The sequence below is a fragment of the Diprion similis genome, chromosome 8, assembly GCF_021155765.1.
Source record: "Diprion similis isolate iyDipSimi1 chromosome 8, iyDipSimi1.1, whole genome shotgun sequence".
In the NCBI taxonomy this organism is placed as follows: Eukaryota; Metazoa; Arthropoda; class Insecta; order Hymenoptera; family Diprionidae; genus Diprion; species Diprion similis.
This window is the reverse complement of record NC_060112.1, coordinates 892,659-1,014,554: the sequence shown is the minus strand read 5'-3', so window position 1 is coordinate 1,014,554 and position 121,896 is coordinate 892,659. Positions and strand designations below refer to the sequence as shown.

The following is a 121,896-nucleotide window of genomic DNA, read 5'->3' as shown; positions in this document are numbered from 1 at the left end:
CGTATATGGGATATTGTCAGCTGACCAATACCTTTTGATCCGAGGAAAAATAAATTGGATAATTCTTTAACGACAATAAAGAGGGTATTAAAACGTAAGGCGCAGAAGCGCACGGCCTGGAACCTCACGGTTAACAAGAGATTCAACGATGACCTTTGATTTGACCTTGAACCTCATCTTCAAGGTCATTTTGAGATCAACTGTAATTTTTCAAATGGGAAACCCCAATTTTGGTACGAGAATCGGAAAGGGCCGAAAATTTTACGTTGATCGAGGTGACGTTGACCCTAAACCTTAACTGTAACAATTTCGATATATTAATTTCATATAATACAAAAATTTGATATTTACCGGTAAAGAAAAGAGGACCGAAGAAAATAGAGCAATAAATAAAGTATACCAGTGAGTTTAAGATGACGAGACGAATGACATATTCAGTTATTTATTCTTTTCATGATCAACGTCAAGAAAAATTGAAAATACAATAACAAAAAGTTGACGTTTTACTACTCGTCGTAGGTCAACAAACTAGACCTGATAGTCTGAAAATTACATAAAAATCAACGGCACAGTGTATAAATTAAAATATGACCCAAACCAATACATAAATAATTGAACATGAACCGGGAAATGTATGATGTAAGCGTCAAGTGGACTTAATAAAAGAAATTTGAAGGAAGCGCGATTCGTAGAATGAATAAGTCTGTGTTGTTTAATTTATATCTTTTTGGTCGAATCTCACCATTTATTTATTATGCACGTTGATTACCTGATCAGGATTTTTGGTATAGACACAGCACAAAACGTCGGTTACACAATTTAAAATCAACTCTCTTCTTCGACGAGTGTAGGCCTACTACCCCCTGGATCCGCTTATCCGCTCGAACTTTGTCTTCTCTATTGACTATAATATAATACATATACAATACATCATCACATAACACATATTTAAACGTGAAATTTCCTTTGAAATTTCGATATATCGGGCATTCGAAATATTGACCCTTCCAAGTTTTGACCCCCATCCAAATTTCCCGCTCTTTCTGATTATGGCACCAAAAATGGGGGTTCCCATTCGAAAAATCCAAGTTGATCTCAACCAAATCTTGAAGATGAGGTTCAAGGTCAAATCAAAAGTTACCATTGAATCCCTTGTTAAAAATTACCTTATTAATTTTTTTTTCACCGAACCCTGCAATATTCCTACGGTTTCCATACTTTCCCCTCACTTTGCATACCTATAGCACCGGAGAATCTTATTATAGTAAATTGAATAGCGTGCTTTCTCTCTCTCTACTTCCGGTTACACATTTTCTGGCACATACCAAGAGCTAATCGTAAGATGTTACACATCAACAGTTTTTAAAAAACGTAAGTTTACAAGCCTCTTTGCCCTTGAGCAATGAGGGAGAAATTTTTTGTCGTTAAATTTTTCTTAGAAATTCAAAGGTTGCAGGCCCACTTCACTTTGGGGGCATTTCACATGAAACTGACAATGAGAAACATGTGAGGTTGTGAAAGTCGTTCATATTTGGCCTAATTGTACTTCTAAAAAATGTGAATATGATCACCCATTTTTTTCCTTGATATTTAGTTATCAAGTTATGGGCTTGTAAAGAATTGACGTAATTGAAATACGGATTTTTTGAAAACAATTTTTCGAATTGAACAAATTTACAATAAAATATTGAACAAAGATGTTTCCATAGGAAATTTACTGTACTTTTCAATTATGAAATCAGATTCGAGAATTGATTTTTTTTTCTTGTAAAAAACCGGAAGTAAACATATTAAACTGGAATTTTACTAACTTCGACCATTTTTTTTCTTAAGAAAAAATGTCAAAAATAGCCTCAAGTATGTAGATAATCCACTGAAAGCTTAAAAATGAAATCTACATTAGTTTAGGAGATATTTGAATTGAAGTACATACGTGTCGCACTAAGCGTGGTACCTGGCGCTAATTGCTTAGGTCGCCGGTCGGTTGGTTTGCACGAAAAAAGAGCACACTTAGTGAAATTGCTGTGGTATCACCTATGTAGGCGTAAATGCTTTAAATTTCAAGAGAAGTTTTGCATAATTACATGCATATTTTTAATAATAATCTTTTTTAATAATAATCTAATCTAAACTAAATGAAGGAACATTGTAACAAAGGGAAAACGATTTCATTTTATAATTTTGATAATTTTTACAAAACTTACTCCTTTTACAAAAAGGCCTTCGGTCATAGCATAAAGACGCGCAACTTTTCAGTTCCTGAAATGGTGATGACGGAATCAAAGCGGGGATGCAGAAAAATCCTCTGACGACGAATATCGTCTATAGAGCAGTAACAGATGGCTATTAAAAATATCGATATAATTGTACAAGATTACTCTTTTGTCACAGATTTCTGCGTTTTTCAGACCTATTAAGCGGGCCTTAAGTAACCTTTTTTGACCGGTTTGAAAAAGGGCGAAATAATATTTCAATTTTACCCGCTTATTAAAAAAGCGGATGATTGAAAAGATGCAGTAGTGCGACACGTATGTACTTTAATTCAAATATCTCCTAAACCAATTTAGATCCCATTTTAAAACTTTCAGGATATTATCTGGGTACTTGTAGCTATTTTTTAAAATTTGTTGAATAAAGAAATGGTCGAAGTTAATAAAATTTCAGTCTGAAATATTTACTTCCATTTTTTTACAAGAAGAAAAATCAATTTTCGAATCTGATTTCATAATTAGAAATTTGTTCAATTCGAAAAACTGCTTCCAAATAATCTGTATTTCGATTACGTCAATTCTTTAAAATCCCATAGCGTGACAACTAAACGTGAAAGGAAATGGGTGATCACATTCATACCTTCTAGAACTACACTTGGGCCGAATATGAACGAATTTCAGAACCTCTTCCGAAAAACTTTTTTCGCGTCAGTAGCACTGATATCAGTGGGTGCAGTTAGAGTCATTTGTATTACATACAATACATACGATCAGGGCCGTAACAACCCGATTATAGTTCTTAATCAGAAGAAAGCAAGTGGCAAATGCATGGAGAAATATATAAATTACACTCATCAATACACCCCTTTGCTTCCGGATGTGGCATATTTTCGCGACATCACATCTAATATATTTTCTTCTGGTAGGTATATGATAAACCGCTCCAGGTAGAACTAGAGGTTCCGATAGTTCTTCACACAGTATTGAACACGATCGTCTTTTCGCAAAGCGGTAAAATCTTAGCCACATTTAAATGGTGGACATAAAAACTGACGCGGCGTGACATCTTTACTGTTCGCGGTTCCTACACCATATCATTCACACAGAATAGCCGCATCTGGTGGGAAATATATCTAGTATAGAAGGCAAATACGCCTGGAACATGACCGCCCGAGTCATTTTACAAGGTTTATTGATCGGAAAATTGAATATTAACCATCCTTGTTCCCATAACGGCTAATCTCACTAGGTTCCCAACAGTTTTCGACCAGTACCAAAAGGCACGCGTCAGCTTTGTTCAGACTGTGGCGGATTTAGCTTCGAGACCTCAAAACGTCGACTGTTTGCAAAATGCCGGTGTGTTGGATTTGCTGCGCCCACTGCTTTCCGACGTTGTACCGTCGATCCAGCAAACAGCAGCTATTGCATTGGGCAGATTGGCCAACCACGATGATAGAGTAGCACAAGCAATTATCAGGCGAGATGTCATGCCGCAGCTACTTAGGAACATCGACAAACAGAATGTAAGCATAATGGATGCAGCCATGCTCCTTCGGCTTAGCGTATATCTTTTGCTGCTCAGAACTAAAGGAGAAACTTGCCTTGGACAGAAATTTTTCAAAAAAGCTGCGTTGTTCGTCTTGCGAGCCGTAGCTAAACACTCCCCAGAAATGGCTTCTGTCATTGTTCACGGAGGAGGACTCGAGGCAATGGTTATCTGTCTGGAAGACTTCGATCCAGGCGTTAAAGAGGCAGCTGCATGGGCTCTGGGATACGTCGCACGGCACAACAAGAGCTTAGCCCAGGCTGCTATAGATGCTGGTAGTTGATTTTAAATTATCGTGAGAAATTATTGAGCAAAGTTAACAGGTGTAGCTCCTTGTACATCCTTATTCTAATTCAATAATTAGGTGCTGTTCCACTTCTTGTACTATGTCTACAAGAGCCTGAACTATGTCTGAAACAAATTAGTGCATCTGCCCTCTGCGATATAAGCAAACATTCTGAAGAACTTGCTCAAATTGTCGTTGACGCCGGAGCTGTACCTTTTTTAGCAAAAGCTATCTCTAATCCTGATCCTAAACTAAAGGTTAGCTCACGAATTGAACTAAGAAACAAATATGGCAAGCACACTGTTGACATGGTTACTATTTTAGATTAACATCTTTCATCTCCTTTAGAGGCAAGTATTATCTGCTCTAGGCAGTATCGCTAAGCATTCTATTGAATTGGCTGAAATCATTGTCGAGGCGGAGGTATTCCCAGATGTTTTAGTCCACATGGCACACCCTGATGATAATGTCGATAGAGCCGCAGCCAATCTTACCAGAGATGTGTGTAAACATACTCTTGAGGTGAGAGTAGGACAAATGGTCTGTTTGTTCATGTACTTTAGTGTGAATTTACATACTCAATTCATTTCTTCAGCTAGCACAGCTAATCGTCAACACTGGGGGTATTGGTGCGCTCGTCGAACTTGTAGGCACATCTAAATCAGATTCTAGATTGCCCGCAATCATGGCACTGGGCTACATTGCTGGACATTCGGATCAGTTGGCGATAGCTGTTATTGGGTCAAAAGTAATTTGTTATAGGATTGTGAAAACCTATACAACTTCATCTTCCTCACAGTTTTTCAGGTGTACCTAAATTTTCAGAACCTTAATTACAGGGTGTTGTCCAATTGTCTATAGTGCTTCAGGAAGAAACTGAGGATCACATTTTATCTATAACAGCTTGGGCCCTCGGTCAAATTGGGAAACATACTCCGGAGCATGCCAAGGCTTTGGCCGTTGCTAATGTGTTTCGCAAGTTATTAGAGGTACGCCGTTCAATGAAACAGTCTGAATGATGTTCGAACATGTCTATCAGATTTTATTACGTATCACAGCTGTACATGGCACCCAGAAGCTCGGAAGATCTAAGGGCCAAGTGCAAAGGGACAATGAAACAAGTGTTACAGAAATGCATGCACATTGAAGCTTTGGAGCCGTTACTGTGCGACGCACCTCCTGAAATCCTCAAGTATATTGTCGGCCAGTTCAGTAAAGTGAGTCCTGTAAATTTTTGTTGGTCATTAACAGAAGGCTTGGGTGTAATAAAATAGGGATAAACGAGCTTGGTAATGGAATGAAAGAACTTGCTATAGATTTTAACAATATAATATATTAAAGGTCATATTAATGGATTCTTGTTTCGACATTTACATAATAATTTATAAACAATAAGTAGCAATAATATGGTATACAAAGTTCAACATGTAATCTGTTCCTACATGGCCAGACTTTTCATTTTTTATGATTATAGTGAAGGATTCGTCTATAATTATTTTTAATACAGCGAGGAATGATTTCCTCCTCAATAATACAGAATTCAAAAGTTGATGTATATTCGTATCACTTTATACTTGATCAATGCCTCAATCAGGTTCTGTTTTTTCTGTTTTTATTCACATTTACAAAATAATACGAAGTCGTTGTTAGTTTTTTTCTTTGATAAATTTTTATCCGAGAGAAGCAGGTATAACGTATTATTATATCTAAATTTATGGTCTATTATAAAAAATCTGGTATCTTAGTCAAAATTGGTCAAGCAGTCCTGTAAGGCGAATGTTTATAACTGTTTTTCTTTTCTTTTTATAATTTCGCTATTATAATTTAGCAAGTTATAACGTTCCTGATAATGATCTACGGTGATTACAATGCTGAGAATATGTTACAATTATTTATAGAAAAGGAAACCTCCGAAAGTCTTACACGTATAATGCCTGCATTTACCATGATCGAGGACATTCTCATCTGTGAGTTGAAATGTCTTCGCTTACTTTGTGTCAGAAAGTGAATTTAATGTAAATTTGGAGATGACAATATTGTTTTACTCTCAAAATTTCATTCATACCTTACATTTATTAAATCGAGTTTTCTAACAGTCTTCCAGCAATGGGAAAATAAAGCGAACTGAGAAAACACACTTTATTAAATGCAAATTGATTGAACTTGTTATCTTGAACTTTTGACGTACATACAGTGTTATCGCGTCAATTACATCTTCACATAAGAATATTGACAGATAAGGCATTGCGTTTGATATTCACTCAATCATTTTCTAACTCTATACAGTACAAACCTTAATTTCTAATTTCAAGATTACAAACTACATCATTATTCTATGTAGCTGAGTTTTAAAATTTTAATAAGTTTGTATCAAGCTCGTAGTTCATAGAAAAAAATGATTTACTATTTTAGCAGTTTGTTTGAAAAGTAGCTACCTATACATTATACATATGTTTCAGTTTCATAGACTTAACGTTTTTACCTAGATTTCTTATTATACAAGTCCTCTCGGTTTTTTTTTGTCACTTTTTATCAATCTATCAAGATTACTAAATGCAAGGGTATACATACGCACTTGGTAACTTTCATGAACAAAAATGGGGTCTAGTGACTGTTAGAGATCTAAATCTACGCCTTCATATTGTTTACCTTTTCTCTTGGTGCCGCTGTAACAAACCGTCGAGGTTACAAACTTTGGTTTGTGTCATCATAAAATTTCGTTCACCTTATATAAGATAGATTTCCGTGGTTAGTCCATTCAGCGTAACAAATCTTCATGAGAAGTGGATGATTCGGTTTTGCAGTAGATGCATTAATATAGATTTGAAGTGAAAAATGAAATATTGAGAGGTCAAAGAAATGTCAAACTAAAATGCGAAATTCAATTGCAAAACTAAACGTGATCTGTTCAACGGAGTATTGTAAAGCCAAACCCGACGAATTTAACTTAAAGAGTAACGATGACAAATACCTGGGCCAGAGCATGCATTCTGTCCAGGTAAGCCTGAAAACGACAAAGTAAAATGATGAAATTAGTTGCAAGTAAAACATAAAAAATCGAATCGATGAATTATGAACCAAGAATATTTAATGCAGACGAATTCAATCATCAGACTGAATTGAAATGACTTGAAAGGAGAGCTGTGTTGATGTCATGATAAGCTAAATTAAAATCACATATTGTTCGTTGGCAATATACAATACAATGTATGATAAACTTCCAGCTAACACTATCTATTTCACATTATTCTTATGTAGGTTTTTACTTCTGATTACTTTGTTATTTTTTTAATTTTTTTTTTCTCTTCTAGTTTTGTTTAGTTTTGTTCATCTACAAATCTATGGAGATGATTTACAGCCTTTTATTTTCAATACAATTGAAAGGAGTCATAACGGCAGCTACGGCAGTCAATGCATATAGTCTTTGGCTTTGTGTCAATAGGACGGTGATCTTTTTAGAAATCATTGATCGATTCTCTTGCTACACGTATCTTCGTCACAATACTGTTTTTTTTTAAACTCGTAGTTATGTATTTCAATGAATGGCGACATTACAAACTTAAGTTACTTTCACTTTAATTGATCGAATAGTACCTTTGTATTTTGCAAAGTATACGAGTTGGATACTTGGTAAATAAGAATTTCAATTGTAACTACGGCTAACTATGCTCTACGAAAAAATATCAGGGCTGAAGCTTGCACAACTATGGATATACCAGAAGGGATACATTGGAAAACTTGACTTTTGTTCCTATGGCTCATAATTACCTTACTCACATATGTATATTAAATGTGAATAGCATTATAGTCATGTTATTGTTGTCATATAGCGTGTGTAGTTAGATTTTATTTCTCTTCTTCATACAGACGTTACTATCATTGCCGAGGTATAGAATGCGTCCAATAAATAATTATCTATATTTGTGATGAGTAGCCTAAGTAGTTGTCATTGTGATTATTTTCAAGCCGTATATTTTTCTGGCGCTTAGCCAACTGCATGTCTGTCGATTCATTTCATTCCATACACATTCCACTTCACATTTATGGCGTATTTCATTATAAATATAGGCATTGCTTTCCGCCTTCATAAATTATATTCGTAGATGATATACTTAAACTGAAAACTCATTGTATATTTACTTTGGCATTTATGAAGTATAAAAATTCTGACTGCGAAAACAAGCTGTACTCTTCTCATACGCTTTGTTCTTTACCTATTTCTTATTATTATTATTCTTGATCATTTGAGTAGAAAATTCAAATCTGGTTTCTCTAGGATTTCAATTGAAATAAAAAAAAAAAAAAAAATGTACAAAATGTATATAATAAATATTTATTCATCAAGTGTCATCTCGATCTGTCAGCATTGTCGTTACTGAATTATGAATTTTGAGAGAGAGTTAATCTTAGGTATCGATAAATGTGCTCGGTTATTTAGGTCTGAGGTGATAAAAAACTCTGTGCATAGTGCCCTTAGAGCAGCAAAAGTCTATCTAATCCAAACGTAGGTATGATAGTACAGGGTGCTCTGTCATTGAATATTTGAAGTAATTGTCATGACGCATTTTTGTTTTTGGAGACAGCTTTTTCACACAGTACTGTTAAGACCCTGGAGCGAATTTGCCATTTAACTTTTATTTAATATTCCTATAATATATTCGTGAAAACAGATAATCAACTGCCATAACACATAATGTATACTAATTTCGATATTTCCTCATAGTGTTTTGTCTTATTCATCAGCTTCGTCGTTCGCCTTAATGCTAGCATACGTATTTATATTTCTATTTACCCTTAGCATCTTCAAAAAGCTCCCCAATACCAAAATTGTTTTTCTGTGTCTTCTGAAAATTCCGGAATACAAAGCCTCCCGTACATCCCTTCTGTCGCTTACATCCGAGTCTATACTAGATACTGAAACTACCGATGGCTTTGCTGTTACAGGCTGATGACCATGAGCCTCGCCGACATTGACGATTACTCGATGCTGATTATTTATCATTTTTGAAATTATTTCTTCAAATGTCAGTGTGCCACTCAGGAGTATGTTAGACCCGCGCAATTTACTTTTCAAGGTTTAAAGATGTGTCGATGCTATTTCAATGCTTCATGCAATATTATAGGATTGAGTATATATATATATATACACACACATATATATACTGTTACAATTATTAACCCCGTCTCACTGTAGCTTGTATTTATTATTTATAACGAGGTCAATTCCTACCTAATATAATTCCACTGACTTGTCGTTTTACCCCTCTTTAAATTGTTACTTCGAAACTTTTGATGGTTTGCGACTTTCTTTTTGATTCCTTTAGTTTAATGTGAGTCTTTGCCATTTAGTATTCATATTATTTTTCACTCGTCACTCAATTCAGTATCTGCGATGTTTTACTATCTTTTCCAACACGCTATCGGTACTTTTATACCTGGATACTATCCAAGAGAATGGTCTGATCATAAGCACTGATTCTTCGTGCAAGTGTATTTGAATACTTAAACCTCATTTGCGTCAGTTTGCCTTATTTTTATTTAAATTTGCTTATTACGCTGTAGAATATATCTTATCTCAGAATCAACATTGAATTATTTTCAGGCACGTAACTCGGAGTCGTGTTTACAATGTTTATCTGACCTCCTGAGAACATATATTCTTGACGAAAAATATGTTTCTGATCTGCTGTCAAGACGAAAATTTTAATTAATCGTAATTGGTTATTAGTTTGCACAAATGCTGACTTTTTAGATTACTTTCCAGCTTTGGATTCCTTCCGGATCTCTTTCGTTTCGTGACTGCTTGTATTAGAATTAATTTTTAATGGGAAATCCATCACTTCTTTTGCCTCGCATTTTAAATTACTTTCAAATATTCACAAATTTGTATCAATTGCAAAATCCATGTACGACGGTAACTATTAAAATTGATTAGAAATCACATACGTCACATTAACGTTTTTGCCATTAACTCTTACACCTTGATAAATTACTCTTTTTCATTTAGATTTTTTTTCAATTTGACGCGCTGCTTTACGCACTTTCTGTGAAATTAGTGAAGTTTCAATGTTGGAACAGGATATATCCATCTGTCGTTACCAGACCCACAGAATCTCACTACTGCCAAGCTTATACTGAGTGCTGCAACTGAAATGAAAATGAAAGAAAATAAGTCAATCGGCTATTTTTTCATGAAGATATATTTAGATCCTTGGTAAACAGTATGAACCAGGCTAAATTCTCGTGCTTGCCAAAATTCTGTATGTCAACAAGCCAACGTGAAAACATTTCCGTCTTAAAGTTTATTTTAATAAAGTTATTTTAGTATATAGGGTGCGAGAGAGGAAATTGATATATTATTTTTTAATCCTATGTAAATATACTTACTTATACATTTGTCCTTGCATATTAGGATGGTTTCTTTTTTACTTTTGTTTTCTTATGTACCCTCCGAAAAGTTAGTTTTCTGCCAAAAACGTAGCCTCGTGAAACCGAAACTCTTTAGACAAATTCTAAAAGGTGCCTGATCCAGTTTAAATTTTTCAAACAGTCTAATCGAAATGTCTCAAACTATATAAGTTAGGAAGCTACTTTTGGTTTTAATTTGTAGATGATCAAATGTTCGTTAAAAAATGTTGTGACGACTATGTGACATTACTTGTATCAGTTTAGAACATGGGTGAGATAAAAATTTACAAGGTAATAAGCATCTTCATTCATTTATTCAATGCACTCGAACTTAAACGTTAGTATTGAATACAAGATGAACATTTAGGTGTATAGTAGTCTGGACCTTTTTTATGGAAAATTTGATTATCTATAAAATGAAATCAAAAACAGCTTCCCAACTTGTATAATTTTCGAGATATTTCGGTTAGAGTGTTTGCAAATTTCAAACCAGATAAGGCACCTTGAGGTATTTTCTTACCGAGTTCCGGTTTCACGAGTCTTAATTTGATGCTAAAAACTAACTTTTTGAAGGGTACGTAAGGAATAAACAAAAAAAGTTAAAAAAAATAACCACCCTAGTGCATATACATACCAAATATATACGTACATGAATGTGAAAATGCCTAAACACAGCGAAAGTGAAAAACTATGTGAACGAAGCGTAAGAGATAGAAAAAAAATTTGAGTACCTTCCAGAATATGCCATGGTATGATTATATAGATGTTTTCCTGGTAATGATTTTCAACATATCCACGTTAGATAAATCTCTTGGCGCAACAAAGAGTAACATAATTTGTGATCTGGACAACCAATGTTACATACGAGGTGTAAGAACTCAGACTGACTATTGACCAGGCTTCGGAAGCCTTATTATCGTTTTCACGCTGTAATGTAACTTATATGATTGTTATTAATGAGCCAATTATATGAACCTCCGTCGCACAAGCTCACAATCAATGATTTCTCACACTTCCATTTTTCAATCACTAAACGTGTATACGCATCAAAATATTTGTGCGATATATGCTGTAGGGTACACTTGTAATATATGTATTTGTTGTCCACATACTTATATGCGTACGTTACAGATACATGTGAATTTAAAACAATTTAGGGTACTTGGCCACTTAATTGAACTCTATTGATTTATGAATTTGTTTTCTCTGTGCTGCCGATGTATGCTATGAAATCTATTAACTCTTATAAAAAATAAAAAGTATAAATAAGTACAGGCTTGAAGGAACGACTGGTAGGAATTTTACATCGCACATATTTTTATTTAGATTTAGACTTCAAAAATTGTTTTCCTAGCAAATGATGTAAGAAAGCTATTTATACAATCCACTACCTATGTCGTTCTTTTAGTTAAGAAAAGTTATGAGATATTACTTGTAACTTGACTATAATCTTGAACTTACTTTTGTTTTCACAAATCAAACACGTAAAAAATGAATTTATATTTATAGATTCTACCTAATGATGCGAGAGCTCGTCGTATGTTTGTTACCACCGGAGGGTTGAAAAAAGTGCAGGAAATACAAGCCGAACCTGGTTCAATGCTACTAGAATACATAACTATCATTAACTGCTGTTTTCCTGAGGAAATCGTGAGGTTTGTAAAATTACTAATTACATTACAAGAAATCATTACGACATAAACGTGTAATAATCTAGACTCTGCAACTAGTTTAAATTGTCAGTTGAAACTTAGATTGTCCTGATAAATAAATTAAGTGACGTGAAAATGATAATTAGTCAAGTGAAAATGGTTAAACATCTAGAAGAAAACACCAGTTGCTTGTCATATTTTAGTACGAAATGAAACCACTCACATTTTGTTAGAAAGTCATGGTGATTGTCAAGCAGAGATATGAATATCAATCAACTGATTACTCTGATATATTTTTCATTGGTTCTTCATGAGTTCTTGTTATTTAGATTGAGCAGTTGATATGCAGTACTGGGAGTAACCACCATATTTGTTGGATGTTTGGTGTGTGCCAGAACCGTATATAAGGACTCAATGGATCAATATGCCTATATCTCTGTGTTGGATATATGTATATTCTCACCTGTAGGCTACCCACTGTAAATTGTACATGATTTCAGTACTGTTTCCTAATAGAAGCAAACTGAACACATGCATTTACAACCAAGGCTCAAACATATACAATATACATGTCACTCATGTGTAATGCAATGTATAGTAAATTATTTACCTATCATTCAAGATTCAAATGCCATAACAGAAAGATATTTTTTCATCACTTCAAGTTATTTCAATGAAATGATGAACTGAGGTACACGTTAAAAAATAATTGATCATCGAGTGATTCTTTATGTTATGGCTGCTCCCTGGTTTCACCTTGTGTTGATAGTTATTATATAGAAGAAAACATTTCCCTCAGATGTTATGTATTTATTCTATCACTCTGCAGCCGTTCCAACGTTGCTCGATAAATTTGCTGTTTGAGAATCTCAGATGGATGAAAATACATACGTCATTCTGAAGCTGTCTTTTCTTATTCCAGATATTATTCGCCGGGATATCCAGACACGCTATTAGAAGCGGTGGAACAATACCAACCGAAATGTCCCTCAGTTTTTACAATGGACCAGAAGATGTCCGACGAATTTACCAATTCCAGTATGTCGTTGCTTCAGTATAACGAGGAACGCGGCTAAAAATTAATTTAACAAGAAAATTTTAATGTACGGCACTTTTTTTCCGCAATAGTACAGCCAAATTTGTATCCCAAATCGACTGTGTCCCGACAACTGGGAATAGTAAGTGTATAAATTCTGTATGCACGATCTTTCATTATTTGTTTCTCAAACAAATGACCATCACTTGCTTTTTTGGAGTGAAAAGAAAATTGTCGACTTGCTATAAGTTCGTCGGTACTATCGATTCAAAAATTGTTCCTTCTATATGATCAGAGACATACTGGAATGTATGAATTACTCTTTATAACACGAACACAGCTGGAGGTGGCTGGAAAAACAATATCTACTCTACAAATATTGGGTCAAATCAAACAGCTGAATAATGTTACTTGTGTCACTTAGGAAATATGTATATTTGGAAGCGAATTTTTGTAATTATACCGAACTAAAATGGAGTTTTTTGGAGTAACATTCTCTGGCTATGGTAATTATATCACGGATGTCATGAGAAAAGGTACTACTTTTATGCGGATTCATGACAATTTAGATTTGGACTCGCTTGTCCAGCTAGTATGAGGAAAATCAACGTGATTACGTTTCAGATTATGTAGAACCGACAAAAGTTCCTAATGCTAAGGATATTTTGGAAGAACGACTGAGGTTCAATTCTCGGCTGAGCTTCAGCGAGATTTACAATAAGCTTGACCCAATTTTGGGTGTAGGAAATGGTTTTTCCTACGGCAGCCACCAGCGATTAAGACTCCAAATTCTAAAAGGGTTGCCGAAACCTGTAGGACCAACTGATATGTATAGAAGACCAGCAACTACTGGACAGGATTGGGGATTTTGGCAAAATGATCAGCTTCTTAAAGATGCGAGTTGGTCAAGAATGAGTGCGAACTATAAAATGAGGTCTAGCGAACTGGCAAAATATGCACCTGTGTTGTGAAATTGATGAGCGATTCACGTTTAATTAAGCCGGGCTTAGTAAAAATATGTTTTGTCTGATCTCGAGTCAAGTTTTCTTTTAAATTGGTACTTTCTTTACTTTAGAATAATTCTTATTCTTTCCATTCAGTGGTTAATGTCGGGTATCCTGGTAATGCAGAAGATAAAGAAAATATCGATGGTACTTTTTTTTGTTGTAAAGTGATTTATTGTAATAGTAGTACTGATAATCGAATGAGAGATTAGTTTGCTAAATAATGAATGGCTCGATGTTTGCACACATTTTACACGGTGAAACTTGTTCAATGCGTAGTCATCACATCGTTGTTTCACAAAGTCAAAAAAATACATGACCAGTGAGGTCAACTATGAGAAACCCTCAGGTATTTACGTCTACGGTATCATGAACAGAAAAACTTCATAAAATTGAGACAAGTGAGCTATAGTATTATGTGTATGTGTCGATGATTTATCTATGACGAAATCATTGGCACACAGATGTAGTTTGGCTCATTTCCAGGAGGAAAAGTAAATTGGCAAAAAATTAATTAATAATACAGTTAAATACGTTTTAATTATGAAAATATGCTTATGAATTCGTTATTACATGGTTATAAAATTTTTCGTATTTACAATTTACTTTGTCGTTTTTGGCAAGGGTCCAGAGTATCATTTAAGGCTTCTTATTTTTTTTCTTTCAGTTTCTATACAGTTACATCTATATACCAAAATGTTACTTTGAACCAGCGCCACTTTGCGTAGAAAAAATACTTTTTCAGTGCCTGCAAAAGTATTTCTCGTACAATTCCAACCCACGTGAATACTACGAGAAAGTTCCCAAGTCATTTTCTTCGATATATGTTATGTAGCCAAGTTATCTTTCGCTCTCTAAAGTTTTAATTATGTCTTCTTTTATTATGAAACCTTAGAAATATATTGACTGGAATCTTTTTCCGGAGTATAAACGTTCTTGCAATTCTCATCTAGCATTCGTTTTCTGAATCGGAATTCGTATAAGCATTCCAGCAATTTTCATGATCTATTACGCCCATCTTTTTTAATTTTTTTTTTTTATCGTTTTCAATTTTTGCTTTGATGTTTTAACCATATACCCACCACCGAATTAGACCCAGTTATTCGACTGCCTTCATGAGCAGCGATTTTTTTCCTAATTTAAATTTAGTTATGTATATTTTATAAGCCTAGCTTTGTTTTAGCTGGATTAATGTTAACACTCTTGCGTTATGCAGCTTTCAATATGTAGGGTCATTATCGACTCACAACTAGTCGAGTAATTTGCCTTTGAAAATCCTTGGATCCATTGCAAGAGCAGTAACACAAGGGCAGCACCTTGATTTTATTTACCTAGTTAATATTAAATGAATAAGCGTTATTGGATCATACTCTAAGTAAATATACTCTGAGTTAAGACTAAGTAGCAGCTAATTGTCATTTTCTGTTCATAACAGGTTTTGTATAGTATATATAGTTGCCGGTTAGAGGTAATTGCGAGACACCAGTGATTAATACAAAATTAACAACATAGAGATAAAAATGAGATATCCTTGCTTTCAGCTAACAATGTAAATTACCTATTAAAAAATCTCTTCACCATATTACATGCAAAAAATGATGACCGTGTCTCGTAGCTACCTCTAGAAAATGTATGTTATTTTATCAATCACATATAATATAGCTGTACGACAAACAAACGTATCGTAATATTAAGAGAAAAAGGAGTGAAAAAATGCAACCAACAAGAAATGTCGATTGGCTTATCATTGAAAAGTTTGATTTAGTCACAAGTAAACAACCTAGGAAATAGTTGACTCTTGCCAGATAAGCCAGCAGGTGAATTACTCGTATATAATTATCGTACTAATTGCTATAAATTATAAATATTGCTTTTTAACGGACGGCTAATATGGGAGGAATGTTTATCTATGTTTGTTTGTGTTCGTACGTGTGAGTGCAGTTTTAGGAATTCGAAAAATTAATTGTTGGATTAGGAGGGTGTATACCGGCACGCCCTTTCCAGGGGAATAACCACAAGGAGGGATGTATACGGCACAATGATATCTAAAGACGGACAATGGATACTTATTGTTAGCCCACATATTAAAATTCATTTCATTTACTACGTATACGTTCCTGTATTGATGATGATATTGAACTAGCACTGTAGTCGAAGTGCAAGATTTTCTTTCTTAAATCCATTGCTATATGTACATATAGTAACTTTTTGAACTTTGATTTCTCCCCAAAGACATAATATTCAAAACAAACAAAAAATACTGCCGACTCGATATGTGTAATATCCAGTACAATTACAAAAGTTTAACTGCTATGACTGTAGGCAGTGTTTGTGTAAGGGCCACTATAGATTGATGATCCTGTTGTTGAAATGCTCTTGTGCCGCCGCCTTGCCAAGAGAACCAGAATCGCAGCAACCACCGCCAACATCAGGATCAATCCAGCTATCGCTATGCCAATTGCGAAGCTCCTCTGTGATATGCATATGCTATTCGGATCATCTATAGTCTGTCAGGAGGAAATAATTAGTTGATTTGTAGATTGGGGCAGAGAATGAGAATTTTTCAGGTAACGTCATATCACACCCCGGCGATGAGAGTGACACAGCTAAACGATAGTCATTTTTCAGTACAAGTAAATAACCGCGAGTAAAAGCATTGCAAGATTATGGAAGTTACCTGTTGGTCTCTGTTCTGTGATGGCAAATTTTTCAATTACAGAAATATCACTTATCAAGCTTATAGATTCAAATTTTGGAAATCCAAATGTAATCTCAACTGAAAATTGCAAATTTTTGAGTCATGTCACTCTCATCGCCGGGATGCGATATATTATAGCAATCTACTGCTTTGCTTTGATAGTTTACTTTGTAATAATTAAGTAAATTATCGAATATTCATAAATGTCTTATACCCTTTCTTTAGAGACTTCATTGAAGTAATCCGACTTTGAAGTGGTGTCTGAAGCTTCGTTCACATAAAGTCCACTGAAGACTTCGATCGTAGCTGGTGTTCCACTGTCAGGTAAGCCTTCCACCGTATTAATATCGCCCTTTGACTTATCGCTTGGCAAATCCCTGCGCCGTCTTCCTTTGCTGTTGCACGATGGTGGCTATTAAAAAAGATAATGAAACTTTATATTCCAACTGTTTGAAAACTATCGTCGTAATATAATTAATAAAGCTCAACAATGCACGTAATTTCAATATTATTGCTCTTGAGAAAACAATTATTATATTTACCGTATTCTCACATCCGCCTTCTAATTTCACGCAGAGCTGAACGTTGCACTGGTAATAAACGCTGGCGATGTATGGAAATTTGTGAGCCTGGAAGTTTACTTCTGCCTTAGTCTTGTCCTCGCTGTAGGTAAACTGATCCATTATTTCCTTATCCACTGGACAGCTGGAAGGTAAATAAGAAAAATTGTAGAGCACAGTTTTACTGTCCGTCCATATAGTACAGTACGCCATATGATTTACTACCACATACCCTTCGTCATTTATCAGGCGCTGTTCACCCCAGCCAAAGCCATCCCGAACGAGGCAATCTGAAATCCTCAGGCCATACGTCTCCTGAGTGTCAATGCTGATAACCAGAGTCAACGGGTCGCCAATCTTCACATTTTCTGCAACCTGGTGCTGCGTCGGATCTCCACTGAAAATTTTCATCGTGCAGCCAGGCATCGGTGCAGTTGCCTAAAGATAGTGGTGAGTAACAGGTATTTTTAATATGCTGATGCTATAGGCCATGAGTATCATTTATTCTTTAATTCTTGTCGAAATTTAATTCTTAAATCTGGGACTTTCTTTTATAAACCGAACACTTTTCTGACCGACACATTTTTTATTTGGCTGAATTTTTTTTTACAGATTCTATATCGAAAAAAAGAGGTACGTATTTCAGGATTTTTTTTCTTTCACACATTTTGGAAAACAGCGGGGATCGAAAATTAGAGAATCTAGTGATTTTCGGCTTGTAGACTCATTTTGAAAAATTCATAACACCGATTCTATTTGAGTTAAAAGGTTCTGTCATTTTAAAGCTAAAAGAATGAATTTTGATAAAAAACTAGTTTCATTGAAAATGATTAACAAACTCGTATGGTTTTAAGCAATCAAAATGTTTAAATCGATTTTTAACGATTGCCCCCACCTCGTACCGAGTTCTTAGTATAACCATCGTATTCTACGTCAAATTTCCTTGTATTATCAATTTTTTTATTTATTAACAAAGACTTTATAAAAAATTGAACGAAAAATTGAATGAATAAAAAATATTATCGTAGCACGTAAAAAATTAATTTATTAAAATTTCAATACATTATTATTAGTTAGTAAGTACCTCGTTCTGTATTACTTCGGAGAATATTTACATTTGCTCTTAATATATATATTAATATTATATCAATATATTTTATTTTATATTTATATTTTATATTATATTAATTGATAGCAAATGTAAATATTGTAGGGTGTAATGCAGAACGAGCTACTTATTTACTAATAATAATATATTGAAATCTTAATAAATTCATTTTTTACGTGCTACGATAATATTTTTTATTTATTCAATTTTTCGTTCAATTTTTTACAAAGTCTTATTCGCTAATAAATAACATTATTTAATTAAACATATGGAATAATCATTTATATTACAGAGAAAAACGATACGAGGCAAGAAAATGAGGCGTGCAATGGAACCCGCGCGCCGATGTGACGTGCCACGCTAGATAAATTATTTTTTTTCCAATAGTAATAATAATATCTCCATCAATTAAAAATGCTTTATTGAGACGAAATTTGACGTAGAATACGAATACGATTCGTTGAAAATCGATTTAAACATTTAAATTGCTTATAACGATATGAATTTGTTAATAATTTTCAATGAAACTATTTTTTTTATCAAAATTCATTCCCATAGCTTTAAAATGAAAAAAGGAATAACCTTTTAGCTCAAATAGAACCGGAGTTTCGAATTTTCGAAAATGAGTCTACAAGCCGAAAATCACCAGATTCTCAAATTCGATCCCCTCTGTTTTCCAAAATATGTGAAAGAAAAAAAATTGTCAAATACGTGTCTCCTTTTTTCGATATAGAATCTGTAAAGAAAAATCAGCCAAATCAAAAATGTGTCCGGTTCGTAAAAGAAAGTCCCATCTATTCTATCAATATATGTCGTTTTCCCAAAACTCGTCACGGTGTGAACAAAAAAAAAAAACGCAGAAAGACTGTAGTAATGATAATGGTCGAAAAGTTTAGATTCTTTTAAATAAAAATTGCTACATGGTTTCTTTTCCGCCGAGTTATCTACTCTGGCTGTTGCTAATCAAAATATGGTTCGTATGTATCGTTGGTTAGCGTTGAATTACCTGAAGCGGAAGCGACTGTAACATCGCGACGTGCGTGTTGTCATTTGTAACAATTTTATCCCTAGTTTGATATCGGCATCTCACGTGAAATCCTCTCCCTTGATTTGTGACTAATTTGAGATGAGGCTGGACAACTATTGTGTTGAAATATTCAATTCCACCGTCATCCTGAAAAATTCAAATATATTAAAACATTATTAGATGAGGATTTAAACAAATCGAAAACAAATATTAACATGATTGAAATTTTGGTCACGTTCGGAACAATCGAGTGACGCAATTGTAGTGAATAATTGTTTTTTCTTACAATATCTAGGATTGTGATGACGTACACGTTGCAGTATCATTAGAAATCGGAAATTAGACTCGCCGAACATCGACCAGGACAGCAAGGTTCAATAAAAAGTGGGCTAATTCCTTACGTCGTTGCATCTCCAACGACTTGTATCACAGGCGAATGAAAAATTTCCAGATAAATAGACGGAATACGGTCACGATACTAATTAGGCATTACAGATAATTGACACTCTGACTACCTAATATCCGCAGTATAATGTTTAGACTACATATGTAGAGGAGAAGAGAGACAATAGATGAATTGAAGAGTATAATATACTTGTCCTCAGCAGGTTGCGTAACGTGTTCCAAGGCTTTTTCGTACAGCATTGAGTAAGGAATGCCCTAATTGTAAGCCATCGCGGCTATTCATTCATATCGTAACAGTATAAACAGCTGTTAAGTATGTATGTGTACATATGTATGGACGCGACGTTAACTCGGCACGTTGGGTTGTCGGTGGTAAACTATGTACGGTTTTTATTTTCTCGACTCTCTATTCCCTCTTCTCGTATTGTCTCGGTGGTTCTTCGTTTGGTCCCGGGGCACCGAGGAATGCCACCTGCGAATCTAATTGACACATATTCTCCTTTTTGCGTTGTTTTTTTCAACAGAATTCAACACATTTTTGCATGACTGCCGAGCGGAATTGTACGGCTACCTCCTCGCGACTGTTTTTTCTGCATCGATTAAGGCCTCATTCGAAACGCGGTCACGTTCTCGTGAAGAGTCGTATTAAACGCGCTCGCTAGGAATCCAAACGTCTAAACACGTATGTACTTAGCACGCGCTTAATTGCCTGCGCATAATCCGATTCTCATACAATTCAGTCCTGTTCTGACGTGACTTATTTCGTGAAAATCCTACGAATTCGGCAACGTTGAAAAATCAATTTTTTAAATTATCCAAAGAAAACTGGCGATACGAATGACCGCACGAGCTTCCAAACTACGAGATTGAAATTAGTAACGTTAACATAACGAAACATTGGAGAAAAAATTGCTGTATTCTTAATTTTACAATGATCTTTAATTAATTAAGATTTCAAAGTATGATCGTCATTCAGACAATTCCAAAATCGTAATATAACGGTTTTTCCTCAGCATGAATCGTTACGACAACGTTACTAACTTCAATATGATTCCAACCTTTACTCCCCTTACTTCGTGTAAGAACGGGCGCTTGCAGGGACTGAAGAGTTGACGATAAACGGGATGTGAAATAAGGATCAATTAACCAGTTCGCGATGGCTCATCCTACACCCTGGCACTTTCATACGGTGCATCGGCACATTAAATCTATGCCCATATGCATTACGCAGGTATGAGGAGGTATATATGTATATCGCGGTTATATCTGCTGCTGCATTTCTTGCAGGGTTCGATGTCCGGTCAGTCAAGGCAGCTCAGAGGTTGGGATCCGGCGTCTCCGGAACACCTTCAATAAATCACAGCCCTCAGATTCTCCATTCCTTGCCTCGAATTTCGGTAAACGTATGATTCTTCGATGTCTTTTTTTTATCAACAAATATCAAGGCCTCCCCATTTCAATGCAGTTTGGCAGTCACTCGTGTAACTTTCGCGAAAACTTTCCGTTTCTTTATAAATTTATCTTTCGTAATATTGTTACAAAAATATATCTTCGTCAAGGAACCAGGCGCTTTAATCGTTCTCTTATAAATTAGGACTTGAAAGTGGGTATTCGATATTTATGGCTCGAGAAATTAGCATATACAAAGAATATCTTATTCGAATATCTGAGGTACACCTACAATAGTGTCAAATGTTTGCGTTAACAACCATACAAATGGTCCCTTCTAAAAACGGAAGGTTGTATACCCAGAGAAATTTCATTCAAGGACTCTATCTCTTTTTTTTTGATTCTATTGTTATCTGATCGGTTTGATGAAGCCGTATATTGATCAACAGTTTCTGTTTGTATTGGATATTTGTTGCCGCTTTTGTTCTCTCATCCGTTGTTATTAATATTATTACTGTAATTTATTTACATAATTTTTTATACAAAATTTACTTTCATACCATAAGAAACAAATATCATTTCCAATCACTTCGCCGAGAAAGTTTAGCACTGCTACTCCGAACGATAAATTTCGTTTCGTGAACTTCGATCATCTTATGAGAACAAGAACTTGCGTAATTTAAACCGCGTTTTCGAAATAATCTGCGGGTATCTTTCTACCAAGACCAAGCAACGCTTTTTTTTCTCTTAAGATTCTGAGAAGGCGATCAGGGTGAGTAGGCGTTCGCATCGCGCGTTGCCTGAAAAAACCATCCGCCTCGACCAGTATACGGGCAAATAATAAGCTGTGTGTTATATATAGGAGTTCCTGGCAACGACCTTCGCCCATGCAGCAGAGGCCTCTACCAGACCGTCCTCAGCAAGGATATTTGCAATCGCGAGTGCATCGCCCGAGGTACTCGACGGCTAAGGATAGGATTCTCGTCCATGCGGCTGCATACTTGGGGCTGTGCCTATATCCAGTCCTGCACACATACATACATGCTGTATATCGTATCAGCACCCACGTTACAGGGTTGGAAGTATATCGTACAGTACGGCCCGATATAATACACACCTACGTGCAAGTACGTACGGATAGAGTTACTTTGCACAGATCGCGTTTCCGCTTCTTCAGCACTAAGTGATTTTATCCCGCGCACAACACTCTTTGGGTACAGCGCACAGTATTAAAGATGTGCACCCGTAGTTGTGTACGCGCATGTGTGTGTATCTAAAACGAATTATACGATCAACATATTCAACAAACATTACGTGATTCTCGATCTTATGAGTGGGCGAGAAGCCGATTTCCGCCACACATCCCACGTATTTCTCAACCCACACATTTTCCTCCGCCTCTTCTTTCTCTCCTCCAGTCACTCGAGATCCCGTCGAGACGTTTTTTCGGTTATCAAAAAGAAAGAAGGATAAAAATAACATCGTTTTCAAACACGGAAAAACTCGAGATTCTTGTTCATTGATTTATTCTACAGAGGTATTTTGGTGAAAATATATTGGTTTTTACTTATGCCTCTCTTGAATGTCATCGGGATTATGTATACTATAAATAAATATATCTTAGCTGTACGGGGATGACTCCATGTCTGAACAGCTGGAGCTGTAGCAACCGGACACGGACAAACTGCACAGCCTTGTTCCCGTTAGAGACATCAAACAAGATGATATTATACATCCGGATCGACGTAACGTATTAATTATCGATCGTCATAGGTAGAAGAGAGATAAGAAGTAGATAAAAGAAGAATAAAAAAAAGTGCCATGGTGCGGACTGACTGCCTCGTGCCTATAGAAGCGAGACAGCGAGATATTATGTATTATATGCACACCGTACAGGCAAATACGTGTAGAGAATCGAAGATGTATGTATCTGCGCGTACCGTTTAGCTATGCTTTTTTAACAACAATATTCAACATTCGGTCTCCAACCGATGATTAGTGAAACTCGTCATTCGAGGAAAGACCTTGAGGCTTCGGTAAATCGTTGCTGTAACCGTTGCTGTGCTTCTGCTGTTACATGATCTTATCTAGAGTTGAAAAATAAGACAACAAAAATAAATTTGTGTTTATAACGTACGTATTATAGGTATAGCGATGATGCGCTTCTATCTTTGGAGTTCTTTATACACGATGAATCCGCAACGTACTTGACTCAGAAACCGCATGGTTAATAATTATCGTACTCGTACAAATGTTACGTGTCGGGTACTTCCTGAAGGACAATCTTAGCTTATGTAACGCGTATAAGCGATTAGATATGACGCGCTTGACATGCGATCTTCGTGTACATATATATAACGATGTAACATAAAGCATCAGCAACACATTGAATCTAGTCGATAATCTCGCATCTCAGCCGTTAAATATACGCCTACGACTTCTTATAAAACGATGAAAAACTGAGTGCGTATACTAATTTTATACCGCAAAGGCAGAAGTATTTTCCCCCTGAACGGTGCGAGACTCGTTTACGAAGATTACGCGGAGCTGGCGACACACACTCGTTGAGCCGGTTCCGAGGATCGGGCTTGTGACAGTGTCTCGCAGGTCCCGGGCACTCGAGGATTGAGGAGGAATGCGACCTTGACGTTGCAAGTTTAAAGGATGTTTATGTGAGGACCAGTAGACTGCCGATGTACGTACTCCTCAAGACCTCACTACACGCGTTATATGCAGCTGTTACCTTTGTCCGACCGTTTATATCCTTTAGAATCCTGGCTCGATTGTATCCTTGAGGACGAGGTACATATTCTGTATGGTTTTAATTTTCCCTGCGCTCTTTTGACACTAATCCACCATTATCCGAGTATATCTTATGGTTATTTATCGGTGATTATGTTCTCCGAGAAAGAGCAGCTGTACCTTCTATGGCGGACGATTCGCCACATACGTTGACGTCACCGAGGAACGCTTCGCGTCGCTGTCGGTGCTTTTATTGACCTTATTGTGGAGTTGACGAGAAAGAGAGAAGAAAATAATAAGTAGGAGCCATGCAGGGGAGACAAAGGTAGCGAGATTCTCGAGGGACCGGCCCTACTGCTGGTTCACATGGAAGAACATCCCTTCTGTGTTCTTACTGGCAGCGTCACGTTATAGATGCATATATTGCGAACATTCAATAAGAACTAGTTCCAGAATCTTCGGCATTATACACATGTACACGCATCGTGAAAGATTATTCATTACACGCGTGTATGCACCTATCAGTAAGAAACTAATCACTTTTGTGTTTTACACAAACCGTGAAACGACGATCATAATTGCCAAGCCGCAAAGGTTATAATAACTAATTGCTTCTTATTTGTTGCCATTTCATCGGCATTCAAAATTTTATGCAGATCAGGTTTGAGTGTACAACTGACTCCGATATTGAACTTTGCTGTAATGTCTAACGGACTCCTGTTTGTTTCTTAAATTCTGATTGCAGACGGTGAATGAATTGGAAGCTTTTTCGATTTATTAGATATAGCAGATCGAACAGAATCATCGTTACTCGCGGTTTAAACTGCATCTGTAACCGAGGAAAGGTCGCATCCAGTTTCCAAAGCAGTGATTATATCCAGTAAACTTGTGAATCTACTACTTAACCGCGGTAGAGTCACGGTACTAACCGTCAATTTACTCGTTTGCGTAGCTCGATTTGCTCCGCGCACGGTAAATTATAAAGCTCGCGGATCGCACGCATTGGAAAACGGCTGTGCTGAGCGTCCAAGGGCTGAAAGAACGATCCACCCAAGAATCGTGATGTTTTTCATGGACCATTTCCATTCACGATGGCGGTGTCTATTGACGGTCGTAAGTCGCCTTTCTGTTTCGCAGAAAACCTCACGGAGTGCCGTAATTTAAACACAGGAATTCGTAAACGAAGAGACGAAATAAAATTGATGTTTTCGCGGATGAAAGTCAGGCTTGACCTTCGAGAGCTGACTTCGCATTCACCCGCATGTGGAGTTGGACGACGATTCCCCAAATGTAGGAGTATTGAGCTGCAGAAAGTTTATTCTGTATAAACTACAGATTTGGCACTGCGAGGCGTGTAATTAACCGGGTGTTAAGCGATCTATTGCCTATGTATGGTAACTTACGGAACACTGCACATACGCATCTTACAATATTTGCATATTTATGTACACACTTATGCTTGTATGTATAATAACGTATGTACGGTCTGTCGTTCCACTTCACCGTAGAAAAGCACCTACCCGTAATTCAAAAAGAATGTTTTCATAGAATTGTTGAACCTAAGCAAAGGAAAAATGGCCATAACTGTTGCATATTTGCTTCAAAATTTCGGTAAGAAGCTCATAAGTGATAGTCAGTGAGTACGGATACATTATACCCACGCATACTGCCGCATGATGTACCGCTTATGTCTAAACACATCGAGAAGAGGACACACGTACTTTCTCTTATTTTATTTTTACAGTCATATAATACGAGATATAATTTTTTAATGAAAGACTCAAAATTTCGTTCACTGTATTATGGGATTATAAGCGTCGGATACATTGCATGCGTGGAAAAAGGAAAGGAATCAGTCGGCGATTTTTGTATGCGATTGAGAAAGCGCGTGTGAAAGCATACCGCAAGTAACGGAGATCTGTTGTTTTCTAAGATTTCAGCCCGTAACTTGACCGTACGGCCAAGCATCATCCACTCAAGGATTTTTCCGGTCGACAGTTTCACCTATTCCGCATTTCACCCTCTTGGGATACTTGTTTTTATATCGAATCATCAATACAAAACAACCTGATGTAAATTCCCTTAAGCTGTACACACAATTTCGTAACATTTTCGGTATATACCTGTAAGTTCAACCGAGTATAGGTATCCATGTATGCATATTAATTATCACCGTTTGTGTGCAGTAAATATTTTGGAAGAGACTCTCTCGAGAGAGCTACGGACGGACTTGCTCAGCCTACAAAGAAGGAGTGTTAAGTCAAGAACCGCCGGACAAAGATGCCCCTCGCCATGCCACCTCGTCCTGCGCCTACGAGAAGACGTCGCGTCGTTCCGAAATTTCACTTTCACCTTGGTCAAGTCACCCGTAGGCTCAGCTTCGAAACCATCCCACCAGAGCTAAGAAAACATATGAGATGTACGTGGGGGACCGAGTCTTTACAACGAAAAAAAAGACAAAAGTAATCGGAACGTCGAAGGTGAGCAGCAAGAATTAATGAATTCTTGGTAATGTTTTTTATCCTGGTATATGCTGGATTTCGAAAGCAATTTCGCTGTCCGAATCCTCGACCTCTGGCATTATTATGCCTATAGGTTTGACGTCTGAATAATAATCATTAAAAGTAAATTCTTGAGCTGGGATGAGCAGGAAAAATGAGTTGCTCGGTATGAGCGGACACGCATGGCCGCGACCATCGTCTAGAGCCGAGAGCATAGCTCGAAATAGCCGATGAATCGATTCTCAGCGTTCTCCAGGTATCCGGTCGCGGTCCTTCGAGCGACCTTGGCGAATCGCAGGAAAGTCGTAGGTTTAGCGCGTTGCGGTGCGGGTTTCGCTCGCCAACGCAACCGTAGAGCCACTATCGGGAGGATTGTAGAGGCACACATCCGAGGCAGGCTTTAAGGAGAGAAGTCAGACGAGTTCCAGCGTGGGTAGTTTTCACCACACGACTCCGAACCGCGAGCCATTTACGGAGAGAGACGACCGGGACAATTTTTTAACTGTCAAAAATTTAGCGTCACGGTTATAGGACATTGCGAATTTATTCTGTCCTGTAAGGTATCACAAAGCTTTGTAACTTTCATGTGTTCATCAAGTGGGATTTTTATCGGCTCTGGCGGCAACTTTTACTTTTGTAATTCGACAGAGTCGAGACTCCGATCAGGTGATTGCAAACTCATTGTCAGCTACGGCTGCGCAGCCCACGGTGAAGGCTCAGGGCCGAGTATCCTTTTCTCCGTCGTCGATGACTAATCCTAGGCCGCAGATTGTAAAGTTTTCAAGCGTTTATTCGTTTGAATCTCGCAGATAGCTCCCGTTCCTTCACCCGGCAATTGGGTATGACGACAATGGCGATGATGAGCCTCTTGCATAAATTTTTATCCACTTTTTTTCTTAGTAATAACAAATACGCGACTCATCGCGGTTTCGTCGCTGAACAGATCAGGAGGGGTTGTTGATGATTCAACTGGAAATAACGCAACTTCGACAAAGGAAAACAATAGACGAGTATTATACACGTACGCGTGAACACGTATCTACCTGTATAAGCTTACGCAATTGCGTAAAATGATGCTAGGCGAGTATTAACGTACGTCCATACCAATACTGTTTATGTCATAGTTACACATACGCGTGCATTACACTTATTGTTAATTAGCTCGTATATATGCGGTATAATATACCGGAATATTAGGAAAGATCATTTGAATTCTACTAGGAGTACTTTGTAGTATCAAAGGTTCTCTTCATTCGAGTTGCGAAATTTGATCTCCTCTTTTTCTTTTTCGTCGGATTAAATATTTACTTCCTTCACGAAACATCATTCTTATCAATAATCAATAATCAGGCTGTGGTCAAAATACACGTGTGTAAAAGAAAGTAGAAAATAATTTATGGAGCGTCTGATTTTTTCCTCTAAGATAACCTCTTTCTCTACGCCGTAATCCTTCGTTAGATCAAATCCCCTAGAATTACAATATCCCCTTATGTAAGAATCGAAAATGTGACGCGGTAGAAGATTAATCGAACGATATATAATTATAGTGACAAAAACGACCTCGCGAAAAGTCTTTGACCTCCGAGAGAAGGACTCTCACGGTAATAAATGCGGTGTTCAGGTCTGTTTTCTGTCTCTTCTCTGTTGTTCACTTTGTTTTTTTGACTTCAGCCGTGGGCGCATTGGGCGACAGCGAGTATGGGACGTAGGTGGTGGGTATTTTCATGTACGCGCGATGTAATAATTCACCGGTCGACCTTAGGGCCACCTACGCTGATGTGGGTGCAGTTATACACGTTACAGATAGTGGTCTACTCGTAGATACATCTAAGCGTGGATAAGTTTTACTAACTAATTGTAAGTAAATTCTGACCAAGAAACGGACGGATGGAGGGTAGCAGATCCATCATGAAGTATCTAGCTATATATTGGAGGTACTTTATACCCTAGATGGAACACGTTGCGGTTTAAATAGTTGCATACAAATGACATAAACGCCGTTACCCAACTTCGCGTGAGACAACTACGGAATGAAAAGACTAACCCCGTCGACGTCGCCGGGAGAATGTAACGTAATGGAATGGAAGAGTGGAATAATGAAACGGTTTCTTTAGCGGACCGCGACCACGAGTGAGCAAAGCGCCAAGGTGGAGGCGGAAGCGAGGAAGTCGCGATGAGCGGACTAACCCAATTGAACATAAATTGTGGAATGTCGCGTTCACCATGTCCAAGTTTCATAACGTTCATCAGTGTGGTTTTTTAACCTTCTACCGTTCACCCCTGATTGTGACTTGACAAAAACTGCTCGATCCATATCGCTAGTTGGATTATCACTTGCGACCAGGGATTTTATTTTTATCGTACTGCTCTGGTACCCGTTACAACGAGTATCAATATTGCGTAGTGGCAAGGACGAAGGAATACGTTTAAACCTCGTGCAGTGTACTGCATAGTATACGCGTTACGCCCACGCATTCAAAGATGCTGTAAAAAGATGAAAACGTGGCCATCCTCATCAGCGTGGGTTTCAAATCATCAAAGTTAATTTACTATATTTCCAATTCCCATTCATCCACGCAATACACAGGTATAGGTCATGTAATAAACGACGCAGGTCCATCGTGTTGTAACTCTGAGATGAGTGTTACGCAATTCCAAGCTGAGGGAATATTCGAATTTCGATGTCGAGGTTTGTAGATTTTTCAGACGCATCATCGGCGACTCAGACATCCGGTGTGAGGAGACGTGCCGGGCGTTTAGTGTTCAATACGCCCAGCAGCCGTGTAACGTGGTTATGAAATAGTAAACTCGCCATCTACCTCATACATTGGCACAAAACCCAGATGGAGAAAACGGTCTGTTACAAAGCGAATGCACGGGCATGGCAGCTGCCATGTCGTCGTCGGTGGTGCAAACGGCAAACCTGATGGCGATGGCGATGGCTTCCTCGCTTCCATAACTGGACCGTTATGTGACCGGGCTCTCTTCTGGTACGGGTACACTTATACGTCGTTCCCCGTGCCTATGCATATCTTGCTCTTACATGTGTATACACCGGATTATATTCTCTCTCTCTTTCTACGAGTGAGATTTTTTACGTTTTTTTTTTTTATCCGACACACGTATGTAGTCCCTCGGTAAACCGAACTTTACCGACAAGTAGGAATGTCGTAGAGAAAAATGAACATGAATTTTGATTGAATTGGCAAGTAATCGAAAGAATGGAAGAAGGAAGCATCGAAGAGTAAACTTATAAGTGATAAACTCGTTCTCTGTATCTTCGCTACAGGCACGTAGACATGATGTCCACGGGTATTTTTGATCGACCGTATCACTGTTACTCAATAACTATCGGATTAAATTCTTTCCAGACTCCGGCCTCTGTTTTTATTCAAATATTATTTTCCAATTTCCATTAATTTATCAAAATTACGCTTACCAGCTCGGTCGGCATAGTGTTGCACGACCTAAGGGGTAGGGTGTAGGTAATGGGGGCCGGCTGACTCCTGTATTCCTGTAGGCACGAGCTGTTCTTCGAAAGGCCTCGTGGATATACAAGACCGTGAAACGCGGAGTTACCCTCCGTCGAAATATGCACGATGATTGATTCGCTCGCGCATTCGATCTGCACCGTGCTTGCGACCGCCACGGTTGCTGGAAGAAGAAGAAGCAGATAATGAAATTAAAGTGTATTTAATATAATATAAGGCATGAGCAAGCAATTGGTAATTAAATCGAGACTGAGGAGAAGGGTTAATCACCTTGAATGCGTGAAAGGTCAACTGACTGTATAAGTATATGTGTGCCAAGGAAAAATTTGCGATTCACAGTGTCTCAAAGATTACTGTTCTTGGTATTACTGCGTAAACTGGCTTAACTTTGCCAGGAACAAACTTTAACTTTGACTATCGCGGTGATGGGTATATGGCTTACTTTATTGCGGTCTTAGTGAACGCCGAAAAATTCTAAGAAATCTATCCAGGTAATCAGCGTACGGGTATACGTCTAACAGACGGAGAAAGACACTTTAGCTTCTTTCCAACAAATTGCACTCCGCAATCTTTACTATTTCTTAAAAATATTCTGAAAATTTTTGTTTTACCGCGCGTGATTTCGAATTTATTTTCGGGATACGTCTGGAGGGAACTCGACCATTCCAATCAACGACCACGTAGTTTTACTTAGAGCAGAATGTGTAACGGTGCTTGGTATTCACTGCTGCAGGAAAATGATCGATTGTGCCTGCTGTGTATGCGGTGAAAAATGATTCACACGCTTCAGAAACGACCCTTCAGTTATTTCTCGACTTTTCGTGCTGCTGTAATATTATGGACCACGTTGGTTAATATCCTTCTGCTCGATTGGAGATCGCTAGCTACCCTTCATTTCCAGTTTCGTACAGTGCAAAATGCTGAAAGGTGCTTAAATAAAAGTTTACTCTTTGCCGCTGTTACGATTTCTGAATTATTTTCACAGAATCACTGGAAAGGAGTGTTATACGAGAAATACGTGTATGAGTTTGCAGTTAGCAGGATTACATCGGAGAGTCACGGTAAGTGTCGTGATGCTAAGACAATGATGAGATAGTGTTGAACTTGACTGACCGTCTCACTCACTCGCTTACAATCATAGAAATTTCATTCTACCAACACATTCATGTGCGGATCTATATATATACCTTCACTTAGCTGCAAAAGCTATTTTCCTACACTCTCAAACCCATTCAAGGATGTAGTATAACATCTCACGTACAACTTTCGCTGGCGGATGAAAGGCCTGTAGCGTCATAATTGGTAATTTCCCCGTTAAAGATACATGGATTCTCGGACTCGAAAATAGATGTAAAGGTATGTAGAGAAAAAGAGAGAGAGCGACAGGCGGAGATAAGGAAGAAGCGTACTGGTTGAACAGAACTCCAGAGAAATCATTGGGATTCTTCATATCGTACTCGTAATCTAATAATCATAAATTTTGGTACAAGATTCGGAGAAACGGTTTTCTGCGATCACAAACGCGTATCGGGCTGAACTGTGAAATTTTTCATCTACGGAACCGTATAAAGTGCCACAGGAATCCCGTAACAGCGTCAACGCTAATCACCGAGTTACTTCGGGCGCGACGAAACCCAGGAGGTGCAGTTTTAAGGCGGACCGCTAGGCCTGAGCTCTCGCGTAATCGTGTAATCGTACAATCGAACCGCATGACGGAGTATAGCAAGCGACAACCGTGGAGAGGGTGTAGGACGAGCAGTTATGCAAGGTAGTGGGCAAGGTGCGGATACGTATGCCCATACCTGCAACGTGCAATGGAGTCCAAGACCTCCTCCACCTTCTTCCCCTGCTCTTCGTCCGTCTTCCGTGCTTTGGACGTTCTGCAATTGAACTTTTGCAGCTCATTTTACCGTGATATGTGCAACGGTTGACACGGCGACCAGTCGTCGTTGTCCTCACGGTGGTCGTCGCAGGCTGTTGGACTTGGCGCAGCATACCTTTATGACATCATGGCTCTACGATGCTGCACGTGGCGCTACATGTCTACGGTGTAATATGCAGCTAGAATAATAACCCTGCTCCTGCGGTTTGTACTTTGAGACCGTCGATGATGACGAGAATGACTACGAAGACCGAGATGGACTCCATTAATGCCTCCCCATTGTATAGGCTTCCTGCACTACCAGGGAATACGGACATATATCCATCCATGCGGGATGCCATAAATTACGAGCTATACGTTTAATCCTGTTGCGGTCACTTGTGTTCGACGATGAATATGTAGAATTTTCATGAATTGCAGGGTGAAATATTGCGGATACGAATTCTAAACTGCAGCGTTGAACACGTAGATGTTGAATCAACTAAGCAGTAATAAACACCGAATGAAGAAATCGTGGATAAAAATGAAGGCGTGGATAGCTGGACCTGAGAAGAGCCGCAGGATTCGCGATGCAGAGATGAAGAGATGGAAAGGGGCGAGGTGTGCAGGCGGAGAGGTCAGTAACCCCGCAGCGTTGACCGCGCGGACTAAACTGCGCCCATCACCCGAGGAAATCCGAGTTGAAACGGAGGGACGTTAAGGCGTGGATTGCCGGTGCAGTTTAAGATCGATGACCGATGACTGTGCAAGCAAGGGATAAGAAATTTCCTTCCTTCTTTTTCCTCCTTTTATCTTTATCGTAGAAATATTATATGTATCATAAGACATAATATGCTGTTGTTAAGACTACGTATACCTGATACGTACATCATCACGTGATAATAAAACGGTAGTTACATATTATAATCATACACGTCCGATAATTTAAAAATGGTCTTCAGTTCCTCCTCATGAGCTATTGTAACGGTTAAAGGTATGATGTATGTAGAGGATGTGAACTTGAGGAAGCACGTAGTACGCAAAATACGACATTGATTGATTTTTCTCTGCACGCACTTTTGTGTACGATTGCGGTTTTCGTTCCCCGCCGTAACCGTAAGAGCTGACATCGACAGTTAGAAAATATCGCAAGTAATGAGCGAAGCTGCAGTGCTTCCAGCTGTGCGGACTGTTGCTATACAGGAACTGAATTTAGTATCGAACATAAAGTCGCAACGAATTTAACTGTACACCAATATCCACGCAACTTCTTAACACTTCTGTATATCGCTTACGGATATATATTACGGGCTTTTGCATATATTAAATGGTGGTTCTCATTTATCGTTTCCTCTTATCGGTTCGAATCGTTACCTCAATTTAATCCTCGGTTCATTTCACGGTATGTTTTCACGTGATTGGACCCATCATTCTCACTATAAAGACCACAGAACTTGAGGTATAATGTACACTGCTTGATCGATCGTTACTCAAACTTCCTTTTATCGGACGATCGTCTTAATCGTGTAGCTGCATTGTTATGCAAAAATATTGTAACCCGATCTACTGTTTACTTTACTGAAAATCGACGTACACAACCGAAAATGGAATGTTTCGTTTAGTTTCGAACGAAGTGCGGAGCAGCTTGTGAATTTACGCATGTGCAATCGCTTGGTCAGGGAATAACTACGTATTGCAATTCGGAGGCTTGTCGACTTCTTTCTTTTTTTTGTTCTTTTTCTTCTTCTTCTTCTTCTTCTTCAACTTGCCTGTCTGGTCTCGTCTAGTGCTCCCTTCGGGCGATGACTCACCGCCGAGAAGAAGACGAGGCTCCGCGCGAGAACAAAGGAACATCGAACCGCGTTCGATGCCTGTAAACCTGTCTTGGAATTTTTACTCTAACGGCGAAGAAAAAGATTGTTTGAAAAGTCAAAGAGGAATTTAGAAAAATCGGCAATAATCGCGCCTATTGTACCTGAGTTCAATATCAGTGACGTGTCATCCATTTAAGAAAAAAACAACATATACATGATATAAACGTGGTGCAATCGTCGAATTACATCAGTTGAATGGCTGTAGTCTTCACGGGATGCGACATCCGGAAGTCGGGTACTCGACAGACATCCGGTTGTAAGCAACGATCGTACATATACTCTGCCGATTGTATCCACCGCGTGCATGCAGTAGGAAGATGGATTGAATATTTTAGTATGTACCTCGGTTCTTAGGTAGGTAGATACACCTGCGGAAGCGATGCGCGTCTTGAACGCGATCGTAAAATTAAATTTCCGTCGTCTTTCTTTACTTCTTATTTGCAGATTTCTTTATATTCGTACTGTGGTTTTACGTGTTAGCATAAAAAAATCCACTCATTCTACGTACACGTTATACGCAATTATGTCGTAAATATATTTTTCCAATTTTTCATTTAATTATATATTGTTTTAGTATTATATTGAATATACTTCATGTTTTTCGTCGGCGAAGATCGAAGAGAGGACAACCAAAATTTATGTTCTAGACGTTTCTGCTGGGCCCAGCCAGTACTGTTTGTCAGTACTGTTTATCAACAAAGTTTACTACTTTGTTAATTTACGAAACAAATTGTGGAGATTGAATGAAAAGTCATCACCCATTAAATAGAGTCCTTCAAAATTACGCACAACATATTATATGGCGAATACACAAGTAACAGCGTTACACCTATAGACTTAATTCGGATACAGAATCGATCCTTGCAGGCGGTTTAATCACGAAATGTAGGTTAACACGTGTCGTACCCTGTCTTCTAGATCCGTTATAAATACGTCGATTGCTGAGTAGGTATAATGTAGGTTCGTTTATTATTATACTATACACTGCAAGTATCTACTACAAGCGAAGCCCACATTCCCACTGAATAAAGTCTTTCCGCGACTGCAAAGAATATCGGGAAATAAAGAAAAAACAATCCGACAAAAAAATTAATCACAGAAAGCAAAAGAAACGTGGAACGGTCAGCCACAGGCTCGCAGTGGGTACAATTATTGCATAAACTGCGGGCGGCCGAAGATTGTACCGCTGCCTTCTGATACCACAGCCGGTTGCCGTTCCTTTGGAGTACCTTATACCTACCTACCTACTATACTCTGTTGATTCGGAGAGACGAGAAAAATCCTAACGGGATTCTCCTATCCGTGGAGTTTGCCTTCCGAAGCAGAGAGATCGGAACACCGCAGAGTTTGGCGGAAGCAATGTAAAAAATAAACCGGCCCAGCACGTAATATCGTTGTGTTTAAATTAAATAAATATATATAACACCCTTGCGAGTAGTTGATAATAAGCAAAATCCTCGGCATTCTTTTTCAGTCGCTAATTGCATGTTCACTCCGTGGTGCATGGAAGTGCAGGTCTCATATCCGCCGTGATGCTTTTAGCGAATAGTTGTACTTGAGGTAATGATGAATAATTAGGATGGATTAATTGGTTCGGAAGGCCCGAAGCTGTTTGCGTACAAAATATAGACGAAGTAGACGAGGAACCCGTAACGGAAAGGATGAGAACGTTTTTTTACTGACTTTGGCGCACATTCTGTTTTTATTATTTATTTTTGCAGAGATGACCAGGCGGATATAACGATGTGAATTCATCAACTGTAATTAGGTATACTCATGTATGTGGTTATATACTCCGATCTAACCATTCACGGCGAACTTTGGACGTATATACATATATTGTAGATAATGTTAAAAGTTACACGATTAAAGTGTCCAGTCACCAAGATTGGCAAGGAGCCGGGTAATTAGCGATTCTCACGATCAGGATCTCGACTCTGTGATGATCGATACGACACTTCGCACCGGCCAATTACTCTTTATCACGCCTCGTCGTCCTCTTCGTTCATTGCTCTCATTCTATATAATAGAGTACAACGGAGGTATAAATTCTAACGGACCTTTTGTCTGGAGCAATAAAAAATAGCATATATTTAAGACTAATATAGTAACAGAAGTGAAAAAAAAAACTTGTGAATAGAAAGCAAATGCGACAGAGTATATTAAATGGCAGATGAAACTCTTCTTATACCATATACGAACAATTTTTAAAGTTACAGGTTACATACGGATGACGTCATTTGTCTACCGATGGATCAAGATGGATGATGACGAATCATTGCGCTCATATGCAACAATTTCTAGAAGAGGCAAAATTCCTGGCTCATTTCCTGTTTACGACTCCAAAGTCCCAGACATCACCACTCGCCGGTTTTTTTTCTCACCTCAGAAGATGGACGGAGTGATTTTCAAGGTAAGAAGTATCAAGGATCTTATACTTATCGCATACGCATATACCGGTGTAGAGTGTTGTGTATAATACGTATACGGAACTCAGTTCCAAGTAGGTAAATAAGTCTATATCAATAGGTATCTTCTTCTTCTTCTTCTTCTTTCGTTATAACTTCGTTCGTCTTTTTTATCATTCGGCTAAGGCAACTACGGTAGTTTTTATATCGATAATGCGAGAAGAATGTATAATCTCAGCGATGATTTAACGGAAATAATAAGAGTTGACCTCGGTGTTTCTATAAACTAAACACGTTCGACGAGATGCTTAAAAAATTTGCGTCGAGAATAAATTTTAGCATATATGTCAGTATATAATTACAGATGAAAATAAATTCCCATCCGTAGACGAAAACGTTACAGCGACTGAAACTTCGTGAAGAAATATTACCGTTTAATAACAGCTAGAAGAACCCCCGAGCGATTACCTATTCGCAGGCATGCACACGTATGCGTGTAGCATCTACATATTACGTTAATAGATTTGCCAGACTAAAATCAAGGTTCATTGCCTCCGTATATAACTGTACCTCATATACTCTATAATACTGAAAAATGTACACGGGTATGCAGCAGGTAATTGGATTAAATGACCCCGCGTGTATAAGTGTATATTTGTAGAAACAAATAACACGTAAGAATAGTACATTGCGTAACAAGGAGGCAAACTCGGTTTTTTCGGGCCGAACGTAAGTTTGCAATACAAATCGTAGGTCAGCCGAATATCAATATTGCAAATACACGAAGGGAAAAGACCGTTGCCTCTTTGTTGCACACGATTCTCTATATAACTAGAGTATATAACGCGTTTTTTCATGAAAAACGAAATTCAGGTTAGGGTCACGTGACGTCAGATTAGTTCGCAACAGCGCATGCGCACAGTACAGAAAAGCCCACTTTCAACCCCTAGAACTTAAAAGTGGTCTTTTCGGTATCCCGCGATCGCGCATTCGCAGACTCACTCGACCGTCATACAAACATGTACTTTGAGCACGGAAAACACGTGTGAAAAACCGCGTAAGCCATGCTCGCGTCATATAAACATATATATTATATATATATTATGATTTGATGCCGTTTTCTAACATCCAGCAAACTGAAATAATGTAAAAAAAGTCTGAATTTTTCTTTCTCAACACCGTCGACCTTCCCGTTTTCTGTGCAAAGCTGATTGCCGCTCACTTCTTTGCACCTAAATATACGTACATTCACATTGCCGGAAATTGCCGGCGAAAACAGGAAATACGAATAAAGAAACTAACAAAGACTTTGTTCTTCTCTCGGTTCTTCTTTGTGCCTTTTACCAACTTACCGATTCTCCAGTGTTCATATATTTTCAATTTTCTGACACTTGGGGAGTTGATCACCGTCTAGAGACAACGTATTCTACATATAGTGCCCGTAGGTACATACAGTCCAATTACGCATAATATAACTGGGTAGGGAGAGTCATACGATAAGCCTAAAGTCCCTCGTCACAGTGAATTACGCCCGTTGCAAAGGATGTTTATCTCGTCCGTTGTTAATTAACGCTTCGAAAGTGTATAAGCGGTATAAACAGGTAGCCGCATAGGTATTGTTCCATGCTATGCTATATATTACGACAGATCACAATGAGAGATTTGCAATCAACACGACATCCCGGGGCGAAGCGAGCCTAAAGAAAAATAAACGCCGTTGCTGTATCATCTCCAAAGCTGGCAAAAAACTTGTCGAGCATAATATCTCAGAGTCTCTACAAGTGTAACGTTCATAGGCAGGTGCGTCTGTTATACACTTGTTGTAAGTACCCAAGTTATAGGTGTACATAGGTAGACCCCATATATGCAAACATTATGCGAATAGGCCAATTTGTTCCTTGCGGAGGAGCAAAAACTTACCCCCATCAGCACTAGTGCTAGATCATACATGATGCGAGATTGCATTGCATATATGGACGTACACGGTTATCGCATACACCTATCTATAACTGCTACCGATGCGTGTGTCAATCACACATCTCTTATCTCGTACATCCTACCACACGAAGATCGACCCGAGTCACGTTACACGCAGGATCTATAATAATCCATTCCGTATAGATTATAGCCGAGATCGCTCCTAGCTGTTGTTCACGTCGCCTTATTTATCGCCATGACTCGCAGTTATGTTATTTTCAAGACTCACATGAGCGGCGGTGAAGAGGTGCAGACGTAATTGGTTTGAGTAGTAACAGATTTTTCCATACCTTTGTACGGAATCGAGAACTCACAATATCGCATGTTCGAAGTTTGAATATCTAGTGTGACACTTCGCTCACGTGCACTTTATGAAATATGTTATTGTTGGGCGCCAATTGCTTTTGCAATGATTATCTAGAGAACAAATCAGAAATTTAAAAGCGGAGAGCAATGAGATCCTTCGCAGGACGTTTGGACTTCACCATGAGCTATGAATAATTGTGATACAGGCAAATGATGGTAGGCATAAGAGTGAAACTACACATCCGAATAGCTATACTCATGCATACTAAACTAAAAAATAAACCTCAGGAAGTTAATAAAAATTGGATTTTGACAGACAGACAGACCAAAGTACGATCTGCGATGCGCGGTGAAATGAATTGATAAAATTATATGGATAAATGAAATGGACTACTTCTGACACGTTACACTAGCATGGATGTGAGTTATTATACAAGTCGTTTTTCTTATAGCCGTAATTTCTAAAGAGAAAAAAGTAGTTCAAACCGGCGAAAACGTGCTCGACCATTTTCGGAGAAACCCTTGTATTTAACTACAGCCAGTACGTGGGTACTTAACAATGGAGAAACTAGTTAAACTTCTATTCATTCAAGCTAATTTTTATTAGAGTGGAATGTGTATTATAAATATGTATATAGGGTATTCCATACCAATTCAACTTACTACAAAACTTGACATTTTTGATTCGGCTGAGACTTGGCTATCTTTTTGCATTTCGTGGAAAAAGGTTCCCTGATTGTTATCAACTTTTTTTCCGAAATGTTCATGAGATATGAATTTGTGAAGGTTTTAATAATTTTTTTTCAACTGCTTATAACTTTTTGAACAATCCATCAATTTGAGTTTTTTCAAATTGTGTGTTTTCAAGTGAACTTTTTGAAAACGTAATGCAAACAAACATCAAAAGCTTTTTTACTGAAGTTATCTTAATTTTCAGATTAAAATCTTTTTTTTTGCACTCGAGTGTATCGGTCGATTTTTTTTTAAATTCTCCAAAAAAATTACTGTCTATTCCACAAATTTTAAGCCTGGTCTTAGCGTGGGGAAGGGGCGGGGTTGAAATTCGGAATTTAAAAAGTTCCGAAAGCTCAAAATTCCGAATTTTTTTCGTGACGGAACTTAAAGTAAAGAAATCAAAATTTGACGGAACGACGCTCAAAGTTTCGAAAGCGCGAAGTTCCGAAAGCACAAAATGCCAAAAGGGCATAACTCCGAAAAGTCAAAGTTCCGAAAGGGCGATAATGGGAAAATTAAAAAATTTCCACTTTGATTGTTCTTCATTTAGAATTACGATATTTTTACTTTTGGAATCCTGGTAATTCTGATTTTTTGTTTTTCTGATTTTTTACACACACTCGTTGAGTAAACTACGCTGTGTGAGTATATTTTAATATTCGGAATTTTATTCTATCGAAACTTGAATTTTGGGACTTTAAGCGGTCGGGCTTCCGACCATTCGAAACTGTGTTGTTTCGTAAAAATTTGATATCTTTAGTTCAAATTTCACCATCAAATAATTCGAAATTAGGCGCTATCGGAACTTTTCAAATTTGGAATTGCAGCCCAGTCCTGCGGGAAATCGACTTTTCTACTTTTCATTTTGAATTTCTAAACTTGATGAAATTTCTGTTTATTTAAAACTTCAAACAGTACTTTTAATGGCTTTATACAAAGTCTTATTAAGCATATGAATAGTAAAAAGTTGTAAATTAAGGTAATCGGATGTTGTGAAAATCATATATCAGTATTTGGAACGCGATTTTTATTCTCAATTTTTATTTTTATTATCCTTGTAGTTTGAATGTTTTACATAAATGATTTTCATTCAAGCTTGAAATCATTTTCAACGTATCATCCATGGTGCAAATGGATGTTCGTGTTTTTTACGAATTATGACTGACTTTATTAAAGCCTTGCCTAAAGATGCTAAACAAATTTACTATTTTTCTGATCGAGTCTGACAAAAATTCAAAAACTACAAAAATTTTATAAATCTTTAGTATTACGAAGAATATTTGGGAATGAATGCTGAATGGCAGTAAAGAACCTTGAATTGTGACGGCGTTGAGTGCGATAAAAACAGTAGCAGCACGAGCAAGTCTTCAGTCACCATTCAATCAACAAATTTCAACATGTCAAAAGTTATGCGAATAGACTAAAAAGCCAACTAACTTACCAAACATCGAAGTAGAGTTTTAAACAACTCCAGATTATGATAACATACCAATAATCTTAATATTCGATGTAAGTACAACGGCTAAAACAACAACAGGAATTCGATAACTCTATTGCGTAATTCCAAACAAAGATTGGTTTTTAACATTGAGAGTGATTTCAAGCAAAGGAATTTGATATTTTTTCGCATTGCATTGTCAAAAAGTACGCTTAAAACACACACAATTTGGAATAAAAAAAAAAAAAAAAAAAACCGTTCAAACTAAAGGATTTAAAATAAAATTATATTGAAAGAATGATTATTAAAATTTTCGAAAATTCGTGACGCATAAACGGTTTCTCAAAAAAATATGCAAACAATCAAGTTTGCCAGTGTTTTTTATCGCACGAGAGCGCGTCTAAATTTCCTATACGTAGGTTTAATTGAAACATTCCGCTATATTTATGGTACTGATGTCTAATATTATTCAATCTGCAGTTTTCACCTTTTGCAAGTTAACGAAAAATGAACCCGAGAACCTTGTTTATTAATTCCATAGAATGTTCCTGGTGTATCGTTCTCCTAATTTTTCCACTTATCACAAATTGAAAAAAATGATCATGTTGAAGGCGCGACATTCGTACCAACATATCTCATCCGGTGCGGAAGTGGATCTCGCTGTAAGGGTGAACCAACATACCTACGTACACATTCTTTATAGTAGACCGAGAAACGATGACCTTCCGTTTCGAGGGAAGGAGGAAGGTGAGCGCAGAATCGTGCGACCTAGATTTCAGATCATCCACGCGAGAGTACATACAAGTCTAGAATGAGTCTGCAGGTACGGCATCCGTCTTTGGCACTACATACTCTCCATTATGAAAGAGCGTATGTATAACAGTAATGAAGGGAAAGAGAGAAAAAGAAAGAGAGAAATATGATGATGAACATTGAAAGAGAAGTTTTTATTTTCACCGATTCATTGTGCATGCAGTGTAAGCGCAAAAGCACTCCGTTATTAAAAATCAACCGTTACAACGTATTAAATTGATAACAAAGATTACAATAAAAAAAAAAAAAAAAAAAAAACGACTCGCATTTAGGGATTTTGTTAGATACATCAGTGAATAGTGTTACAGTGTTATGTATGTATATAGTTCCTTATTATTATTTGTGAAGTTAAAATTCAACAGAACGTTCATATGTTTCATCCATAGTTTGTTTAATATCTGATTATTGTTGAATGCGGCATACTCACTGGTCGGTAGGGCAGGTATTTGGGCGGCATGTGTAGTACTGTGCCTCAGTATTGTGACCTGGAACAATGAGCAGAAAAAGTTGAATTTATGTCGTCAAGAATCGATCGTTGGAAATGGAGTGATTGGAAATCAAATGTGCCCAACGCACTGTGATTCGCTCGATATAATGATACGATGAATAGAGAGCAGTTGTCCTGCGACCATGTGACGCGTCTCCATAATTCATCGAATACTCAGATACCTCAGATACCTTGGATCCTTGGATGAAGAGGATCTATTCTCGGCAATAAATGGTTCGGAGACTTTATAACCGGCTCGGGAACGAACAAACCACTCGCTGAGCCACTTTCATCTCTTGGGGATAACGACGAGTGTTATATTATACCAACTTGCCGTGTGCAGACTGGATTGATAAATGAAAATAAAAGTGCCCTACAAGCTGCAGGCATTCTTCCTTCTCTGTCGTTAATTAATGCTGTGTATGATACGTATAATTAGAATTCGGGATTTATAGAGCTACCTGTATAATTGTAAAAACAAATGCAGTCGCTGTTATATATTATTTTCAAATCTTTCATATTATGAAGTACATGAATGATATAATGTGATACGAATAAATCGGACGTATATTGAAAAGTTTATACGCCTTGCTTGCTATACATATAAGGTAAACTGACGAGAACAGCGGGGATACAAGAACCTTGGCGAGTTTTACCTGCCACGGCAGTAGTGGAGCGGGAGAATTCGAAAGGGAGGAGTAAAAGACGTATGGCCTAAACGTTGTAAAGCGGCTGGCTCGAGTATAGGCCAGAAAAAAATCTGCACGAAAGTTTGGATCCAGTGACGTGGATCGACCGATGTTCGAGGTTAATATTATAAAGCAACTCCAACATTGGGAAATCGGTCGCCTTCACCGTGAGGCCTGATGACATCTATACAACGTCGCGAATTTTTACCCAGTCATCTTTACATACCCGAAATACTTTCTCTTCGTATTTTATATTAAGACTGTCATGATTACCCCTTTCGTGCGAAAAATCCAAGTCGCGTCATTTTCAACATACATCGGACGAAATTTTGAGAAATGTGAAGAAACAAATGTCTCGACACTATGGTCGTGAAGAATTTTGAAAATGAGTCAATCGATTCGAGAGGGTAAAGCACTATTTGAAAAATAAATTTGCAAACCCTGCGAGTACGTGATACGTGCGTTTTTTGTATGAGCGTATGAGACTTCACAGCATGCGAGGGACAAGATACGCCAAGTCCGGTCAGTTCGTCGGATGACTAACCAGTTCGCAAGGCAAGTCGCAGTGGTGGGCGTCCTTATATGTCCACTATATATACGTGTACATGGATAACATGACGTCATTTGAAATGCTGTTGCTGGTGCTGTGTCGGCGCCGTGGTCCCATGGACCATGCGTTTGGAATACAGACGAAGCAGCGATGTCGCCAAACGTGTTCGTCGAGCTATATCGATTCTCTCGATAAAAATCGGTATACGTTGTCCACGCACACGTCTATCCATTCGCAATATGTACGCGAAAAACTTTACTTGTATCCGCGTACATACATTGCGTATTAAGGCTGTAGGGTCTCGCGGAGGCGGGCCACCAAGGATGACGTCCTACGCAGAAATCGGCACGTATAGGAGTAAGTTGTACTTTCAGAGATCCGCGACTATACCACGTCAATCGTAGCAACAACAGTACAGGCAACAATAATCAAAACACGGCGACTAGAAAGTAAATTTCACAATTTCTCAAAATGGGGTTTGGGATGCATGGACGTGTTCTCAATTTCGAATCTGCTATTCATTATTCGTGAATATTCCTCTGTTATCTCCGTATATTTATTTGACCGACCGCGCGATCACTGTGACCGAAAGCACTTATCCTGCAATAGGAAAAAACCTATGCGTATACCTATATAATAAACCTGAATGCCGGCAAAGAGTAGATCGTCCCGAAGAGGACTAACGCAAGGTTGTGTTACTACTCTGCACTCTGCAATACGCGTAAGTAGCTGCTGTGGTGTCGTAGAACGTGCCGCATGCCCACATATGACGAAGACAGCCTCCGAAGTAGGCAAATCGCGGATCAAGATGATTTAACTCGGTCAATTACACAATACATGTATGTATAGTATATACATAGGTATAGGTATACAGTATTCGCACAATATGCGTCGTTGCGCCTCGACGGCATTTCCAATCCTCGACACATTTATCTACCACCTTCCATCCACCTTAAAATTTGGCATATTTTTTTCTTATTCCTACGTGAGCCTTGTTCCAATCACAATTGAGCTAGCGTTGAATTCGCACGCGGTTTGCACTTCATGCAATTTAAATTGCTATATACAAATGCCATAACTTCCTATCATCTTATTACGTATGAATGGATACGATACGTTAGTAAAACTCGCCGCTTGCGAGAGAGAAGTAAAAGTAGGCGGGGCCCTGACGACATTCGAATAGATTATGTCTCGCGACGATTGGCCATACTTGCTCTCGGGCCGCTCTTTAATCTTTATCCGCAGAATGAGATGAAAACTGCACACATACTTAAATCCCCTTTTACGTTGACACTTGATGGCGCGATGATTGATAATCAATCTCTTTCTTTTCAAGAGTCAATTTCACTTTCATCTCTGTCAAAATGAAAGAATATATGACGTATATAGAAAGTGTGCGTCGAAGTCACTTGCCTGAAACAATTAGCCAAGCGACTTTGGCATTTGGCATTGAAAAATACGGATATAGCCATTAATACTTCATGCCTTGTTTATATTGTGGAGTCCAATTCGACGGGTAAAATAATATCATTTTTCATGTACTAATTAATAACCAACGCAAAATGAAATGCATTCATCGCACCATTCGCTATAGATGTGATTCGTGAAAACATTAGTGCTTATAAACGCGTACGGATATAAGTATATCGCGCTTAAACGGGTCAATGGAACTTAGCAAAGATCACAATTGGCCAGCGTGCGCGGTTTACGCATACAGACGTAACACATGGGTGTATGGGGTACGTTGTATTGTATGATAAGAAAAGGAATCACTGCACTCGGACACACGTGCTCTGAAAACATAGCATCACTATCCCTACCGGTGTATGCGTACAATAATCATTATCTGACAATACTTGAGTTTAGTTGTTGCGAACTCATTTTCTCATACTTGATGGAAAAGACTTAACGAAAAAAATAATTTTTTTAACAGTACAACGGCAAGGTCATCGTCCCTAATTGTTGTTTATACACCTCGGAAAATTATCTGCAGAAGGCAATCTGCAAACTTGAAACTATAAAGTAAATTCAGGACAAACATTGAAGAAAGTGCAATGTAATGTATAATATAAAAGTCGAGCGATAGCACTATTGTTAATCATTGACGTAGAGCATAGATCAACATTATGGCTAAAAAAAAAGAATGATTAGGAATAATTGTTTTACTCACCAATAGAATTAGCAGCGTGGCCTCTCGCCTCACCATGGCTAAAATAAAAGAGAAAGTCTTATTAATATCTGGGTCGAACAGGCGGCGGCATTGCACCTACAGAGTAAGTCTTTTGCGCGTAAGTACACTATACACGTATATGTATACATTACATGCATGTAATTTCCCTGTTATAGACACACCGCAGATACTTTCGTCTTCTCCGAGTTTTCTATAGATTTTCTAATATCTGTATGTATCGGTTACAGTTTCTACGAAGGGACGCGAGGTGGTGAGGATATCGCGAAATGGGTACCGACACCAACGACGAGGAGACGCGGAGATTTCACTCCTGGAGTCAGCGAGCCGACGGTCCCGCCTACAAGCTGTTCTCCGCAGGCGGCAACGAGATCTCGTGTGTGTATGCGTGAACCTCGATCAACGTTTTCGCCTCGGCTAGTAGTGGCCCCGGTCTCTTGAGAAAGTAACACATTAAATACGGATAAATTGCGTTCACTTTTTAGACTGCCATGCCTGCGGACCGGGCCAGCTGACGGCTGACTGTTGACCTCGGAAACTGCTCGCATCCATACCCTAATCCAAAGGTTTAACGATCACGATGAAACGGTGCGCCATGAGGAATCCACGACTTCGTGAAATTTGTGCGCAGATATCGGGACTTTGTTTTTTCTAAAGACCGACCTAAGCTTTGGTTTCGGGCAAAGTTGGACGAAACTAGCGTTCTAAAAATAAAGTTATTTGCTAATAAATTGAAGTCTTTTATTTAGTCAAATCGAATAATTTGTTACAAAGATATGGGAAAAACACTAGATGTCAGGGTATGATGAAAATTTAACTAATTTTAACTCAACTACATTACTTTCGGTTTCGGTTACGGTTTCGGCCGAGCCTAACTAAAAGAGGAGAAGATTATTATTCGGTTACGGTTTATGAGGATAAAGTTAGTAATGTTACTGTAACAATGGATGTTCAGGAGAAATCGTTACTTCGCACTTTTAGGATCGTCTGAAATTTGATAAACCATGATAAGCAAGACATTCTCATACTTTTAAAAGCCAACTCCTTGAAAGTAATTCAGAAATTGCACAGTAATGATTTTATCCCTGATATTTCGTTACGTTAGCGTTACTAACTTGAGCCTAATCGTTACGGTTTCGGTTTCAACTGAAAATCGTGTCTCGGTCGGACATTAGTTTTTTCCGTCTTTTTCTTCCTCCAGTTTCTGTGAGATTAACAGGATCACGACACTGCCAAAGCTCATATCTCCCGTTCGGTTTGTCCTTGTATACCGGAAAAAGGTTCGGACATCGCAAAACGTACCAATCAGACGTTCCGGATGCTCGCCTTGAGCAGGAGGAAAAATCAGAGTCAGGGTGGATCAGGGAATAACACACGGTCGATCGGTTCGCTGATGTTTACTTGGTAAACCGTGTTTCTTGTTTACAACCGCATCGCAAAGATAAATAGTAAAAATCTGAGCCCACGGGGTAAAGTAAGTACAGCTTCTGGAGCGAACCGCAATGTTCTTTGTCAAATTTTACGGTGGACGCCTCCGTACCCCGGCACGCTGCATAGTCGGTTATAAAGTTTGACGAAGCAGAGAGGAGAACCGTTTCCTGACTCTTCCTTAAACACCCCTCTTCTCAGATTCCCAACGGCAATTTCTCCTGCCAGCCAATTTCAACAACTACCCATAACCGAAAGATTTCGAACACGTACGGATCGGGATAAGGTGACGTCGACTCATTGTTGTCGAAAACTCGAATTGCATAACTGATAACTACACGTAGAATATGAATACCGCATAAGCTGCGCAAAGAATCGTTAATTTCTAGATCCGCGGCTGCAGCTACTGGCTACTCCTGTACACTGTAGGACCGATAGACGCTCAAAGAATAATTATTTAGAGAAAATAAAAAATAATCCTAAAAAAGCGTGCATCGAGAATGATTTCAAAGACGGGTTGGAGGGAAGCGGACGAGGCGATTCCAACCATGCACCTTTCGATTTTTACTCCGGAAGCAGGTGGACGGTGAAGAAAAAAAAAGAACAGTGCATGAGTAACGTGCACACGTAGGTGTAACGGACACGTGTCTGATTCTCATTCCTGCAGGAGAACCACAACCACTAAACCGATCAAGACGAGAGCAGGCTTAGGTATAACGCATGCAGCCGAACTTTCGTAAAAGATTTTCTACGCTCGGTTATCGACCTGCAGGCAGTATCTTGGAGGTGCATCGTCGCAGGCATCCTTGATAAAACGTTCTTCTCTGATGACATTAAAACCCGAGAGTAGAAACGAAGTAAGAAGAAGCGGGGAAGCTAGTATGAGAAGGGAATTGAAGGTCACGGTCGACTGAAGGGCATCCAACTATAAGTGCTCCGAGGAGAAGATCAGAGAATTTACTCGGACCTATAAGTTATTGTACGTATGGCTTTCGATGTAGCAAAAGCACAATCAGAATCTCGCAATATTTCGTTCGCGAGGATACTTGCCGAGAATAAATATATCAAAGTATCGATGGACGAAAATACTTGACACGTGATGATTTCTTTGTCGGTACGAGTCAAGGATAAATAAGGTATGCACGGTATATATATAATGTATATGCATGGTATTGAATATATCGGTTGCGCCCTATCCATGCAGAGTCTGGTGAATAGTCGAGTCTCCAATCCCCGTTTGAAGGACGACTGCCGAGGCACCGTGGCCATTGCTCGAATGTGTCGACAAGCAAGCCTTTAAGTATCGTCTATCGACCGTAGGACTACCCGGCGGATATTAAGTACGGGGAACTGAGTGATCTTGCGGTCAAGATCTTTTCGATCGACCTCGCAATTTGAAAAATCTAGGAGCCCCACGGGAGAGTAGACTATATTTCAACGAAAGGTCGTCGGTTATATTATAGAAGACGAACGAAAATTCTCGACAATTGTCCACGGCACATAGGCGGTAAATGTACAGGTAAAAATTTCGTAACAGTCTGCAGAACATGCGGCATAAAAAAAACGTGTTATCGTTATACCGCGCGGTACAGCAGCGTATTTACACAAGCTGCGCGGTAAGCAAGTGATATTAAATACATGCGGAGCTCTAGGTATTGTAGAAAATATATGCGCGATCGATCGGTTTAGTTACGAGTGCAAGTTTAATTTCAGGCCATTTTGCCACTTCTGGCTTTCTCATTCCGTAAGTGTTTAATTCGGTTTCGGAACAAGCGAGAACAAAGTATGCGATCTGGCAAGAATGTCTGTTACGCATATTAGACGATGCATAAGTCATGTACCGATTACAATTGCAAAGAGAATACAGTAATATCAGCAGCGGAAATATAATATGGTGAGGACAAGTCGAGCTGCAGTCTGCAGCCGATTATATTTGGATCGTATATAATTAATGTGCGGAGGAAGCTGAAAAACCTTGGGCTCCTTTTCGTCGCACACTGTAATTAATTGCTTTTAAACGACTTATGATTTCAACGCCTACGCCGAAGTAATGAGTAACCCTCAGGTTGCCCACCCACGGAAAATTTGTATGCATTCATTTATAACGATAACAAGGTTTACATTCTCACCTGTTTTATGCTGGTATAACTTTCTGCAGGTAAATGTATCCAAATGAGGGAAAAAAATAACTTTCATCACAAAAGTTAATAATCCGTCACCCCGCGGCCTCACTGCTCTGACGATCAAACGATAATTAACGCTATCGTCAATATCGAATTTTACGCGAAAGTTGAATTTATTTATCTGTGCAAAACGTTATGTTGTCATGTGATGCGGATTTCTGATAAAACAATGTAGTTGTTGTTCAATATAGGAGCAAGAAATCATCGGACTATAGCCTTCGGTCGAAACGACAAAGATTCTTATTATAAGTAATTAGAACTGATGGATGATCTTTACTTCTCCCTTTTCCGCTCCCAATCGATCGAATATGTTTGATTTATAAACCTTCAACACGTGTCTCGATATCAAATCCATCATCCTTCAGGTTTCCACTGACAATGTGTATCGTACATCGGAATAATTCGATAAACAACTGTGGTTTCCTTCATTTAATCTGACCGCTGTAATATTCACCAGTAAACCATAATTCATTGTCCATCGATTTCTTCGACGATAATGCTAAAAACCTTTCAAATTATATGTCGGATGTGTATTGCACCCTAATATAACGACCAGAATTTACCGCGCTTTATTTTTCGACATGTTTTTGGTATAACGTCCAAATTTTCATCCTCGCGTTACTCGAGATTACAAGATAATTTTTAATCGGTTTATAGCACAAGTAATTATCGATTTACGTACAGACGTTACAATGATACACGCTTTGCAGTCGATCGACGCTTTCGTCTTATTGAATACTTTCGCTTATCGTTCGTCGTTGTTGTTGTTGTTATAGTTGTTGTCATCAATATTATTAATATTATTAATATTATTATAAATTCATTTTACGGGCACGACACTACACTTGCTTTCGGGATTGATTATCCCGCTACCCTCTGCGACTCCGAGCTGGCACAAAACTCGGCGTCCTTAACGTTCGGCGGGAGAATCGAGACTGGCTACCCAAGTACCCAAGTACCCAGGCTACCCAATTCCCTGGGTTTCTCAACCAACAGCGTATACGCGCGCTCTCCAAGCTCGAGTATTATTTTACTCTCTCATCGGTGGAGGCATGGATTCTCGTTCTCTCTCTTTTCTTCCACGCCAACAGCCCGCCGCACATTTCTTGATCTTGGCGTGTTGGCGAAAGGTATCCTCCTCCGTCATCCATCTACCTTCAGCCCCCCGCCGCCCGATTTGACGATGCTGCATAGAGTCATCGCCCAAATTGAACACATCAACCACCGACTCGCAACCGGCTTGGGTGTATATGCATATTTTGCGCAATCTAATTCCTCTCCTGGATACAATTGAAAAACCAAGAATTTCATGAGAGACATAGCGAATTTCGAAATGCAGGTCGATCATTCCGAAGAAAACGATCAACCACCCGACCCTTGAATGATGAGATGCATACATGTGATAAGATCTACTTAGACGAGTCCTGCGAGCACAAGAAACATCAGAATTATCCCAAAACAGTGAACCAAAAGTTCCGCAATGCGAATATGGCACAATATTTTTAAATGATGGTTGCTATGTAGTATGTCTTAATACATCTCAATTATACCAACCAACGTTTACCTGCATTCTTCCCTACTGAAAATGCGAAAAATTCTCGACAGGATCGGACACGTTTTGGACAGGATACTGACAGACACGGACAGATACGAATCGAATCTGTCAAGTTTTATCAGGAAATCTTATCTATATCCTATCCGAACGTGTTAGATTGTGTTAGACATTTTTTGTAGGGTTGATAGCCCCCAACTATTCCACATTTCATATTCAATTCACGGTCAAAGATCTGTTCACGAGAGCCGCAAGTCCATACTCGCGTTTTTAAGGTTTCTAGTGATCCCAGAGTACTCGCGCTCTCTGTTATGAAATACTAGGGTTTTCGACACTAATTTCCGACGGGTAGATATCGGTAACTGATCCATGTTTACCTTGTTGATAGTAAGTAATGCAGAGCGGATCTACCGTTGTATTTACCTGTATTTAACTATAGGAAATTAGTGCCAAAACACTTTCGCTCCAGAGGGCGCTAGTACTCGAGATTTATAGTCGAACGTGAGTCGAAGATGGTATACTGCAAAGTCAAGCCATAATCACTAAACTGAATCTATAAATGTGACTGAAGATATATAAAGACCTATAGCCCTGGGTTATTTATCGTAACCGGGCTAATTTTTTCGGGCCTGACTGAGCCCGCTGGTATTGAGAGTTTCCCGTTTTATCAACCGAGCAACTAACTACGCCGATAAACGAAGTTCTTCGTAACCAACAACTATCGCGTGCAAGACGTTGGTAACGTACCATCGTCATCGTGGAATTGAAAAGTTGAGAAAATCCCGTACAAGAAATATGTAACACCGGAATTATACAACGGAAAAATAAAAATCAATCAAATATATGAACGAATATCATTTATATTTACCTAAATATGTCAAATCTTTTAGGCTATTGTGGCATCTTTAAGACGTTCAATTTACTTTTTCAAAGTTTTTTTACAAAGTCAACTTTGAGACGCAAATATTTTGAAAAAATTTGACACTACTTCATTTTTAGTTCCAATCGTTTCAAGATTGTTCTTATGAAGAATTTTTTTGCTTTCTTGAGCCGTATTAAAATTATGAAATGAAACACCCTTAATCGCAAGTTCTGAAAACATACGAAAAATTCTGAAAGACTCTTCTCTTTGCCAGAAGCACGTTGAAGATATCTCGAAGGCTGAACCTATTTTCAGAGTTTTTTCTAAAATTTGGAAGCGGTAATTTATTTTACCTTCTGAATAATATTGACGTACTTATCAAACCATATTTTTCTTTTCTATTGTTGAAATGCTAAATATTGATTATTGTAAATTCATAGCTTTGTGAAGCGCTGAAAAAAGGGGGAAGAAATCTTTTACTCAAAGAGCAAATTTTGAAACGTTCAGAATTACATAATTAACATTATTGAAAAATCAAAAACATTATCCGTAAAGTCAATTTTTATCTTTTCGACTGTACGTACTACTGATATCAAAAGTTACTCATACAGTAGAACGTCGGTCAACCGAACGAACGCTTATCCAAACTGGCTGAGAACCCTGCGTCCCGCTCTTCACCGCGAGAATTTTTTCAAGCGTCGATTGCGCCTGTTATGTATATGCATATTTTATTACAAGGCTGTCTCCTTTTTAAAATAAGTTGCAATAAAAGTAATTGAAGTTATTATAAATATAGTTTTTATTGGTAAATTGCTAAATAAAAGTGTATAGTTCGATTATCCGAAGAAACCGGTTTTACGAATACCTAGTCTAGTCAGCAGGAAGCTGTTTTACTATTTTTAGTTAGAGTTCTCCTAAAAATGTAGTTGACGTGTCATTCGATTCGGAATCGCGTCAAGAAATTTTTTGGAAAAATTCAAGATCCGCAAAAAAAAGTTTCAAAATTTATAAACAATTAAATAAAAAAAAGGGGAGTTTCGCTTTTCGAGAATATCTCAAAAACTGTTACAGATATCGCAGATGTAAAAAAATATTCTTGAAAAGCTAGGAATTTCCTACAAGAATGTCTTAACTCCCGGAATTCTATCACCAATATTTATAATTTTAATCTGCAGGTGAATATGGGGCTGAAAATGGGCGATGTGACGACCGTACGCTCGGCACGATTCAGTCATATTTACAACAAAACAATCTTTTAACCCATTAAATATTAATATTAAGAAACTAAAAACTTCATGTACCATTTAGATACATAAATGAACTATAATCCGTAGACATTTTTTTTCGATTTTTGCTTCGATTAAAAGCTCAATTTATTCATTCATCATCAATCAATTTATTGTTTAATGGTGTATAAAAAAGATTTGAAGTGTCTTTGCCGTATTGGTAATAGTTGACAAGTTATTCGCACCGCAATGATAAATAATCGAAAAGAAATGGCCAACTCGAAGAAATGAGAATATTTGAAATTATGTAAAAAATAGAAAAAAATATTTGTATCAAAAAGTAGTGCATGGTTGTTTCCGTGTTTTTTGTTAGTATCTGAAAAAAATATAATACGGATGTTCATTTGTTTATAACAGATTATTTATTAAATAATCAATTAAGATATGAACAAAAATTTTTTTTGTCAGAATATGAAAGAGTACTCCAAATAATGAATTTTAAAGGAAAAATGGTTCTTTAATGTCGATTTTTAGCGACGAACAAAAATTGTTGGTTAAGAAATGCTTTTTAAAATTTATACCAATAGAAATTATATAATAATATTTAAAAAAATATAATTAAGGAAATTCGTTTTAAGAAATGATTTTTTTCCTGAAAATGATTGTTTTTATCGACTATCTAACTGTCAAAAACAAATTTTTGATAATGTCATTCGTTTATAAAAATTCTTTAAGCAATCAAAGTAAAAAAAATTTTAAATTATTTTTATATAGTCTGCAGTGATTAGAGATTGGAACAATCAAAACATTTTCATTCCTTAAATTCTTGATTAAAACATGAAAAATCGAAATTCAAAAAGTTTATAATCGGGGATCTCTTTCAAACCCTCTGGAGAATGGATTACACAAGTTGTGAAAAATTTCAGGTTCTTAGTTTAAGAATGACAGGGGTTTTTATGTTGACAAAAAGTTTCTAGGCGCGATTCCGAATCGAATGATATCTAAACCATATTTTCAGAAGAAAAAAGGTGCTTGCTGACTATAGATTAACCTAAGTCCCTCGATTAGCTCGGATAATCGACGTTCGACTGTAGTTTTAATCTACTATTCCGCATCAAAGTTGCACTGTTGCAGATTTATTTAATTTCAAGAAGTGAAAATTTGACTATATTGTTACGTGTCCGATAAGTGGAGTACGTTGAAAAAGTTGAAGAGGCTGTTACAAGTGCGCGTGATAGGGTTTTTATTGTTGTTAAGTGAAAAGCGTGTCAGCCCAAGAAGCACAGACACGTGGCTTTGCAATTTGATGTAAGTGTCAAAAAAAGTAGATTATTAGTTGCAAAATCTTCCGAAGGCTTAGAGTCTTCTGTGTCCAACGATCACTTGCTCATCTTTGAGAAAAATTATCAACGCTAACTATTATGTTGGAGACTTGTTTTTCTTTGCAGAACTATGTAAAAAATCTGAGAAGCATAAGCAACCTACACTTGAAATATTATTGAAACCTCGACTCAAACTAATGCAATTTAAAACTACGAAAAATCTATAAAGGAGATTTACTTCCCGGAGATTAGATGGCAAATACATGATTTTGGGAACGGGTGAAACAAGACAAAAACTATAGCCCAAAATTCGCATTGAAATTGAAATCATGTAATTCAGTCAACAGCAAGTCGACCGCATGGCTCAATTCGCTGTAATCGTTTTAGCAGTTTTTAGAATCTTATCGAGGCTCTTGTGAGCACATCGTCAGGCCCTGCAGCAGGCAATTGGCCTCATGGCTGCATGGTACCCATTAAAGTCGTGACATTTATACAATGGATATCAATCCCTGACTAAAGTTATATATTTTCATCAACGTTCTCTACAAGTATGTAGATCTATTCCACCTCACAAAATCTCAGAAATATGCTTTTATTCCGTACTCCCATACGTCAATTTATAACTCCTTTTTCATCTCTAAGTTCTATAATTATTCTGGAAGTATCGATTTCAACGAGGATTCCAACATTCATGAAACTTCAGAATCAACTTTCTACAAATAACAATTCCACACTCAACAGTGATCGATATCAATTTAAACTAGTTTTGCTTTTTGATACTAATTATTTTTTCGATCGTCCATTACCTGCGTAGCGAATTAGAGAGTGGTGACGTGAATTAGGCGTAGACGACGAGTCCGTCTAGTTCAATGTCTAGTTCCACACGTGAGTTCTACAGCCGCTCGTCGGAACTAGTTCACTACCCCGAAAACACAAATTGAATTATGAATTTATTTATTTGATTATTTATTTATTTATAAATTTTTTAATTTTGCTAAAAGTCGTTTTCACGTAGAAAGTACAGATTAGCGTTCATAGGCAAGCCAGTATCTACTTGAATGAAGAAGCGAAGTAAAAATTCTAAACTATTCTTTATTCCTTCATTCAAAAAATTAACTGACTGATTCTTTTTTGCACTCCAATAAATTGAAGTAGGAATTATTTTTATCTTTCAGAATTGTTTTCATTTTTTAATTCGAAAAAGACTAATGCGAATTTGTTTTAATTTTTTTTAATTAGAATCATTGAAAGCTGAATCAGTTCTTTTTTTTATCTAAAATTTAATTGAGAATCAATTCTTCTTCTTCAATAAGCAAATTCGTGTTATTACTGTTACGGTATAGGGGGACGGTATTGACGAGTGATTGTCAATACGGCCCTATATACACGAGATGTTGTCTCGGGTGCCTTTAGGTCCAGCTTCGTCTCTGTCCTTGATCCGGGAATGATGGAAGGAAGGATAATGAAATAGAGAAAGGTTACTTTTTAGTTATATAGAAACTTTATTAGAATTCAGGAGTATGATTGGAGAACTAGGCGAAGTGCATTAGGAGTAGATAAGGTGATTTTTATGCTGGAACTGAGGCTGGAAGTTGGGGTTGATTGCTAGAGCTTAAGATGACTAGAACGTAACATTACAATTACTTTCAATTTATTAATTCAAAAACTGTGGATTTTTTTTTTAATTTTGAGTTTATTATCGTAATTAACAATTAACGCTGTTGGTCGTAATTTTTGGTTTGAAATTAAAGTATAGCCCGATACTGTTACGTTGTGTTACGTAGTTGTGTGAAAAATGTGTAGGCAATGGGTAACGCAGCGGTTGGGCTTGGTCTGCTGGGCGCCTTGAGAAACTTGCGAAAATGCTACACGGCATATAAATATATCCAATTTAAAATTGTAATTAACCCTCCGTGTGAACACTGGATCTTTTAAGGAACAGTCGAAATTTGAAACTTAAATTTCCCGCTTATGAATAGAGGCCGGGCTTCGGCTACACCCCCTAAAAAATCTAGGTACTAGTATTGCGAAGATCATCGGAACCACTTTTGCCAAAAATGCGCACCGTGAATCACTTTTTTTACAACTAATTATTATTATTACTATTGAAGTATTTTTTCATCAATAAAAGCTCATTTTTTGCCAAATAATTACCGTTCAGTTTATTGTGACATGCTTGAATCCATAAAATATTCCCCATTTTCAGGTGCTGAAATAATTAAACTTTTTGGAGCCCATGCCAAAGACACTTTCTTTTGAAAGCTTGTAGTCTGAACTACAAAAGTCTATGACCGTTTTTTTTATACTTGCTAGTAAAGTTACAAATTTTTTAACAAAATTCCGTTTTTTCCACTTTTTCGACTGATCTTCAATTATTATTAACAACGGGGCTAATCTTTTGATTTTAACAACTCCTGGGTCGTGTCGTAGACACTTCAAGACGTAACCCAGAATTTATTCAGATTTTTTCAAAGCCATATAAAGCTCCAAAAACATGACTGTTCCCTAAAAGACTCACAATCAGTGTTCACACCGCTCAGTCGAAAATTGTGTGTTCACGCGAAGGGTTAATTTACATCACGTTTCAAAAAAGTTTTATAAGTGGAACGAGGGATTGACGAGCATTAAATTACGTTCAATTGTTATTTATTTCACATCGGCTCATCAATGTAACTTTTTGTGTGTGTATACTTGGATTGCATGTTCCAACAATTGGATTCATGCTGCAATTTATTTTTCTCAGACTTTCAACATTTAACTAGCGATTGTCTACTGAATTGGTCAATGAATTATTTTCATTGACGTTTATTCATAATAATTTATAAATTTCATCTCCTCAACACTTTTAACTTTCATTGTCAACGCCGGAATTGCAAATTACATCATTATTGCTATATGGAGAAACTTTTAGTAAGAAAAATTCCCGTACTTACAGGTAAATTGTGGACACATCGTACATTTTGACGATACTCCTTGGTGAAAGTAGGAAAAGATAATATTTATGTCATGAATAACATCATAAAAATACAAGCGTTTCCCTCAATTCTGACCAAAAATATATCCTCAAAGTTTACGAGGTGTTTTCAAATACAGCTCAGTATGAGGATTCTTGTTACAAAAAGTTTATCGATGATAATATACTTCACTTTCTATTCATAAATTACCCACTATCCCACAGGTAAAATTCAGACGTTGAAATTATTACACAAATGTATAAAATCCTCTGGGTAAAACTATTACTAGGGTCTACCGGAAAAGTGCTGGAATTCCAGGTAATATTATATCATCGACTTTGTCGGGAATACATAATCTCAAACTCGAAATGCTTAAAAACAACACGGGCATTGCCACAAATGTATGTAAGATATGGGTGATTATAATCTGGGCCACTTGATAATAAATTTCTGAACAATCTTTTATCTGGGAGTCAACGGGCAGAGGCGCAATTCAGCCAGGTAATATAAGTAGAAGATGAAAAAAGGAACCCTGATCATTTTTAAATTTGTTTTTTTTTTATTACTTTTCGGATAATGATTGAAAAAAGATGGGGAAACTGGTAGCAAAGCATTTCTGGGAGCAAAGCATGAAGAACGGCTCTCCGGTCGGCAAAACAGTACTTTGCTACCTCGAAAATGGTAGCCAAGTCGGTGTTTCCACACATGTGTGGAAAAAATAATATTCGACTCTGCGTTATCTGTGGGTACACGCGTGAGCGATGGTAACATCAGTTCTGTCGCCTCTAGGTACCGACCGCTTGGCGACTGCCCGTGTAGGATGGACGCAGAGAGCGCCGCTTGCCGATGAATTTATGCGTCCATTTTCGATTACGAAAATCCCCATAAGGCTGTGAGTCTTTACCACTTTACATATTTCCAGTCATCGCTATACATGCTATAATCAAAGAGTGTATATAATATCAGCGTATAATATACACGGAATTCAACGGCAAGTTTGATGTTGGCTTGTGCCGTGGTGTTCAGACATGGCTTTGCTCGCTCGTCTGAGCAGCAGTACTCGGCAGATTTCCAATAATTATTTTTATAAATTTGGCGAAAACTGTATATGCTCGAAATTGCACAGAAAAGCAGCAACCAGCTTTGCCTCGCGCATACAGAGCGGTGTAAACGCACGGTATGCCAGCTCAGGTACCGGACTGAAAATTAACCTCACTAAAGAGTGAGGTTAAAAGTTTAGATTTTTCTTATAAACAACTTTGTTGCACATTCCGGGTTATCTTACCATTTAGAATAAACTTGTACAACGGAATTAAGTCTAACGCGCAATCAGAGTTTGTAACAATTCCATCATTTCCATCAATTGTATCATATTTCAGATAAATCCTCATCCACTGGAGTAGAAGACAAATATGTATTCTATGAAGAACTTGTGTCGAAAAGGCGAGATCAGGCTAGGCGAAGTGTCCTGATTCAAGTACACTCAACTAATTCTAGCAATGAACTTTACAATTACTGTTCCCAGTTTGGAAAGGTGCAAGAAATGCATCATTATCAGATAGACAATAACTTGGTGAGCTATACTTTGAGGTTGTCTAACATCTTTGGCAATCATTCTAATAGACAGTGAGATGACATGTATCACATGTATGTACATATTCTTATTTTCTTACAGAATTTTATTTTAATGGAGTTCAATTCGCTATCTGACGTGGAGGCCATAAATTCCGCCTCGACACACATACAAGTGGACCAAAATGTTCCTGTCACATCACCTTTCTTATGGTTTCGGGTTGTACCGGGTTGCACGCGAATGAATGCTGTAACCAAGGACATGCCACTAAAGGTCTTAAATGCCAATGTCTCTTCCGTACCCGATGACATCAATATGATGCTGTTTGAGGCAGAGTCGGTAAGTTAAGCAATATTAGAAATTAAATTAACTCAATCATCGAGCATGAAAAATCTTTTTTCACTGCTTCGATATTTTTTTTTTTTACAGATTTCTGACCAAATGACAATATTACACAAAGAAACAAAATTAAACGACACTGGTACAAGGTTACGCTTTTTCAGTGCACGTCAGATCGAATTATGCTTGTCGGGAATGTTTTCTGAGATCACAGTGCTTCCCTTTGGATCCAGCGTGAATGGTTGTGGTAAACTGGGGAGTGATCTTGACTTAGTACTGCAGATGCATCCCCATCTGCATGTAAGTGCTTGTTGAGTTTTACAATGTCAAAGACTGTATTGCAAAAAATCGGAGATTAATTAGAGAACTTCACCTCCTAATCTTCATGATTGTTCCAGGAAAATGTAGAAAGTAGATTGATTTATTACACAAAGTCATTATCGGCTCCTGACAGACTTCAAACTCAGAAATTGATAAGTATGATAGCAAATATCATTGATCATTTTCTTCCTGGGATATCGAATGTAAGAAAAATACTGCAAGCACATGTGCCGATAATTAAATTCAATCAAACATTGACCAACCTAGAATGTGATCTCAGTATGAGCAACACGTGAGTACTACTTATAATCAGAATGAAAATGGCACGGACTTCATGGGCAACCGAAATATTCACTAGTTTACCGTTGCGAGCTCAGTTGATCTTGGATGTAGTTCACGTGTATAATATCATTGACTTTTGAACATTATTCATTTCTAGGACAGGTATATATATGTCCGAATTGTTGTACCTTTATGGTGAGATAGATTGGAGAGTCAGACCCCTGATTTTCACAGTAAGGATTTGGGCAAAGTACACGCAGTTAACAAACAATAGTCCTGGCTGTTGGATAACTAATTTTTCCCTGACACTTCTAGTCTTGTTCTACTTACAGCAGAAAAAAATATTACCTAGTTTGCAAAAACTAGTTCAATTTGCAGGTACGTGTGTGTCAACATCGACTCAGATGTGTTTCTGAATCCAGGGTGTCCAGCAACTGGGAATTTCAAAGTGCCCTTGAAAATACGGGAATTATACGAAAATTTCTTACAGTAACCGTGAATTCGCGCCTAAATTGCCGTTTCTACATTTACCCGCTGGAAAACGAATTTTTGAAAATTAATATTTCTTTCGAATATTGCTGCAAATTTAGAATTTTTAAAATACATAGAAAGTCGAAACATAGAGAAATCAAAATGTAGAAAGGTTAAGAGTATAGAGAGCTATAAAATTAAATTGTCACAATGAATAAGAATACATCAACATTGTGATAGTTCTATATTCTAATTTTTTATACTTTACCTTTCGTTTTGACTTTTCTATATTTTGGCTTTCTGCATCTCAAAATTCCATGAGATACATTATCACGTATTTCAAAATTCGACATTGTGACCCGTTTATTTCTTGATTTTTTTACATATTTGACTCCACCCGAATTCATCAGTTCACTGACACATCGTCGAATATGATGATGTTCAATGTTGATTATATCATGATAATTTCTTATTCTGATATCGCTGGACACCCTGGAATTGTAGAAGTCTTAAACTATGGCTCTACAACCTTCAGTAATTATCTTTTTGATCTACTAGCCGTAAAGTACACCACATTAGTCGCGTTTTATGGCTGTAAAGTTCAACTTTATAGCTCCAACCGTAACCATGTGCCGTACTTTACAGCAACTATGTTGAAAAATCATGTTCGTACTACCGTTGTACTACTTTCCGGCCTTGCGTGGATCTCGCAATCCTCGGATGGATCCTCGATTGCGACGATCCACGCTCAGCCGTCGAGTTGAGCCTTACAACCTTGGTACGAAAACTACTATTATGTGTTATCTTATTGGTAGACTTTATTTGTTAATAAGATATTTTATATTTATGCCAGATAAAAACGATGTTCGGATAGCAGATGGTGACGTGAATTGCACATTTTTACGTGATATATCAAAACTACCTCAAACAACTTCTAGGAACCAGGATAATTTGGAAAAACTTTTGACTAACTTTTTTACTTACTATGCAAATTTCGACTTCGCAACACAAAGCATTTCGCTACAAACGGGCACGCCGCTTCCCAAAATCGGGGAATCGGCCGTTCATATTCACAATCCATTTGAGTCACATCTAAATGTGACTAAAAATATTAATATCCGTGAGATGCAACGGCTAAAAATAGAATCACGAAACGCAGCGTGGCTGCTATCTTCTGCTCCTGTCAATAAAGCCGAAAATTGGGGGCTTTTATCGTTGTTCAGACAAGAAATTAATTTGAGTCGTAAATATATTAGCCCCGATCATAAGAAAAGATTGGTGAACCTTTCGTTATTGTTCGATGAATCAAAAACAGTGAATGGTAAGGAAAATCCCATCAACTATACTGCAAGTGGAAGAGCCAATATTAATACAATTAATAACAGTGTAAATAAACAAAGTGACAAAAAGAAGGAGAGCAATGAGAAGCAAGAATTTAGGAGATAAAACAAAATATTCAATTGTAATAAAATGAATAAAATAATTTTACAAAAATATGCTGGAAAATCTAATGAAAAAATTTAGTATATGAGAGGTTTGTAATTTATTTGACTTCATCGTCTTTTGTACAAATAAAGTATGTAGTGGTTGTAATCAAATTTTCTTTCACATATGCATTATGAATACTGCAATTTCATAATTATCAGTGATCAGTTCGGCTTCAGCAAAAGAAGAGTACATTACATCATGATAAATCAGTTTTAATCATTAGCCAACGAAGCAAAAGCTGAATAATTTCGGGACTTCATTGACAGCTGGAGGCAGCTGTCGAATTATTCATATGGAATTTTTTTTGTAATTCATCCAAGTGTTTAAAATTTATTCACCTTGTTTTCATACAAACAAATGCATTCCTATTTTGCAGAGTATAAAGAAAAAAAATATGAAAGTTATCCATATAGCTGTACACAGAACAAGGACCAACAACGTTAAAGATATATCACACTAGTACAATGATTACTTGCTTCTCAATTTTTGCATTTTGGACGTATAAAGATGATTGTAAATATGGATTTATATCCATTTAATAGAAAAAAAAAAAGTTTATCGGTAGTAAAATATTATCATCAAGTATACTTGTTAATATTTTCACATAGACTTTATAACAAGGTACAATGTCATCACCTACTGAGGCAACTCTCGAATCACCTCTAGAGTACATACAAATCAGAAAATTACAAAAATCCAAGTAGAAGTTTTGCATCAATTAATTGTTAATCACCTATTTGTTGATTATGATTACCAGAAGACATCGCGTGGTTCAGTTTTGGTCTATAATTAACAAGGAATCATACATTAGTGACTTTCCCCTTTTTTACCAGCAACTCTTTTGAATTCACCCATGTTGGTTGTTGAGATTGGCGAACCAATGATTGCCAAATGATCAATTCTCGTCGTTTCGTTGCCACCTTGATTGTCTTTGACAAAGATTTGAAGATTTTGTACATTTTGGAACTTGACATAGCGCAAAGGTACTGGATTTCCTTCCTCGAGGTCTGATGCGTTCAACCTATGAAAGAAAAGGTTTATGTAAAATTAGCCTTTGAGAACAAACAAGATTCCTTTTCGAATTACATTATATAACAATGTACTTACGAAACATCTTGCACGCTGGTATAAGAGTCTGCCATATCAAAGTCAACGGTTCTTGGCTGGTTTATGAAAAGTTTCAAGTTCTTAGGTCCTTGGCCTGCAGGTGCCTTAATTTTCAGAGAATGGACCTTGACAGCTTGTGTGAATGTGATTGATATTATCAATTGTTCATCACAGTCACTTTCCAGATAACCACCTTCCGTAGATAAGCATTGCAAAAACGGATGCTCGTCGGATTCATTCAGGCATTCGCACTGCCCCTTCATAATGAATGTGCTCAGATCCATCTGAAAGCAGAGGTTGCTGTTCTGTGGATATTGCCTTTTTTTAAATTGGTCAAACAATCAGGGTCAAAAGCTTCTCCGTACACACATCACAAAGATAAAGAAACACAGGGGTTTTGCTCATTTTTCTTATTCTTTTTTTTTCTCTTTTTGATTGTACAAATATGAATGTGTTTCTATGATTAATGAGATGTGTTATAATACTAAATACTTTGTTACTATTCGTTTTAATTTTGTCTTCTTACTACTTATATAATATCCATGTATAATAATTTTTCGATATTTTCAAATTATAGTATAAATGTCACTCAGTTAGCACTAAGATCCAGACTCACGTTAAAATATAGGCACCATGACTGCATTGGATCATACATTGGTGAAATGAATTGACATAAAACAACATTATGGGATTTACAGCAAGATGATGGAATGCCAGTGTATTAATCAAACAGAAATATGGAATGCAGAATAGCAACAGAGGGTACTGCTAAGATTGTAATTGCAAGGGTTACTTTTGTAGTCGATCTAAAGAAATTGGTCAAACACTCTGCATAAATGCATGTAACCAATTTTCCAGCAGAACTTTCACATATTACTTTCAGCATCATGATTAAGCAGAGCATCACTAGCATCAAATGTGAACAAATAATGAATATTCATCCCGGATTGAGCAGTGAACGAAATTGTAATGAAATGGTGTATTTTCATTTTTCACTTCAGAACCTTCTTGCAAGGTCGTCTACTGTGACTTATTCCAGTAGTATAATGTTACCGCAAGGAAAATCATTCCGAATATATGGAAGTAGATGTTATCTTTATTATCCCGTACATGTCCAGCGATCGGCCCCTCTGTTTCTTCTGCATCTCCTGATCCATAATACTGCTGAATTTTGGTCTCCAAGCCTGTTGGATCTGCTCCTTGGCACGAGCCCAGTTTTGTCCGATTACGGTAGAAGATGAAAGTCGGCATGGCACTGACGCCCTGACCAGCAGCAGTTTCAGCACACTTGTCCACGTCAACTTTTAGGAATACAGCGTTTGGATACTTTGTTGAGAGCTGTTCAAATATCGGTGCTATTCTCTGGCATGGGCCACACCTGAAATGAAAGCAAATCGAAAGACTCTCAAGTCTGTGAATTGTATGGGTACCCTGTAATTCGTTTGGAAATGAAATTAACGCATCCTGGTTGCGAGAATGGCAATAAGAGTCTACATCCTCGTTGGCGAAGTCCCTTTAAGTGGGAGGTGGAACGGTGGGATAACCTAAAAAGGTAGACTTACCAGGTCGCCGTGAAGTCGACAACGACCAGTTTCGTCCCCGCACGACTCATTTCCCCAAGGAAATGATTGTCGTCGTTGATGACACGCACAGCTCCCATTTTTACACTCCGTTTCCCGATTAATTAACAACTATATTGGGAATGTTCTCTGCTTACGATGACTGGCAGCTTGACAATTATTTCCACTTCTCAGCTCGCGGCATGATGAAGGAAGATGAGGTGTATTCTTGCGCAGCCAGCTCTAACAACCAATCACGTTCTATTCCATACGAAGGCCATCTTGAATTTTCAACCAACCGCATTCGATATCGTACATTTTCAAGGTGGCTTCCATATTGAGCACATGAAGTAAGAGGGAGCTTATGGAGGGTAGAGAGCACGGTCTTACATACAGGTCTGGGGACTCGTCGAAATTTGCGTAGTGGGGGAAGTACGCTTACGCTGCAGTTTTTGTTTTTCAGCGCTACTGCTAGTTGGCACTAATGGTAAAGTAATGTGCGCAAACATAACCTCAAATTTCTCAAACAATAAGTGGTGTGCGATGACAAAGTGATAATGGCACACGTTATTCTTAAAAATATATAACTATGTACGATTTATGCGATTTTCACTATTTTTACGTACATTCATACATTTGGACCACGTCATTTGCAAAGCTTGAGAAATTTGAGGTTATGTTTGCGAACATTACTTTACCATTAGTGCCAACTAGCGGTAATGCTGAAAAACAAAAACTTCAGCGTAAGCGTACTTCCCCCACCACTAGAGTCCCCAGACCTGTATGTGTATCTGTACACGTGATGCGAAGCCTCAAGAAAAAAGTAACTCTTCTTTTTGCCGCTACGTAGCGCCCGCAACGCCTTTTCTCTTGGAGCATGTGTAACATCCGACCGCCCCACCACAATTTTTTCCTTTCTATTCCATAAACTAACCAACTACGCCTAACTTCAGTACAAGAATCTTGCAACAAACCTAAAAGTTACTAGATATTACCTAGTTACATTCATCTAACTACCTTTTATTAATTGAAGGGGTATACTCACCTCAAAGGTCGCGAGATCCTTTTACAGAACTTCAGTAATACTACAGCTATCATTTAAACCGTTAAAAGTGTTATTTAGCATTAATCAAGCCTACAAAAAACCCCTAGAGTAAAACTACCAGGAGAGCAAAGACTAAACGCCGTATTATAGGCAGGCATGTCTTACACGGAGTAGTTCCGTCGGTAATGATACCATAGACACAACCAACATATATCCCCGACAATACTGCGCTTGCATCTATACTTATACCTAATGCTTGCATACACGTATAAATACATGCATATATACCTGCCTCTTTTATATTATCAGAATACTCAATTTTATCAATATATATATATATATATATATCTCAATATCTCAAAATATCTAAACTAAAACATTCTTCTTAAATGACCAAATTATTATATTAATTGCGTTATTACTAATATTATTATATTTGAATTGTTACTATTAATCTAAATTACAATTACATTTGAATTGTTACTATTAATCCACTATTCTTACAAACCTAAGTATCTGGGGAATTACTACGCTTATTCCCGTATCAAAGAAATACTACAAGCCAAATCTAAGTTAACAAAACAATTTTGATTCCACATAATATTACAAGCTTGTACTACGGGCGAATCTAGTTCATACCATGTCGCACCACCGTCAACCTAAAGCTAGGTGACGCAACTCAAATTCTCAGAATCAGTGCGCTGCACTGGCAACATTGCAGAGCCTTGAGGGATATATTCAATCATAGATGAAAAAGCCTATCGGCCGATATTACTTTCCTTCAATATTAAATATTAAACATTATGAATAAACCCTGGAGGTGAAGCAACCCCGCAAACGTTAAACGCAACACACCCCCAGACACCTGTTCAACCTTGCACACCTGTGCGTTCCTTTTACGCAATTATTCTAATTCAATAATAAACCACACAGCTATTGTTTACCTAATATTAAAAGACATTTCTGAGTCCTTACATGAAGCCACCAGGGAAAAACATCCAAAATTCAAATTATTAAATATTATAAAACCGAACAAAGAAAGCTTTGGTAGCCAGCTAGAAGCTAGCCGGGCTACGCAAAGCAAACCATATAAGGTAACAACCAAGACGTTAATTAGGTCACCTTGATCGGAACCAACCACAGTCCAGCTACCCCCCAAATATTCACTGGTGACTCAATGTAATAAATCTGTCACCCAAAAATTGTACAGGAGCATAGGAGATTTTGCCCTATATAAACGGGTGCAGATTGAACTCGGAGAGCATTAATTTTAATAAGTTGTAACCGTCACTTTGTCACTCTGCCTCAGAGCATTAATTTTCATAAGTTTGAACTGTTACTTTGTCACTCTGTCCCAGAGCAGTATTTTAACTTTGTAATTGATACTTTGTTGCTCCACCCGAGAGCCTTATCCTGTGTATTTGTAATCGTAACGTAAACTAATAAACATTTAAGTGCAATTAAAAATCAGAATCATTCAATTTAATTAAAACACCTCCAACTGCCTGGTCCTTCGCCGCTCCACGAAGCTACCTGTTGTCCTGTACTACCAAGCGCAAACAACAAGGGTAAGTTGACTTAATATTCTATTATTTCGAATTCCTTTCAAATCATCCAAAGCCCCCCATTACGCGAATTTATTGATGTTACCTATTTCACTTTAGTGATTAGTCGGTATTGGCGACCCACAACTACTGATTGTACGTCCCAGTTCATTTCTCGCGACTCAATTTCGAATCTGATTCTAAATTTGTCCGGAATTGACCGTTAGGACGTCACATACTTCATATGGTCCTTTATAATGATCACCGAATTTACCTTCCTTTTCTTTCAGTATATAAACCATCTGTCCAACTTTTACTTCTTGAGGGTTTAATTTCCGATCGTAATATTCTTTATACCTAAGCTTTGCTCTCTCTAGATTTTCTCTCGCGTCAGTTTGTATATTGTGAAATGTATCCAAGAGATCAGATATGTATTCGTTATACAGTCTCAATTCTCCGTCGACAGGTACTTGACTCGACGGAGCGCGAGCTACGCGACCGTAGACGAGTTCGTGTGGCGAGTATTTGGTCGCTTCGTGGGTACTGGTGTTATATGAAAACATTGCAAGTTCAATCCAGTTATCCCAATCTTGCTTGTCTTTAATAAAATGTTTCAAATATTCTACCAATACGTGATGGGAACGTTCTAGAGATCCGTTCGATTGCGGGTGAAATGCAGTTGTCTTGAATTGCTGAATTTTGAAATATTTCGCCACTGATTTTAAGAGGGTACCTATGAATGCTTGGCCTTGATCTGTTAATACCGCTCTAGGCCCTCCGAATTGACATATGAATTTCTTTACGAATGCTTCGGCTATATCTTGTGCCGTAGCTCTTTTCAAGGGCACTGCCAATGAGTATTTGGTTAGGTTATCTTGCATTGTTAACAAAAATACATTCTCATTCTTTGTTGATGGGAGTGGACCGACTATGTCCATTGACACTTTATCGAACGCAACTGTTGAGGTATCGGTTATTACCATCGGTTGTTTAGTTTTCACCCGTACTAATTTCTTTTTCTGACAACTGATGCATTGCATAATATATTTCTGAATTTCTTCCTTCAAATTTGTCCAATAATAATTTTGTTTGACGCGATTATATGTCTTCGTTACTCCTTTATGTCCGCCTATCGCCGATGCGTGAGCTTCTTTGATAATGTTTGGTCGTTCCGTTCGTGGAGGTACGGTGATTTTATTGGTGCAAACCAAAACTTTTACTGGTTCATCTACTAAAATTAGCCGCATTGTACTTATTATATGTCTCCAGGGGAGTTGAAATATTCCCTCCCTAGTTTCAGAAATATAAACGGTAGTTATTTCGAATTGCGATAAGAGAATTTTTAATTCCCGAATTGCTGAAATTAATTGATTATTAATATCTTTTTCGTCTGAGAGTATTATCACGAATTGTCTCCTTGATTTCCGTTTGCGGAACCATGTTTGTCCTTTTTCGATTTTGGTGTTTCCGAGACTTATTGCTCTGTTATAATCAGCAAGCATTTTTCCTCCGGTGTCTATAGCTTCTCCGTTTTCGTTCGTAAACCAAATTATTGCTCCCTTTTTAGTTATTATGTTATCGCGAATTGCTATTATACTAGATCGCGTCAAGATATTTTTGGTAACCGTTGGTTTAGGTTTCGTAGTTTCGTTCTCCCTTGTATCGTCAGTTGAGTGTTTGTCAGTCGGCTCAATAGTTTCCACTTCACTTGGTTCTAATTTCGTCACCTCGGTCTTACATTGGGTGTCCTCGCGGTATACATTAGGGGTTTCGATGGTTTCTGTTTCGCCATACTTTTCTTCCTCCTCAAGTCTTTCTTCTAAAATTTCTAACTGTTCGTATTCTTCCTCGCTTTCCGACTCTTTTTCGTTCGATTCTTCCGGCTTGTTTTTGCAAGGTTCCGGGGCTTTATTTTCGCTGTGATCCTCACTGTCTTCTAATCTTTCTTCTAACATTTCTAACTGTTCGTATTCTTCATCGCTTTCTGATCCTAGTTCCTCTAAATGCTTGGAAATTGGGGAGCTAATAATTGATTGGAAATTTTTTATGCGGGTTTTCGGTTCGCCGTATATATTTGCGCGTGTGGTTATGGTTAAGGGCTTTATGTCGTCACTGTCATTTGAATCTCGATCGTCTGTGTTTATAGTAAAGGTACTTGAAGTGACGGGGTTTCTCGACAGAGCGTCTGCGTTGAGGTTGGTCTTGCCTGCCTTATACACTGTGGTGTATTCATATTCAGCTAGCTTTATTTTCCATTGTAGCAAACGTGAGGTCGGGTCTCTTACGGAATGCAGCCAAATTAAGGGTTTATGGTCAGTGACTAACGTAAACTTCCGCCCGTACAAGTATGAACGAAAGTATTGAACGCTGTACACTATAGCCAGTAACTCTTTCTCTATTGTCGAGTAATTCAGCTCTGCTCCATTCAGAACTCTAGAAACATATGAAATTGGTAGGTCTCGTCCGATTTCTCCTTGACTGAGTATGCCTCCGATAGCGAAGTAAGAAGCGTCTGTTGTTACCACAAATGGACGCGTAAAATCGGGATATTGTAGTATAGGTTGTTTGCATAAAAGGGTTTTCAATTTTTCAAAAGCTTGTTCTTGCTCAGCTGACCACAGGAAAATTGAATCTTTCTTTAATAGGTTCGAGAGAGGTTTAGCTATTTTTGAAAAATCCTTGATAAAACGGCGGTAATATCCTGCTAATCCCAGGAATTGTTTGATATTCTTCTGATTTTTAGGTCTCGGAAATAATTCGACTGCTTCTAATTTTTTGGGGTCCGGTCGCACACCATCTTCTCCTATGATGTGCCCGAGGTATCCGACTTCTCTTTTCAAAAATTCACATTTATCCGGTTGGAGTTTTAAATTCGCTTGTCTCAATCTAGTGGCTAATTTTTGAAATTTTTCCTCATGTTCTTCTAAAGACTCTGCGTATAATACTATATCGTCAAGATACACAAACACTTCGATCCCTTGTAAGCCTGTCAACACTTGGTCCATCAGTCGTTGAAACGTTGCCGGCGCATTCTTTAAACCGAAAGGCATTCTATTAAATTCGTAGTGTCCGTAGGGCGTTGTAAACGCTGTTTTTCCTTTATCGTTCTCGTCCATTTGGATTTGGTGAAAACCGGAAGCTAAATCAAATACGGAAAAATATTTTGCTCCGCCAAGCTGGTCCAAAATATCCGTGATATTGGGTAGCGGATAAGCATCGCCTAAAGTTTTTTCGTTTAATGATCTGTAGTCTATTACCATACGCCATCGTTTGTTTCCCTTAGAATCTGCTTTCTTCGGAACTATCCACAGTGGAGAATTGTATGGTGATGCTGATGGTTGAATAATGTCGGAGTCTAGTAATTCTCCCACTTGCCGTTGAATTTCCTCTTTATGTATTGGTGGTTAACGATATTGTTTAGTATTAATCGGTAAATCATCTGTAGTAATTATTTTATGTTTCACGACATTAGTGCTTCCTAAAGGATCTCCCGGTATATGAAATATATCTGTGTTTCTGTGTATAAGATTCTCTACACTCCACTTCTCTTCAGCGTTTAAGTGGTCCAGGCGTAAAAGTGATTCTAAAGTTTCTGCTTTGCTTGGTTCGTTGACAACGAAAATGTTTTCCTTGCTTAAATTGATCTCACTATAGTTTTCTTCAGGATTGGTTGATTTATGATTTTTATCTATTGTTCGTATCTTAGTATCATCATTTGCATAATCTCGCAGAATTCTTCTTTCTTCGATCAGATTTTCATTTATGTCGTTGATGTCTCGTGGTTGTGGTATCGTTGCCGAATCGTGGTATATCGTGTAGATTTCCTGGTGCTGGATACGCTCTTTTGATTTCTTTCGTTTCTTATAATTCTTCATTTCGCCTGACGTTTGGGCCTTCTGGGTTTTCGGTATTCCATAAATTTCATCTTTCTCGTTTTCCAGTATTTTAGCGCTTATTTCGTTTGTGGTTTCCATGTCAGGGATTTCCTCATCTCCCGTCGATTCGTTAAAATTGGCGAATCCGTAACTTGTTGACGGTTCACACAGATTAATTTTAAGTGGTTCATTCTTCGTAGATGAGTTTTTATTATAAGACTTACCTTTACAATTTGTAGGTTTTGTGGATTCTTTCTCCGTAGATTCATTTTTATCATAAAATTCACTTTCATTATTCATCATAGATTCAATTTCCATAACTTTGTAAGCTTCATTTTTATTATTCGTCGTAGATTCATTTTTCATAACTTCATAAGATTTATTTTTCATAGATTTATAAGCCTCATTTTGCATGGCTTCATTTTTCTTAGGTTTACAGGATTCGTTTTCCTTTATCGTAGTATTCTTCGTAGAATTATTTAATTCATTTTCATTTATAGTAATATTCTTCATAGATTCATTTGATTCATTTTCATTATTTAATTCATTTTTATTTATAGTAATATGCTTCATAGATTCCTTTGATTCATTTTCATCATTCAATTCGTTTCCATTTATCTTAGTATTCTTCATAAGTTCAATTGATTCATTTGATTCATTATTTGTAGGTTTATAATCGTCGTTTAATTCTGCTTTATTTGCTTTTATTTCCATGAATTCCTTATCATCATCTATCTCTTCCAATTCAAGCGGCGGGATTCTCAAATTTACTTCTGAGTTTGAGGCATTAATTGCGTAGAGGTATGCCTTGTTGTTACGGTTTGCAACGATTGCGTTCCCTATATAGATGTCGGGTCCTACGTCTAGCAGGGGTATATATCCTTCAGTCAAATCAGTCTCTACGAGATTAACACAGATGCCAAGCCGTGTTCTCGGTGGGATTACGATTACCTTGCCTGGATCTACAATATTTCCTACGTCCTGAGGGGATTCAGAATTTTTTGTTTTTAATCCAGGTTTAGTATATCCTACACAAACGTGAGATTCTGCATCTAGGAGCGGCAAAACTTCGTTGTGTGCAACGGTCTCCTTAATTCTGTGGCAGGTGCCAACCTGCTCATCAGGTGGGGTCGTATTTTCCTGCTGATTTGAAAATGGTATACGCGTGTTACCGAACTCTAAGGTGCTTTCATCGTAATTAATTTTTGCCCGATTCTCATGGAAAAATTGAGAACCTATTATTCCGTGTTGCGGAATTGGTAGATTTTCTGGGATAACGTGAAAAGAGGTTTGAGTTCCTTCTATACCTATGAGTACTTCTCCCATTGTTGTAACGTGAGCGGGAGCTATTCCGCTAAGATTATACGTTTTACGTTGGTTTATTTCTATTTCTGGTCTTATGCAACGGTTTTTTATCAAATTCAAGTCAGAACCTGTGTCTAACATAAAAGTACTAGGATTTTCTAATTCTTCTGCTTCAATTTCTACAACGGAAATTTTCGCGGAGTTTCGACTTCGTGTTGAGTTTACATATTTCATCTCATCTTCCTGATCGTCGTCTTCTTCTGGGAAAGGGGCTTCTGTATCGATTTCGTAGTTTATTGAATTTGTTCGTTTTCTGTCTGCGAATCTTGCGCGAATTTCACGGCGCGGTTGGACCTTTTGGTAGCCTCCGAATTCGCGCCCGTATTCGGCAGGCCTTGTCCGTTTCCCGAAAACGAGGGACGGTTTTCTTGTAATGCCTGGTTGCGTTTATCGTTTCTCTGTTTTAGACGACATTCGCCGATCGAATGCCCGTAATTTGTGCAATAACGACAATATTCACGCGGCGTAATTTGATTTCCGGAATATTGGTTCGTATCGTTTATTGGATAATCGTTTCGCGGGTTATAACCCATCTTTCTTCCTGCCTGATTGCGTTCGTATTGTTCACGAGATACATTGGAATTTCGATTTCTTGAATACTGATTGTTTGAGGTTCGCTCTGGATTTTGGTTTTGGGGGTAAGAATTTGCGCGTTGTTGGTAATTGCCCTGGTAATTTGGTTGATTAGGGAACCTTGGTCTCGGATTATAATTAGATTCATTTGATAAATTCGCGGGTCCACGCTGTTGATTTGAATATTGGTAATTATTTCGCGCTGGGTGATTCGTTCGATAACCTTGTTGATTTGGATATCCCGATCTTGGGTCATAGTTATTCCGCGGCGGACGAGTATACGGTTCGTTTGGATAATTAGGATGATTTTCGTAGCCTTTTGCCATTCCTTGAAGGTAAAGTACTTGGCTGGGGTCCGGACGATGATTATAATAGCTTATATTGCAATTGCATTGACAGTCATATTTGTCGTGGTCTTCGGCTCCACAGATGGCGCAAGTTTGGAATTGCAATTGAGTATAATTAACCCTTGCTTGCCGAATTTCAGTGGGTTTTTCTCCGCGCCTGAGCTGTAATTTTATTGCTTCTTGTTTTTCGATTTTCCGCGCGCTATCGACCAGCTCTTTGAATGTACCCGGTATCTGCGAGATTTTTCCGTCGATCTCAGGCTTAAGCCCGCGCAAAAAAGCAGCTTTGCCGTCTGCCTCTGTGCTACGCTTAAAAGCTTCGAGATTTTCCTCTCGTCGCTCCTGTATGAAGGCCTGTATTATGTTATCTATGGCTTCGCGGACCCGAGATCCGTACGTTATCACGTCTTCATTTTCCCGTTGAAATATTTTTCCTAACTCTCCTTGGCATAAGTTTACTGATTTCGCGGGACCGTAAAGTTCATTTATTCTAGATACTAACTCGTCGATTGTGTCAAAACGTTCGTTCTCGATCACGCGTCTCGCGCCTCCCTGTATTCTGTTCCTAACTATCCGTGCAAGACTTGGTTCTACCTGCGGCGGAACCATTTCACGAGCATCTTTGCAACCTTGTACAAAGCTACGAACTTGTGATGGACTTCCGTCGAATGTGGGGACTGCTTGTAATGCGTCTTTGATAGAAATGTAGTTGTAAGGTATTGCAGACGGGTTAGGCCCACTTGTTCCAGTTTCGTTCGCCATTTTAGATTTTTGAGGTATTTCAGTATGAGTTTCGGATTGACTCCCTGGATCAGGCGATCGATCAAGTGCTTTATTTGATATTCTCGTTTCTTCTGAGCTTTCCGCAGAAATTTTATTCTCTGGGTCAAAATTTTTACCGGAGATTTGAGACTGATCGGGGTTTAGACTTAGTCCTCCCGACGTGGTTTTTCCTTCTAAGTTTTCCAATTGACCCTCGAATAATTGGGTTCCCTCAGTGCTGACTCGCGATCTTAGTACTCGATCGCTCGGGGGTGGGGAGTGAACTACGGCTGGACGATTTTTAACGACCGGCGGATCTTCCTTTCCCATGTATGATTACGCGGTTGAAGTTCGATATCTCAAGAATTTAAAAAAAAACGCGAGAAAGGAGCCGGAGGTTGAGATGGGGGAGAAATCGAAATGGGTGTTAATTCCCACAGCGGACTTTCCTCGGAAAGAGGGGTTACGGGATTGGGAATCGCGACCTCTCGTAGGATTTTCCTTATTTCCTCGATTTCTATGGCGTTTCCCGGTGCGGATTCAGATTTCGGTTTCACCTCCTTATTAATGGTGCTTGCTTTAACTACGTTATTGTTTATTACGCGGCTGGCACCGGAGGTTGATTTAGTCGACGCTTTTTCGGATCCTGAGGGGAAGGGGGTCCAAATTGGTGGTAGTTTATAAGGGAATTGCACGGAAATTTCTTGGAGCGCTCTTCTTATTTCTGCGTCCTCTGAGCTAATCGTCGATGGTCGAGTGGGCTCAGCGAAATGTATAGATTTGATGCTCTCTATATATCGTTTAACTTCTTCTTTGTTTCTAATTGTGGTTTATTAGGATTTAAATATAATTTTTCCACGTAATCTGGTATTCGGTTATTTGGGTCGGTTGAAGTAACTGTCCGTGCGTTTTTAATGAGTGTCTTTTCTGTCTTGCGTTTTCCTCCTCTTTTATTGTTGGTTCGTCTAGGCATGTAGTCTTGGACGGAAGCGGTTATTTGGGGGGGGGGGGGGGGGGGGATTTAGGAACAAGAGGAATCTTTAATTGCAGCGTCGCTACCACATGCAGCGTCAGAAGAAATTAGCAATTCTTGTAATATTTCAGTAGGCGCAATGCTAAAGAAATATCTTGGATAATGTTGAGGAAGGAAGGAGAATCTTTAATTGAAGCGTCGCTACCATATGCAGCGTCAGAAGAAATTAGCAATTCTTGTAATATTTCAGTAGGCGCAATGCTAAAGAAATATCTTGGATAATGTTGAGGAAGGAAGGAGAATCTTTAATTGCAGCGTCGCTACCATATGCAGCGTCAGAAGAAATTAGCAATTCTTGTAATATTTCAGTAGGCGCAATGCTAAAGAAATATCTTGGATAATGTTGAGGAAGGAAGGAGAATTTCTAATTGCAGCCTCGCTACCATATGCAGCGTCAGAAGAAATTAGCAATTCTTGTAATATTTCAGTAGGCGCAATGCTAAAGAAATATCTTGGATAATGTTGAGGAAGGAAGGAGAATCTCTAATTGCAGCGTCGCTACCATATGCAGCGTCAGAAGAAATTAGCAATTCTTGTAATATTTCAGTAGGCGCAATGCTAAAGAAATATTTTTTATGACATAGGGGGGAAGGTTCGTGGGATTCAGTCTCTTGTCTAATCAGTCGATTGAATAGGTTTCTTATTGGTTTCGCGATTTATTTTGCTGGCAATCGTTTGTTAAACGTGGCAAAAGGTTATTCGCGTTGGTTAGCGTGTGGTCTTCTCGGTTTTGAGAGTATTTATTCATTCATATTTTAGAAGCAGAAGTCGTTATTCATCGTTGCGTGTTTGAGAATTTTTAATGTTTACAACGTTGGGAATTCATTTAATAAATTTACGCGATTCATTTGTGCTGCCCATCGGTCGTTAAACGCGTCACAAAAAGTTATCCGCGTTATTTAACGTTTGGCTTTTCCGGCAGATGCACCAAAAAATTTTATGTGACGTCCTAACGGTCAATTCCGGACAAATTTAGAATCAGATTCGAAATTGAGTCGCGAGAAATGAACTGGGACGTACAATCAGTAGTTGTGGGTCGCCAATACCGACTAATCACTAAAGTGAAATAGGTAACATCAATAAATTCGCGTAATGGGGGGCTTTGGATGATTTGAAAGGAATTCGAAATAATAGAATATTAAGTCAACTTACCCTTGTTGTTTGCGCTTGGTAGTACAGGACAACAGGTAGCTTCGTGGAGCGGCGAAGGACCAGGCAGTTGGAGGTGTTTTAATTAAATTGAATGATTCTGATTTTTAATTGCACTTAAATGTTTATTAGTTTACGTTACGATTACAAATACACAGGATAAGGCTCTCGGGTGGAGCAACAAAGTATCAATTACAAAGTTAAAATACTGCTCTGGGACAGAGTGACAAAGTAACAGTTCAAACTTATGAAAATTAATGCTCTGAGGCAGAGTGACAAAGTGACGGTTACAACTTATTAAAATTAATGCTCTCTGAGTTCAATCTGCACCCGTTTATATAGGGCAAAATCTCCTATGCTCCTGTACAATTTTTGGGTGACAGATTTATTACATTGAGTCACCAGTGAATATTTGGGGGGTAGCTGGACTGTGGTTGGTTCCGATCAAGGTGACCTAATTAACGTCTTGGTTGTTACCTTATATGGTTTGCTTTGCGTAGCCCGGCTAGCTTCTAGCTGGCTACCAAAGCTTTCTTTGTTCGGTTTTATAATATTTAATAATTTGAATTTTGGATGTTTTTCCCTGGTGGCTTCATGTAAGGACTCAGAAATGTCTTTTAATATTAGGTAAACAATAGCTGTGTGGTTTATTATTGAATTAGAATAATTGCGTAAAAGGAACGCACAGGTGTGCAAGGTTGAACAGGTGTCTGGGGGTGTGTTGCGTTTAACGTTTGCGGGGTTGCTTCACCTCCAGGGTTTATTCATAATGTTTAATATTTAATATTGAAGGAAAGTAATATCGGCCGATAGGCTTTTTCATCTATGATTGAATATATCCCTCAAGGCTCTGCAATGTTGCCAGTGCAGCGCACTGATTCTGAGAATTTGAGTTGCGTCACCTAGCTTTAGGTTGACGGTGGTGCGACATGGTATGAACTAGATTCGCCCGTAGTACAAGCTTGTAATATTATGTGGAATCAAAATTGTTTTGTTAACTTAGATTTGGCTTGTAGTATTTCTTTGATACGGGAATAAGCGTAGTAATTCCCCAGATACTTAGGTTTGTAAGAATAGTGGATTAATAGTAACAATTCAAATGTAATTGTAATTTAGATTAATAGTAACAATTCAAATATAATAATATTAGTAATAACGCAATTAATATAATAATTTGGTCATTTAAGAAGAATGTTTTAGTTTAGATATTTTGAGATATTGAGATATATATATATATATATATTGATAAAATTGAGTATTCTGATAATATAAAAGAGGCAGGTATATATGCATGTAGTAGTAGTGTGTTTTATTGCATACCAATATGGTGTTACATTATATACATATATCTATTATATCTTCCCCATCTCTGTTTGTACTTCACAATACCTCATCCCTCCTCTTATCTCTAACTTATTCTAATCTTATTTTATTTATCACATCTCTATTGATTATTCTCTTAATGTATATATGCATGTATTTATACGTGTATGCAAGCATTAGGTATAAGTATAGATGCAAGCGCAGTATTGTCGGGGATATATGTTGGTTGTGTCTATGGTATCATTACCGACGGAACTACTCCGTGTAAGACATGCCTGCCTATAATACGGCGTTTAGTCTTTGCTCTCCTGGTAGTTTTACTCTAGGGGTTTTTTGTAGGCTTGATTAATGCTAAATAACACTTTTAACGGTTTAAATGATAGCTGTAGTATTACTGAAGTTCTGTAAAAGGATCTCGCGACCTTTGAGGTGAGTATACCCCTTCAATTAATAAAAGGTAGTTGGATGAATGTAACTAGGTAATATCTAGTAACTTTTAGGTTTGTTGCAAGATTCTTGTACTGAAGTTAGGCGTAGTTGGTTAGTTTATGGAATAGAAAGGAAAAAATTGTGGTGGGGCGGTCGGATGTTACACATGTAATATGTTGTCCGTGTTGGCCGCAAAGCGGAGAGACAAAGAAGGAAAAAGTAACATGAGTACCTCTCTCTTTCTAAGCCAGAAGCGTAGCGTGGTAAATTTAGTGCCCGCGTCAGTGATATGCACCTAATTAAAATTTTGTGTCACATTTTGAAGAGTGTATGTTGCCTTCATTATATATATATTATGCACAGTAATTGCGTATATAATTATTATTGTATATCGTATGCAATAGTTATGTATATTTGAATATAATATATAATAACATATTATATTATATCTACACTAAAGAATTCATGACAATTGTAATAAAAAGGATAATTTTTGTTCGACAGAAAACTTGATGTACGAATTTGGTGTTTGAATCGAATTTTGGGATTATGGGTTTGAAGAAATCATTGATGTGCCAATGCATTAACTGCGACAAGAAAAAAATTATAGTTTTATTCGTACAACAATGGCACTTTGATTATAGTTTATTAAACTGTACACTAGACTTAGTACCTTACTTTACTTATCTTGAAACTAACTAAGCACTTAGAATAATTATATTATTAGTACTTATATATTTGAGAATTTAAGCAAAACTTAATATCGACGATAATTAAGTATAGACATGAATAATGAATTACCGGTTAATGCTTATATTACGTAATACTTATGATTGAAAATAATGTATTTCATGTATCGCTGGTAATCTATGTAATATCAAATACATGTGAGAACCTGATTCCAAAGGGAATGTAAACAGTAACCTAATTACAATTTCTAATATCACTTGTGAAAATTGACGCTCGAATCATTTAGTTTGTCACTTTCTAAGTATTCTCCAAACGCACCATTTCAGACCCATGCTAAAATTTGATTACGGATGCGATTGTTAATATTATTTCAACACAGCACGCTTCGGCATCTTAAGCACTACGTGGGCACTGCAGTCTGCACCCTTACCGCATTGCTTGGTGCAGCTCTGATATAATCACGTGACTATTTTGAATCGACTAATCACATTTTCTGAGAGAGAGAAGGATTCTCCTACTACTATATCTATCCTTTCTACATTCACCCCTTATTGCACAGGATAGGACTGGTTCCCTCTGTGTACTATATGCTCTAGGCTTAAACCTACAATATGTGGAGTGGTTCGACGACTTGCGACGTCTGCAACTGCGATTTCTATCGATTTCTCTCGACTTGCTTTTTACTGCAGTATATCTCGAATATCGATCGGATCTGACGGCACTGTTGTGAGTTGTCAGGTTTTTTTCCAACTGCTGCTCTTGCTACCTGCTGTGTGTCATGCCCTGCGTATTATAAATGTTCCTCTTGATCGATGTTATTTTGTAAGTGGTTTATAGACACGGTTAGAATGAATGCCTTGATACGAGACAGCATATGAAAGACCCATATTCGGCTTACTGTTCGTGAATTGGAATTAACATTCGGTATTTCAAAATAGTTACGTGTATAAGTCAAGTCCGTATAGGTTATTTATTTTTAACCTACAGATTTTCCTCATTCTCTCCCACAATGCGTTCAGTTCGTTATCTCCTACATTCAGACGAAATTTATGAACAATTTGTTCCCTAAAAAATGATCGATCACTTTGATTTATCGGCACACGTTTGCTACACTGTTTGTTGGGGAATTTCACTACGATTCATACAGTTTTGAGAGTTGCTTTATTTCCAATTTACACATCACTTGCATGCTTTGAATGTGAAGATTACTTACGCACGTCAGCCTTCTTACTTATCACGTGGTTTCTTGCAGCGTAGACAACTTTTAAATAAACTGTTGGCCATTGAAATATTTTGCAAAAACTTCTAGAAACATATTGAGCCTCCAAATAGTGGCATAAGCTTGAGCAGCATTGCCATGCACACGAGACTCACAATTTGCAGAGATAATTGCCTTCAAAAGGTCACTGTAAGTTAAGTGATGATGACGCATCGCAGTTTTCTTACTTATTCGCTGACACATCTACCTGTTGAATATCATTACAGTTTCATACTATTTTAGGTGAGCTACGAGTGAAACGATGGGTACGACACCGAGTCGATACGAAGACCTCTCCAAAAACAAATTCCTTATTAAATTTTCTGGAAAAGAATCCATTTCCCCAAGTGATCAATTCTGGAATAGGTTTTTATCATACAACATCCGTCCCCCAGTGACTAGAAATGATCAAATTGAACTCGATTCAAGATTGGACACAACGTGTCAGCAGTTACTTGCCAATAACCCGAACACAGGAAACTTTGGCACTCTCATACAAGTATTTTTACAACGAACTACGGAGTTGCTTGCTGCCCCTCAAGACCAAAAGTGAGACTGGCAAATAAAAAGCCGTTATATTTTCAAAGAGTTCATATCAAAATTCACTAAAAAATTGCTGTTTGATTTTTTGCAATTATATCTTATTTCATACCTGCAATCATTCTTATTTAAAGCAGCATAATGTTTGCTTGGCAAACGTACAATGCACTCTTTGCGATACGATGTGTATTAAAATATTTATTGGAAACTGTTGGAGAGGAAGAAATGATTCAGCATGTCGAATCTATGCCACAGCGGACTAATGCACCTGAGAGCTCTGTTTCTAGGCTTGAATCATTCTTCGAGGCCTTGGTAGAAATTGTCATCGATGTGCCCTTATCGTGAGTAGTTTCCACTGGATTTTGTGGTGTAATTCTTTATACTCTACGATTACCATACACAAATAGGAATATTCTGTACATTTGAAGTTGATTTCTTGTATATTTTCTTTCTCAGGGAATTCACGTACGTCGTACACCTAGAAGCAGTAAACTGCTTGCTAGTATTACTATCTGTTCAGTTATTTTCCCAAACCCCAGCTGAGTACAGTAGTGTATACAAAATAGCTATGCACGAAGATCAAAGCGCGCATGCTTCAATAATGGTCTACACTCTTTTGCATAATTTTGTTCGACAAGAACATGCACCTCCAGGTTTACTAACACAGGAAAATGGAGGAGGATTAGTCCTAAGTATTGCAGGTAAATTACAAAATGCCAAGTTCGATTACAGAGGAGGAATTTTATCACTTTATTATAAAATTGGGGAAAGGCTAACACTATTATCTATGCAACTATGTTATACAACACTAATCTGAAACAAGTATTGACCATCAGGTGTAGTAAGAAAACACATTTTAGCTGGCTTATGGAATGTCATCACAATGGGTATGGCCAAAAATTCAAAAAACGTACAAGTTTCGAATGGTGGTATGGCAGAGGATGAGGAACGACAACGTGATACAGAAACTCCACTTGCTAGTCAATCGCTTTTGTTACTCTTGGTTCTTACGAACCACTGTACAGCCATTCATAATCCATACAGAGATGCGTTGTACAGTTTCACAGACTCTCAAGGTATTTCATTTGGATAAATCATCAAAGAAATTCCACTATCAATTTATCAAATCAATATTTTTTTAGTAGATGACTGTACTGTGACACCGGTGAAGTCAGCAATGACCTTTAAATTTAATCTAGATGAGTTGTATACTACTATTTGCAAAATTCCGAATACGGATGAAACAACATTGCTGCTTTACATGTTGTTGCATAGAAACCCAGCAGTCAAAGCATACATTATGAAAAGGACAGACATACAGTTACTAGTGAGTATAAATCAAGTTTTCAACTTCATTGTTAATACCATATTATTATTATCGTATTGTTAGTCTTTTCCTTTTCTTCGGCAAAATCTGATGTGTGATAAATGTTTTTCTAGGTGATACCTATACTACAAATACTGTATCACGCCCCTGATAATACATCTCATCACATATACATGTCCTTAATAATTTTACTAATACTCAGTGAAGATGATACATTTAACAAAAACGTACATGAAATTGTGAGTATACTTAAATAATGGATGCATTTTACTTTGCGATTCTGTCCTCGACTTTAATACTTGGCTTATGCAATTAGATGTTGAGAGGTGTGACCTGGTATACGGAGCGATCTATCAGTGAAATTTCACTAGGAGGATTGTTGGTTCTAGTAGTCATTCGAACCATACAATACAATATGCTGAAAATGAGAGTGAGTTATTAATTTCAAATAGATAAGACAATCATTCCTACCTTGATCAGTTCTTGCAATTAGTAATTACCAATGCTTGTAAGAAACTCAAGGAATTTAAACACTCATTAGGACAAATATCTCCATACTAATTGTTTGGCGGCTTTGGCGAACATGTCAGCTCAGTTCAGGTCCTTGCATCCATATGTTAGTCAGAGGTTGTTGAGCTTGTTCGAAACACTGGCAAAAAAGTATGCAAGACTGGAATCAAATATACATATGCAATCGGGAAATACCGATAGCGCTGTTGTGAATGTCAATGGAAATGTAGTCAGTTCAGACATGGCAAGTAACACGTCAACAAGAAATATTACAATTCACTTCTGTGCCATATATTAATCTCGGAAAATATAATCAGTCGTATGGTAATGATTTTTCAGATTCAAGACTTGACAGTTCTTGAAGAAGTACTGAGAATGGTGTTAGAGATTATAAACAGTTGTTTAACATACCAGCTTTCTCACAATCCTAATCTCGTCTACACTCTTCTTTACAAAAAGGATGTATTTCAACCTTTCCGAATGCATTCGGCCTTCCAAGATATCGTTCAAAATATAGACTCTGTAAGTTTTGCCAAATATTATTCTTATATAAAGTTTATGAATCTATTTTCTCATTTTCAACTTGGTAATTAAGTAATCAATTTTGTCTTTCATTTCTGTTGTAGGTGATCAACTTTTTCTCTTACAAATTAGAGCAGAGAGATCAGTCGCACATTGGTGTCAGTCAGGTGTTAGCAACCATAGAACAAGGGGCTACTCAATGGCCAAAAGACCGAATGAGGGTAAATTTGAGAGACGATCTACATTGCTCCAAATTATAATGTGGTATGATTATTTTTCGACCGTTCTTTATTCTAGAAATTTCCGGAATTGAAGTTTAAGTACGTGGAAGAGGAACAGCCAGAAGAATTTTTCATTCCATACGTGTGGAGCGTCGTTTGCCAAGGAGCGTTATTGCATTGGACTGCCGAAAGTATTAAATTATTTTCATCCAACAGCAGCGAACAGACGACAATCGTAGTTTGCTGATCCTTACAGATGGTTATTTTATGTGCTACTGCTGTTGTGAGAGATCATGAGCGCTAAGAGTACAATACGGAAATGTGTATTGGATACCAATTACGTCGGAATACTACAAAGACATATACTTTCTAGGGTCAGTAGCTAGTAATATGTATACTTGAAAACTTATCCGCTTGAAGGTTTTATATTTGAACATTGAAGACGATCAAGTGCTTGTATTGAAATATATCTATCGATATTGACAAGTATATTCGTAGGAATAATTTTATTGAGATGTGTCTAGAAATCGTTTTAAAACCACTATAATATCTCTCGGAATCCAGCACTTTTTTGTTACATATTTCATATTAATATCTGTTCTATTTTTTCAAAGCCTTCATTTTCTAATTTACTATTTCCCATTACACTTTACTTTATCTCGGATGAAGGCATTCGTCACAGTTCGGACTTATACTTTGAACAAAGTGCAAATTTATCAAGTAGGGCTGACCAATGACTCACATGACATTTGACCTATCATCTTAATTTGTACTAGCGTGGCCATATTCTGAGGTGTTAAAATGTAAATTAGAGTCATACGAAATCTGTTCCAGGACAAAACAAACATCCGATGTAAAATTAAATTCTTTGTTGAAGTACAGCGATAAGTGAATATGAAACACATCATTATGTGATAAGTGAAAAGGTAGATGGTGATCAAGGATGTGATTTTTCTCTATTCCTAGAGATACTACCTACTGGAATTGTTATTTTCTGTCTTCGACTTCTTTAATTTTGATTAGTATCACATAATTGAATCGGAACATTCGATGGTAACACAAAGGTCAATTCGAGTTTAGAAATTTTGTGTATTTCTTTGACTAGTGGGTATTTTTTTAACTGTAAATCCTGTAATTAATTATCGTAAGTAAAACCTGACAGTAAATGAATATCATTTGTCACGTCAGGATAACAATGTAATGGCACATTGGAGTAAATATCTATAAATTATAGAAAAGCCATTGCACGTGATTTCTCAACTGCGCCATACCCAATTGGTTACACGTAATTATAATGTGCATTTTTTACTTTTTAGCATCTAAAATGGCACACAAATTTCATAGGGTTTTTTCACAGTGGTATTTGGAAATCCCTACATTGATCCCGATATCTTCCCGAATCATTCATACCCAATCATCCTGCGGCAATCAGTGATAAATTTACACATTGTCCACCCTGGAAAATGTGTGTATAATAAAAAAGGTTGGTATAAATACCAGCTAAGATGGCAACTCTAATCTTTCAAAATATTTAAAAAACAGAGTCATATAATTCATGAATGGAAACACCAACCAGCAAATGAATTAAATGAAATAAATGTCATAATGGTAGATTGTCGTTCATTCAAAATGTACAATGTTAAGTGAACATTTGAGTGGTCCTCGCCGCATCTTTTGCGAAAGTATGGATAAGAATAAACAAGATGATATTCCATTACTTAAATATCCGAGCAGTTCTTGGCATAAAATTTTAATCAATTAGAGATGATCAAAGATATTGCGGCAGTTGAATATAAATTATGTATTTAGTGGAATATTTGGGTCCGTTTTGTCCAATTTATTTCTATGAAATTAGCGCTCAGTTGCCAAAACGTTTGTTCCACAATTCAACATATGTCGCATTTCAGCATTGGCATACACGACCGTTACATCTACCTTCGGCCCTCTCCATGCTGAGACAGTTAGCAACAGAAGCTGAATTACCCCCGTAATACCCGGAACTTAAAAGATTGCAGGTCAAATATCCTTGCCCATCCGTCCGCTCCTAAACTTCATAATCTGTGGATCATTGAAGGAAACATTTTACAATATTCAAATTGTATGTGCAGTTCGAAAAAGGTTTGTGTACAAATCGAAAGCTTTTATCTGTTTTCGAATAATCTTCTACATCGCACATACCCGTAGAGTATATTTGAAAAGTAAACCTTCCCATTAATTGTTCTATATGCCATTCTGTAAGCTATCAAAACCAGAATCATTGTAAGTTAACAGAGATTTACATTTGTTTCAAAATATGACCAGATTATGATTCAGCTACGCCAAAAACATACAATTTATGTATTATTTATAAGCTTACACGAGTAATTTTCTCGTAATTTAATAACCACTCGTAGGTTTTGGTGATATATTGGTATACTGTCGGAAATAGCAAAAAAAAAAAACTAAATTTCAGTTAAAGCCAGAAATACCGCTGTATTGTCCTCGCATTCGTTCAATTCTATAAACAGGCTGTGTCCCGTTTGTTTAATTCAAAAGCCGAAAATGCATCTAACGAGGGTTATTATTTCTATGCATAAAAGTTGTTACGGCTTATATTTGCTCTTTATTTATATTAACTCATAAAAAACTACATATATTCTTCAGTCAACGCTACAAGTAACCGTGCGGGATGTTCAAATTCATTCCCGCCAGTAGAATGCGGTTTATTCGGGCTCTAACGATAACGTCGCATGCGATAGTTTTGCTTTATCATTAGTTGATGTCCAATTCTAGAGTTTCCCGTTCGCCTCAGTCCATGTTTAGAATCATCCGTCACTTGACAGCTCGATGATAACAGCATGGGAAATTATTTTGATTCTGATCTCCCTGTTTGTATCTTTAAAACTGCATTCCTTACGGCATGTGTTCAGTTCAGCGTGATGAACTGCAATCTCCTCTTTGTGGAGAATAACTGGTAACCTAACCTTGTGAAGTTAGAAAAAAAGAAATCCGAAAAAGGACTACACGGATGTCAGTTCAGCTGATGTTTGAGCCCTTCCCAATTCTGTACGTCATGCAAGCCGTGCTCACGAGTAATTAATAATACACCTGACGCACCACAACGAAAAAAGAGCTCAGTCACACCCAAAGGCCAGTTTTTAATCCATCCACTCAATCTTCTCTGTATAAAAACAGTACGCTTAGTGTAATTCAAAATCAACTAAAGTCTTTTCCCAGGAACAATTAACACATACGAACTAAAAATGGTGCGTGTGATTCCAGTGCATAATTTTTTGGGCCAGAATGTGGCCACAATAGAAGAGCCCACTGCGTCGTGTGTAGCATGTAATCTTCACGGAGAATTGTTGTTGTTGGCTTTACCGACCCATTCCGTCGAAGTTCACGATCTCAAATCATCTGATTTGAAACTTCTCACAGTATTTCCAACTGTCGATTTGGTATGTCAAATCCTCCACTGCACAACGGGTGATTACGTCGCAACCCTGGAGTCGAAAGTATCAAGAGATGGTCTTACGACTAGCTACTTTGTAAGAGTTTACGTTAATTGGGCACTGGTAGAAAGTCAGGGACATGCCATGCGAGCAAGAATAGCAGGCAGAGTAACGCCGAGCTTAAACCGTCCTATGAATAGTCTGGAGATGATAGAATTGCCTCTTAACGGTCAGCCAACTGTTATAGCATGCTGTCAGACGACAGGAAACCTACTTGTTGCAATCGGCTCCAGCGCTATTCTGCATGAGTTTAGGATAGAGACTCAGCAAACTTCTAAATTAAAGTTTATAGATTTTGAGGCAAGGCCCTGGTCTCTGGCCTTCAGTTTCTCTCCTACTCGAATGGAGATTACAGAGGATTTTATTTGCATATTGAATTCAACGCATTTCCTTGCCTTTCGCCTAACCAATCCAATGTACGACGACATTGATCAGCTCAGTTCTGTCGCTTCAACCAATTCATCTTCGGTTGACAAAACTTCGATATCTACAAACTTTTCTTCACTGGATAAAACCGAGAAGACATGGAGTTCCGGACAGCAGGATTCATCTCCCCGTTCAATTGAGAATTTAAATTTCAAAGCTATTCATAAAGGGCATGAACAATCTGGGGCTGTTAGCCTCGATCTGAATTCTCTGGTAATTAACGATTCTACATCAAAGTTATCCCCTCACGAAAGCACAAAAGTGAACCTAGACCAGAACTTGAATAATAATAAAATACTCCGCTCTCGACTGGGTTCTAACAAGCTACGATCCAAGATTATTTCCAACCCGTACATAGATTGGGAAAGATTGGTGTGCAATGAACATAATGAATTACAAAGGCTAGCATCATGTGGCATCGTGGAAACAAATTCACTTCCATTTACCATTAATCTACCATCTATAAGCTTGGAGAGAGCAAGTCCCGGGCACACCTTGAATCCGTTTATATTGAATCCAAGCGACATGGATGTTGTCATACAAACAACGTCTCCGGACGACGGTTGGTCAGAAAATTATGCAGTTAGAAATTTACTCCGTATAAAAATATCGAACCAGACCAAAGACTCGAACTATGATGGAGAGTCAGAGATATTTACCTGTCTCGAACTAAAACCTCTGTATCTGAAAAGAGAGTGCAACAGTCTCTGCTTAAAGAAGTCGATACTGAGGTCCGATAAGTTTAAATATCTTCATGGTATTACATGCATCATCTGTACCACTCAAGAGGGATATGTCTACCACTTTGCGGCAACAAACTGTGAGGAATCCAACCCAACTTGCTTGACGACCTATCCATTCACTGCACCCGTTCGTCACATTGCTCTGGAAAACACCGTCCTTCACGCACTCACCGAAGCTGGACTGGAGTCCTACACTCTACGGTTGTCCCATCACATAGCTAGAAGTTTAAACTACATCGATAACTACAAAATTTCATGTCCCAGCGTATCGGAGCCCGTCTGCCTAATTGGCCTGCACCCGTTTTTGGGAATGCAAAACTTATTGTATACCAGTAGTTATCTTGTTCTTCTAGCCAAAGCAGAAAACTCCTGGACTTTGTACTGTTTGAATTTACCAAGCACTGAAAATTTGTACTTTGATTTTTTAAACACTGCTAAACACCACAAAAACTCGAGCCCAATTACGTACAGGCACCTCCTCGGCGAAGCACACACCATTCTGCGATTGTCTAAAGAAGTTAAACGACTCACTGGTACATCCATTACGGATACTTCGAATATTGGTCAAGATGTGCCAGATTCTAGACTAGAGAACTTATACAGCCAGTCGTGCGCCTTGTTGGGGGATTTCTACATCAATTCTGATCTACAAACAGAATGGGAATTGAGTATTCCTTACTACAGAATGTCACAGATCAAAACCGCAGAGATAATTTCCAGGAAATCAGCAGCCAATGCTCCTGGTCTGGTCAGATATCTGAGTGAAAACTTAGCAAACATGAAAAACGGATCTGAAGCAGATGCCCTTTTCCAAACTCACAATGTAGTCGACATATTAAGTTCAGAAAGTGTCGAAGAATTGTCAAGTTTGATACTGAGAAGTTCCATATTGAGAGAATACGCAACTGACAAATTGATTAATGTTTTATTGAAACACGTACCTAGCGACTGCACAAGATTGGCAACTGTGCTGTTGTACCTGCAGTCAGAGAAACAAGAAGAAGCCAAGGAAGTATTAAGACCAATATCAGAGGTTTTTATTGAGAAGATAGTTCTCGAGCATTGGCAGCTTATGTTCGATTCAACTGCTTTGAAAAAACGCAGCCGAGCTCTGCCGACCTTCTCGGAGTTTTCCGGTATTTTGATGCAACTGAAAACGCGGATATTCGCTGAGGTTCTGACTCAGCTTATCAATGATGGTATTCTAACGTTGCAACAAGTTTTGCAAGTCTTTTTAGAGTATTTACCATCCAGAGTTGGGAGAGATGGTCATGATGCGGCAGCGGCATTGCAGTTCTTCATAGAAACATACCTTCAATGTTTTTACAGTGATAAATCACTGGATCGGTCTTGCTGTTCGCTAACGGAAACTGCGAACGATTTCGCAATTGCAAAAGCTTTCCGAATCCTGGTGAGATCATATCTAGGCAATCTGACACAGTCAAAAGTATACAAAACAGTAGAAAACATTAAAGATTGTCATCAAAATGAAGAGGAAGTGTACCTTTTCGCCAATCATCGGCCTTTGTATCTTAATAAATTACCCCCCTACTCCACAGAGTATAAAAGAGCACAGCATCATGAAGAAATAAACAATACGCATGATGTAACCAAATCAATTCGTAGCGAAGTACCAAAACTGCAAGCCTTGTTGGCCAGCGGATACCTACCTTCTGAATGCATACGAGAAGTAAAACAATTTTTGGAGACTCAAGAAATCGAGGGTTTTCTTGCATTGAAATCACTATGCATAACGGACAGTGAGATAGTTACACGGATGCTTATGGTAGAATATCCACAGGCTGTATTACAGTATGCAAAGGTTAGCTCAAATTATGAAAACCATTCAAAAATGATATCACTTCTCAAACTCTATTTCATTTCGTCTGTTCTAGAGGCGAAAGCAATTGAAAATAATAATCTAATACTCTGATGTGATGAACTTTTATTTTCAATCTCATTACTTTCAATCCACAGGACAAATATACCAAGGAAACTGAGTGGAAATGTTTGATTCAATTGCTGCAAAATGAAATCTCAATGTTGGACGAGGGCCAGGAATCTCTACGGTGCTTCTTTGATCAAATCATGAAAGGTAAAATATCTCGTAGCATACATAAATCAAGAAAATTGAATCAGTATCAGATACCTATCCTCTTGTAATCTTGCTATTATTATTTTTAGACTATTGGGGTGGGTAGGATCTTTCAGGGTATATGATTAATAAATCCTGGAGTGAGTTTGTTATGTGCTATTTATTTCCGTCTATGTTGACACACTGCGGAGGCTGTTCGCACAGTACTTTGAGGGCTCGGGATCCTCGTACTATACTGTACTTACTTATGCTACACGTACATCTACCACACATCCTATACTGACTTCATGTCGATCATCCATTTGTTATTTCTGCAGACACAGTCACGTATTTGGCACAAACGTTACCTTTGGATGAATTCTGCCGAGTTCTACCAAACGAGGATGAAGCAGCATACAAACGATACAAATATGCTTGTTGGCGAACAGATGGTGCCGACCTTGTGAAATCGATGATTGTTACAACAGGCCATCAATTATTAGCTAAATTAGCTACATTATAAAACTGTAAGTAGCAAATTCCGAATTTTACTCTGCTTGCACATTGTCTGAAGTTTTAAAAAAGAATTCTGTCCTCGTTGGAAATTCATTTGCACAGTGCAGAGTATGTGCATTAGGTTGTTATTAGGATACAAATTTAGTATACTGAATTTTGTTTTTCTTCCGAGCTATCGTACTTCTGTACGTCGAAACACAAATTGATCATAGCTCACATACCTTGTATAACTTCTGAGTATAAAAAACATGTTGCTTATATCGGGGAAATAAAACCCGAAAAACACTGATAGTTAAGAACGACATAAAATGACTATGTAATTTATCGTTTAAAATTTGATATTGGTTTAGTTTTATCAGCTAATTGCTCGAATTTCTAAAGTCTTTAACTTTGTTTTTTTTTACACACTAGTCATTTGTAGTCATAGAGATTATATAATATACAACATGTGGGATGCCAGGTGATTCAGGAAAATGTACCTGGGACATTACTTGTTTGATTGTGTAATTATATTAGATACACGGTTTATGCCAAAGTACTTGTAACAATGTACGATAGAATATCTCGAGTTGTTACGAAGTTGTCACTCATGATTAAATTCATTACAGTTGGATCTGTATTGTTTAAACGTAATACACATTATGCTTTATTTTCAATAATCGATTTTGTAAATTCTGTCATTGTTGCTCATATCGTCATATTTTATTTCTATTCTTATACAAGGCTGATAATTTAAATGCGTGAAAATTGTAAAGTTCGCAAAGGAGATCTGCCTGTAATGGACTAAATTCAACTTCTTTGCTGAGTTCAGGTACTGTTTGGAACCAACTATCAGATACCTACTAGTAATCAATGAATAATTAATGTTAACGAAATTTTAAACGAAAAGATTATAGTTATATTATACATATGCATTATTATATTAAATATAATGGACTGTTGAGTGTTTTTACATATTATAAATAGAGATTAAATTTTAAAACAGTTTAAAAATTTCTAAGGCGTTTTGTTATTCTTCAACAGTATCTTAGGCAATGATTCACAGAATAATAAACTTAAGTATACTTGAGAAATTGTAATAGGCAAAGTTTAAGTTCTCGGTTTAAACAGTGGTTCTGTTTTTGCTACAAAGTATAGTATTCATTTTGCCAATTTGACTTAACAATTACGTATCTCAAATTTTTTGTTTTACTTGATGGTCATATAAATTAGATATTGCAATATAACTGAACTGATATTACCCAACGCTTTAGAAAGTAAACTGCAGTGTTGATGTGCCTTTAGGATCTGTCTCTCTTTGTTAAACTATTCATATAAATTATATTTCAAATTTCGTATTGTATACATCGATGAATAAGTATGACGTAATAAATGAACGAAATTAAAAAGTATCGCTGTGTCTGTAAACGAATGTTAAATTATACTCATTAATGTTACATTAACTGTGCATTGATGCACGTATGTTGACATACTTACCTGATTTGTATAGTATCAGTTCGATGATCAATCACGTAATAAATTTATTAGAATCTCATTTGGAAATGATAAGCAATCATTTCCATCGGATCGGATATCGTAATCTGCCTCGACAGTATATTTAATATTCCGAGCGGCAGCATAGTTTTTGACTTGAAACTACACAAACGTTAATATATATCACATTTATTTAAATTCATGTTACAATAATTAATTTTTTTAATACACCATTTTCGTGTCATTTTCAACTATGTAACAACTAGTGCTACTTTCGCGTTTCAATATTATAAATAGATTTGAATTACGTGTAGTAAAGGCACCATTCTTGCTATTGACGCAGTATATCTTTAAACTGCTGTTACTAGAAAATCGAGTAAGACTTCAGTAGGAAGGAGGTCAAACCGGGTTTATGTTCAAATATGTGCCCGGAGATGTTATAAATTATAAGTTATAAGTAAATGATGAATAACAGGTGTAGTGTGCACTGGAAAGACGAATTTTAATTTCTAGTCAATGAATAGTTTGTCAAATACTTAAGCATCTATACACAATAAATATTTATACATACATACAGATATGTATACATACATAAATGTATGTGTACATATATGAAATATGCTTAGCATCTTACGACGCTAATTGCCTTTGTTTGAATTTGTTTGGACTGTGTTTACAATAGCTTGTCCACCTCTTAGCTTTGTTATTGCAATGACATGCGATGATGTAGGAATATTCATTCAAAGAAATCCTGAAGTAAATTGTTTTTCACTAATATCAAAATGGATATACGGCCAACAAACTCTTTGTCATTTTCTCGCCACTAAGTACAAACATTTTATTATACAATTAGATTTATCTGAGGTAAGACTTATCGTACCTTAGGTCGAGTATAAAATCAAACTCTACGAAGTAACAATTTAAATTAATACGTAAGATTCGTAAACGTGATTTCAAATATTCTGGGCTAGACAGCTGTTGAATAAAGTTCATGGTGTTATCGCTGATATTATTGTTATACGAGTCACTTGCATAAATTTTCGAAATATACTCTACACGACCATATCCTACAGTCGAATTTATAATACACATTATACCATATCCTTTGGCTTTGGATTAAGAGGTTCAGATACGGCTGCATTTGCTTCTTCCTTGGTGTTCTTGTGACCACTTCGCTTCTTTACTTTCGATTGTGAACCGATTGCCACAAAGTTATTTTCAAAGTATTCTTCAATCTCTGATAATTTTTTGCCGTGAGTTTCTGGTAGCAGAAGGTAAACAAAGGCTACTGTACCCAGTGAGACTGCGGTAAAGAACCATTGGACACCATGTGATCCTGCAAGAAGGAGAGTTGTTTATTGTTGCAGAAATAATATCACATTTACGGTTTCAATCCACCTTGTGAAATCTCGTTTTACAACTATGTGGACCCTATGCCTACCTCCGACCAAATCGGTGAGACTTCTGTAAGATTGGACTGCCGCAAACATCAGAACATTTCCTATCGAATAAATAATAGAATTAGCTAAACCCCGGATGTCCGTTGGGAATAGCTCTGCCGTCATGGTCCATGGTATTGTCAACATCCCGATCATGGATGTGGCGACGTAAAGCAGCAAACAGGTAACTGGTATCTGAAAGAATACATGTACTCGACAATGTTATTGCTTACCTAAAGAGCCGATTCTTTTTGAACGGCTGTGAGATGCTCAATGCTAAAAACTGTGTACTACTAATAACTCACCCAGTCTCCTAAGTCAACATTTTGAACCTTCATACAATATGTATAATAACCGGAAATCAGCATAAAAATTGCCATGCCGAAAGACGATATCATACATAGTACCCTTCTCTTAAATCGTCTCAATAAATAAGTGTTACCTATTGAACAAACGAGTCGAGTCAAGCCAACCCAGATCGACGCTTTGTATGGATCCACCTTTACCTCGGCTTCCTGAAAACGTCAAAGCAGTACTTTCAAAAATATGTTGCTTCATGATGAGACTTGTTTAAGATAAAACTTATATATTAACCTGAAACCATGTGACTGCATAGAACAGAGTGATATAGATCCCGGAATACTGTTGGAATAGGAAGAGCAGTATCAAAATGAGCATTGGTTTCCAACCAGTTGGTTTGAGGAAGCCACGTAACTTAGCAATGGTACCCCCATGCTTGCTCCTTCGTTGTTCGCTTAGTCTAATTTCATGTTCTTTCAAAATTGTATTGTACATGTCCTCCGCTGCCGTGATTTTGCCTACTTTTGGTGCAAATCTGTATATCCTAGAACGGAAGGAAAAATTGAAAGTCCATATTTCCGCTGTATGCATGAATATCTTTTCTATCTTTCCATATTTTCTGCACAAGGATTCTAAAGTTTAATTCGACCACCTTATTTCAGAGTGAGAAGAAAAGCTAGACTTTATAATATTTATAAAACTTTCATTGCTAAGCGAGAAGGAACAATTTTCAATATTCTTATTCCAATTTTCTTACCATTTTAGGGATTTCTTAGCTGCATCGGGTCTTCCCTTTGCGATAAGCCACATAGGAGATTCCGGTAAAAATAACAATAATATCAATGGTATAGCTGCGTAAATAATACTGATCCAAGCAATAACACGCCAAGTCAGGTATGCACCCTTAATATAAGAAAGAACCATTCCGAAGGAAGCCAGACCTGGTCCAGCTGCAAGCAGAGACCCCCTGAACTCTGGTCCAGCAACTTCAGTAATGTAAACCATGGCTGGAGCTGTGCCCATAGCAGAAGCCGATCCGGTTAGGACTCGACCCACCAATATCATTGGAACATTGGTAGCTGTCGCAATCATTATCCAGCCAACGGTGCTGGGAATTGCAGCCAGCTGAATTGTTTTCAGACAACCAATGGCTTCAGTGCAGAATCCGCCAACCAGTGCACCAATTGGCACACTCAGCACAACAATGCTGGCTGTAACAAATAATTAGTTGAGTACTTTCGATATTACGTACGAAGCACCTCAAATCATTTCTCAAGGTAAAAGTGGTGCGATACAGTGAGATAACATCGGTAGCTGTATCAAATTAAATTTGCTGTTTCAAATACAGAGCCATGAGATAGAAATCTAATCTCTTATGCGCAATTAAATGATAAATATTTTTTTCCTAAGCAATTATATGGACGATAAGAGGTAATTAATGTCTCGATCCCCTGGTGATAATTTAATTCCTGTTTGTAACATATTGTATACAAGGCATATTGGCACGGCCTTTGAATTGTTTAAATATAGAATCGTACCCATCCACGAGGTTTCAGATTTTGTGGTGGGAAGGTCTTCTGGATGCCCCTCGAGCTGTGGAACTAAAACTGCAGAATATGCCATGGCGATTCCGACAGCGACGTGAAACGATGTTGCCATCACGCAGGCTGCAAACTAAGCAGTGGCATTTTCCATAATTATAAATTAGAAAAACAAGTAACGCATGACCATTTATTTTTTGTTCCAAAAAGTTTTATTCGTAAACGTATTGTACCTGTGGCAATACAGCTTTGATGGAAGGTGGTTCTCTGAAACCCTTATTGAGACTTCGCGAGGAGACAATTGCATCTTTAAAACATTCTCGTTCATTTTCCTCGATATTTTTTGACGCCTCCTTCTCAACACTGTAAAAAAAAAAAATTACTTCTATATTTACATACTATCTGAGTTTTTTTGGTCTGAGTAGAAAGAATAGTTATAATTTTCCAAATGTCATGCATCAATTTGTTAATTAGTTGCTTATCACTGTTCCTATTACGTACAATGCACGTAAGTAAAGCGTAGGGAACATAAATGTGGATGGGATAGAAACTAATGCACAAGAATAAATATATAGTTGCATGTTTTATTTATCGTTCGACTAATAAATACATTGCATGGGATTCCGTCAAATCATTAAATCATTCGCTTATCGTGAGTAAATCTATTTCAATAATTGTGCGAAGTTTAAGAATTCGGAGTTCGAAAGTTGAAGTTTCGACTGTTGTCAAATCGATCCCGCAACCAGCCCTGAACTGTTTTTATTGTGGAACTTGAGGTTATTGCCCGATTCGCGGACCCTTCAGCTTAGTCACACGAGGATGTTGATTCAATCGTATTTCCAATTTATTCGCGCCTGCTCAGAACAGTCATTGAAACGTTATTGAACATCAGCCCTCGTGTCGGTTCAAAATGAACGTGTATCACAACAGCGTGAATGAAGGAATTAATTTCTCACGTGCTAGTACAGCGACTTTCGTCTATCTGTAATTATATGCTAACCGAGGTTTTCACGTGCAGCCTTCGGAAATCTGCGAACAGTTCTGTGTTTTCACAACACGTATACATACGTATACTTCTTATACATGTTGGAATTCTAACTTGATTGATGCATTCTGACGTGTGTATGTATGTATTGTATGTACAATTGTACACACATACGTCAGTATGATACATACACCAATGCACACACCTACATAGGTAATGAAGCGACCAGAGCGGTTGTCTCATCACAGGAGTCGTATCAATTGAAGTGAGTCTTTGCAAACGGCGAAGGACGAATTTATGTAACCCAGGCTACCCAGATAATGAAAATCAATGTAATATAGAGCAATGCCGTTGTCGCGTATTACTGTTAGTTGTAACGAGCACGCGGAGAGTGTGAAAATAGAACGTATCAAACAATAAGATTCTATTCGTCTTAATTGGATTACATCTTATTCGCGAAAACAAAGCAATTACTAATTCCAGAAATATGCTATACGTTTTGTCGGGCATATTTCCAAGCTTTTGTCGCCGACTTCTCTTTCGTTTTTTCGACATCCGCGAGTACAATTCCAGACCATCTCTGTATCACCCTGAAGATTTGTGTATAAGCGTTAACAGATACGACGAGGTCACTGGCCGATTCGGTGCAGGCGTCGATGGCGTTTGTTAAAACATTGATGAACAAGCGAGAAGTAAGAATTGGACACACTTCTAACGGTGATATGTGTTTTTACTCTTCTGCCGGAAAACCTAGAGCTCGCAGATCATCCGGATTGCAAAAACAAGATCGTAATAAACGTTGCATTTTTTTCTTAGTTTTTGTTTCCCCATCAGAAACGTGGAGGACGCGATCACGTGATTGTGGTCGTCGATTACGCGACGTTTGCAACCGCGATGTGTTACGCCACTACAATTTCAATGGCACTCGTCTATGAATGTAACACAATAAACCAAGAGTATTGAACAATCGTCGATTGAATATTAATGTCGAGCGGACGGTATTGCGAAATTAAAGCAAGTATTACTAATACCACAGTCTGCACTAGGCTCTTACCGATGATGTAATCCTGCGATTAGAAATTTATTCGGAAATTGTGATTCATTTAATCAAGACTTGCGTATTGTTTGACACATTATATTGTGAAATTCCTTCCATTTTCCGCGAAGAGGAAACGCAGAACAATTCTTCAACGCCAAGGTCTACGCAATGCGTTGCAGAGTTTCAATTACAGCCAACACGCGCTGGCGAAGTGATAAAAAACAACAGCAATCAGCTGCGATTAACTGTGTCGTGAAACACAATGTCTACCTACTTGTTGCACGTGGCATTGAAAAATTGCGTAAAAATTTAAGCAAATCCTTGTCGTCTCAAGTCAATCAGTAAGATATCATATCTGTACGGGCGTTTTATATCTTTAAGGGGCAAGGAAATGGAGGAACGAATGTGCGCAGAAATTTGTTGACATTACGGCGCGATTCGAGGTGGATGATTATACGCATTATTTTCCACCGAGATTGGTTGCCACACAGGTATTGTTAACACGACAATCGCAAAGTGGCGAGAAGAAGGGATTTAAGGACGGTAGATCGGAATTAGTTCGAGAAACATTGGATTGGCTCATTTTAGCGCCGTGTAGTACAGTATTGCTGTATAATAAATTAATAAAGTCATAGCAGCTGATCAACACAAAGATAAGAGAACCAGCCTTTCGAGCTATTGGGGATGGTTAATATCCCAGATTTGAAAGAGAGTACATCTAATGCAGCTCCATTGCGATGATAACAGAATTCTACCTATACTTGTATTGAGCCCAGACAATGTTTACTGCGTACATACAATTAGACATCGTGTTTGTAGATATGCATTATGCATATACAGCCGTATGGGAATCATTATTAGCTGCCAAATCTGAAGTACATAGGATTATACAAGTCTCCTTTTTACGACGACGACTTTCGTCGTCAGTTGAACGTTTACAGAATTTTAGTTCAGCTGTCGTACGCACGTGTCTCACAGCCTCACGATCAGCAGCGGACTCGAGTATCAGATAATTATATACAGCGTTGATTGTGTTTCCGCTTATATTTGCTCATTTCTATACAACGGTTCAAGATTCAATTACTAATTTTTTCATGTCTCCTTATTTTCTCACCGCTTTTCGTCTGCGATTAGATCAAGTCTTACTGCACTACCTAATTGTAAATCGATTTGTGATCGACCTCGTTACACGAATTCTCTCGAGTATATCTGCCCAATTGTAGCGAGAACAATAATCCCCATTTTTCAACTGCTACAGAATAGTTAAGAAGAAAATATGCAATGATAGTAATAAATAGGCGTCTACGTTGTAAAATCTTTCTATATGAGAACGCGTGTTATTTTCGCTGAATACTACGAGCCCTTCGTCCGCAGTTACAGACCGCAACTTCCAGAATTGATAACAATTTAAACTGACCTCGGATATGCGAATCGGACTGTGCGGATAAAAAATAATTCAGCAAGTTATGTTATGTATGTATATGCAAATAGCAGCCTATAGAGTAGATATGATGTGATCTGTAGCTTGTTGAACGACAATGCCTACGAAGACGTATTGCATTTCTTTTTATATAATCAATCATTGATTCAATACCTTACATATGACTTATGTATTTGACTCTAAGACCGTTGTTAATCAGACAACATATTGTACAAACAAGATCCAATTGGTGTCAATTAAACCGTGTTACCTTTTCCGACAAGTAATCTAAGCTTTTAGTGTCAAATATAGAATTAATACGCGAAGATGTCGGCTCTTTTTATCAAGATTGTACAATTTATTTTTTCTTTTCAACTGCTACGAACGTCGTTCGTAATTCTATGTGAAACAAGTTGAAGTGCTAATAAAATGCAATGAAGAAGTCAAGAAATTTTAATCGGTCTATAATTTTTTCACGGACAACATATTTCTTATAAACGCCTTGGCGTAAATTGGCGGCAGCAAAATTTGCTGGGACTCATCGTCAAGTGGAATAAGATCTGTACCTGAATATAAAATGTTGTGCGATAAATAAATGCCACAGCGATGAATTCAGCCTGTTTGCAACTGGATATTTTCAATAATAACTGATTGTCAGAAGCGTATATAAACGACGCATTCGTTCAACTTACGGATATAAAAAATGGTCAGTTTTATCGCCAGGTGTTCGGGATGACTTAATATATGTACCTATGAGTTCGCAATTTCGTATTCAGCAACTAGAAGTGCAAGTCGATCCTGCGGTGAGATACCGCCAACGACAAAAAGGTCGAAGAAGGCTTCTCGAGTATGTTTTTGGAAAAAATTTGTTGCCATTGTCGAAAATCTTTTGCTTCTCGAGTGTGTACATCGACGATGCATAATACATCAATATAACTCTGATTGTAAGCCCTTGAACCATCCAGCATTGCGACATTGCAAACTTTGCACGTGAATCAAGGAAGTAAGTCCACAGTTTCACTGTTGCTGTGTCGTTATACTTGACGTCCGTTGTTTTTTTGTTTATCTGCGACATCAAAATATGTGTACGAAAAATCCCAACAGTTTATATTAGCTTTGAATGATTTTTCAACTTTTCGCACTTAACGAGCGGATCCTTCCATCGTTGTTTTTATTTACTTTTTCGTTCTCTCGTTCGCGATTACGTAGTTTGGCCAAATGCTGACGTGCCGAACAACCGGAGCTTTGTGTATAATTATGCCTGCGCGGATCTTACACCGTCGATAATTAATTTTGCCTAGGTCTTTGCTACTAGATACGCAACCTGTCATTAATATTCGATGTACATACGTATGCATAATGCATGAAAAACAAAATTTACAGAGGTGCGAATGTTGCACAATAATACTACCTGTGTCGCAAACAGATGCGTGTTTTACGTATAAGCACATGTAACTGTTGGTGACGATAACAACAACAAGATCTGATTCGATTTGTATACGCGATGCAAGAGAAGTCGATAATTCGTTAAACATTACAACTGAATTTATTTACGTTGAATATATATATTTGAATCATGTATTCATGCAATATCGTATGCAATGCGTGCGCGTATTCTTTTTTCGGTAGCATAAACAAGTCTCGGTAAAAAAAAATTTATCTGTGTTTTCGAGTGATTATACAGGGTGCCGCATTTAAGTTGATAAACGCGATTAACCTGGAACTGAAGTGTTTTAGAGATATATGTTTCAGACAAAAGTTTAATCATCTTCGAAGCGGGATCTAATGGCTATATTTTTTTTCAGGTCAGTAGAGGAGCTCAAAAAAACGTAAAAGTCAACTTCATCTTTTCAAATGGATACCCTGATTTTGTTTTTACAGATTCATGTATATTTTATGGGAGAGAATGAGCAATTTTGTTTTCGAATCGTTTTTTTGTTCAGTTCAATTTTTTGCGAGCAATTAGGCATTCTCAAAATTTACGAATAATTAATAAACAAATATTTTTCGCACAAACCATTTAAAAACCATAACAAACAGAACGATTTCACACCACTCTGTTCGAGTAACAGTCAGTCTAACACATGTTCAAAATGACGTCCTTCGAGCTCGATACACGTATCGATGCGGTTTGCGAAGTATTGCACAAAAAAGATAAGAAAAAGAAAACTTCTGAAGTAATAAATAAAATTATTCCTAATTTTAATCCTCTAATACGTTGTAGAACATCTCTCTCAATATCTCGGCAAGCATTTCTAATCCGTTCTTTCATACTTTCCTGAGTAGTTGGCGCATCTTCATAAACGTCTTCTTTGAGATATCCACACAAAAAAAAAAAAACTGGTAAGGTCTGGTGTTACGCTGAGTATTGCTTGAACAGAGTGGTGTGAAATCGTCCTGTTCATTATGTTTTTTAAGTGGTTTGTGCAAATGACATTTATCTGTCATACAGGTATTCGTAAATTTTGAGAATGCCTAACCACTCGTAAAAAATTGGACCGAACAAAAAAAACCGTTCAAACAAAAAAGCTCAAATTTGGATAAGATATAATATGTAAGATTCTCTACCGCAATTTGAATGCACGATTGAAGAAAATTTTACCTTTTTTTCTTTAAGAATACCTCACATATACGAAGAAAAAACTAACTGACCAAAAGTTTGCTCGACTTTCTTATGTCCGGAATATTAATTATTGTATCCTATTACATCAAATATAAAAGTACGGAGAAAAGTTATTGCGGGTATAATAACAGTTCGATATTCCTTTTTCTCGTCGGCATCTACATCCGCTCTACATATTGTATATTGTTTGTGGAGGTAACAAGATACGGGCAACATTACTGATATTAAGTCCGTGACTGATATATATATATATCAACAATCGAACGCTATCGATTCTGAAGCCAAGGTGTTATATAGATATATATATATATATATATATATATATATATATATATATATATATATATATAACACCTTGGCTTCAGAATCGATAGCGTTCGATTGTTGTCGAAGGATTGATGGCGCATTCCTATCGCCGTACAAATACCGACTTACGGCTCTTATATTATGTGACCTTGTCTTTTCTCACCGTTTTCTTGTCTCATCTCCCGCTATGCTTATGTATAACTCTAGACGCCGCGTCACTTGATGCTCATAGACATCGGCGCGTAGCGTTTATACGTATCAGCTGATGGTAACGGGGATAATGCTTCGAAAAAATTTCCCGTTTTTTTTACACGACTTATTTTTCTGATCTGGATCAGAAACACATGGAATAATTTTGTCGAGGGGAATCGATAAAATTAATCATTTGACAAAAATAAAAAAAATAGGGAGAAATAATGTCTATGTCAAAAATGGCCTGATTTCTACTCGCTACGCGTTTATCGTACTTTATATCCTACACGGTATAAGACTGACTGCAACGGGGAACGCCAGAAGTAGTTGTATACGGTTCAAGTGTACGTACCTAAGCTCATTTTTCCTTTTCCACCTTCTACATTACATCTATGCATTCACCTACAGTAGGATGCGAATTGCATTGAGACACGTATGCGTGACTAAGTTATGAGGGGGGGGGGGGGGGGGGGGGGGGGGGGGGTTGAGGAGCGTTGCACTCGCCTCTGTCAGACTGAACGGCGTTGGCGCCAAAAGCCACGCACATGTAGCAGCTCATGATCAGCTGGATTCGTCGCACGCGTCGATCATTAAATCCCCTCCCAAAGAATACGCAACCTTTCGTCCTTCCGCAGTCACTATATAGATACATGTATACTACGTGGAATCGATTCTTCCTTTGCCTTGTACGAGTTTACGACGAGATTAAATACCGTTAATTGTTTTTTATTATTTTTTCAACTATGGTTCTTTACGATCGACGTTGCGGTGTCTTCCTTACTGAAAATGTTCACGTGTCAGATCATAAAATGTTTTTATGGAATTCAGCGTGTAATTTATTACATGATTTAGTTGTAAATTCGATAAAATACATAAGACATCTCATAATAAATTATGAAAGTCCGAATCTTCAGATGTACCAGATCAAAATTTATATAGTTCACGACATAGTTTATTATATGATTTTCGATCTAATATACCTGATGATTTGTGCTTTCGTAATTTATTATGTGATTTCTTATGTATATCATATCAAATTCACTAAATAAATCATGTAATAAATTACACCCCCAATTCTTCTACAACATTATATGATTATATAATATATTATAATATGAACATTTTCAATAGGTTTCCTTCTCTGACTTTTTCTATTTTCTTTTTGCCCTGGCCTTAATACACCGCAACAAGTATATTTACAGATAATCAATATGTACGTGTAAATAATGTTTGATATGATAACATATTTTACTATATGTATTACCTAATCACGCCCCGTTTGCGCTCTCTCTCTCTCTCTCTCTCTCTCTCTCTCTCTCTCTCTTTTTGTCGACTCATTATTCCCTTTTTTGCTCGGGGTGAAAATATCAGCAGCAGCAGCTTATCATGTAACATGTTTAACAAACGCGACTGTAGAAAGTCAGATTTGCAAATCATTCCTACGCCTCTACGCGAATGTATATATTTCGCTGCGTGTATTGTACACTTCCCATTACGAATAGGTACCTATACACAATGACTTGGTGAGAAGGAAAAGAGGCTAAACTTTTTATCGGGTCGGGTTACCGCCTTCTCCCCCTTTTTTGCCCCCTCATACCTGTCGCTCGAACATATCAATTGAAATACATTCGCCTATGCTATAAACGCTTCCACAGGCTTTTTACACATTACAGACGCACAGGTTTTCAAACTGCTTTGAGCAATTTTACCAGCTGAGTATCGTTATTTAATCTTTGTTTTTTTCTCGTTCTTTATTACTTTTTGCATTATTCGATTTTTTACCTCTCTCCACCAGCGGTAAACGTTATGAGTGCTGGTATGAATGTGTGAAAAAAACGCGTCCGTATAGCCGTCATCTGGAATCAGTCAACGTTTGTAAAAGTTTCCGTTGGCTTCGTGGGGAATTTTGATCGCGGATTGATACGATGATGACAGCAATGCCGCCCCACGCTTTGCAAAATGTCCGGCTCTTTCTCTTTCTTCGTATTATTACTGACGTAAAGAAGAACACGTGCGGCGCGTGGTTTGCATTCCAGTAACGTTGTGTTCGTATCATCGTCATACAATCCTCAGATGGATTAGAATCACTGAAAAATGTTGCCGCAGGCGGTCGAGGACGGCCGATTCCTACTGTATGTATGGGTAAATTACACGTGCAACTCACCTCAGCGAGTACGGATCCATGTTTCTTCGCAAAAGTAGTAGTAGTAGTACTAGTAGTCGTAGTGTAGTACTAGTCGGAACTTTTCGCCTTGTGCCTCTTCTGCTTATTTACAAATTATGCACACACACACATACGCATACGTATGTCACACTTCACGTTCTATTATGTTTAGTTTCGGCTTTTCGTATCTTTTTCCTTTTTTCCTCGCGTCTCTTCTTTTTATGGGGTTAACCTTGATTTGTCTCCGGGTTTTGCGATGCGTGTATATATGTATGTTACAGTAACTCGTAATGTGTCGAATTAAAATTTACAAAAGTCGAATGTGTGTCTGTGTTCTAAAAATTTATTCCTCGTCAACTTCTTCCGTTCCAGTGCGGTGAAAACCTTGTTTTCATTTTACTTCCTGAAACGTAAGAAGAGATGAAATCTGTGGGTGAAAAAACATGGAACATTTTTTTCACGCCAAATAATCTTATAATAACGATGATAAATCGTACAGTGTAATGAAAAACATTTTGTTCCAATCTGCAATTTTTATATTTATCACTTTTTACGCCCAAAATTATCGTAATTTCAATTTTACTTCCAAGATGCAAATCGCGTGCATAATTCCAACATACTAGACACCGTTCAAGGCTCGAGATGCAAAAAGTCCGACGATAAGCGAGTTCAACTCTCGCGTAAGCAAATGCGGTTGTACATAATACATACTGGGTGTACCGTAGCATCCATTTACCGAGTCGCGAGCTTCTTTGTATTTTACCTCTGTTTTAAGTTTCTAAGGCCGCGGGTCGAGTCTGCAGATTCCGTATAAAGTATGCGTACATATCCTATATCGTGAAGTGAAATTTGCGTTACACGCTACCGAAAGATTGGAGAGCACGGTATGACACACATGATTCATTTCCTCATTTGGAGCAACGCGAGATTGGCGATGCCATTAATGACACGCTGCACAGAGACGCGGAGACTTCGGGAAATTCATATTTTTCTCAGATTACGCGCGATGTGCACGTTTCTTTTGTTATCAACACATGACACTCGTACAATTCATCACACGTTCTCGATCGGATATTTTATTAAAAAAAACCACTTAGAAACGTCTCGACCCGAATACCGGAATCAGACAACGTTGTCATTGGGGCAGCGTGGAAGCGATATCGAGTACTTTTATACTTTTTTACGCGTCGCAAGCGAGCCGTAAAGCATAGAGTGAAAAAAGAAGGCTACAATATACAGTATACGATTTATCACGTGTAGTAAATAATTGTAATTCCATTCGATCACGTGCATCACATAATAATAGCGTACTTACTTTCACCCCTCCGCTTCGTTGTCGCCGGGGTTTCTTCCCTTCTAATCCTTCCTTCGATCGTGCGTCGTGTTATATTGTCGAATAATTGTGCATAGACGACAAGTCCGAAAGTCGCGAAGCAGCCTAGGAGGAGGAGGAAGTCGATGTACGGGTATCCAAAGGACAACGGACACGAATGTGTTATTAGGTCGGGATAAGGATGCGCACAGTGTTACGCTGCGAGTAGATAAATGATCCTCTGTTCTGTTGGCTGACTGACTTACCGACTGACTGCCGGACCGCGCGGCCAAACAACCGCGACTGATCGAGCCTCTGGAGTTTCACCGACCGACCGACTCTTAATTCATGAAATCTGACAATGAGCCAACCCTGAGCCGGCTTGCGCCGCCAGTAGTCCTCACAGTCATCATAATCAGAGATTGGCATGCGCGGGCCCCAGTCGCCCCAGATTTCCGCTAATTCCTCGTGAATCGATGACGTCGACCAAGATTATCACTCGCCAATGGGTTTCATTTTCACACTAATTACACGCCGATGTCGCGTATTAGATACATCGTACCGATTGCTCGATGCTCGATCGGATCGATTATCAGCTACATGATTTTCTTAATTGGTAATTACCTGGAACAACATCGGGACAATACTTCATCTTCATCTTTTGCCTCCGACGATCGTACGTGTCTTTGGCGATGGGCTATACTAACTTATAATTAGACTGACTTCTATAGTTGGAAATTAGATTTCGTTACGTCTATTTTTTTCGACGTCCTGTTGCAGCGTCTTTGCTAGATATATTTGGAAAAGGGAAGCTGTAAAAAGAACTGTGTCTGTATAATTGTTGTATTCGTTTGTTATTTCGAAAATCTTCCCATGTATACCTATATTTGTACCTGCATAAAGCACCCTTTGATAGCCGGTTATATAGATTTTCTCGAACATTCGCAGTTCCGGGCGCATCGACGATGGATACGATTTCCGAACTGAAACTGTGAATTATTATACGTGCCAATATTTTCAATCCCTCAGTTGCACGATTAATTGACTGTCGAATTTCAAATGTTAAAGCTTATTTTGATAAACTATTTTGTGACATAAACTTGTGTGATATAAACTTATTGTGAGAAATATTTTTTTACTAATCTAATATTACCTAAAAATATGGCACGTCAATAAAATAATGGCCATAGGCTGATAAGTAGGGTAAAAATGTCTTTTACAAATATCCGGATGAAATTTTATGGATAATTAGGAACACGTATGGAAATTGATGTTGCGACGGATTGCAAGTTTTTGCCAACGTAACTGACTAGGAAGAAGAATTAGCTGTCGCAGAATCAATTTCTATGTATGTACTATTAAAATTAGGGTTGTGCGGGTACCAGAATTCTCCGGACCGGGTTGGGGATGGAAAAATCTATTAGTATCGGGTCAGGTTCCCGAAAATTGTGAGATTCCCGAGAACATCGGGTTTCATGAAAATGTCAGGATTCACGAAAATATCAGTTTTGTCGAAATTCTCGGGAATTCCGATTCTATCTATGAAAGATGAAACAGCAATACCCCGAAGGTATGCTATGGGTCGTTCCGGGGTTGACGGCGTTGTCAAAAAAACGTAAGTTGCGATGCATATTTTGTACAACTGTATAATGTACATTCGTGTACTGAATACTAACCAGAGATAATCATACACCTAACGGAAAACCTCTGAAGAAAAAGTTATGATAAATACTGTTTATTTTTGTAATACAAAATATTTAAATACTACGTAAATTATGGACACAGGAGAAGCGTAGAAGCGTAGTTTTACTGAACATGTTGATGTCATTTGGATAAACTGTCTACTATTAGTATTTAGTATTTGCCAATATTATAAATATTAGGTAAGTTAGGTTAACCACGTTTTGGGTTTCTCGAAAATTTCTCTTTTTCCGAAGTTTTCGGATTTGCCGAAATCCCGATTTCCCGATCCGATACAAACCCGTTCCGAACCCAAACTGTTTTCCCGAGATTTTGGGAACTCGCACCGCTATAATTAAAATACTACGACCCTAAAAGTATCAGACCCTAACCTACTGATTTTTGAGAAAAGAAAATTGCAAGAAAAATTGAACCATTTTTTTCTCAGGATTGACTTAGCCGTTATTATCAATTTAATAAGCTCAAAATTTATTCACTTTGTCTGTAAAAACTCTTGACTTTCTCAATAACATAATTAATCTTCAAATAAATCGGTCCAGCGATCCCGAGAAAAAAATTATTCTGTACTTTTGATTATTTTTCTTTTTCTCTATATCCAACTGATATTATAACCATATCCATAAAATATCATTCAGATATTCGCAAGAAGAATTTTGATTCTCCTTTTCTCCCTATAGTCTTTTTAAAATTCAACAATGGAAAATATGATGACATAAATATTATAATTATCATTGTAATCATTATTTTAAAAGTTATTTGCAATACTGCTTTAAAAGTTACTTGCAATTATACTGCTTCATGAAAATGAGTCTTCAAAATAAATTTTACAAAATTGTTTACTGTTCAATTAACACAACTTTGCAATACATCCATGAATTCAATGAGCATCTTGAAGTTTCAAAAGTTTTTAAGGTGCACATAAAGACCCGTTGTACACCTCGAAAACGCGGGGATGCAAAACTCCTATACCGCTCAAGCAACCAGAGTGAAACTTGGGCAGTTAATGCCTTATTTTGGCAAAAAGTGGAGCGTCTTTTTACTTTTTCAAAATTTTGACAAAAAATTTACAGATTAGTTACCACCCACAGAAATTGGCCAAATTTTCACAGTGACACTTAATTGATCGAACTATCCGGTATGATGCCACTCGGCGGTGATGAAACACACATTTTGGGCCCAGTCCCATGAGATTTGATGGTGAAATGACGATCTGGTTTTCGATTACGAAAAACACCGAAATCTCATTTTGGCGACATTTGTTACCGACCTTTCATGCATGCCGGTAATTTCTTACCGACATTACACGCATACATTACCGGCATGCGCGTAATATCGGTAACAAATGTCGCCAAAATGAGATTTCGGTGTACTTCGTAATCGAAAACCAGATCAGCTGCCATTTCGTCATTTCACCATCAAATCTCATGGGACTGGGCCCAAAATGTGTGTTTCATCACCGCCGAGTGGCATCATACCGGATAGTTCGATCAATTCAGTGTAACTGTGAAAATTTGGCCAATTTCTGTGGGTGGTAACTAATCTGTAAATTTTTTGTCAAAATTTTGAAAAAGTAAAAAGACGCTCCACTTTTTGCCAAAATAAGGCATTACCTACCCAAGTTTCACTCTGATCGCTTGAGCGGTATAGGAGTTTTGCATCCCCGCGTTTTCGAGGTGTACAACGGGTCTTTATACCTGCACCTTGGGATTTCGAAATCGCAATGATTTACTATAAATTAGCAATTTCTAGTAATCTAACAAAGGTCAATTGAACAATACCGAAAACTGGGGCGTATCATTACACCGTGGTTTTTGGGAAAAACAACGAGCCGAGAAACTTTGAACCTTCATCAATTTATATGGTTTTACAAGTAGTTTATTTCCACTTTACATTTTGCCTTACTCACGCATAAGCCGTGCTAAAAATCTGTTTTGTTACTTCAGAATTTTAGATTTCGATTTCTAACCAATAAATAAAATAAACTTGTCCACAGTACTTAAAATTTTTTTTTTCAAAACATATTTGTGTTACACAAATGTTATTTGAATATTAACGGCAAAGGTAACTTCTATATGTCATAGAAATGTTTGCAGAAAAAAAAAATACGGGTCGGAGCGATTCGGTACAATTTTTTTGGGTCAAGACTGTTAGTACTAATCCGTATCGCGTGTTAGTTATTGAAAAGTACTCTGCAATAATTTTTATCAAGGCGGTTAAATCTTGATATAAAGTTGAAAAACGGAAGCTATGAAATTTTAATATATTTATTAAAGTCATGATTATACTATGTTTTTTGGTATTTATAAAATTTGTTTGGTAATTTTATTTTGGCCCCCCTCCCCAGCTCAATCTGGATCGGCTTGGCCCCGTGGTGTGCCTAGGAGTGCAGCGCTGGACTGGACTTAAGTAAGTCGTGTACCAACGGCGCCAAAATACCCTAGATCGGCGGTGATTAATTGTTGTGACGTTGAATCTGCGTGGGGGAAAAATGAGCGGGACTTTAAATAGCTCACACCATAACTATACATGATGTCATTACCGAGCGGGGTAGCGTTTGCCAGAAAAATAATTTAGGGATTTCTTTAGACAGTTGGTACACATCTCACTTAAAGGCTTTAACCTCGAATAAAGGCGCGTGTCGTAGGCGTTCTAGGCAGACCATGTATACTCACACCACATTTCGCCCCCCCCCCCCCCCCCCCAAATCTGTTATGGATACGCGCCTGCAAGGCCAAGAAAAAAGGAGGCAGAAACAGAAAAAAGGTTTGAATGGGGCGATTGTGAGAAATCTAATTAACGTACACCCCAGTTTAAATAACTTTAGGTATAATTTTATCAGCAGTAAACATCACAAGTGTTTGTAGCGTTGTTTACTGTTTCTTTTTTGATGACCTATATCCGTATAATAAGTTATATCACAGAGCGGGTTTGCTCCCAAGTAATTTGTGTCAACATTATTCCAATGGCTTCGTCTTTCTTATTACAATTAGGCATGTTTAATCAAGTACAATTCATAACGCGTTAATGGCTTTCGCGGTGCGTTATGCTACGTATATTCTACGCATACGGCGAAAAACAGCTGCTCATTTGTCTCTGTGATAAAAATATAAATGGATATAATAAGGCGATATATCAGCACTCGTACGTATGTGTACATACAATATATAAGTATAATGATGTGTACTTATATACCGCCACCTTGGGCAATAGTTAATTAGACAATGATTCATTAGCTTTAGGCTGCGTGCGATGTATAAACGGTGTTGACGTAGGTCTACATTGATCAGGTAATAGAATAATGTTATAACAGGATACGCCAAATCGCGTATGAGTATCTATGCGCTTAATGATTATCTGGAGATCGCGATACCGGAAATATTATAATTTATACGCGCAATACGATCGATCGGTTGGATCAGTTGGAAATATATCATTGCCACGTCGGTCGTGTAAGATCAGGTTGACACGTTGAAATTATCTGATTACGTACTTTTTCCCATGTCACTTCGACGAAATAAACTTGTCGCCTTCATCAGCTATATTATGAGATGAAATATACCGATTTATGCGGTTTTTATCGCGTGGGTGATAAAACGACGTCGTTTTTTCATTGATCTTGTTGTACCCTTGAATTTCATGTATTATATACGTTTATTACGTTTGTACGTATATGACGGTCAGTTGTCTGTGAGGAGGGAATCGCGAGACAGAATCGCAGAGATGTTTCGAACGCCATGCGGTCGCAATTGCGAACATTTATAAGGTTCAACGAGTCACTTGACCTGCACAGTATTGCGATACAACTGCAGGATGAAACGGCACGCGGGTTGTCCATACAATTCAATATCATCGTGCATCTCAAGTGAAATAATGTGATGCGACTTTATAAGGCACACCGGATCGTCATCATGAAATTAATGTAGCTTATAATACGGAATTAAAGTGTTTTCCCCTTTTTTGACCTAAGAAACCGAGAACCAACGCTTACTATATGAAACAAAAACCTACCCTGTAGACATCGGAATTTACTCAGAGGTTACTTATTTGCCAAATAAAATGCACGGGACATGAAATTCAGCGAACAGTATATTGATATAATTAGCGACCAGCTGCTGAGGATTATCAACGAATAAATAGGTGATTAAACGTGAATTTCACTCATGCGCAGCGAAAAAACATATGTATTACTTGTACAGAAGTATACGTGTTTTTGTTTTTATCGAACATTAGTTATAAATTTTTGATACCTTCTGTGAATGCATTTTTTGCAAGATATCAACAAATATTTTGACAATTTACAGAATTCAGTCTATTACGTAGTTGAAATCTCAATTATATGTACGCCTCTCGCACATGTCATAACGTACGTGTCCAACTCGTGATTACGTATGTACCTAACGATAAGACAGCATGTGAGCAACGAATTGAGAGTCGAGTGTATACGTACATGTATGTGCATCCGTATATGTACTTTTTGCACGAATCGGTCACCCAAGTGTATAAATTGTCCAAATGTGGTTCGTTTCATAGACATTTTATCAACAATATATCTTTATTACTAAAATTTACCCAATTTACCGCATCCACCAGCATAGTAGAGGGGAAACGAATAATAAGTGATCGTCAATAATGGAAATTCGAAAGAGTTTCTCTTTGTTGCAACTTACTCTGCAGGGCAGCCGTTTGAAAATTTCATTTCCTCCATGCGGCGACACCTTTTATCAAATATCTTGTAGCCCGCTTCTGCACCATGTACGATTTTTCAGGTAGATCGTTGTCGACAGCAATCGTTGTAGATCGCATTCGATCGAATGATTACACTTGTACCGTATGACTGACAGTGAGCATAGTTCGAGTAATATTAGAGCGTGATTCGGCGGATCTCGCGAAATTTTGACAAAGCGATAAGGTGGATATCTCTGTGACCCGAAGCCGAGGACACTCCGATTTTAAATAATGGGTACTGATGGAATTTTTCTCGCATCTAGTGACGTGTATATATATGGATGTGTGTGTATATATATATCGTGTAATATTATGTACATAATTATAATACGGTGAGACTTTTTTATATTTATATTACAAAAATATTCTCATTGCTTTAGTTTACATAGTTTAGAGATATATATATATATATATGTATAGGCACAAGTTATAAAATGTACGTATAATCACTCATGCGTGGATTAGGTTTTACCTATTTTTAGAAAAAATTTATCGCCTTTTCTGTGTAGTACGTCAAGTTTGTATAAATTATATATAAAGACAGGCGGAAGCCACGGGCATGACAGCCTGCCTGTTTCTGTAATATAAGATATAGATACACGCATACATTAATTATGTTCGTATCATTGCATCGTAACATAGTGTTTACAAATTGTTTGCGATCTTTTTATAATCGAGGGAACCAAATTCTACGCTGTAGTATTTTATAAATTAAATAATACACACGCGTGTACGCGGGGATTCATGACTGACTGATACTACGATATAATACCCTGTAGACGAATTCTCCGCGTAGAGAAACTTCTGCTGGAAGAGTTATACCTCTTCCGTTCCCGCTCTTATCTCACGGTTTTTTTAATCAAGACGTTTTCTTGCTTCCTTTCTACCCCGCACCCTCACCTCTCATGCCGTAATTTTACAATTGCGCAATTCACGTAGGTACGCACACATACACCGCGACGTGAACACTGTGGCCCGTCTCACCATTCTATTATAAATATTAACATTTTCTTTTTCAAGTTTTGTCTTTAATTTTTTAAATTACATAATTTAAAAAATTTTTGTATGACGAATTTTTATTAGTTAAAAATTTTATTATCACAATTACTTTGAAAAAGGATGTTTGTTTGTTTTACCAGAAACTTTAAAAATAACACGTTACTTGTAAACCGTATTTACGTTAAGAAATTATCAAATTATCAGCGCCTCTCGCACTATTCGGAAAGCTGTACTTATATCCATGCTCGAACAATTTCAAATCAGCGCTCAACGGTACATTGAAGAATGCGGACATGTCTTCGAATGTTTATTGAAGTGATTTATGACCGTACGTAATTTGCTATCGTAAATATGGTTTACGAATATAGTTTTATTTTCAAAGATTCCGATAAAATAAATAAACATCCTTTTAAGAATAATCGAAATAAGAAAACATTGGATTAATAAATATTAAATGCGAAATTAAAAAAAAATAAATAAATTGAAAAAATTAAATAATCTACAAAATTAAAAAAAAAAAAAAAAAAACATTCGGAAAAATATAAAAGGGGGCCACAACCCCTTTCTTGATGGCCATAGTAATCGTACATACTAGGTGCACCACTACAAGTATTCCATCCTTTAAAATTCCCTAGAAAAAATACTTTTTTTCGACCTTTGGCCGGTTTTTTGAAATTTGAAACCACTGTGCATCACGAACTCATGAACCAAGTACAGCAGCCTTTCGTAGCAACTTGATTGGCTCCTATCTCATCACCATTCTCTCATTACCAGGTGGTAAGTGTAGTAGTTTTTGATGCAGAATTTGACGCCCTTTCAAATGCCGGTAAAAGAAATATACTGTTCTGTTTAAACAAATCAAGTTGACCTTCATCTGACCTTGGCTGGTCCACTTACGAAAAATCTGACGCTGTCATAATTTTTGCCCCTTCAAACCGTACAACTTTTGTCTAAAAAAATTTTCACTCACACTTTTTGTTTACGAGATATTTTACTGTATTGACTAAAATGAGACACCTTGTATAGGGGAGACTGGGGATAGAAGTTACAGGGGTAGATTGTTACAGCGGTCATTATTTCTAAACTACGGAAAATGGAAAGTGGAAGATGATGAAAAAAAATAATTTTTTTTTTTTTTTGGAATTAATCATTTAAGATGGTTCTTGTATTAAAAAATGAAATAAAAAGATACTTTAGCGTGGTAAAACTCGATTTTCTTTTCAATTCAATAGCAAAACGAAGAAAACAAATTTTTTTTTTTTTTGTTAAAATTTGATTACTTTTAATAGATAAAGATTATTATTTATTCATTACACTTGTTCTGTTTTATTGGGAAAGCAACAATGGGGTTAACTTTCTTTCAGAACACAGAAAAAAAACTATGTAACAATTTACCCCAGGGCCGTAAAATGTGACGGTCTGTTTAGGTTTTTAAAAAAAATGTGTATGTCAAGAATGATTTTCGATATTCGATTAGTTCTTTCACAGAAATAATATTTCATAATGAACCTAACGCCGCATCAATAAGGGATAAATTCGTATTTGTACGTTGCGCAAAATTAAATTTTTTATAAAAAGTGTAATTTCTAGCCTCGGTCTTTCCTACATAGTATAATACTGTCATAATATCCGTCATGATTTCTACGTGCAAGCTTATTATTATCAGTTTGTGCGTGGTATGATTCTTTGCAGAGGCACATGTATTAATGTATATCCAGATATATGGGTATGTCTGTAAATATAGCGTAACTACCTATCGTATATAATATTATACCGCCATTCTTCTTCGTTTGAAAGACGTTCAAATAATTAGCGCACGATACCTATAAAACTCGTGTGACAGAACCTGACATAAAAAGATTAATAAAGTGTAACAATGGGGTTGAGCCGTTTGTAATACACTATCGGTGCCTCTTGAATGTCTGGCCTAGAATTTGCCGAATCCATTTAACCCCGTGATACCGTATAATTAAGCCCAGTTCACCGTTTTATACGCGATATCTTCAGCACTTTGCGTTATAGCTCTATCGCAATTTTATATATCCAGCTATTGTGATGGACAATTGCACGTCAACCGAAGGACCGTAATCAGCTCTAACTTTTTATGTAATTCCAGTTTTCATTCATTCTCGATGAATTCTTGATTTTTTGCGATTGTTTCTTTGATTGCAGTGGGTAAAGTTTTTTTATTTTTTAAATTCTGAAAATTACCTCTCGGTCCTCATCGTCCCGCGTAGTTGATTATCAGGATCGTCACAATTAGGGATGCTGATGCAGGAGGTTCATGACATTCGACTGCTAGAGTACACTCTCGCGGTTATGAACTAGCACGAAAACATGAAATTTTTTCCTGATACTCTCAATTGCCCCACCATTCTGTATATCGGTGTGTATTACATATATATTTGACGTAAATTACAGTCTTTGAACAGTTGGGGATGATCAGCTGACAATAAGTTGCTTCATTTTGCGAGCATTTGCTCTCTTTTTTTCGCTTGATTTCCCATTTTTCATCCTTGGAGTTCTCTAAACTCGTATAATTACACGAACGCGGGATTATACAAACGAAAGATAATTTTCCAACATATTTACAGCATAGTATAAATGTCTCACTCTCGGTCGAAACCAGAAAAATATTTAACAAAATAAATGAATACTGAAGGTGCAGTTATTACATCAATTTATACGCATGGCTATACCGATGTCGATATACTTGAACGGATTACGTTTTTTTACTGTTCGTATGCTTTTTTTACGAATCGATCTCTCATCCTGCAGAAGTTAGTTTTTTTTTGTTTCCTGCGTTGATTGGGTCAGCTTAATAAACTGGTGATACTAGGCTGAGGCCCAGATTACGAATTGATTGATATCTAGGCCTGTGACTAACCCGAAGCCAATTCGTGCATACTTTAATCTTTGACGCATGCACATGCATACAAATCGTACGTGCCTTGCGGTATTTTGTGTAAGTATTCGATCATTGCTAGACTGACAACGAGCCAGATTTCGATACCAGATGAGGAATAGAAAGACAGAGGAGGGCTGAGCGTAAAAAGATTATCCGCTACAGTTATACTGACGATAACATGTAATTATTATTAGTATTTGCTTATTCTCACGTGATTGCTCACGATTCCCTTGACTCTTTGGCACACAATTTAATTATAGGTATGTTATACGTATACCTATAATATATGTATTATACATACACGCTAACGTACTGTATGCAGCGTACAGCGTGTTACGTGTGCGTTTATAGGTATTTACCTATTCCAAGCTTCGTGGAATCTTTCGGTTGTGTAGAAATTTAATCAGGGATCATATATACTTGTATGTTTTCCGACAACAGTGTTGTTCTTCTGCACGTATGCTGCGTCGACCAAATGAGTGTCACATGACGAAAATTCACGCATACAAATTCAGAGGGTAAACGATAACTTTTTATTTCTCCGCGGATTCACGCGTTTTTTAGTGGGTATGATAGCTAAATATATGGCATGAGAGACCCGACAAACAGACCATAGCAGTTAGAATATACGAAGAATATGAGAGGGTATCTCTGCATATTCTGTTCGTAACTCATATTTAATCTCGAAATACTTACACATTCTTCTCTCAAGTTGAAATTCAAGATAATTTTCTAACCGGGTTGAAATAACGATCAACGATGTTACACCTTTTCACCTATCTTCAATTCAAATTCTCCCGCGAATCAAACGGCGGCGATAGTCAGCGAATCTTCAGTCAACACTGGCGATCACCACGCCAGATGTGCTCGGTCGGTAATTGAACGGGAGATTCTGTGGCCCAGTGGTGGCCAACCTGATTTCAGCACACCTCTGGTCCCAGACTTCGGGTTGCAGACAATCCAAGATGGCGGTGTGGAGTAGCATGCTCCGTACCTTGGGTCAAAGTATTGTCAAATATCGCGGAACCGTGCCGGCAAAATTCCAAAACAATGGTGAGTTGTTGGCAATAATGACAAGCTAACATACTTTGTTCGAGTGTCATGGCCTCGGGCTTCCGGACTCGATAAAGCCGGACGAAACTGGGTTACGCAACTCGCCTGACCGGAGGCAACGTCAATAACCCAGCCACCGTCGAGTTGAATTACTTACGACGTTCACCAGGTTTATGAGACGATGATGCTTCGTTCCACATTCCACGATGTTTAATTACGTGACTCTCGCTTCTCCTTCGGTTTTGATTTCATCTATTGTCGCCAAGTATCTGAGCAATTTTCCAACCTAACCAAGTGCTTGTTTCTTCACGTGTGTTGTACATTGAGAAGCCCTGAGAACTATGTACAAATTTCGAACACTCGGATAGCAATGGAAACAACAATGGAACGAACGAATTGTCGAATTTGGAAAGAACGATATTATTCTCTTTTATTTATTTCTTTTCCACAGATCGTTTTCCATTCTATATTCTGTGTTTAATATACTGATAGTGATCGATGACGGATTTTATTCTAACGATTTCAGGAGCTATTAGAAACATGTCGGATCATGGGCCACGCATATTCCCCCTTCAGCCGAGTAGATGGCAGTGGAACAAGACCAAGGACCTCTTTCACTTTTACGTGATGCTGGGTCTCATTCCTGTCGGCATCATTGTTACAGGATCTTACCTCTTTGTCGGACCTGCAACTCTTCAAGAAATCCCTGAAGGCTACGTTCCGAAACATTGGGAATACTATAGAGTGCGTAACATACTTTAACACACTTTACACTACAGTTTTTTTTTGTGGATCCTGAGAATTTATCCTCAGCTAGTATTCTAGCTTATGGGACTGCTTTTCCATCAGTAAAAAAAAAAAGCTGGGAATAGTCAAGGATACCAACAGTGTTTGAATGGGCTGTTGTTTTTCATTGCGTAATGTACAATGGAACCAATATTTAACTTGGAGTTAAATCCCTTTGCAGAATCCAATATCCCGGTTCATGGCTCGTTACATCTTCGCCTCGCATCAGCAGGACTACGAAAAAGCATTGCATTTTTTATGGGATGAAAATCAAAAAACCAAGCTCCGTTTCTTGGAAGAACGTGTCCAGAACTTGATGAAGGACAGGTCTGATTATCAGGCTTGGTACTACAGACCGGGTCTCGCCAAGTATTACAGATACAGTCGTACGACAACCGAAGAAATCCACTCCATGGATGGAGAATAAACTCCCAGTAGAGTGCTTATCCTCCCATGATAAGCCATAGATTATGAAAATTTTAGTTTCTTTCTTAATTAACCCTGTCAAGATTCAGCCGATTGAAAGCTTTAAAGCAAGCGAGGAAATGTAGTATCGAATTCGCATTTGTCATGTTCAACTGGGCGACAAGGTATCACTGTACAGATTGAGTGTATAAATAACGTATTAAAATTACACGAGCCAACAAAGCGAACAACGTCGTTCATTTACTATTATATTGTTAACTCTTTTTTCACAAAATTTTCCATTCTGTTCTTTTTTTTCTCAAAATAATCATGCATTCTTTACCATTGCTCTTCAAAATTATGCAATTTCTCAGCAACTTCGATACCGAGATGACGAATATCTTACCGTTAGATACTTGCATTTGATTCAAGTCCTATAGGCACAACTTCTCGACTTACGCAGTGATTCCTCATTTATTTCTTGAGACTAACTTGATTAAGACACGTTTTACCGCCTCTTTTCATACCTCTTTTATTCGTGAATGATTTTTTTTCTTTTACCAAGACGATGGCAACAACGACATGTAATATATTGAATATGAAAATCATATTGCCCACTGATTTTCATTCATAGACAATTCACACACTGAGAACTACATGAGTCTAATTCTCAGTTGTAGAAGCAACAACTTATGTAATCATGAGTTTATTTCTACTTATTTTTATCCCTGTACATACGCTTTGTGGAATATCTCTGTTTTTGAATTCAATTATTCCAATCTCTTGCACAGATTCCAGTTTTTATCTAAGACGATTTTTTTTCGTATCCAACAATAACAGGAACCGGGTATAATTTTTCAGAATCTCGACGTTTATCTGGCTATGTACAATATTCCATCAGGTGCACGACTCCGTCATTGAAATCATACTTCATTCCTAGCTTTGTCATACGTAAATGTATAGAACGTGTACACACATACACGTACACACACACGACGAAAGAGATTCAATTTGAACGGATTCCAAGAATGGGAAGTAATCCGCGTATCGTCGTCTGCGCAGACAATTTGCATTTAATCCTATATCGAATATCAGTTTGGTACAGGCTTGTATGCAGCTCGGTAGAGAGTTAATGACACACGATATGCGAAATAACATCGTTACCACATCGCGCGAGCGTCCCTCTGCATTGTGTGCCTGGTCATTGCCAAGGCCTTCTCTCCTCTTCTGACCGCTTGTGTAATAGCGTTACGTGTAACGTATCTACGTGTAACACACTTACAACGTCCCATGTATAATATGTATGCGACGTTATGAACCACACACGTAGCCCCCTGGCATCTATCCGTCCAGCTAATCATTTTCCATCCACTCATGTTTTTACACGATTCTTGCGGAATTCTCGTAGAAATACTTCGTGTTTCATTTTCTTCTCGCCAATATTATCATTCTATCGTCTGTCATTCTATCGTACCCAATTTATTATCGAGTTGAAAATTCAATAGCGATTTGGAATGAGTCATCCTCTGTGTCTCTCTCACGTGCAAGTTTCGTATGCGCTAGGTATAAAATTAAAGCGAATGCAGTTGGGAAATTTATTCGACTGCGAATGCAATGGTACAGTCCCGGCGTAGCGGTTCAAATTATTTCGTTTTCTTTGCAGAATTCGTCGAGATTACCGCTTCCGTTAATCGTCTCTGACGCAGTTGTCGTCCGACTGAAATTTATCCAACTTACGACAGTATATTCTCTAACAAAGAGGCAAAATCGGTCTTTTCGGGCCGAGCGTAAATTTGCAGTATGAGTCGTAGGTGAGCCGGAAACGAATACTTATTACAAATACGCTAGGCGAAAAGACCGTTGCGTGCTTGCTGCACACGATTCTTTTTATGTCGAGTATGTTGCGCCTTTTTCACAAACTTCGAAATTAAGGCTAGAGTAGTGTACCGTCAGATTTGTTCGTGATAGCGCATGCGCGCAGTACAGAAAAGATCACTTTTAACGCCTAGGATTTGAAAGTGGTCTTTCTGGTACTCCGCGCATGCGCGTTAGCAGATTCACTCGACCGTCATAGAAACAGGCACTTTGTGTACGGTAAACATGCACGGAAAAACGCGTAAAACATGCTCGCGTTATATAAATACGTTTTTCCCCGGCACGTGTTGCATACATGCGCCCATAAGACAGTTGTATGCAAATGAAAGTATATAGCAGATAGTTACACAAAAGCTATGTATCAGGGTACTATGCATACAATTGACTGTGAAGAGGTTGACTATGACCTGAAAACTCGATTGAGGGATTTCGAAATTATAACTTAGGCAAAAAGCGAATGCAAGATTTGTTGAAATAGTTTATACTTTCGCGCCGTTTAAACCACGTTAAATCTGGTTCTCCTTAAACTCGATTGTCTGTTAGACATATTCGGTACGTTTTATCGCATGTCGAAAGAACATCATCCCGCATTATCTCTACGGATTAAACGATCATCCCGAAGCCTCGGCGATCAGATAACTACGTTATATATTGTGTCCATAAATTTTATCCCACACAAATTTTCAACACCCGCCAACATAACGAGACGCACAACCATTGCCGGTCTGTAAAAATAACGAAGAATCCTTCCCAGAAAGTTTTTATTTGATTGCCTCTTATCGTTTTGCACCTTCGCTCAAGATGCATCGTATGCATGCGATGTCGAGCCCCCCGATGAATTATTTATGCTGCGTTATTTATGAATTTATCGTGTCATTTATCTCCGTGCACTAATCCCTCGGCATTATGTTGAAGGAGCGGGGTTCTTCTTTCGCGGTATTATACGAGATATGCGATTGAACGATTGCCAAACGTCGCAGTTACTGCAGGGCGTGGGTGGTGCTTGCCGTGAAGTATTTAAATACACGTGTATTCGATGCGAAAAAAATCAATCGCTTCCAGTCCGTTGCAGATAGTTGTATATCTATACGCATATGTTTTATAGATTTTTTTTGGGTTTTTTTTTCAGATTTTTTTTTTCCTTCTGCCGTTTATCGTACCTAATTTTATTGATATTTATTCTGCCAATCTCCTCCTCTTTCTCCCCTCCGTTTGCCTGGATTATCATAAAATTCTGTATTTTAATTTTAAATAAGTCAAGGATAAGATCACCAGTGGCGAATACCAGCCCAACAGAACGCTGCAATCCCGGTGTAACGCTTGACGACCCTGATGACGCGAAAGTGATTCTTTTTACTAACGCGAATGTTTATTGCACATTGTACAGTAGGAATCTCTGTGGATTTCGGTGGAAAATGTAAAAATAAACTGGTGATAAAATTGATGCTGATTGGCCGTCCAATTTACGGAAATCACTTCATCATATCAATGACTTTTGTAGCTTACGATCAGGCAAAAGATCATTTGAGCAAAACAAATATCTCGGGTGGGCGAAAAAATTGACATTTCAAGATTGACATTTTAAAATTGACATTTAGTAACAAGCAATAACAAGAAATAAAAAAAAATTGAAATAAAAATGATTCTTCTTCATATAATTAAACAACTAATTAATAAAATTTCCAATAATTCTTTCATTCCATGCGGTGATACAGCATTATCGAATTTCTATACCTGTAATACTTCGTAAAGGGTTATAATTATTGAGACAGAAAATTGCTGATTTTCGCAAACCGGCGAACACATCCATATAATTGCCGCAATTCCAATCGCGATGAAAAAATACAAGAAGACAGAACAACTAACGAAAAGGAATGAGGAAAAAAATATGCACTGGCAGTATAATTACTGTCGGCTATAACATGTGGCGACATGCACATCACAATAAATATATGTATATTCCCACTCCCCATAAGTATACCTCCTGAGTGCAAAAAGCTTCAGAAAATTAATCCTTTTTTGCATGTACGAAATAGATATACATCTCTGATTGTGATCAGCGCTGCAGAGTTCTCTGTCCAGGCGCGTTACGTGATAACCATTTGTAGATAATAATCGTCATCATTCTGCAGCTCGATGTTATACCTATATTTAGCGTGTACTTATTGTGATAAATAATCATTTATAACTTCTCAGTTTCCGAGATTTATTTTCATTAGAAAAAAATTTTTCTTCCTTGTACGTATAAATTCCTGTCCAATTTTCTCTCTGCTTTGCTGTGTCTAACATTTGTGTAACTACAGTTTCGGGTCGAAGTTACAGAGAAAATCATAGTTACAACCCAGTGCAGCGAGTAACGCGATAAGAATCCGATTGAACCGTTTAATTGTTACGAAGTATGCGAGTTCCTGCATCAGCACAACTTTTTTCTTCTCCGTAGGCGGCCGGCGTAAACTGCAGCACCTAGAGTGCGAAAATTGCTGCGTGCACACATGCATATGTATGCAAAACGTATAAAAATGTGTAATTACAAGATAGTTGGTCCTTTATTCCAACTGCAGTCCGTTTGAAATCAGGTTTAAAAGGTCCGCCACTGCTTGCGTTACGCTCTGAACATTCGTCGAGTGACGCAACGGGACAGAACACAGGCCGATTTCCGATTCAATTTATCGTTAGAGAGCGCCGGCGTAACGTCAATTATTCCGGCTGTTCTTGCGTAAACATTTCAATGATTGAAACTAATTCTTACTCATTGCCGTAAAGTCATATTATAGATATTTTGTCTATCGGAGAAATTAAGTATATATATTAGGGTGGGTAAAAAAAACCGA

General features: G+C 37.7%; 8 protein-coding genes, 1 long non-coding RNA gene and 1 pseudogene across 19 annotated transcripts; 6 read left to right on the top strand and 4 right to left on the bottom strand.

The window, feature by feature from the left end:
* Positions 1-3,336: 3,336 nt before the first annotated feature.
* On the top strand, positions 3,337-13,318 carry LOC124409706 (sperm-associated antigen 6-like). Its single transcript, XM_046887492.1, has 10 exons — positions 3,337-3,397; positions 3,471-3,733; positions 3,821-4,031; positions 4,121-4,299; positions 4,391-4,564; positions 4,638-4,790; positions 4,882-5,031; positions 5,101-5,259; positions 11,960-12,105; positions 13,025-13,318. Exons 1-10 carry the CDS (start codon positions 3,373-3,375, stop codon positions 13,176-13,178), a joined length of 1,614 nt encoding a protein of 537 aa, XP_046743448.1. The 5' UTR covers positions 3,337-3,372; the 3' UTR covers positions 13,179-13,318.
* Positions 9,325-12,643, bottom strand: LOC124409710. Its single transcript, XR_006929534.1, has 2 exons — positions 12,326-12,643; positions 9,325-10,189 (listed from the first exon to the last, which is right to left on the bottom strand). It is a non-coding gene; the product is annotated as an uncharacterized LOC124409710 (long non-coding RNA).
* A 119-nt stretch (positions 13,319-13,437) lies between the features above and the next one.
* On the top strand, positions 13,438-14,167 carry LOC124409709 (annotated as a pseudogene).
* Positions 14,168-16,310: 2,143 nt separating this feature from the next.
* Positions 16,311-49,593, bottom strand: LOC124409708 (cuticlin-4-like). Of its 2 annotated transcripts, XM_046887493.1 has the most exons (9): positions 48,947-49,593; positions 45,372-45,409; positions 41,903-41,960; positions 30,012-30,226; positions 19,515-19,682; positions 17,633-17,838; positions 17,383-17,545; positions 17,055-17,252; positions 16,311-16,649 (listed from the first exon to the last, which is right to left on the bottom strand). In XM_046887493.1, exons 1-9 carry the CDS (start codon positions 49,011-49,013, stop codon positions 16,446-16,448), a joined length of 1,317 nt encoding a protein of 438 aa, XP_046743449.1. In that variant the 5' UTR covers positions 49,014-49,593; the 3' UTR covers positions 16,311-16,445. The 2 variants fall into 2 exon arrangements, with proteins under 2 accessions (XP_046743449.1, XP_046743450.1); XM_046887494.1 differs by lacking the exons at positions 41,903-41,960; positions 45,372-45,409; positions 48,947-49,593 and adding an exon at positions 31,866-31,986.
* An 8,317-nt stretch (positions 49,594-57,910) lies between these two features.
* LOC124408748 (poly(A) RNA polymerase, mitochondrial) lies at positions 57,911-61,408 on the top strand. Of its 3 annotated transcripts, none has more exons than XM_046885907.1 (7): positions 57,911-58,107; positions 58,296-58,489; positions 58,592-58,828; positions 58,919-59,128; positions 59,227-59,441; positions 59,589-59,809; positions 60,756-61,408. In XM_046885907.1, exons 1-7 carry the CDS (start codon positions 57,945-57,947, stop codon positions 61,346-61,348), a joined length of 1,833 nt encoding a protein of 610 aa, XP_046741863.1. In that variant the 5' UTR covers positions 57,911-57,944; the 3' UTR covers positions 61,349-61,408. The 3 variants fall into 3 exon arrangements, with proteins under 3 accessions (XP_046741863.1, XP_046741865.1, XP_046741864.1); XM_046885909.1 differs by having other exon boundaries at positions 57,973-58,093; XM_046885908.1 differs by having other exon boundaries at positions 58,025-58,143.
* Positions 61,409-61,738: 330 nt separating this feature from the next.
* Positions 61,739-64,279, bottom strand: LOC124408749 (thioredoxin-like protein 1). Its single transcript, XM_046885910.1, has 5 exons — positions 64,060-64,279; positions 63,608-63,875; positions 62,498-62,781; positions 62,095-62,411; positions 61,739-62,051 (listed from the first exon to the last, which is right to left on the bottom strand). The coding sequence occupies exons 1-4, from the start codon at positions 64,155-64,157 to the stop codon at positions 62,198-62,200; spliced, it is 864 nt and encodes a 287-aa protein (XP_046741866.1). The 5' UTR covers positions 64,158-64,279; the 3' UTR covers positions 61,739-62,051; positions 62,095-62,197.
* Positions 64,280-78,934: 14,655 nt separating this feature from the next.
* On the top strand, positions 78,935-83,609 carry LOC124408967 (dymeclin). 6 transcript variants are annotated; one of them, XM_046886324.1, is made up of 13 exons: positions 78,935-79,013; positions 79,444-79,593; positions 79,693-79,998; positions 80,127-80,330; positions 80,446-80,690; positions 80,850-81,065; positions 81,135-81,316; positions 81,430-81,555; positions 81,633-81,746; positions 81,858-82,070; positions 82,166-82,348; positions 82,453-82,569; positions 82,646-83,609. In XM_046886324.1, the coding sequence occupies exons 3-13, from the start codon at positions 79,712-79,714 to the stop codon at positions 82,814-82,816; spliced, it is 2,058 nt and encodes a 685-aa protein (XP_046742280.1). In that variant the 5' UTR covers positions 78,935-79,013; positions 79,444-79,593; positions 79,693-79,711; the 3' UTR covers positions 82,817-83,609. The 6 variants fall into 6 exon arrangements, with proteins under 6 accessions (XP_046742280.1, XP_046742278.1, XP_046742275.1 ...); XM_046886322.1 differs by having other exon boundaries at positions 80,826-81,065; XM_046886319.1 differs by having other exon boundaries at positions 80,826-81,065; positions 81,132-81,316.
* A 1,752-nt stretch (positions 83,610-85,361) lies between these two features.
* Positions 85,362-91,700, top strand: LOC124410012 (Hermansky-Pudlak syndrome 3 protein homolog). Its single transcript, XM_046888099.1, has 3 exons — positions 85,362-89,051; positions 89,207-89,324; positions 89,642-91,700. The coding sequence occupies exons 1-3, from the start codon at positions 85,812-85,814 to the stop codon at positions 89,824-89,826; spliced, it is 3,543 nt and encodes a 1,180-aa protein (XP_046744055.1). The 5' UTR covers positions 85,362-85,811; the 3' UTR covers positions 89,827-91,700.
* Positions 91,701-91,960: 260 nt separating this feature from the next.
* LOC124410013 (facilitated trehalose transporter Tret1-2 homolog) lies at positions 91,961-114,361 on the bottom strand. Of its 3 annotated transcripts, XM_046888101.1 has the most exons (9): positions 104,617-104,703; positions 103,302-103,704; positions 94,806-94,935; positions 94,570-94,705; positions 93,789-94,242; positions 93,326-93,575; positions 93,037-93,246; positions 92,734-92,926; positions 91,961-92,628 (listed from the first exon to the last, which is right to left on the bottom strand). In XM_046888101.1, the coding sequence occupies exons 2-9, from the start codon at positions 103,319-103,321 to the stop codon at positions 92,384-92,386; spliced, it is 1,638 nt and encodes a 545-aa protein (XP_046744057.1). In that variant the 5' UTR covers positions 103,322-103,704; positions 104,617-104,703; the 3' UTR covers positions 91,961-92,383. The 3 variants fall into 3 exon arrangements, with proteins under 3 accessions (XP_046744057.1, XP_046744058.1, XP_046744056.1); XM_046888102.1 differs by lacking the exons at positions 103,302-103,704; positions 104,617-104,703 and adding an exon at positions 114,250-114,361; XM_046888100.1 differs by lacking the exons at positions 103,302-103,704; positions 104,617-104,703 and adding an exon at positions 110,982-111,186.
* A 1,499-nt stretch (positions 114,362-115,860) lies between these two features.
* Positions 115,861-117,433, top strand: LOC124410014 (NADH dehydrogenase [ubiquinone] 1 beta subcomplex subunit 5, mitochondrial). The gene is made up of 3 exons (XM_046888104.1): positions 115,861-115,999; positions 116,526-116,743; positions 116,967-117,433. The coding sequence occupies exons 1-3, from the start codon at positions 115,912-115,914 to the stop codon at positions 117,210-117,212; spliced, it is 552 nt and encodes a 183-aa protein (XP_046744060.1). The 5' UTR covers positions 115,861-115,911; the 3' UTR covers positions 117,213-117,433.
* Positions 117,434-121,896: the final 4,463 nt, after the last annotated feature.

Excerpts from the sequence above, each read along its gene's own strand:
- LOC124409706 (XM_046887492.1), top strand. The coding sequence starts at position 3,373 with ATGACCGCCCGAGTCATTTTACAAG. Across the intron at positions 3,398-3,470 it reads CGCCCGAGTCATTTTACAAG|TTTTCGACCAGTACCAAAAG; the intron begins GTTTATTGATCG and ends GGTTCCCAACAG. Across the intron at positions 3,734-3,820 it reads GGAACATCGACAAACAGAAT|AAATTTTTCAAAAAAGCTGC; the intron begins GTAAGCATAATG and ends TGCCTTGGACAG.
- LOC124410014 (XM_046888104.1), top strand. The coding sequence starts at position 115,912 with ATGGCGGTGTGGAGTAGCATGCTCCGTACCTTGGGTCAAAGTATTGTC. Across the intron at positions 116,000-116,525 it reads GGCAAAATTCCAAAACAATG|GAGCTATTAGAAACATGTCG; the intron begins GTGAGTTGTTGG and ends TAACGATTTCAG. Across the intron at positions 116,744-116,966 it reads AACATTGGGAATACTATAGA|AATCCAATATCCCGGTTCAT; the intron begins GTGCGTAACATA and ends ATCCCTTTGCAG.
- LOC124410013 (XM_046888100.1), bottom strand. The coding sequence starts at position 111,019 with ATGGAGGAAATGAAATTTTCAAACGGCTGCCCTGCAGA. Across the intron at positions 93,576-93,788 it reads GCTAAGAAATCCCTAAAATG|GATATACAGATTTGCACCAA; the intron begins GTAAGAAAATTG and ends CTTCCGTTCTAG. Across the intron at positions 92,927-93,036 it reads ATGTTGACTTAGGAGACTGG|ATACCAGTTACCTGTTTGCT; the intron begins GTGAGTTATTAG and ends GTATTCTTTCAG.
- LOC124408749 (XM_046885910.1), bottom strand. The coding sequence starts at position 64,157 with ATGGGAGCTGTGCGTGTCATCAACGACGACAATCATTTCCTTGGGGAA. Across the intron at positions 62,782-63,607 it reads AGGGGCCGATCGCTGGACAT|ATGGATCTGAGCACATTCAT; the intron begins GTACGGGATAAT and ends CTCTGCTTTCAG. Across the intron at positions 62,412-62,497 it reads ACCAGCGTGCAAGATGTTTC|GTTGAACGCATCAGACCTCG; the intron begins GTAAGTACATTG and ends TTTCTTTCATAG.
- LOC124408967 (XM_046886319.1), top strand. The coding sequence starts at position 79,712 with ATGGGTACGACACCGAGTCGATACGAAGACCTCTCCAAAAACAAATTC. Across the intron at positions 79,999-80,126 it reads GCTGCCCCTCAAGACCAAAA|CATAATGTTTGCTTGGCAAA; the intron begins GTGAGACTGGCA and ends TATTTAAAGCAG. Across the intron at positions 81,066-81,131 it reads CAGTTTCACAGACTCTCAAG|TAGATGACTGTACTGTGACA; the intron begins GTATTTCATTTG and ends ATATTTTTTTAG.
- LOC124410012 (XM_046888099.1), top strand. The coding sequence starts at position 85,812 with ATGGTGCGTGTGATTCCAGTGCATAATTTTTTGGGCCAGAATGTGGCC. Across the intron at positions 89,052-89,206 it reads CTGTATTACAGTATGCAAAG|GACAAATATACCAAGGAAAC; the intron begins GTTAGCTCAAAT and ends TTCAATCCACAG. Across the intron at positions 89,325-89,641 it reads CTTTGATCAAATCATGAAAG|ACACAGTCACGTATTTGGCA; the intron begins GTAAAATATCTC and ends TTATTTCTGCAG.
- LOC124408748 (XM_046885907.1), top strand. The coding sequence starts at position 57,945 with ATGGCTTTGCTCGCTCGTCTGAGCAGCAGTACTCGGCAGATTTCCAAT. Across the intron at positions 58,108-58,295 it reads CGCACGGTATGCCAGCTCAG|ATAAATCCTCATCCACTGGA; the intron begins GTACCGGACTGA and ends ATCATATTTCAG. Across the intron at positions 58,490-58,591 it reads ATCAGATAGACAATAACTTG|AATTTTATTTTAATGGAGTT; the intron begins GTGAGCTATACT and ends ATTTTCTTACAG.
- LOC124409708 (XM_046887493.1), bottom strand. The coding sequence starts at position 49,013 with ATGAAAGTTATTTTTTTCCCTCATTTGGATACATTTACCTGCAGAAAG. Across the intron at positions 19,683-30,011 it reads ACACTATGCCGACCGAGCTG|GATGACGGTGGAATTGAATA; the intron begins GTAAGCGTAATT and ends TGAATTTTTCAG. Across the intron at positions 16,650-17,054 it reads ATGAAGTCTCTAAAGAAAGG|ACTATAGATGATCCGAATAG; the intron begins GTATAAGACATT and ends TCCTCCTGACAG.